The sequence below is a fragment of the Ruditapes philippinarum genome, unplaced genomic scaffold, assembly GCF_026571515.1.
Source record: "Ruditapes philippinarum isolate M1 unplaced genomic scaffold, ASM2657151v2 ctg4795_1_1_1_1, whole genome shotgun sequence".
NCBI lineage: Eukaryota > Metazoa > Mollusca > Bivalvia > Venerida > Veneridae > Ruditapes > Ruditapes philippinarum.
In genome coordinates, this window is record NW_026860053.1 from 1 (window position 1) to 138102 (window position 138102).

The 138102-nt window shown below is 31.9% G+C and overlaps 4 protein-coding genes across 5 annotated transcripts; 3 read left to right on the forward strand and 1 right to left on the reverse strand.

The window, feature by feature from the left end:
- The first annotated feature begins 12690 nt into the window (after positions 1 to 12690).
- LOC132758734 (uncharacterized) lies at positions 12691 to 24886 on the forward strand. Of its 2 annotated transcripts, none has more exons than XM_060750434.1 (7): positions 12691 to 12869; positions 16496 to 16759; positions 17305 to 17537; positions 17747 to 17934; positions 19348 to 19470; positions 21017 to 21112; positions 21629 to 24886. In XM_060750434.1, the coding sequence occupies exons 1-7, from the start codon at positions 12857 to 12859 to the stop codon at positions 22662 to 22664; spliced, it is 1953 nt and encodes a 650-aa protein (XP_060606417.1). In that variant the 5' UTR covers positions 12691 to 12856; the 3' UTR covers positions 22665 to 24886. The 2 variants fall into 2 exon arrangements, with proteins under 2 accessions (XP_060606417.1, XP_060606418.1); XM_060750435.1 differs by lacking the exon at positions 12691 to 12869 and adding an exon at positions 15706 to 15797.
- A 2703-nt stretch (positions 24887 to 27589) lies between these two features.
- On the forward strand, positions 27590 to 36983 carry LOC132758736 (beta-1,4-galactosyltransferase 4-like). The gene is made up of 6 exons (XM_060750436.1): positions 27590 to 28717; positions 29320 to 29552; positions 30278 to 30465; positions 30672 to 30794; positions 33163 to 33258; positions 36004 to 36983. The coding sequence occupies exons 1-6, from the start codon at positions 28504 to 28506 to the stop codon at positions 36311 to 36313; spliced, it is 1164 nt and encodes a 387-aa protein (XP_060606419.1). The 5' UTR covers positions 27590 to 28503; the 3' UTR covers positions 36314 to 36983.
- Positions 36984 to 41989: 5006 nt separating this feature from the next.
- LOC132758738 (sperm-associated antigen 17-like) lies at positions 41990 to 100278 on the forward strand. The gene is made up of 37 exons (XM_060750439.1): positions 41990 to 42181; positions 44668 to 44808; positions 45604 to 45795; positions 46347 to 46539; positions 46891 to 47082; positions 50427 to 50558; positions 52414 to 52589; positions 53272 to 53311; positions 57791 to 57825; positions 58287 to 58521; positions 63026 to 63178; positions 63741 to 63776; positions 69549 to 69739; positions 70094 to 70248; positions 71332 to 71501; positions 72040 to 72096; positions 72537 to 72730; positions 73204 to 73335; positions 73664 to 73946; positions 75066 to 75227; positions 75945 to 76096; positions 78810 to 78866; positions 80657 to 80959; positions 81488 to 81620; positions 82344 to 82540; positions 82714 to 82858; positions 83197 to 84073; positions 84520 to 84683; positions 85055 to 85260; positions 85895 to 86033; positions 86278 to 86376; positions 87563 to 87709; positions 96727 to 96863; positions 97070 to 97330; positions 98986 to 99130; positions 99611 to 99748; positions 99969 to 100278. The coding sequence occupies exons 1-37, from the start codon at positions 42089 to 42091 to the stop codon at positions 99986 to 99988; spliced, it is 6282 nt and encodes a 2093-aa protein (XP_060606422.1). The 5' UTR covers positions 41990 to 42088; the 3' UTR covers positions 99989 to 100278.
- Positions 100279 to 111548: 11270 nt separating this feature from the next.
- Positions 111549 to 137128, reverse strand: LOC132758737 (PC3-like endoprotease variant B; the record flags this gene model as incomplete). The annotated part of the gene is given in 13 exon segments (XM_060750437.1): positions 111549 to 112261; positions 114535 to 114705; positions 115128 to 115295; positions 115947 to 116165; positions 116558 to 116658; positions 117897 to 118136; positions 119948 to 120120; positions 120808 to 120896; positions 127954 to 128036; positions 128640 to 128786; positions 129291 to 129485; positions 130276 to 130377; positions 136933 to 137128. Coding segments are annotated over 13 exon segments (2427 nt in total). The 3' UTR covers positions 111549 to 111711.
- Positions 137129 to 138102: the final 974 nt, after the last annotated feature.

The window sequence follows — 138102 nt, forward strand, 5'->3', positions numbered from 1 at the left end:
AATCCTGGATTAGTAATATTTTAGTTAACCCCTTGATTGGTAGTTAAACCCTGGGTTAGTAGTCAGACCCTGGGTTGGTAGTCAACCTTAGAACTGTTAGTTAACCAGAGAAAGGGCAACTGGTATCTTCAAAAAAGGTATATAGTTTTATAACTTGTATATGGCCAAAGTACTGAACTTGACATGCCAAAACAAAAGATAGGAGCTCTGTATTAAATGCTTAGCCTGCTGGCAGTAAAACATATTTTTGCGATCATTGCAGACCAAAATTAATCGGCACAGATCATTGCCTGCACTGTTCCCTTTTCAGTCGGTACATATTTACCGTGGTAGGTTTAAGGTAGAACGCGACACTTTGCGAATGCTGTAGAATTTAAGATATTTTGTCCGCCTATTGCGTTGTGATATCTGTAACAGTTGCCAAGGATACGCAACGACATCAAAAACGGGCTTTGATGGCCAACTTTGAAACTATTGGATTAAAATCAACGGAATCTAATCAGAAATATGGTCAACTTTCTGCATGCCAATTTTCAAGACGCTACTCGAAAGTTCGCAAAGTGTCGCGTTCTACCTTGTAACTATATAGGATATAAGACACTGTCTGCCGGTATAGACCGGAATATCTAGCTCGAGGGTAACTGTTTACGAGGCTCTGAAGATACTGCCCTGAGGGACACCATATATACTAGGAATTGAGTCTGAAACAGCTTTACTTATCATGATTGACGGTATCAAATGTTATTTGTAACTCTTTGGAGTTATTTTTACGGATCCATTCAAGTAGTTGAATAAGACACGTGTCAGTTTAATGACATTTTCAAAATCCAGAATGATGTTCGTAAATTAAATTATTTTTTCTAAAAAATGACTCCATTAATACATGCACGACCCAGTCGAAAATCTTACCAAACAATAAAATACTTACTGGTCTGTGATTCACAACAACTAACTTTATTATTCTTTTTGTGCAAAGGTTTTCATCTAGCAATTTTCATATCCTCTGTTATTAATGAATTCACAATGTAAATAATATCTTTAAGAAATCTTGCAGGATTACCATCTATCCAGTGTTTTGTTTATGTTAAGCCTACATATACTAACACCTCACTAACATGGTGGAGATGAAACTCTTTTTGTATTCTGTTCCTATAAAAAATAATTGTATCATGACATATGCAACTCGGATCATGTCAAATTTCACTATCGAGAGACAGAACAATAATCGGGCTTGTTAATGTAACCAAGAGTTTTGATATTCTGTGAGAGTTTCTTTTAATCGTACTTATCTACATTTTCCCTTATTTTGCCAATTTTATAGACCGTTGACCTTCATTGCAAAGTTTACTGAACAAAGTCTTGATAGAATAACTACGACTTTTTCTATATCTTGCATCTACATTCTCTCGCCTATATTGTATCAAGACATTGTGTACGTTTGGCTTGATGTCACAGCTGGTGTAAGACAAGGATGTTCAATACTTGCAATGTTTTTTTTAAACATTTACGTAAATGTTATGGCACTTTGATGTTAAATAGTAGGTAAAGGAGTGTGTGTTGATGGTGAACGTGTTTGCATCTTGTACTATATGCATTGTTCTTATTTCATAGCTGTACATAAAAAACAAGAAAGTAGGTTACTAGGTCAATATCTAGGTCATTTGATATCAAATTTCAGTTCTACATGAAATTGTGCACATGGTCAAAGTTTCATAGCTGTATATTAAAAGCCCTAAGGAGGTCACTTCATCATAATCTAGTTACTGATACCAAAGTTCAATTTTACATCTAAAACTGTGCACATGTCAAAATTTCATGGTTGTACATAAAATGACAAGAAAGTAGGTCACATCATCAAAATCTTGGTCAGCTGATATCAAAGTTCAATTTTACATATACAACTGTGCTTTAGTCCAAATTTCATAGCTGTAAATTAATTAAATGGATAGAAAGTAGGTCACTTTTCAAAATCTAGATCAGCTGATGTTACAATTTAATTTTACATCTTAAACTGTGCACATGGTCCAGATTTCATGGGAAAAGAATGTATGTCACTGTGTCCCCCTTGGGCGGGGCAAAATTTTGACATAAGCGTTTAATTCAAACAATCTTGAAAAAGGTCCACCAGACAATGTTTCATCTCGAAAATCTAACCTCTAGCTTTCTCCTATTAAGAAAACAAGTGTTTTAGTTTCTGTTTACATTATATATGTACATAATGAAAATCCATGATCCCCAATTTTGACCCCAGTGCTACAATTTGAAAAATCTTGGTAGAGCTCCACGACACAATGTTTGATGCAAAATATATAACCTCTAGCTTTTGTCAATTCAGAGACGAAGATTTTTAAAGTTTTTACTACATACGTATAAGGATAACCTAACTATGACCCCCGGGACACGGCCAATTTTAACACAAGATGCAAGAGTTGAACAACTTTGATAGAGGACCTATAGCTGATATCATATATCAAATATCAAAGCTCTAAGCCTTGTACCTTCAAACAAGAGGATTTTTTAAAGTTTTTACTATGAAAAATTAAAAGCACATTTCTCACGTAACCGCGAAGCACTATTCACGTATATCGGCGTTACTTCATAAAAACGACTTGAATCACATTTTTTCAGCTTATTTTCGATTTTCTATGTCACCAAAAGTTTCGTAAATGTCATTTGTCTACCAAAAATCGAAATTATACAAAATTATATGCATTGTTGTACTTATAAGAGTCGACAAAAATCACACTCAAAATGAATTTAGAATGATCTTGAAAAGTAAGCAATTTCGTGGATTTAATCTTAAGGCGGGATAAACTTTTAAAGTATAATGTCTTCGCAGCCGTATGCGGCTCTTCCTTTTTTCGGTTTGGTTAAATAAAGAATATATTGGCCAGTTTACTTACCGCGTTAGAAATCAGGTATCCGCCATTTATTGCACAATTCTTTGGTCCTTTTTGCACGAATCGTGCGTTATTTTCACATTCCAACGTTGATATACACGATGTATATGTACATAATGGAAATCAGTGGCTCCGAGGCGGGGCCAATTTTGACCCAAGGACTATAATTTGGTAGACGTCCACAACAGAATGTTTTATGCAAACTATATAACCTCTAGATAGCCTTTGTCAATTCAGAGAAGGTTTTTAAGTTTTTACTGTATACATGTATACATATTTAGATGTATTAATGTTCTGTTTGATTTTTCAGTCTAATTTCCTTTAATGGATTAATCTTATCTAACAAATCAGTAAACATTTTCTGAACATTGTTCCCTGCATTATTAACATCTCATGGTTCAGTCTGAGTCCACAATAAATGCGTATATTAACATATCGATAACAATTAATCGGATTTCTAAACACTCTATTATGTACAAAAATCATAAATCATTGCTTAACCCCAAGGCTGGAACCTACGGTGTCCTTATCGTGCCATTTAGAATGTCGTCCGTCGCGTCTAAGGGTAGACACACGACAATGCGAAGTGACATCGCGACAATGCGAAGCGACGCTCGACAACGCGAAGCGATATGCGACAATGCGAAGCGACGCTCGACAGTGTCAAACGATATGTCGCACTGTCGCCTAGAAATGTCGCGGTAAAAAAGGGCGACATTTAAGAGATGTCGCTTCGCGTTGTCGAGTGTCGCTTCGCATTGTCGAGCGTCGCTTCGCGTTGTCGCGATGTCACTTCGCGTTGTCGCGATGTCACTTCGCGTTGTCGCATTGTCACTTCGCATTGTCGAGTGTCGAGGTTGGTAGAAGTGCATACCACGACACTCGACAATGCGAAACGACAACGCGACAATGCGATACGACGCTCGACAATGCGAAGTGACACTCGACATCGCGAAGCGACATTTTTAAAATGTCGAGTAAATGTCGCGTTATTTTTATGATTTTTACACCGCGACGCTCAACATTGCGAAGCGACACTCGAAAATGCGAAGTGACACTCGACAACGCGAAGCGATACTCGACAACGCGAAGCGACACTCGACAATGCGAAGCGACATTTGGAATAATATCGTATCGCATTGTCGTGCGTCTACCGGTGCTTGGTCAGAATTTACTAACTCACCGACAAACGGTGCGATCATGGAAGGGGTCGCACTAAACTGCTGACGAATTAGCTGACGATATAGAATATATAGGAAACTGCTGACCAGTTAAACAAAGAAGGATTATCGAAAACTGCTGACCAGTTAGAACAGAACAGAACAGAACAGAACATTTATTTCACTTGTACATCATGTACATCGTGCACATAAATAACATATTTACACAACACAAGTATAGTCACACAATCTATATAAAACAATACAAATGTTATATCAACCAATATGTTATTAAGAGGATGATTATGATTATATATTTTGACTCATTTGTTTATTTCTACGATTAAAAGCAAACTTACTAAATTTACCAATTTTAAAAGAGTATCTTTTTCCTCTGCAAATTAACAATTCGATAAGTTTATGCATGTTAGGTCTGATATAATAATATCGATCAATATATAACCGTCGTATATCATTAAAACATGGACATTTAAATACAAAGTGGAATTCGTCATCGATGTCTCTTGTATCAAAGAAAAGACATACTCGTTCATTTCTGGGTAATCTATTAATTCCATACCTATTTGTTTGTACCCGTAATGAATGAGCTGAAACTCTTAGTTTTACTAAATAGGTTCTTAAAATCAAAAGGTAATAGATCAAGATACCTTTCATATTCAAATTTTTCTTTAAGATGGTGATAAAGGTTTAACATTGTGCTACCTGACTTATTACTATGCCAACCTTGCAAGAAACAATCTATTAACTGCTGTCTAAAAATACTTAAAAAACGGGTTTTCTTTAACAAATTGAGGATTATCAAAAACATAATTATATCCATTTTCACACAATAATTTTTTTACATTTGAGACCCAATTCTTTTTACCATTTATACAAACATTATATGACATGTTATATACAGTTTTCAAAAATTATATTATCTGTACTGTTAAGTTTAAGCCAAAATTTTAATATTCTAATATATCTCGAAATATACAAAGGATATCGACCAATTCGCCATAAACTGCAACATTAGGAGTCGACATTTTAACAAAAAGAATTTTCTTACAAAATTTAAGGTGAATTCTTTCGATTTCTTTTGATTTTGTAAACCCCCATATTTCACTTGAATAATTTAGTACTGATCCGACAAAAGAATCAAAAAGTTGACAAAGAATTTTAGGTTTCATTTTATATTTTTGACATTTAACTAATAAAACATTCATTGATTTCAAAGCTTTACCGACCAGTTGTTGTTGATTTAATGCAAAACTTCCCGTATAATTAAAAACAGTTCCTAAATAGTTAAAATCATTTACAACTTCCAAAATTGTCCCATTATACACAAAAGTCTCATTATTTCTAAGTCCCCCACGTTTACGAAATACCATAACTTTGGTTTTTTGTACATTGACTTCAAGACTCCATAGTTTGCAATACTCAGAAAGTAATATAAGATTAGTGTTAATTTCATCCGGAGTTCTTCCCAAGAATAACCATATCATCTGCAAACAAAAGTAGAATAAGAATAATATCATCAATATTTACACCTGAATTTATATCATCTTGCAAAAATAACTCTAAGTCTTCAACAAATAGTGAAAAATAATACTGGTGAAATTACCTCCCCTTGTCTTAAAACCAACAGCATATTTGAAAAAACTCAGAGTACGAATTACACGACCGAACACATGATTTTACTTTTTCATACATGTCCTTAATTATTCTCAAAATTTTACCGTTAACCCCATGCTTATACAATTTAAGCCATAATGCATTTCTATATATACAATCATATGCCATTTTTTAAATCAACAAAAACACAATATAATCTTTTATTTTCATTTAAATATTTTTGAACCAAATTATGCAAAATAAACAAGGCATCAGTTGTCGAATAGCCTTTTCTGAATCCAAACTGCGCATCTGATATGGTATTATTCTCATTACAATATTTAACAATTCTATTATTTAGTATTGTCGTAAATAATTTCGACATACAACTTACTAAAGTAATGCCTCTATAATTTTTAACATTGTTTTTATCTCCTTTCTTGTGCAATGGTACAATAACCCCTTCAGTCCATCTTTCAGGAAAAAAACCGCTATCAAAAATACAATTAAAAAATATCACATATATGCGCTGCCAGTATATCTACAGTTTCAATAAAATATTCATTCAGCAAAAAATCGTTTCCGCAGGATTTATCACGCTTTAAAGATTTAACAGCGATTAAAATTTCGTTAATAGTAATTGAACTATTCAAAACGTCAGTGTTATCATCATTTTCTATATTTGAGTTAAAATTATGATTTGTAGAAAAATCTTCTGCTTCAATATTTTCATTTTGAAAAATATCATTACTTACTTCTGAAAAATATTTGTAAAAAGATTCAAGCGATATATCTATGTCATTATTCTTTTTTTTAGCTTTAAAATAATTCCAAAAATCTTTAGGCCTTCGAAAACGTAAATTTTCGATATCAGATACTTTTTTGATTTCAAATATTTTCTTCTTTTTCTTAACTATTTGTTTATATCTGCTTTTGAGCATCAAAAACTGCTCTCTACTATAGTCAGAGTTACATCTTTTAAAGACACGCTGAGCTTCTATATATCTTTGCCTTGCATGTTTACATTCAAGGTCAAACCATTCTTTATCATTGGTTCGATTATCAACAAAATGTACATCGCGTCGATTTGACACATAACGTGTAAACAGAGGGTCAGCTACCTGACGAACCGTATCGGTGAATTCATTTAAAATGTTATTTACAGAAGCTCTATCTTGAATGATAGATAAAGAAGGGAAAACAATGAAGGTGTCAAATTGCCGTTGGTGATATTACAGGCGAGGTCGAGAAATACTTGATAAAATGTTTTTTCAAGATGTCAATATTACAAATGATACATATTAATTATAAAAAATTCAATTGATTTATTTCATGCTTTCCAGTGTTTTATTGTAATATATCAGATGATTATATTCTGATAAACCACTAGTGAAATTTATAAAATATAATTTTCACTGTAGCCGGACTATATCTGAATGCGGATGAAAAGAAAATCATAACTAAATGAAATAACAGGCAGAAATAAATGCCGATAAGCGTAAATTTTGCTTCTTTAGGAAAAGAAAGTCGATGTCATCATACATCATGTTAAAAATGTAACAAAATTAGAGAAATTGAACAGACCTATATTTTAAAATATTTATGATGTGACGTCATGATGTGATGACGTCACAAAGGAGAATGCGTGACGATACGCGGCAAAATCAGTAAAAAATACTTAAAATCACTTAAAAAGCATGAAATAAAAAGAAAATTTATTTGTTTTACATATAAGATTGAAATATATTTCATTCGTGAACACCAGCTATTATATTTTCACTCGTGGCTACGCCACTCGTGAAAATATTGCATCTGGTGTTCACTCAGTGAAATTATATTTCAATCTTACATGCAAAACAAACAAATATCCTCTATATATACTGTATATTTCTCAATTTATTTTGATATAATATTTTATTTAAGTACCTTAATGAATTTTCTTCTATGTGTTATATATTGGTTAAAATTTTAAAAATGTAGTCAAAATATGATGTACGAAAAATCATAATTTGTTTCAAGTATGTATAAAACTATGCATCATAGGTTAAAATATATACATGTACATATACGTAATGTATATTTTAACAAAATATAATTATTATGTCGTATTTAGTGCAAATATGAAATAAAGTAATTTCTGTTTCCTTATTTGTTGTTCGTATAATTGTATAAGTAATATTGAACAAAAATTGATAATGTGCTAATTGTTATAGTTAATAAGCTTTTATTACATTATAAACAACATGTTTCCACAGATATCCATTCAACTGATAATTTATCGAGATCGATATGCCCCAAGGTCATATTAAAATCGATTTCACACGCGACGTGTCATTCTTGATTTATCTATGACAAAATACAATAAACAGTCAAAAATATGTTATTAAAATGCTGACCATATTGTAGAATCTGCTGAAAAGTTAGATATATAGAGAAAAATATATTTAAATGCTACGAAATTGTTACTCATTATGCAAATTTAATATATTTTATAAAATAATGTCGACATTTAATTAAGTAAAAACACTGCTGACCAATTTAATGTTAATTCAAATTGATTTAAGCCGTAAAACTCTCTTATTCTATATGGTCAGCAAATTTAACGCTCTTTACATTCAGGCGAGAAAATGCTGACCAGTTAAACATATAGTAGAATCTGCTGACCAGTTAGATATATAGGGAAACTGCTGACCAGTTAGATATATAGAGAAAAATATATTTTGTCGTGAAATTTTAATTCATTTTATAATGTACGAAATTCAATATATTGTATAAAATTTTGTCGACATTTAATTAAGTAAAAACACTGCTGACCAATTTAATGTTAATTCAAATTGATTTAAGCCGTAAAACTCTCTTATTCTATATGGTCAGCAAATTTAACGCTCTTTACATTCAGGCGAGAAAATGCTGACCAGTTAAACATATAGTAGAATCTGCTGACCAGTTAGATATATAGGGAAACTGCTGACCAGTTAGATATATAGAGAAAAATATATTTTGCCGTGAAATTGTAATTCATTTTTATTATGTATGCAAATTCAATTTATTTTATAAAATTATGTCGACATTTAATTAAGTAAAAAACACTGCTGACCAATTTAATGTTATTTCAAATTGATTTAAGCCGTAAAGCTCTTCTTATTCTATATGGTTAGCAAATTTAACGCTCTTTACATTCAGGCGAGAAAATGCTGACCAGTTAAACAGATACACATGTAGTAGAATCTGCTGACCAGTTAGATATATAGGGAAACTGCTGACCAGTTAGAAATATAGAAAAAAATATATTTTGTCGTGAAATTTTAATTCATTTTATAATGTACGAAATTCAATATATTGTATAAAATTTTGTCGACATTTAATTAAGTTAAAACACTGCTGACTTATTTAATATTAATTCAAATTGCAATTATTGCTTTTGAAAATACATTTTTTTTCCGTTACAAGATTTTTCTATTGAAATATCACTAACAAGAGATTTTGATAAAACTCATAACATCATAATTCTTTATAAAACATTAATTCAAATTTTTGCATATCTTTAGAGGTATAAAAAGCTGTTTAATATATCCTTTTAAAATCACGGATTTATATTACATGTAGTAATGTAAATCCGTGTTAAAATGCATGATATTATGGTACTTTAAATGTATATATTAATTTAGTTTATAAACATAGTCATATAAATGCAAAAATTAAAAATATAATTAAAAGAATAAAGTAATTTCCCATCTTTTTATCACCCCCTACGGCGTGTTTATATAACTTCACACCTTCAATGTTTCCCTTCTTTGTGTAACTGGTCAGCATTTTCCGATAATCCTTCTTTATTTAACTGGTCAGCAGTTTCCTATATATCTATATCGTCAGCTAATTCGTCAGCAGTTTAGTGCGACCCCTTCCATGATCGCACCGTTTGTCGGTGAGTTAGTAAATTCTGACCAAGCACCGGTAGACGCACGACAATGCGATACGATATTATTCCAAATGTCGCTTCGCATTGTCGAGTGTCGCTTCGCGTTGTCGAGTATCGCTTCGCGTTGTCGAGTGTCGCTTCGCATTGTCGAGTGTCGCTTCGCAATGTTGAGCGTCGCGGTGTAAAAATCATAAAAATAACGCGACATTTACTCGACATTTTAAAAATGTCGCTTCGCGATGTCGAGTGTCACTTCGCACTGTCGAGCGTCGTATCGCATTGTCGCGTTGTCGTTTCGCATTGTCGAGTGTCGTGGTATGCACTTCTACCAACCTCGACACTCGACAATGCGAAGTGACAATGCGACAACGCGAAGTGACATCGCGACAACGCGAAGTGACATCGCGACAACGCGAAGCGACGCTCGACAATGCGAAGCGACACTCGACAACGCGAAGCGACATTTCTTTAATGTCGCCCTTTTTTACCGCGACATTTCTAGGCGACAGTGCGACATATCGTTTGACACTGTCGAGCGTCGCTTCGCATTGTCGCATATCGCTTCGCGTTGTCGAGCGTCGCTTCGCATTGTCGCGATGTCACTTCGCATTGTCGTGTGTCTACCCTTAGACGCGACGGACGACATTCTAAATGGCACGATAAGGACACCGTAGGAACCCGTACAACTAATTCGGGTCGGTGTGTTTTTATAATTTTTCGAAGAATGTATAAACTCGAAATACATGATATCTTTGAATTAACAGATTTTTTTCTCAGGAAAGCATATACATGTACATCTGAAAGTGCATACAATGTATATTTCATTTGCAAATGAAAATTTAGACAAAATTGATTCTAAATTATTTTTGAAATCGGTTTGTTTATGTGGCCTATATAATGTTCCAACAATAATGTGTTTATTCAGTGGCAAAGGTATCTCAACTTGTGTTGTCATGTATATCTCACTTCTAATGTACTTAAATACCTCCATCTCTATTGCGGACATTTCATATTACAGTATTATTTTGAATGTTAGTTTTGCCGTCTAACACACTGTAAATAATTTTGTTCTAACAAAAATAAATTAATTGTAATTGATAGATTATTTTACAGTATATGTTCTTAAACATAGACAATTGCAAAGATAAACATCTTAATCATAATTTGTTAATTCTTTGTGTATAATTTATGATATTACATAAACTTGTATACCTAAATTACATGCAGGATTGGTGCACACTATTGCTTTAAAGCTAAGACTTCAGTCTATAATTCTGTCTGTGCGCAACGTAAATAAGTAATTTAATTTGTGTCGTTAAAAAAGAAAAATGTCATTTTTTTCAAAGAGAATAGCAGTAATAAGATCGTTTGATTTCGTTGGGTAATCATTACATGTGCAATCGATTGATTTATTTTTGTAATTTTGCCAGTATTTTAAAATAAAGTATGCTTTAATGTTTTAATGCTTTAATTAGTCTGCCATCATGCTGTGTATAGATTGTAAAATCCGGATTTATCCTCTAAAGTCTCAATAAAAATACAAGATCAACCACTAAAACTTTCATGAGCTGTGGGAAAGTAGAAAAATATATCAACATACATCTTTAAGTTTTTATTTACGCATTTATGTTATTTAACCTTTTCGTGAATGAAATATATGTCTGGATATATGTAAAAGTGGTTGATTTTCAAATGACACGTTTTCAAGTAATCTATTAACATCATTATTCATTATTATTTTACATTTGTGTGTGGTGTTTACAGTGTAAATTCTGTTTTTTATATGTTTGCATCCTCGCCTGTTCTCGGCTGTCATGAGAAATGGTTGAAAGGAACAGAGGAATGTATTATGTAGTAATATTATGATGTGATGTTAATTTGTCATACAGTCACTGACAACAGTGATTGATGTCCCGTATGTATACATTATTATCTTATTGTCTTTACCTATGTTTTATTATATAGAATAAGGCCCGGACCGTGTTTAACTGAAACACGCTGTTTGAAATACGGAAGAGCGTTACGCAGTAGTTTAGTGGTAACTCTCACTACAAATTCAGGGGTCACATGTTCGATTCCCCAATATTCCACCTAAGGATTAATAGCAAGTCTTTGTAGCCGAGGTGTTTAATAACGGTGCTTTACACAGTGCACATTAAAACAACAGGTGTTTTTACTGTATTGTATTTGTTTATAATCCTCCGAACATTAAAATTTTGAGAGTTTTAGGAATGACGTCTAGGCCGTAGTTTTGTATAGAAAATTTACAAAGGCAAATTTTTCCTTAACTTTTTAAACTTTTTGCTGTATGATAAAATCAATGAAATGCTCAGTTTTCTTTGAACAGTAAACATTTGCAATATATTTTATTAACTTTTTTATATAGAGATAATTTTACTAGTACTTAATTAACAGTATTTTGACCAGATGCTTAGACATATTATCTGCTTGTAAGACAAGTACCTGAAGCTGACAGACAACAACAACAACAACAAGAATTACAACAACATATTTAAATATGTTGTAATAATAAAATTAATAATTATTATTATAATGATACCAATAATACTAACATTATTTTGTGAAGAAAACATGGGTCAAATACATTGAAAACCAATGACTGTTTCTTTTTATGCATACTTAATATGAATGTTCACATTATTCCATTTAAACTACAACGATAGCAACAACAAAAACAGAACAAACAAAAAGAACATAAACAAAACATGTAAGTTTTCTGTTCATACAATCAGGTATATATATTTACGAACCTGATACAATAAAATCGCTTTAAAGAGGGAAATACAACGTATTTTATTACAAATCGATCAATAAGATGAACAATTGAAAATTAAATTCTACACATTTCTGTTAACTTTATTCATCATTTACCACATGTATATGAGTTTATTTATTGATACAGTATTCTTCTAAACTGTTACCTGGGAACAACGTAAAATATCGTCTGCTGATAAGCCTCTCTTGAAGCAACAGGACGCCAGCGTTATGAATCTGCTGATGTGCGCTGATAAGCATGATAAGCCCATCTCGGGGGAACCAGCCGAATAATTTTGCCCCCGTACCGCACCTCAGTAAAACGTGCATTTCACGTAGATTGTCAGGTTTATTTTTGGGAGAAACCTGAATAATTGTTAACGTTAAAATATAGAATGTAGACACCGGTGTTAATTGAATATACAAAGTTTTGGAATTAGTAAAGATTTTGTAATAATTGTTGGAATTATATCGTCTGATATAGAGACATGAAAAATGAAGGTGAGTTTATGTCTGGTTGTTTTAAACAACATCATCAAACATGATTCCGATATCATATGTTAGTACATGTATCATATACAACACTAACATGGTTACTTTATATTGAAAATGTTTTTCAAATATATACGATTTATATTACATGCTAAAAGAAACATATGTAATGCTAGGTGTCGTTCAACAGTTAAAGAATGAATGCATTTATATATGCATTCTATTTTGCTATGGATTCCAATTTTTCGGCGGCTACTAGTGTTGTTAAAATAAATAGTACTGTAGATACACCGGAAGTAACAAGATGTAAAACTCATCCAGGGTACGGGACAAAGCTCTACCGGACAAAGACCCTCCTAATATAAAACTGGTATTCCATATATTCAAACTATATATTTTCTTGTGGTAGTTGATTTTAGTTAAAACACGAGCTAAAAATGTTACTAACATATTGTTACGTTAATTTGAGACATAGCCGTGTTAATTAAGGAGGGAAGAACTATATATCATAAAACATAGGAACGTGTCTAAAAATGACAATAGACAAAGGATGAATTATGCTAATATTTCAATTAACAAATCTTTATGACAATCATTCACTTCCTGTGAACTAAGTTATTAAACATTCGTCTAATATACATAATCAATCTTGGGTCGTATTTACACCTTTTTAATTAAAACTGTACATTATTTAATACTATGATGTACATATGTGAGAAAAGTGTGAAAACAGTAAATAATTTTTCAGTATAATTACTCTCTGGTTAGCCTAATAAGAATCATGTAACGTTTCCAAGAGGGATCATTATAATTAATGATATTTTAAATGTAACACTATAATAGTATCATATTTAATTTATGGCACTTCCTTGAAAGTATTACACTGAGACGCTATTTCACATGTATCTGAAGATGCTGCACTCTTTATGTCAGCGGGATACTAGGAAATATTTGATGTTATCATCTGCAAGTTATGCAGCTTGAGTATATCTTGATACTCTGAATACCAGCAGTAATATCATTTTGCCCAGATCAGCATGCATTAATTTTCATTCTGACCGGACAGTGTACCATATAATCATCATCCACTGAAATATCATTTGCTACTTCCAAAGCAGGTCGACACCATCATGGAATTCGACGACAGATTAAGCATCTTGTTAGTTTAACGTTTTACCTGATCTAATATAATTATGTGATGTTGTGTAAAGATAAAAACATATGTAGTGAAATGATACAGCTTGTTTCTGTATCAATGTTGATGTTTTTTTTGTAATAACTGATCTTTACGGTGGTGTTGAATCAGGCAATAAATATCAAACCTTCATCTTCACGTCTTTATATCAATCTACACCAACCTTTCTAATCTCAGAAACGAAGTTAAACCTGGTACATATAGAAATTAACATTATATAAACAAAAATTCTAGCACGATATGATATATTTAATAAAATTCATAGAATGACTTTTATTTTAGAATTGTTTCAGTATGGAAAGGCATGGCTGTCTGATATTGTTCTTTTTCAATTTATTTAACCATTTGGATAATGGTTGCATACATTGATTAAATTGTTTCATATATTGTAAAAATAAATTAATATATTGATAATTCAGTTCCATATAAAGACATCTGGTTTAATACATGGTTACTTCAGTACCATATATCGAAGATATAATGTGAAATCAACTTATATGTTGATACTTTGGTGTCATACATTGACGACTTGATTTTATATATTAAAAAATGAATTAATATATTCATAGTTCGGATTCATATAACGATATCTGGTTCCATATATGGCTACTTTGGTATCATATATAGAAGAATTGGTATCATATATTGATAAGATCAACTTATATATAGGCTAATAGCTATACCTTGGTTTCATACACTAGCGGCATGGTTTCATGTATTATACTTTGGATTTATATAATGGTTTCGGTGTTTTCAATACATATATTGTCGAGGTGATATTATCCACATGGTTAAATTAATTGAAAAAGAACAATATAAGACAGCCATGGCTTTCCATATTTCAGTGTGAACACCGATTAATTTGAACCAAAAAGCAAACAGTATTAATTATATAGATTATAGATAATACAGAATTAGTGGTTGCTGTGAAATAATGAATCTGTATCTATGTACCTACTGTATATGTCATTCAAAATGAAACATGACACAAACGCCGATTGTAACAAGCTAACAATAAGAGATAAGAGATGTATGTATGAATCAGATATGACATATAACTGTCATAGGTGTGTCAGAATTCTCCCTTACATGTGCTCCGTGTGATCATCAACTTGTCATCACCTGTTTTATATCTATCAAGAAGACAATAAAGACAATAATAGCCTTCCGATAGATAGTCGTTATTAAAATGGTATATGTATATAAATAAAACTTCAATCATCGGAAAATTGATTTTAACGTAAAGATTGACTAGATTTTAAGACATGTGTTAAATTTTTTCCATCTGAAAACAGGCTTGCACTCGCCACATGATGTGTCTGTAATAAAGATTTGGTTGCATTTTCTTTCTCATTATAGTTTATATCTATGAGTATTGCACCATTGCTCTAGATAAATATAAGTATTGAATTACCAAAATGAAATAGATAAAAAATATGTGTTTTTAGATTTTTTTTAAAGATTTTTTTTTTGTAAAACAAAACAAAAAAAAAACACAAGCAGTGATGTACAATGATTGATGACTGGTTTTGAACTGTTCTTTCATCAATGAAACTGTCACCATGACTTGACTTACATTGCCACCAGCAAATTACTAAACTATATATCATGTTATCATCATATTATTGGCTCTTAAATTGTTCCGGGGTTTTGTTGGTGTTGTTGGAGTTGTTGTAGTTCCTAAAAAGTATCAGTTTACTAAAGTGATTACAAGAAATCAATATTCCGGATATACATGAACAGTAGGTCATTTGTAAATCAAGATGTACTGGATAATCATAAGATAAAAAGTTAAGAGAAGTAGCCAATTTAAGTAATAAAATCTAAGTTATCATTATTCAAATAATTTTGTCATTGTTAACTTTGAAGAGAGACAAGTAATTCTTTATTTATAAAAAAAATAATATACGGTCGCAGAGAGGGTGCCTTCGGTTTCACACATTTTGTGTTTCATTTTATATCATTAGCAGTGGAATAGCGTTGCGATTCCTTTATGGTTAAAATATATATCTATTGTTGCTTTTAATTTTATCGCCACTAGACTTTGAATAGTAGAATGCTACATGTATTTTCTGGGACTACTATAGAAAACTTGTATAACAACATCGACAACATGTACTGCCCGTCGGTATACCCCTATACGGTGACAGACTGCTCCTTTACAACATGTACTGCCCGTCCGTATACCCCTATACGGTGACAGACTGCTCCTTTACAACATGTACTGCCCGTCCGTATACCCCTATACGGTGACAGACTGCTCCTTTACAACATGTACTGTCCGCCCGTATACCCCTATACGGTGACAGACTGCTCCTTTACAGCATGTACTGCCCGTCCGTATACCCCTATACGGTGACAGACTGCTCCTTTACAAACTGATTAACACAGGATGAGACTTAAACAACCATCATTAAAACACTATTATATTTTTTTCCAGAAATGCCAAATCACAGCAGATGGTCAAGAACTTGTGTAACAAAGACTGTCATTATAGTGGTTATTATCTTAATCAGTTTACAATACCTCGTTAATGTCGCCATCTTCCGGCACAATGATTCCATTATTTTCTTACAACTTCTGGATTCCTCTTTTGGAAAAATGTTGAACCAGACTGGAATAAATATGAAAGGACGCATGCGTGACTCTGTGACGAAAATGGAGAAACCATTAGAACCTTGTCCAATTATTCCGCCAAAACTCCGTAAGTACTGTTTTAGCTATCTTTATATATTTTACGAAGCATGACTATTTACTCATCACACACCGACCTGTGACATAAAATTGTTAATGAATGTAATCTCAAATCACCTAAAATACATTCTTATACTTTCTTCATATTATTAAATATTGATATTATGAAAATGAACAAAAACAATATATAACATGTACTGTGTATAACATTAAACATAATAATTTTATTCTCTTAAGACACTTTTATTGTTTAATGTCACACAATCTACATAAATTACAACTGCACTGTAATGACCTATACTGCGTGTAGTGTTCTGTTCTGTTTGAATTCATTTAACATTTAATTAAAACACATCAACAAATCTACACATCAACAAATATTATATACCAAGCCTGAATCATCAACATTATAAATCCTTATTTCTTGTTGTGCAAGTAATATCCTATAGGTTATATAAAGGATCTGTAATGTACATGTTTTAATATATCACATCATATACCTACTTCTGAGATTACAAAATGGTATACATAAATGCAACGTGGTTTACTTTTCAGAGGGTCATGTGAAAGTTAATGCACAAGTTGCTGCATGGGCATACATTGAGCAAGAAAATTCCATGCTGAAACGTGGTGGCCGTTACAAGCCGCCGGACTGTATAGCTAGAAACCGTGTTGCCGTGATTATTCCGTACAGAGACAGAGAAATTCATCTAAAAATATTTTTGAGGAACATGCACCCATTTTTACAAAGACAACAATTAGATTATGGCATTTTTGTTGTAGAGATGGTAAGTACATATATCAAACATTTGTTAAGTGTAATCACGATGACGAACTAGAAAATGGTGTCCTCAATGACAACCAGATATCAAGACTCAGCCCACGTTTTCTTTTCTAAAGTGTTTTTTTTTCTGAAGTATATAAAAATGCTAAAAGTTTATGTTTTACACTTATTTCTTTACTTTTATGTTTTAAAGTGTATTGTCTTGATTTTCAGGAAAAGAACATCAGATTTAACCGAGCCTTACTAATGAATGTAGGGTTTGTAGAGGCTATGAAACAATACGACTATCAATGTTTTATATTTCACGATGTGGACCTTCTACCCGAGGATGATCGGAATCTGTATACATGTCCACAATTTCCTCGACATATGTCTGTAGCTATTGATAGACTTCAGTACAAGTAAGTCTTTTCGTGATTATTTATCATTAGTATAATAGGTTTTCCATTTATAAAATAGGTTTAAACAAAATTTAATCAACCGACATAATTGAAATTATGTGACTACACATGTCTACGCTCAACAGATAAAAGATGATCGCTATATTATCTTAATGGAAATGAGTGCTATACTTTTCACTTCAACATCACCAGCGTAAAGGAACATGCAGACTTTGATATGTTGTCGTCGCTGTGTTTGATTTTTAAGATCATATAAATTATATAGAACTTATAAGTTCGTTCTTTTTCTCTTTGTTATGTATTTCCTTTTTGGTAATGAGTTTTCGTTTGGTCTTTTGTTTCTTTTGGCCGCCCGATCTATTTCGGAAATATATTTCGGTCAAATGTTTTGTTTTAGTTATGAACTTTCTTTTGGTCGTCTGCATTCTTTTAGTTATGTGTCTTCTTTTGTCATGAGTTTTACTTTTGATCGTGTGCTTATTTTGGTTATATGTCTCCATTTTGTACTTGTTTTGATAATGTATTTTCTGTTTCTAATGTTGTTTTCTGTTTTCTTACGTGCTGGCCGTGTGTTTTCATTTGGTGGTGTGTTTTACTTTTCGGGATTTTAAGATGAATATATATTCAACTTTTGTCAGTGTTGCATTAAAACGCCTTTCCGTGTATAATTTAACATACGAGCATAACGACGATATTTAATGTTATTGGTGTCTAACATAAATTTCATATGCTTGATATATTAATAATCTAATTAAGCAACACCATGATTCACTTCACATTTAAAGGCAAAGATGCCAACTTTATCTGTTTTCATCGATTTACAAAACAGTACAATTTATCACAGTGCTTTTAAATGTCGTCAAATGATTAAGCAAATTGTACACATAAATTGTTTCAGTCTGTACGTCATTTAATCATTTTATAAGGATTTATTGTAAAAAACTTATTAACACCTCCCTAGCTCATGAACACTCATACTATAATCCTACTAACTTACCTGTTTACTAACATGGTTATTGTTTTTTCTCCGGTCGGGCATTTTGACCTTGGGGTTTGCGTGTTCTATTGGGTTTGCGTGTTCTATTTTTGACCTGAGGTGTTCATTGTTGTGCTTACATCAAAACAATATATAAATGCTCAAAATAATCTAAATGATTATGTGTCTACAAAGGTACATACTTTACTCAAATACAATGTAGTACCTCTTTCTATTTTCACAAATATTTATATATTTATTGGTTCTCTAGCGCTGATGTGTTTTGTGTCTTGATTTTTTTCAGAGTGCCATATATAGCAAATGCCTATTGTGTCGCTTCGCTTTTCAGATTGCCATACACAAAACCATCTATTGTATAGTTTGACTTTTCAGATTACAATACCTGCTGATACATATTGTATTGTTTGATTTTTCAGACTGCCATATGCACAAATATTCGGAGGTGTCAGTGCCATATCGACAGAACAGTTTCGGAACATTAACGGTTTTTCTAACATTTTCTTCGGATGGGGTGGCGAGGATGATGACATGTATAGAAGGTAAATGCTGTTTTGTATTGTTTTTACTTATCATTAAGGATATTAACTGATATGTGCTTATTTGTATAAGCGTGTCATTATGTATTTTAGTATTATCTGTTTTACAAGAAAATGAAATATGAGAAATTTACATTTTAATCCACTGACAACCAGTTATATCATTTATTTAATTAAGATAAATGTCACATTTTAAGTGTTGAACGTTTACCTTGCGAACGAAGTTAAAAGCATGGTTTTATCTTGCTTTGTCGCATTTAATGGTTCTTGGTATGTATGTGAATAAAGTGTCCTTTGTAACAATGATTTTTTTGTATTTAGAATGTACAAAAGTTCTTTAAATTTACATTGTAATGCTGATAAAACAATGTAAAGGTAACTAAATACGTGATTGATTGCAACCACTTTCCATATGCGAGTTTTAAATGAATTGTATACATTGATCACATCTTGATTCAGAAATAATAGACGAGGGGTTCGAACCACATTTCCGCTTATTCATGATCATCTCGGATATAATACATATTGAAAGAATGTCCATTTACATACAAAAACACATGAACAATGTATATTCGGATCCAAAATATTGTCAACAGGTATACAATTTGTACTTTCCGTCTCTTGAAACACAAAAAATGTAAAATATATATTAATCCACTTAATTTAAATCACACAAACTATGTCAACAAATGTTATAACTCACAATTTTTTACATGTTTAAATTATGTGGCGTAGGTTAACCTTTTACCACATGAGCATAGTGTGAAAAATGGCCGTTTTCATCGAAAAGCCTCCTGTTACAAGTTCAAACTGCTATAAAACTATGAAAAATGCTTCAATACTGATGAAACTTGGCACAAATGTTGGCTGAATCATAACCTCTGTAACAGCATGCTTAATCTGAAATTTCCTGTTACCATGTCAATGGGGGGTGGGGGGGCGTCTCAAAATTGGAAAAACTCACTATTTTGCATTGTTTATGTGTTTTTTTCAATGAAAACTGATTTCAAAGTGCTGCTACTTCTCAATGCATTGAGATAGAGTAAAAGGCTGTTCAGCGTTGGTTACACGTTACCTTAAGATCGACCTGAGGCCATTTTTAACCTGTCTCGTGTCAAAATTTTCTTGGCGATGAGGGGGACTGCCGCCCCCTTCACCCCCACCCCTCTTAGTGCCCCCTTCTGGCAACCCCCTGGTGTATCATTTTAATGGATGGGGGGGGGCGCTGCGCCGAAAAAGTGATCATTTTTTAACAAGATTTCTCAAACGTAAAAACAATGTTAAGGGGACTAAATATGGCATTTTTTCATTGTTTGAGGCCTCAAAAAAGGGAGGGGTGGCAAAAAGTCGTCAAAACACGTCTATATGAGGAAAAAGGTTAAACCCGTTCTGTAGTTGGTTTGGATGCCATTATCAAAAGTTTGACAGAAATTGACGAGAAGTTTGAAACGAATGGCTAATATATGGCTTTTGCTGTCATACCTGTAAAATAAAAAGGTGTTCCGACGACAGATCCTTATGTAACATATTTATGTTGTTTCTCTTTCAGAATTTTGTACAGTAATCTCACTGTGATAAGATACTCACCGGAAGTAGCTCGATACAAAATGCTAATACATGTCAAGGAAAACGGGAATTCAGACAGGTACTTATCGGACATATGCATATCATGCTTGAAATTTGTATTTTTTAAAATAATATTCAACAATACATGCTGTGAAGAAATGTTATAAATTCGATCATTCTATGAATGTAGATATTTAGAATTTAAAGTAAACATGTTCCTTCTTCATCTAAAATGAAACTATGCTCGTGAGCACTAATGTGGTTCTCGGTGTATCCATAGTTTTATATCTTTTTAGGGGCCATTGATGTGCTAGTTGTTTGTACAAGTACTTTCAGGTCAATCCTCAAGGTGTAGATATCAAGTAAAGCATCACAGAAATATGTCCGTCGACCGAATTGTGTAAACGTTAACCTGTCTATAGATGTAATGGCTTCCCTACTGGGCTACAAATATTTACACTAATAATGACGACTAAATATTTCAGAATAACAAAAAGATCGCACATACAAATTTAGTTATTTAGTCATGTTGTGAGGTAAATTAAGCTTTCATCGAGATAAAACTTATTTGGAGGTTTTTTTCCTTTTTTTTCAGATTTATGCTTTTAAGAACAGTTAAAGCAAGACAGAAAACAGATGGAATAACAAGCCTTAAATACAAGGTTGAGAAAATGGAGCTTACATCTTTATATACGTGGATACTTGTTAGTGTCAACGAGACAGAGATAATTGACGCTGAACCAATTCATAAGTTGGCAGCAAAACATTTGCGACGAGGAAAACTTTTGCCAAACCCAAATCCTGTCCAAGGGAAAGTCGCTCAAGGCAAGATGAATTCACAAGTAAATAGCGGTAAACTAAGCAAGGCAATACAACCTGAAATTATAAAACCAGTTCAAAAAGTTAATGTAGCACAGAATGATGATAAAAACAAGGAGATTAAGCAAGGAAACTTAGTTCAAAGTGAGAGTAAAAATCAGGGACTCCAAGGAAAAGAGGTTAAATCTAATGTTGAAAAGACAAGTAATACAAAAAGTGCTGCTAAAGTAAATCTAGCGATGAAAAACACTGTGAAAAACACTGTAAATGAAAAGAACAAGGACAAACCAAAAGACCCTACAAAAAATATGCAAGTGAAAACTGATGCAAAAGCAGCTTCGGTACCAAAATTAAAACCTAATGAACCAAAAATAAAACTGATAGCTGGGTTAGCGAGACGTAAAAGCATCAAATTTGTCAGCTGGATTCCAAATGACTTCAAAGGAATTTTGCCAACAAATCTTACCAAATTTGAACCATTACCACATATTGTACCTCCACATGTAAATAAGAAAAAGGCTTTACTTGACAGATTGGCAAAAAGCAAAAATCTGCAGAATCAAGTTATTATAAATAGATCTTCAACAAATATAGTTAACAGTGTAGACAGTAGGAAAAGTGTTCACGAAGGAAATGATGTCAATGCAAAGAACTTACCTCTGAAAACAGACGCTGAAGTTCGCAATGGTGGGAACAAACAATTACCAATTAATGCGAATAAAGAGAGTTTTCAAACTATAGTTAACGCAGAAAATAGCACAAATATAAATATTGTAGGTAAACAAATAGATAAAATGAAAGCATTGAGATAACAGGATAACCAGATAGTTATGATAGAACACTTTACTGTAGATCTCATAAAATTACAATGAACTCCACATATGACCAGCAAACAAGTTCACGTGATAGTGAACAGTGTTCGGCATAGTGGGGCGGGTACAGTTCCGGTCAAGGTGACCTTGTGATAATGGTTACACGCGTGACCTATAGAATTATTTATCATTTTAAGTAAGCGGACACTTTTTCTTGCCAATTCTAAAATGTACCTGATGACTGGCTCTGAAATTGTGGCGCAGTTAAGTTTATTTATTTCCTCTGTCAGTCAGATCATTTGTATCAATATTTATTCATCGATCAGAATCTTATTTCAGCATAATCGTGTCATATTTAATTTATAATTATGTACAGTGATTGGCCATAAGTAAGTCATCAAAATAACCGTCTTAACGTTTACCAATCTTAGCTCTTTACCATAAATTAAACATAACAATCTTACCTTAATTATAATTAAGTTCTTCTTCTTTGGTCCTCGCTTTGACTTGACGTATTAGGTATATGCTGTTTTGTAAGACCATACAAAAAGTCTTTTAAGTCTGCCCTAAACTTTATTGAACATTTTGGCCGACCATGTTTTGCTTTATGCAAAGCCATACATTTTCAATAACGTTTATATCTGAAGGCCAAGTCATTAATGGAGTATTTTTTTTACATTTTCCATTTGTTGTCCCGCAAATTGTGCAGCGTATTATTTTCTCGTTGTATTGTTGTTGTTGTAGTTTGAGGAATTCTCTCAGGGCTATAAGATTTACTGACTTAAAGTCATTGATTTTTAAAATCTATAAGATATAAAAAATCGTCGTAACCTTCCTGAGTTTATTTTAATAATGCTATTTTGCCGACTTTGGGAAACGACGAGCTTATAAAAGTTTTGTGTGTCATAAGACATCTAAAGAGGTTACCAATGAAAAATTTCGACAATACATAAAATGTTTTAAATTGACCAATCAGACTGAAACATGTATATAACAATCTGTTTACAATTTGTTTCTCAGACTTATGTAACATGCAGACTAATTTAAGTAACACCTTTGTTGTTTTAAAACATTTAGTCGACATTTATTTGTCTGTATAATTCGTACATACTGTGTCCACATCTGTATATTAAAAACACAATGATTCATTCAATAACAGTATCTGATGCAAACATTTGAGAATACTTTTTAATGTTTTATAACAATAATTCAAATTGAATAATATTTAAACAATAAATAAAGACATTTATAATATCAATAATTCCATAATATTATCTATATTTTCACGACAGAACATTACCTGTACTCACAGGTATTTTTGCTTTTCGAACACCCTGATAATTCTACTAAGTTCACCTCTTTGGGTAATTCTACCTCAAAGGCATTCAATGTTCTTTGTCCATGTGTATTTTGGTCACTGGTTCAAAAACAACAGCATAATTCAATCTCTGTAGTTCCCTATGTACTGAACACACCGACGAAAATAGAGTCATCATGATGAATGAGATCAGCAGTATTTTTTCCCAAACTCCACATCTTCTACATGGCACTGTCTCTTCCTTCCCATGGTAATAGCATCGTTAGCTTGATAATCCCTATGTCTATAGCGATATTGTCTTCCCATATGGTCACTCTGTCCTAACGTTTCCGAATTTCTCTCCTCTACTGTTGTTGTAAGTTTGGCCATAACGACCGCCAATACTTCCACAGCGCTTTCGATGGCTGTGGGTTGTGGTATTTTGTCCATAGCGTTAACAGAAATGACTGGAGCAATGATCATTATGGATGCAATATTGTAAAGACCTGATCAAAGTTTTTTAGAATTATGCGTACTCACAGCCGATCCAATGTTCCTGTCCTTACCAGACAATTCAATGTGTACTGCGATTGCATCGTCCAGTCTGTTTTTCTATAGCAGTAATGCATTTTCCAGCCTAAAATTGAATTTTTCAATATTTCCATTGCTTCATTGTTTCAGAAGAAATATGTTTAAGACTACTGTATCGGTTTGCTGAACTTATATTTTTTCTGTCAATCCTACTTTTAGTCCTCCAAATGTAGTAGGTGGACTCACTAATGATACAATCCACAGGCGGGAATGTCTTTCCAAATACCAAAATAAAGTGGCAAACGCCTGATCATCTTTATTACCTGTGCACGCTTGATACTGTTCAAATCTTTTGAGGTATATCTCTATATCTTCCGCCCCGTCTCTTCTGAAAGACTCAAACTTAAAAGCCGTATGCGAACTCATAACTGTCTCTTCTATCACTGTGCCTTCTTCGGTTTCTGGAAGAGTTGACCTCAGATTGTAGTTGGATGGTTTGCTATTTAGTGGTATATGCCCTCGCTCTGCTTGTGAAATCCTACATCTTCTAGATTCATGTATATAACAATCTGTTTACAATTTACCACTCGTTTCTCAGACTTATGTGACATGCAGTCTAATCTAAGTGACAAGCTTATTTTTTCAAAACATTTAGTCGACAATTATTTGTCTGTAGAATTCGTACATACTGTGTAAAAAAGTAGGATTGATTATTAAAAAACACAATGATTCATTCAATTACAATATCTGATGCAAACATTTGAGAATACTTTTTTATATTTTATAACAATAATTTAAATTGAATAATATTTCAATAATGAATAAATATATTTATAATATCAATAATTTCCATAATATTATCTATATTTTCACGGCAGAACACACTGATTAGATTGTCTTTTTATGAGTGCACTGGGGCATTATCCTTCGCGGGACAAATATCCATACAGGAAAACGTTTAGAAACAACTTGCCACAGATAAGTGCCTTTAAATACAATTATATCATTTGCTGAGTCAAAATCCTTTTAATAACTTCTAAGGTTTCAACAGCCTGATAAGCAAGACACATCCAAAACATGACAGAATCTCAACCGGTTCCATGTTGCCACACCAAACTTCATTCGCCTTTCTCCAATCATTTACTCTCCTGACTATCAAGTTTTCCTGTATTTCATCTTATACCAAAATGCAGTTTATGTTCACACCATGAAATGCGTCTTTTTCTTTAGGTGATAAGAGTCTTTCTAACTTTCCTCTTTTTACCTTTATACATATTTAAACAACGACTCACAGTTCTGACAGATATTTGGACAACTCTCGTCAGCTCTCTTCTTGCTTTTAGGTTAAATTGTCTCAGGCTTCCAAGTTCTTTGAGCAAATTCGGTACTTTCCATTGATATTAACCGTTTAGGAACCTTACTTTTCCCAGATTGACACAATTGGCATTTTTTCTTCTACTTACACATTTTCCAAAAAAAAATTAAAATCTTTTCAATCAGGTGTCATTTTTTCCCTCTGAGAATACCCCCCCCCCCCAAATAAATCACTAAATTATAAATAAATAAATAAATAAATAATAGATCTTAATAAATAAAATAGCAAAAAATACAAATAAAAAAATATTATAAATAGATAATAAAAAGAAAAAAAATAGTTTAATAGTCTGTTACAAATACTTGTAAATTACATGAATATACAAAAACAAATGATTATTGCAAAGGGGTCGATTGATTTTAACAACATTCGCTATAGCCCTACCCAAAATGTAAAATTGTTAGCTCATATCCTATTTATCAATTTTAGTCATTGTTCCGGTGTCTTTATGAAACAAGTATAACTGAATGTTGGTAAAGAGGAAAATGATACGAGAAATATATTTGGTAGTTTAGCAAGACATACCCGCATAAAAAAGTGAACTACTATAATAAATAAAAGGCTTAGTTTCAACATTTTTATAACATTACTAGAATTATAAAATGATTTATTTCGAGTACAATCCCTTGGCTTGCGGCTATTTTGATGACTTACTTATAATCATCCATTCATATACATTAATATTTTTATGTTACATCAATGTGATACTTGAGCTTCATAAAGCGTATACATAACAAAGAAAGTTTGTCACATTGTTTCTCTCAGTCATACATGCATAGATGTCGGTATAAATTTATATAAAATAATATTAGAACTTTGCCTTGTATTTGTTTAGTACAAAAACGTTGTTGTTGATCTGAGAAATACTCGTACTGCTGTTGTCCACGGATTATACCTCTGAAACTATTGGTCAGGTCTTGGCATTCTTGTGACCCTTACTGCAAGTTGCCACCAACTGCTCTCTCTTCTAGGCGATCACAGGGCCTTTGAATAGTTACAGCTTTTATTGAACCGTCACTAAACTTGAATTGTAGCATCGTTTTGTGATCGCTCAAATTAGATAAAAACAGAAATACATTTTTACGGAAATTTGTGATAAGTGATAAGTTTACCACACACATGTTAGGTAGCTACCTGAGATTGTCCTGTGTCACTAGAACTTGGTAAGGATGATACACCTCAAGTGCCTTCTTTTAACTACCCAGTGGATAATCTTAAACCATTTCAAGACTGTACTTTGCCGTAGACTCCAAAAGGGGTTAAATAGGGGGGGGGGGATATCAGCAACCTCATTTAAAAGCCATTTATTTTTGAGAGAGAGAGAAAAGCAAATGCCATACAGAAAACATGCATTTTCACATTCCTCTGCAGTTATTGTGACCCCACCAACGATAAGTACGGCACGGCGTGCATATATTATTTTGACATAATGTCTTATGTGTTATTTAAACAAAAACATCGCGTGAAGTTAGACTAAATGAAACAGTTTAGGTGCGTCTATCCTTTTTAATGTAAACATTTCTTGCTGTTCGCATATTAAATCTCAAAAAACGCAAACGCTTTAGTGGTTATATATGCTGGAAAAGCTATATTTTGTATTTTCCATGACAAATACAGGTTAAAACTACATAGGATCAGTTATATATATATATGTGTGAAAAATTGTTTTTCTGCTATATAATTTTATGATTGTCTAATTAAACTTTGTATATCAAATAACCGATGTCAACAATTATATTTAGAATACCCTTATCAAACTGGAATAGCGTCAATATTAGAATTGATTAAACGTGTTAAATAAAAACAAATAAACATGCACCAGAGGCTCGCATAAATAATGTTATTCAGTAAATAAAGTATTCAGTAGAGTTGAATGGGAAAAGTGCAGTGCATGTTCAGATATGTATTTGAAAAGATTTCGTTTTATGTGTTACTATAAGTGATCTTAAATAAAATTTGATAAAACATTATATTGTGAAAATTCAGCGCAAGATAGAGATGTAAATATAAAGTTAGTGAATGGAATATGTTTAATCTTACGTAAATACCAGATAACAGGCGAAAATGCATATATCGCTTGTCGTTGACTGTAAGATAAAGGCTATCATCAAGGTCACTATATTATAAAGAGTTTCATATATTGTGGGCTTAATCTGAGTGACCTATATAATATGACTGTATGTTAAAAGAGGAAACCATGGATTATTTATCAAGTTTGCATTCTATTTACGCTAGAATTTAAGGCTTTATTTTATTGCTTAAGAACGATTGTGACAGTGTTCATATACCATTACAAGGACATATAACACACTCAAACTTAGACAGGCCTTACTTCAGTGTATTTTTCTGCTTTTTATGTAGCTGACTTCCTTTTGAGTAAGCTCTAAGGTTTGCATTTCTTCTTCTTTACCTAAAACTATGCAAATTTTCTTTTTAAAGGTTTTTTTGGAGAAAATTTGAAGTCTGTAGAAAACGATTACCGTTTTGTGGAATCTCATGGAATTTTGTATTGTAGCCGAAAATAAAATGAAAAACATAAACAAAAAAAGTAGAAAAAAATGTGGCAAACAAGTGAACATGAATTTAAACCAATATATAATGGACTGTTAAATTAACTAATCGATTATAAAATCACAATGAGAAGTCGATTTAGAAAAATACTCTTTGTTGTGTTGACCTGTGGGCTGACAATACTTATTTTGAAATACATGTATATGATACACTTAGATAAAAGGACATTTAGAAATAATTTGTCAGACACTAAGTTGGACGATAAATGGAGACATTTTACAACAGCGTCAAAAACTGTACAACGTCAAATGAAATGCACAAGACGAACTAAAGACAAAGGTAAAATAATTTAAATAAGCTCAAATGAAACTATTTATGTCATGTTGTGTCATATCGTATCATATAATATTGCCAAACGATACAAATCTTAAATATATTTACCCTCTTTGTTTAAAGCAATATACCCATGTTTTAATACCACAGAGTCATAAAGCAATTAATCTTTGTTTGGCAATAGTCTTTGAGTTGGTTATCCAAAATGATAAGCGGTTAAAGACCGAGAATAATACAAAATGTATATTTATTAACTTGGTACAACACACACTCACTCACGCACGCACACACACACTCACGCACACACGCACGCACGCACACACACACACACACACATACATTATGCTTAATGAAACGTTGACTCTCATTATTTATTTAAATAAAAGCTCGAAATGAAATAATGTTAAATAAAAACAGAAACTATCATGTATACTACACCGTTAATATCAATGTAGAAAAAATTATATTAAACCTCTCTCATTTAATGTGAGTAATTCAAATAAAAGCACTCAATTAAAACTTGTACAACCCTTATATCACTGGGCTACTATACATATTGACTGAATATATTTGCCAAGTTTCTGCACTGTAAAAATGTATACTTTCAGCAAAACTTCTGAATATGACCTCACTCTTGGCAAGCATGAATCGTACTGATGACCAGCTAGATAATCTAAAGCCTGGTGGACGATATACGCCATTAACATGTGAAGCAAGACACCGTGTAGCCATCATAGTCCCGTATAGAGACAGAGAAACCCATTTGAAAGTATTTCTCAAGTACATACACCCCTTTTTACAGCAGCAGCAACTTGAATATGGGATCTTTGTCGTAGAACCGGTATGAATATTAATCTAGGTCTTGATGACAGCTGGTTTACATTATGTCATTTCATTATTTAAGTCTCATGAATACGCGAAGGTTGTTATATCTCATGTCAAACATTTCATATAAAACTCAATCAATCAATTGTATACAAAGAAGTGACCTGTACATTAAGAACGACCTTCTCTATTATGTATTATGTTCAGATCCAAAGTGTTTAATTTAAGATTGTGATTCCTGCCATTTCTACATATACAAAGATTCAGGCAAAATAATCATATTCACATCAGATTTGTCGTAACTAGAATTAGATAATTACTATATGTATGTCCAAAGTGTACATAATAGATTTCTATTAATTCTATCTTAAAAAGGCACACAATAAACTGAATCTTGGATGATCCTTTCTTGCGTTTCCTGTATTTGCTGCGCATGCGTCCTTTCTGTAATGACATCTGTTATTGAAACATATACTATTTGTAACTTAACATATTTGAAATTTCACAAATTTTGTTTTGAAAATATGACCTTTTAGAAAATGATTATATATATAAATATTTGTGTTTAAAAGAAAATCATCATGCATATTTATTCATTTTTTTTTTTTTTTGTAAATGAATTTTATCATTTTTCATTTTATACACTAGTTGACATTGTGAATCCATTGTAATCACCACTTTCGTATATTCGTATTGAACTAGAAAGAAAATATTACAACGATATTACTATTGTGATTACAGATAGCCAGTGTAAAATTTAACCGTGCTTTATTGATGAACATTGGGTTCGTAGAAGTCAACAAACTGCATTACTACGACTGTTTTATTTTTCATGACGTGGATCTTTTACCGGAAAGTGACATCACAAATTATACATGCCAACAAAGTCCGTTACATATGTCATCTGCTATAGACACAAAAAAATACAGGTCAGATGTGATTTCATATTTTTGTAATATAAACAATCTTTTCGAGAACATTTTTTTTTGGCATTTTACGGTTCTTTATTTTTATTTATTTATGCTTCTGTGAGAGTATATCCGGTTTGCCAGTGTCACTCATCCAAACGCTCGTATCATTTTATAGACACCCTTTAGCAATAAACAGAAATCAATGTTTAACAAATTTATTTCAGATTGCCTTACCGCACTTATTTTGGTGGAGTGTGCGCATTTAAAAAAGAACATTTCGAGGCAATAAATGGTTTTTCAAACTTATATTTTGACTGGGGTGGTGAAGATGACGATCTTCATGAAAGGTAAACTACATGTTCGCTTTCTGCATTGTTACACTGTCGTGAATATAAAAGTTTTTTGTAATTAGATCTATACGAAAGTTAAGGTGACAACGGAGTCAATTATCACTGAAAATACCTAAAATGAGATTTTTTGCTTAGTAGATTTATCAACCATTTCTGAACACATTCGTGATTTAATTTTTGGAAGCAGTTAGTCCAAAAAATGTGTTTTTAAATGGTACCTGTACCATTTTTATCTGCTATTCGCGTAACCTGTCAATTATCGATAACGCTCCGCCCCCTGTTGAGGCATCAATGAGGGAAATCGGTAGTTCCATATATCCGTGAATTACCGGTCCATACTGGTCCATACTACTCGTAATTCATGTATCGTACAAATACCGTACATCTTTTATGAATATCGTCTACCTTTTATTTAGCATTTTTTATAAAATAAGAAATTGTCGGCCAATGTACGTAACATAATGTATGAAACATAAATAATTAAGCATAGCGGCAAATCGCACGACCACGGGGTTGATTAAAAATATGGTTGCTAAAATATCCATAATGTGTGAAAATAATTTGTCTGTCCCGTTAATCTGATAGATATTACATTGAGTTTATGGACTTTTGAACGGATTCAATGGCTTGCTTTACATTCAACCTCGTTTTCTAACAATGTCAAGTAAAACAACAACAAAAACAGACAACATTTTTTATGTGAACGCCTATATGACTTGTGGTAATTTAAGGTGTCCCTGACAAATTTCTAAACCATTTTAGATTGTTTAAGGATGATTATTTCTCTATGAATCAATAAAAAAAGATATTAATATATATTATCAGTGAATGCTTTGAATAAATTGTTCGCCAGTAAATCGAACACAGTACTAATAAACCTGGGACAAAGTATGGAATTATTGTATATCCCAGTAGAAACTGGATCTCTATGCCGTGCGTAAATGATTTTCATGATAATAGAAGTCAAGAAGGTCAGATCATAATGATCGAGTGATACCTTTTATTTCTATTAAAATATGTCAAGCATTTATATCAATTTGGAGGAAAAAAATATATAATATCCCGTTCTAATTTGTACATCTACCATGGACTTTAATTGACCGTCAGAAGCTCAGTTTTTTGTTATTTTAATTTATATTTTAACGGAAATTCATACACGAATTGAAAGACAGAGTGACACTGGTATAATATAATAATAATGCTGATGATAATAATAATAAACTTCAAACGTGAAACAATTAAATACCCCGCTAGCGGTGCGCAAATACGTTCCATTTCCCCCCACCGAGTGCCTCAAATTTTACCGAAAGTCACGTGACATGTGCGACCGATACCAGACGGACAGTAAATCACGTTAAGATTTGAAGAAATTTCTGTTATAAACTGATATTAATCAGCAACTTTTTAATTGGTCAGATGACACTGGGTCATAAAATGTTGTTAGAGTATGTTACCGCAACTTGTGACCCTCTCTGGTGCGATATTTGTGTATTATGCAATTATTTAGCGTGAAACGTAGGGGTCCGAGAGAGAACAGCCGATTTATGACACTTCGTTTGATGCGGGTCGGACTAACTTTGAATCGGCATAACTTTTTTAATAATCAAGCAATTAACATGCGGTTTAAAGCACATGAAAGGGAATTCATTTACGGAGGGAACCGTGTCAGGGATTTTTGTTTGCTCAATCAGCGACTTAATTATCTTTAATTACGTAATATGTATGGTGAAAAAAGTCGCATAAAATGTTTGACGTTACGTAATATTTTTTTGAGAAAAGATAGAAAAAATTTGAGACACGGTTCCCCAGATATTATAAGTATGTTTATTTTCCAAAAGTTTGATGACAAAAAAAATAAAAAATGACTTTGATATGACGATTCAAATTTTTAGGATTTTTATTAAAAATCAATCATTTACAAAGGCATTTTTTTCAAATATGTTATTTTTTATGATGATCAACGACATTTAATGCACAAAGATTAAATAAATAATAATTATTACTAAAATAAGTTGGTTTAAATGACATTTATGTGAGTACCACGGAAAGTGTCTGTTGTCACCTTAAAAAAGCGGAACAATTTAAGAAATACTGGTCACTTTGTTTTGTACCTTGTCTTACTAAACTGTTGTGTCTTAACTGTCTTTGGTATGCAACTTAAAATTTGTTACTTTAAATATTTGTGGGCTTAATTCTAAACTTTATTTACAGGAATATGATGATATGTGTTTGTTAGAAACTAAGTTAGATGTATTGAAAGTATTGTACTGTCAGTACAATTTCTGAAAGACCATATAAGTACTAAATTTTGTTAAAAAAATCTGGAGGTATTGGAGTTCCACTAAAAAAAGATAGTTCATTATAGAATCAAATACAGCCACTTGAGAGTCACTCATCTTTCACCAGAGAATGGTCGATATAAAATGTTAGGACACGAACAGGCAAAACAGAACCCAGATAAGTATGAAATTCTTTTACGTACTTACGTACATGTAATCGGAAAATAATTTACACACCTGGTATAAATTTTCCCGCCAAAAATCTATATATAACCATATAACGGTCACACATATCTCCATTGAAATATATCTTTCAAACATTTTAATACCATGTAACGTTTTCAAATATTTCCGCTTGTATAAAAACATTTTCAAATCTAAGCTGCATTGTTAATAAAAAAAAAATGTTAAAAAACAACAATTTTTCACCAAATTTCTGTGTTAGGGCATGTGTTAACATGCAAAATCTAGTTTTTGTGTAATTCCAATGTTTTTCATCATTTTTTTGTTAACCTTTTCCCTTATATAAGCGTGTTTCGACGGGCTTTTGCCCCCCCCCCCTTTTTGAGGCCTCAAACAGTGAAAAAATGCCCTATTCAGGCCCCAAACACTGTTTTCCTTTGAGAAATGTTTCCCCCTCATCGCCAAGAAAATTTTGGACAGTTTTCCATCTACACCCCGTACACATCCGTGCTAGACTCTGTACACAAGGCAAGGCCGTTTTTCGCAATTTTTTTTAAAAGCAGCACAAGTTGAAGGGTGAGAACTCAAATATAAGTAGAGGGATGGCTATAGTTTGTATTAACGGCGGAATTCGATACAGCAAATGCGTTTTGGGCTGGTTTTAGTGGTACATATCAACATCGTTTGCAAATGTCAACTAATACGCTATAATTCATCACCAATCTAACAAAAAGTATTCAATTTGCAGACAAAAGCAAATATTGCTCTAAAACAAGAAACATTTAGCTTCACAAAATTGTTTAGTTTGGAAAAATCAATGAAGTTATGATGAAGAAATAAGTTAAAACATTACCTTGGGTGTACTCGGTGTGTAGCTTTCTACTTTCGTTTTCGCGGTGTTTTTAGGGGCTATATCCGGTGGACGCTGTACAACAGTGATGTGACAGGCTAAAAATGGCCTCAGGTCGATCTTAGGGTAACTAGTAACCGACGTTGAAAAGCCTTTTACTCTATCTCAATTCATTGAGAAGTTGCAGCTTTTGATGGAAAAAAACAATGCAAAATAGTGATTTTTGGCAATTTTGAGACGTCCCCCCGTTGCCATGGTAACAGGAATTTACCATTGAGCATGCTGTTACAGAGGCTATGGTGTAGTCAACATTTGTGCCAAGTTTCATTAGTATTGAAACATTTTTCATAGCTTCATAGCAGTTTGAACTTCCCAGCCAACATTATATATCGGCCCGACATCAAACCGACATGGTTTTCTATGACGGCCCGATGTCGGCTTTAACCTCGGCTGCAAATAGGAATGATGTTGGTCCGACATCGGCAGCACAATATCGGGCCGATTTCTTAACGATATAGGCCCGATATTTCTTGCCGACATCGGGCCTACATCAAAACAATAGCGGTGCGATGCCAGCCAACAGTAGATATATCGACCAGGTATTATTCTTATGCTAGCATGTTGATGACATCTCCTGCAAACACACAAAATAAAAGATAATTATTTTACAAAATATAAGATAATAAAGGCGAATATTTAACTTTAATCACTACAATGATAATTCATGTCGCGAAATCATGTGTCAAATATTTTCAAACATAATTTTACATTTAAAAAAGAGACAAACAGATAAATTGTATTTTTCCAATAATTTTAAGTGTAAAAATCAAATTATTAACAGCGTTTACACATTTGTTGAATCATCATTACATTAAAAAAAACATGCTTTTCATCACCTTCCTTTGTTAGCTTTTCTTTTGGCGCTTAATCTGTTAATTGTAGGACTGCAGTGAATATTTGCAAGCTTTTCATTTAAAATATAATAAACGAGTGATTTTTATGTAGTCAAAACATAAATATTGAATTTAATTACAAACCACATATCATTTCCAAACTCAACTATGATTATTTAAGAAATTAATATCAAAATGTACAATTATTTTCTGCATGATAATCAATTTAACAGAAAACGCAATGTCGTACCGACGTCAATCCGATATACAAAATAGTTGCATTGATAGGTCATGTAGGCCCGACGCAGACCCGATGTATCTTTTTTGATGTAACACGAAATGTGGTTAGTGTGGTTCTAGTAATTGAAATCATACACAGGACAATTTATTCACATTATTAAGTAAACAATGCCATTGCATTTAGAATTTTTCATAATACTCAATATGTCGGTACTGCAGCGGCCTGACGTCGGCCAATAGTCGGCATATTTTGCCGACATACCGACATTAATCCTATATCGGCCCGATATGGTCATGCTGGCTGGGTTGTTACAGGAGGCTTTTCAATGAAAACGGCCATTTTTCGCAATATGCTCAGGGGTAAAAGGTTAAACAAGTTCTTACTATCTGACTAAACAGTACTGGTGCCCTTCGCCTTGAAGCGAATGCATCTGGGATTAGTGGCCGTCTAGTTTAGATATGTTGATGTGTACATTGTTTATGTAAATGTTTATTGTTTATGGTACATCACAATAGTACATAATTTTGAATAATTTTACTACTGCTCTTGAACCATTTTTTTGCTGAAATTTTTAAATGGACATTATCAGACACAATTTTTATATAATACTTTATATGACTTATTATATTTTAGTTACAACATGTTGATCAGATTTAAAGTTGCGGCGATTTTTGTAGAAGGGGTATGAGAGGTGGCTGAGTGTAATGATTTTTCAACAAGAGACACTTATTTTTTACATTGATCATTTCATTTATTTCAGGATACTATTGTTCAAGTCAATGAAGCAGCGACAACATTCTGATGGACTGAATAGTTTAAAATACAATGTGATTCATCAACAACTTAAACGCTTGTATACATTGATTTTAGTCAACATTAATGAGACGCTAATTCTAGAAAGTGAGCCAATTCACAAACAAGCTTTAAGTCCGAAGGTTTTTGACGTATCAAGGAGTTATACTTTACGGAGAAAACCTAGTAATTATTCTATGAGAAGAAATTCTATTAACTTTTTCAAAAATAGGGAGCAACGAAATCATTCTATTTACACTAGAAAACAAAATAACTAGTATCACTTTATGTGGAGATCCACCTATCATCACATGAAAATGTAAAAACTAATATGGTAAAAATAAAACAAACCGGTTATTTGGCGAGCTGATATACTTCGAAATAACAGAGCCCCCATAGCACGATAGCCTATCACGTGATTTTTGCTATCGCGGACACACCAAAATGTGAAGGTTTATTTTCATAAGTTTCCATAAGTTTCATCAAATTGTCACAACAGTTTTGTTGTTGCTGATGTAATAACGTAACCAATAGATCGTTGTGCGCACAACGTCAAGTAAGAAACTTGTCTCCTTTGTTCAAGTTTCAGCGCTAAATCTGTCAAGATTGACTGTAATGGACAATAATTAAATGACTACTGTATACTGTTAGAATTGTAACAGAGATGTAGATAATCTATGTCTCTGATTGTAATGATATGTCGATTTTATTGTATTGTGATCGATCACAGACAATTTAAGTACTGCATTTTGTACTGTTTCAAGGTTTAATTTGAATTTAGTTGAAAATTCCACGTTATATTACTTTATTATTATCATCATTATTATTAATTATTTTTTTTAGATATGATTATTTTGCTAGTCATAATTAATTCAGCGAAGGCTGGCAAATGATTGCCTGACTTTTGCGGACACATTGCGAAATATGAATAAACCAACTTGAACATACTACATTGTTATTATCTTTGGGGTAAATCTTACCTTTTTCTTCAAATGTCATTTGTGGCACCAGTTCCAAGCCGTACAGTTTAAAGGAGTTTTAAGAATTGGCTGCAAATGCCAAGCATTATGCCTTCCGTTCTCTTTCTATAATTATGTTAACCATAAAAACATTGTGTTGTTGACCTGCAGAGAACCTACCATATCATCCGAATCAGCGTACGCATTAATTTTGTTAAAAGTTTCGTACAATAGGTCTTACTTTTATAGAGTTGCTGCAGCACATATTAATCATTATGTCTACGGTAGACTACATATCCAATTCAATTAATTAATTGATTCATTTGTATGGATAAAAATATCCAAAAAGACACGAAATCAGCGGCTCAATTATTTTGAGTTATATTTGGGACGATTTATATTTTTAAACCGGTAAAATGTAAACTATAATACTTGACGATTCAGCAAATGATACCTAGAACAGATAATTTTATTTTGCTATGCATTTTCATTGAAGGTTTTGACATTATGGTCCAGTTGAAGGATAGCTGCAGGCCATTGACTCACTTCTATATAATTCTTCACAGATAATTTGAGGTTAACTTACATATGACAGTATTTGTTATTTGGGGTCATTTATCGCACATACATGTATTCTTCGCTGAGGTTGTATTTGTGGCTCATACTCATGTCAATCAAATCCATTTTGATTAGTTGTTCTTTACACGAAAAACACATACATTTGTTGAATAAGCATAAAAAGGCTTTCTTAGTTTCAAAAATAATTATCAATATACAGACTCTGATTTCGACACATTTTGGTGAACAAAACTACACACAATTAGAACATCTCGGCTGTTATTTATAATAACATTGGACTTATTTAATAATAAGGATTGAAAGTATTGCCAGGCAACTAGTCGGTAAATTCCGTAAACGTTGCGATCTACTTGTGTAGAAACTTGTGTTATGCTCCCGGAACCACAATTTTCAATATTAAGGTCATTGTAACCCTGACCTTTGACCTTATGACCCTAAAATCAATAGGGGTCATGAATAGGACTTGGCTGTTCATCCTATAAAATTTTACAGCTGTAGGTTGATTAATACTTAAGTTATTGTGTGGAAACTGTTTTCAGTTTTAAGGAAATAGTGATTTTGACCTTGTGACCCTAAAATCAATAGAGGTATTCTACCCAATATGGACAATAATCCTATGAAGTTTGAATATTGTGGGCCAAATTGAACTTAAGTTATGCTCCGGAAATAGTTTTCGGTTATAAGGTAAAAGTGACCTTGACCTTTGACCCCAAAATCAATAGGGGTCTTCTACCCAATGTGGACAATCACCCTATGTAGTTTGAATGTTTCGGGCCAAATGGAACTTAAGTTATGCTCCGGAATCCAAATTGCTAACGGACGGACAGACAGACGGACGGACGCCAGGGGTTATGACATAATATGCCCGAAATTGTTTCGGGCATTTAAAAAGTAGCGGTAATTAAGAAATTGCACTTGTGGTGGTCAACGGCTACATTTGACTTTTAAAGACTTGAATATAGACATTAAGTATTTTGAATTTTGAGCTACTTTGTAGGTGGTTTGTCCCATTTTCCAGGCAAACTGCGGTAGTAGTAAGATGTGATTAAATTAATCTTGTTATACACTGTCCGTTATAGCGATATATGGTAAAGTACAGGTATACAAGTACAAATGTTGCAGCAATTCAGAAGCTCCGCGCAAAAAAATGCGCTCATTACAGATACCTTACTAAATCATTCCTACTCGCAGGTTATTTTCTATTTAGGTTAAGTACTATTGTACATTATTCCGGATGTTTTGTAAATCATTTAAATTTGCATAATTATACTTGCATAATTATACTTATCGTATGCAGGGGCCAGATATTAAATTTTAAAAAATATGCTTTCACTGATGCCAACCTGGTATGGAAAGCAATTCCATCCAATACATAAAAGACTTACAAGACTTGTAATATGACATGACAGCAGTGCAACATTGTTATGTTTGTGTCACTACTGTTGTGAGTAATATTAGATGATAAAAAATATCAAAGCATGTACATTTTCTTTTTCAACCATAATGCGACCCATTTCAATAAATTTCTGTGATAAAAATATTTTTCGCAAGGATGAGCATAGTATATCTTTAAGATACAGTAGTTATATCTCAAGTCCCAGATGAATACTGAAAGTAGAAACACACTGGAATGAAAAATTCGGGATGAAATTCAAAAAGACCAATTTCAGGCTTTTTTGTTATACGCGTTAACAAAAATAATGATACATTAAAAATCATGAACAAATTTGCATGGCATGTTGATATGGTGAAACATTATTTATCAATATAATCGAAGACTATCACCTGAATTTTAGACAGGTAAGAGAAAAGCTATTGCTAAATGATTTATTGGGATATCAATCTATCAAAAACTCGGGAAATCAGAGTCGATTTAAATATCCACGGTAAAAAATGTCAGAAGTACAAGGAGGGGAGCTATTGGTTTATCGGAAAGTAAAAAGATAATACTATGATATAATAACAATTCGTGAAAATGGCCTACTTAATTTTTTTCGATAAATTTATAAAGATTTATTGTTGAATATGTTTGCATTTCATTTCCTGCAAAATTCTCCGGTTCGTTATTTAATACCATAGCGCGACACGAATGACCATTTCATTTAGTTTCAGACGCGCTCAACTAAAACTACTTCGATGATTAGGTTTTTAATGAAATTTGTTCACGTTCTCATTAATTAATATGACATGCTGCGATTCACCGAACGGGGAAACCAATATATGACTTTACATAATATAGAAATCGAAAGGAATTCTTCTTTCCGGATTTATTTTTAGCTGTAAATCGAAGGGAGTAATTGGTAAAATTAGGGTCCATGGACAAAAAAATAGTAAACAACAAATAACTCCGCGCCTGTTGGCACGTAGCAATAATATCTTAATGCCCTACAATGTACGTGTTGTAAGATCGAGACAGCGTATGTCCGGTTTTTTTTCTTATTCATAGATATTTTCAACATTTTTGATTTTATGGTTGTTCTTTCTGTTTTTATTTGTTTGGGTCGTCAGACCAAACAAATAATGGTAGCGAAATTTCAGAGCCTAATGCTGTTAATTGCAAATGCCTAAAGTAGTCCACTTTTTTGAAGCGGTTACTTCCCTTTATATGTACACTATCGCCGAAAAATTCAGGAAAGATTGTCAATTAAATAACAGGCGCATTAATTTTCAAGCAAAGTAGTTCCCGAATGGTCGAATATGTCTAATATTGTTTCATTCTTTAAAGGTAAACATACTTGATTATTTACATCTGTGTTCAGCGTCGAAATAATAAGAGTCACAAACTCTTATTTAGAATAATATGGTTTTTTTCAGGCGATAACATATAACTTCACCACCGTGGCCGAGAGGTCAATGCAGGGTTTGCCTAAAATACGAAAGTGAGATTTTTGACGAAAGTGAGCGAAATTGAGCGAAAGTGACTTTTAGAATTTGAATTGTACCGTTTTAATAGAATTTTGCAGTAAAATTGCAGTTTGTAGACGTATATTATTAGCAACTAATTATATATATTATATTCTAACACGACCCGCATTTTTCCCTATTGAACATAGAAGAACCGAAAGTGTGTGTTATTATGCAATAGAGTCACTGTTTGACGTTTTATATTTAGATATGTGACGTAATCATTATACATGTGACGTAACCACTATAAAATCCGACGCGCTAACAATAAGTACGGGAACAAATCAGGCGCAATTTTGCTTAATAGCAGGTACGGCAGCATTTATTTGTTTATGTCGTGTTAGAATCGAAATAATATATCCAAATCGGTGATTTCATCGCTGGATAACATCACTGTTTGTCGTTCGAATGCGCATCATTATATCACTCGGGCTACGCCCTCGTGATATAATTCCTCGCATCCGAACTCCAAACAGTGATGTTATTGAGCGATAAAATCACAGTTTGGGATATATTATTTCTTAAATAAATAACCATAATCATAATTTAATCGCCATTTATTGGCGTAATTTCTGTATACAAGTTTAGCGATCTTCCTTTCTCTTGCATAGAAAAATACGAAAGTGACTTGTAAAGTATTGAATATAGAGTTTAAATTGAAAATGTACTAAATTCGCAGTTTGTGTATTATAAGAAATTAATATTATTTATTTTCTAAATTAATCATTATGATGATTTATAGTTTTATACCGCATTTTTGGCATAATTTCTATATACAATATCAGCGATCTTCTAAGTGACTTGTCAAATATCAAATATAGTGTTTGAATTGAAAATGTACTTAAATTGCAGTTTGTAAACGTATATTTTCAGAAATTAATAATTTGATATTCAACACTATATTTCAATTAAACTCTATATTTGATATTTTAGAGGTCACTTTCGTATTTTCTATATGAGCGAAAGGAAGATTGCTGAACTTGTATATAGAAAAAGTATGTAGAAAAAAATAGGGATTATTTTTTGAAAAGAAATATTATTAGTTGATAATAATAACGTCTACAAACAGAAAATTCACCGTAAAATTCTATTAAAGCGGTACAATTCAAATTTTAAAAGTCACTTTCGCTCACTTTCGCTCACTTTCGTCAAAAATCTCACTTTCGTATTTTAGGCATACCTAGACCTGAATCGAGAGGTCTCGAGTTCAAGTCCCAGATTAGGCAACTCATTTAAAATAAAAAATTAAGTCAAATAAACATTGAATTGACTATCAGTGTTGCAATTAGTCTTATAGCCTACTACAGTAAAAACACTGGAAAGCATTTTTATTGAAAATTCAGGATGCATAAGGGCGTCTTGGCAATAACATTTAACATAAATATGATTAAGAAAATGTCATGATATAACAACAAAATGAATATCAAGACCCTAAACGAACGAATGTTTTTGGTCCGAAATGTCTATGGTCCGAAGTGCACGATATAGGGGAGATCACTGCGTGGAGAGACAAACGCGCACCTTGCATAGCAACCTTGGAAAACAACAATGGCGGATTGAAATCTGAAAACTTTTAATTTCCGTTAACTGGTTGCAATTTTCCTTGAAAGGATGTCAAAGGCTGGTAAAAGAGGAAAAAGCGCACAAGGCGCTGGAGGTCCTGCAAAATGGGAAACAGCGCTTCTCTCGATCGCATTAGAAGAGGTTTGATTTTTTTTAATAAATAGCAAAAAGCTCCGCCGTCAGAGTCGTGTACGCGTTATCACTTTATCCTGTTAATACTATCTACCGGGAATATAAGACTTTATTAGCTCATTATCGAATAATACCCGATAAATCTACGATAATTTTTTTTTATTGAAGAAGAAGAAGCTGTCATTAATAGATAAATTTAAACATTATTACAACGAAAGTTGAACATTAAAAAAAAAAACAGTTCTGAATTTCTGTTAAGAACCTCATATGAGTGGTAACTGTCTTTGTTTTAAGTATTATTTCAAGGAATTACTGTTTGAATATCAATCATAGGCTTGTTGTACAGCTTCTTTTCTCTCAATAAGAAACAAAGACAATGATTTAATGATGTAGTCAGTAACTTGCATGTTTAATTATGTAGAGTCAGTGTATCCGGTGCCGCACAGGACCCGCACAGGACCCGGTCGCACACACTTTCCCATTTTTCATTTTTTCTTGAAAATTCAAATGAATTTATTCAGTTTTCATTTGTGTTTCACTGACCTGGCATGTTTTCAACATGATGTGACATAATCTGTGATCTTGTACCCCAGCCTCTCCCTGTAAATACATGTACCTGGCTATGTGGGTCAAACATAAAAACAACTTATTCAGCAATTAAACCATGCTAATTTCTATTTTAATAAACCATGCTAATTTCTATTTTAATGTTAAGATTATTATAAAATATATATTTGAAAAGAAATGTATGTTTTGTAATGGCAAATTTGCTGTAAGTTATGAAATATATGCACATGAATTAACTTCTCCCAACTACCAAACGTCAAGTCATTTCACCTTGATTATTTTGTTTAAAATAATACCAAACTCTTAATCGAACAAATCATAACTTAAAAGATAAAACAACTTTCAATAATAATTTTTATGTATGTGTTTACTACCTACAAGCAGTGATTAATCTAGATGTGCGACCTGCGTAAAATACGCATAAAATCGAAAAAGACGCACAGTTTCAAAATATGTGCGTTTAAATTGACGCATGCAAATCTAGTAGTTTATAATCCAAAATATCACGGTTAGTGATTTCTATGTACCGTTTGGTTTAATTTCATCAGTTGAATAATTTATCAATTTCTTCTGTTGAACAATTTAATTTCTGATGATTACAGGTGCAAGACTCGTCCCCCATTTGCTTAAAACGTTGAATCCCAAGCAATTGTTGCTTGTGATCTGTAACCACCATTTTTTTGGCATTAGCCAATCAGAGCAACCTTTTTGCATGAGAGCGAATCACCTACAATGGTGAAATATATAAAAATGCTTGAGGCAGAGATCCGCCTGCGCCATTGGCGCTAAAAATAGATAAGAATGGCACAGGGAAATCGTCAGCAAAGGGCCTAGGGCATATCTAAAATCTGTCCCAGACTTATATCGTATGTTATTTAGTCATCCAGACTGGTACAAACAGCAACAGGTTACCCATTCCCCTGTCATTATGCATATTTTTCCCTATAGCTTTTTCCAGCTTATCTACTTACCTTATCCTTTCCCACACAGATACACATTGCTACTACCGTAAATTTAATCCAATAAAGCAAACAAAAAATCATAAATCTACTTAATATTTAAAATAATTATCGGTAACTGAAAAAAAGTGTTGCTATTTTATGAAATGCTGTAAGTTACAGTATAATCTGACAGGTGTTCAAGTTGATTTCCCCTTTTATGGGCAAAGGATGTAATTTTCAAAATAAAATCAATTATAATTAATTAATTATTTTTCCTTAAAAAAGTGTACGACATCTGGTACACTGACTCTACATTTGTAATTTTCAGTGCCACCTAAAAGTGTTTTTATTGCAATTAAATTTTAATAAATCTATGTTGTCCATAGAAATTATTTTTTGTAATGTTTAAATTTATTTCAGTTGTATTTTCAGAAAAAGAAAAAAACTTCCATCATCAAACACTAAAAAATATTTGATAAAAAAAGGTGTAATTGAGAAAGTTTTCATAATATTCAATAAAATCTTATTCTACAAAAAAGCTTGCATATTCAGTCTTCCTTTAGGTTGAATTTTTTTTAAAAATGCTGTGCGCCTAGCTTCTACAGTGTGTATAGACTAGCCTACATGACTCGCATACAGCTGGAACTTTTTGGCTGGCATAATACAGACATGTAGTGTTCAGCTAGCCACTGCTTATAATCTTAACCAAGTTACATGAATTTATGAGTGGAGCAGATGAGAAATTAAATACAATCTGTATGGGACACTGTTAACTCTGACATAAAAACATTCTTCGTAAAGATAATAGTGCAGTAATGACTTAAGAAAAATTCTAAACAACATTTCACAAATCTGTCTTTTAGATCTTAAGAACATACAATAATGGTTGAATTTGTGTATTTGTTCTACTTAATTAGTTATCTTGATAAAAAGTATGTAATAATTGGTAAAAAGAGCACTGAATACCATATATATTACTTTTTTCAGGAGAAATGGAAACCAAACATTTCATTTGTAGTTGGTAAGCAGGCAGATGATTATACATGGGTCAATGTTCTTGGACAAACCGTAAATGCTGGCTCCAGAAGGCTTTTCTCTGCATTTTCAAAACAAGAGCTATACAGTGAGGTAAAACACTAGTGATGTTGCTATTTTACCTACAATTTATCTAAAAAATTACAGTAATATTAAAACACTGGGGCTTATTAATGTTCCTATTTCATAACACCAGAAATTATTTTCTTCCAAATTTGACAAAGATTCATGAAGTCAATTCAAACCAGTGATTCCCCAAAATTCTACTTTTAAAGAGATGCCAGTAGGGCTGTAATTATTACTCAGATAATCAGATATTTCTGATTCAGACCTTGACAATAAATATTCGGTATTTGTTAGTCCAAAAATTGCTGCATTGCCATTCACATATTTATTAATTAAATTCTAATAACTCTTTAATAATTGTATAAAAACTTAAGAAAAACTAATAATCAATGTTTAACATTATCTTGTTTACATTTCACAAGCATTTACCTTGTTCTTTAAAATTTATTTTCAGCCAAACCGAAATTTTAAACTGTTGTTAAAGGCATTTTTTATATTTATTTTTATTTTTCATCTAAAATGTTTGTTGTTTTTTGTGTGTGTGTTTTTTTTATTAATATTGTAATTTCTTTAGTATTAAAACTATAAAATGATTTATGATACAATTCTTGAATTATCATATCTGAATTATGATCTGGTTGGATTGCCACATGGCTGGTAATACACAGTCCAATATGCCAGGGTAGATTTGTAATGTCAGTCTATTTTACACCCAAGCAAGGGTGATATATTATAATAAGATTGTTTCAAAAACTTCAGAAATTGTTTTTTCATGTGTTTTTATTGTTGTATATTTAATTTGTTTTAAATTTGCATTCATAGGTAATGGAACTTGGAAATCCTAAAGGAAAAAAGCCTAAAGAAACACCAGCACATTATGAGATATGTGAACCCTGCAAAAATCACCTTGACCTTGGTGAAGAGATACCTCTTCACCTTTTAGCCAAGCTAATTAAGTTCAAGCTTCTTTGGATTAAACAAAATGACTTAAAAAGGAGAGAAGCTGAAAAGAAGGTATGTTTATCTTATTGTGAGGTTAGATGGTGAGGTTGAATTTACATAGAAAATGTCAAAACTGTATACAGTATACAGTATACAGCTTTTTGATATTAAATAGAAAAAAGTAATAATGTTTCAACTGTCTGTAGAAAGATTTGATAAATAGTTAACTTATTCACAGAGTAATCATTTAAATAATAACAATGACATTTGGTAAATAGTTATATACATGTACTTTTATTTTGGTATAAAAATTATTTTTCTGATGATTGTAGATAAGGCTTTAACAATGTTATATTTGACAATATTCTATGCAATATCATATACAGTTTAGAAATCATTTACAACAGCATGCTTTTATACAAATATCATTTTGTAAATAGATCATGTTTTAGAGCATTATCAACAACTCAGGTACAGAACAATTACTGGAAAATGTAATTTGCTGTGAGATTTGAGGATGATATTCCATTGAAATGGGGGTATTCAGTAAATGAAGTTTAACACTATTATATGTACAAATGTACTTTCTGTTACATGTACTATGTTTTTATGAACAATTAAAGGCTGCATTGGAAAGAGAAAAGGCAAAAGCAAAGGCAGCAGAGAAAGCTGCTGGTGGTGGTGGAGGAAAGGAAAGAGCTAAATCTCCAGGGAAAGGCAAGGGCGGTGGTAAGAAAACACCAGAACCCCAGCAAGCAAAAGAAGGTAGTAAACTGAAGAAGAGAGGAGAAGAAGATCCAGAGGGAAAATATATTGGTATAAATTTTGTGGTGATAGCTTTCCTAAATACATGTGTATGTCAGTTTGCACAAGCGTGTTCAAATTTTAAGTGTTTGTAATTTTGTATTCAGTTTTGAAATGTCTAATTCAAGTGCATAAGATTTTTTTAGAAAAAAAAAATCATTTGTTTATTCAACGAAAAGAAATGTTGATTCATTATCTCTTGATTTGTAGCCTTTGATTTTTAAGTAGTCTCAGTCTCATTGTTTAGAGTGAATGTGATAATATTCTGTGTTATAACTATTATTTATGTTTTTTCTCATTAACTTCTTTATAAACTTTATAATCACAACAAACTAATGTAGTACTATCACTGTAATGTTGTAGATGATGAACCAGATGATGGGGCAGACCACTACATAATTATCTATGGTTTTCACTTCCCACATCTGTTTGGCCTTATGTCAGAGCTAGGTCTAAATGTGTCGTCTTTACTTTGTGTCACCTCTCAGGATTACAGCAGGTTCCAGGTTCAAGAAAGTGATGAACAACCTATTGAGAAGGATGAGAAAACATTGGGTAAGTCAGTGACATACAATAATACTCTGTTCAAACCTTTGTCATTAAAAGATTTTTTTTTTAAAGTTTCATTAAACACTTTCAATTTGCAAAGAATATAATTACAAGGAATATTATATCTATAAATATTTCTAATATTTTACAATTTTTTGTAAGGGATGTCAGCCCGAAATGATATTGTTTTCTTTAACTAAACTTGAACATGAAGGAATTTCTGGATTGTTTCAGAAACATTGATCTCATTTAATTATTTAATTTTTGTGTCACCATGAAAAAGGCGACATATAGGGGTTACTTTTGTCAGTGGTGGTGTGGGCATCATTGTCGGCGTCCCCTTAAGCTTGTCCGCAGCATAAGTCAGTCATTATAAGTCGGATTGACTTCAAACTTGGTATGCATGCTTCTTATAATGACCCAAAGTGCAGTTTACAAGAACCGGTACTCTGCACTTCTTAATTTTTGAGTTATTGCCCTTTGTTAATTTTCATACTTTATTTTTGTCCGGGCCATTTCTCCTAATGTATAAAAGCTATGGACTTGAAACTTCATAGGATGATAGATCTCATTAAGAAAAAGTGCAATGTACAAGAACCTGTACTCTGCACTTCTTATTTTTGAGTAATCACCCTTTATTAATTTTCATACTTTATTTTTGTCCAGGCCATTTCTCATAAATAATAAAAGCTATTGACTTGAAACTTCATAGGATGATAGATCTTATTGATAAGAAGTGCAGTGCACAGAAACTGTTGCTATGCTTATTTTTTGAGTTATTGCCCTTTGTTAATTTTCAAATTTAATTTTTGTCCTTGCCATTTTTCCTAAACTTTATTGTTCACAAGGCGACACATCCGACTCGCTTAGTTCTAGTCATACATGTGAACTTTTTTTGAGGATCTAGTGGAAGATTTTTCTTCAAAAATAGGGAGAATTTAGAATTTGCAATAAACAAAGAAAAAAGTTCTGACATCAAAAATAGGGAGATTTCTTTAATTTGTGAAAATACCCCTAATTTTAAGAAAAATCTTTGAAAATATGGCTGAAGAAAGTGGGAGTCTACCGCCTAAAGTGGGAGAGTTCACATGTATGAATTTTTTTTTAATTTGTCAGTAATTGAAATAGTTAAAATAAAATTATATGAAAGGTTTATTAACACATGCACATGCTTAAGGAGTGGTCAATATTTTATTTTTTGAATAAGAAAATTAGGTGAGCTGCTATATACAACAGTTGTAAGCATTCAGGTTCTAACTAAAGATATTTTATTCCTTCCCTAAGGATATTCTTGTTTGCTATTGTTGTTGTTGCTAATGTTACTTTTTCACAAAGTTTTTTGATCAGATAAAATATCTTTTATAATGTTAGCATTTGAGGATCCTGGTAATTTTGTTGGTTTTTAAAATTTGTTAAATTTGTTTTTGATATTGTAGCTTTATTTATTGTGAATTGAATTTAAGTTATGAACAATTATAGGGTCTGATAAAAAGAAGGGAGCTAAAAAGCGTAAGATATGTTTTATGCCCAAATAGGTTTATTTTTGTAGACAAGCACAATCTCAGAAAAATGCACAAAAAGTTTATCAAATGATATTACTTTTGTTCCCTTACAACCACCCTCAAATTTTAAACATTATACAGTGGGTAACTGTTTTATTACAATTTTCATTACATTAGTTCCCTGACTCTTTAATTTCAAACATTAAACAGTTGGTGATTGATCAGTGGGTATTTTTGCCAAGGACTCTACTTTATTTGTTGTTCTAATTGATTCAAAAGTTATTTTTATGAAAATTGTTTAAATTAAAAAAGAATTTTACCAAGGTTGAAATACTGTTTTCAAATATATTCGTCAAAGTTAACTAAAAGAATATTCAACTAAAAGTAAGCTAGGTAATATTAACTACATATGAAATAATATTTCAGGACACATTATTAAAAATAAACATCACAAGCATACTACTGTAGCTTATCACCTCTCTTCCTGGTAATTAGCCTTACATCTTTATAAACAGATGTTATAATTTTCCATATTATTGAAATGATGTTGATCAAAATGTAAACTTTATACAATGTCACAATTGTCTGATTCATAGTACGTGTAATGATAATAACCAGAAAGAATAGTTAAACTAGTTTATTGTGTTATTGTAGTCAGTTCTTTTTTGAACCGCCAATTAAATACCAACAAAACTGTAACAAATGTAAAGAAAAAGCAAATAAAAGATAGATTACTACATGCATGTAGAGGGTTTTTATTAATGGTCTGGCTAAAAATTGGATGAAACTGAATAAAAGATAAAACAACTAAGGATGAACGTACTTTTTTAATTTTGTCTCATATACATTTTGATAATGTTAATTTAATACTTATAACTTTATTTTGCCTTAAACTTAGACAGACTCTCGAAATAAAAACAGTGAAGTTGCTTCCTTAAATGTTGAATATTTTCCTATTTTTCTGGGCATTTCAAATTTCTATTAACAGGATTCCCCCCACCTTGAGACAAAACAATTCACTGTTTACTTTAAGTCCTGAAGAGAAGCCATTTTGTAACAAAAGCTGGAAAAGCATAGCAAATCCCTGTGCACCATATTTAAACAACTGTGAGTTAAAAGACCAGAACTTCAATAAAAAGAACAATAAATTGATAAAAAATATTTTTAATTAAGAGAATAAGAAAATTGTACTTACTGAAAACATGTTGGCAGAAACAAAGAAAAAGTTGTGATATATTGGTGTTAAAACTGTTCATATGTGCAGTCTAATAAATGTGCTTGTCTATTTGTTAGAATATTGACATAATTATCCTATTTTAAAAGTTTGCTATCATTATGCTAGATAATGGTTTTTATTCTTGTTTTGTTTTTATTTTCGTTTATTTTTTATTTTAGATTTATACTTGGGCTAATGTTGTTTGTTTTTATTGTAGATTTTTGCTTTTATATTGCACTATATATCTTGTATACATTATAAATAATTTAATATTTTAAAAGTTCCTAAAAGAAAGTCAGCCCTGTCTAAGTCAGCTAAATCACAAAGTACAGGTACTTGTTATATTATATATTATGTATTAATGTATTATTCTTGCATTAGTATCTTTGTTAACAACATAATTGAATTCTTACAACTGCTAGAACTTTATTCTCTGTTTACCTACAATATACTGTCAGCCCAACTTTGAATCTGGATCTATCTATTAATAGTTAACATCAAAATAATGAAATTTAGTAGCCAACAGTATACAGCCTCATCACACTCACCATCAAGATAGTTGTGGTCTGACTGTATATTGGTTTTGATTTTTATCACTGATAGCAATGAAATGGTTATTGTATTATAAACAGTATCAATCGTACCATCCAAGACCTCACTTCTTTCTGGAAAATCCTCACTCATATCTAGTAAGAGTGAACATCAAAGTTTGGAGAATCGGGCTAATAAAATGTCATCAAAAATCTCTACAAGTAGTGGTAACAGTAAGTTTAAGTGTCAAATGTTACGCTTTTTGGGAAATGGTAATAATTGTTGGTCTTGAAACATAAAATAATGTCAACTTTAAAACTTGCCTGGAGGAAAAGGTACAAATTTTTTACTAACATAATTATCATAATATTTGATCATTTTTTATATTACTAAGTAGCAGTAGATATTCTTCTTTTTTTTTTTTGGAATGGGGTTTTGTGATTTTTTATCATATTTATGTTTTATTACTTGTACTATGGTTTAAAGGTTTTTTAAAGAATGAGGATTTTTTACTGTCATTTTTACATTTGTAGCTGCACTTTTCAAAATATAAAAGTAGAGTTATTGTTGTGAAGTTGACATTGGTTAACCTTTTCATTTATATCAATATTCTCAGACATAAGTAAAGCTATTCACTTTATTAATTGAATTCTTGTCATAATCATAATGTGATGCCATATTATAGGATTAAAATATATTTTGTAAAAGTATACACAATCTTAACTTAAAATGTTTTGTCTTGTTAACCTTCTAATGAGAGATCATTTCTCAAAAGACATCAAAGAAATTCACTTGAAACATGTAATACTTGTTCATTTTTGAATTAGAAAGCATTTCAAAAGGCAGGTATTTAATTTTTTGTATTTACACTGATACTTTTTCAACATAGTATTTCTTGTTAAGCCTTTTTGTTAAAGTTCATTTCTCAAAATCAAATATAGATATTCACTTTTAACTTATAATACTTTTTTACTATCAAAATAAGAATGCATTTCTAAAGGACAGATAAATCTTAAATTCCTTTTTGCTTAATCTTTCCTTTTTGCATAGAATATTAAAAAACTATCAAAGATATTAACTCCTGGCTTGAAAAACTTGTTTGATATGAAGGGCAAGTAATTTTGCCAATCGATTTTGCAGAATTATGCCCCCTTTTGTTCTTTGCTTTTATCATACTATCCTCTATCCTAACAAATTGGTGTTTTGAGGTCATTTTAAAAATCTTTATCTAAGTTTGAGTATAGTAGGAGGAAAATGCTATCTAATAAAAAATTGGGATACTAAACATGGTGTATTGTCAACAATTGAAACAACATACAATGCCTTTTTAAAAAGACAAAAAAAACCAACAACTTTTTATTGGTTACAAACTAAAAGTGTCTCGTATATATTTATTACTCCATGTATTTATCATAATTATATACAGTGTATACTGAATATGGTAATTACAAAATGTTTATATTCAAGTTTATTTATTATTCAAATACTTTCTTAAAATCTGTAAAAAAATGAGGATGCAATGATCATTATTAAGTTCTTTCTAATTGTAGACTTTTATGTTTCTTAAATGAAATAAAACAATTTGTTCTTTCTTATTTTAGTCAAATGTTTGTTCACTTTTGAAAATTCTTACAAATTGTTCTGCACAATTTTTCATCAATCAGGACATTTTCACTTGTAATGAAATTTGATGTAATGTCTGTCTTCAAATACAAAATTGTAACCTTCAATATCTTCTTTATGTATGAAAAAAGTTTGTAAAAAAAAATGACAAGATACTGTATTTACTCAACTACAAGAGAAATCCCTCTATATGACAACATAACAAGGTTTAAATTTTAATAATTCAACAATATTTTCCTTTCCCTTTGGTCATTGCAAGTTTTTATAGGAAGTTTGATAGTCTTTTAAAAAGATGTTGAAAGAAAAAACTCCCTGAAAGTTGTAATATACAAAAAAATGACTACTAAATTAACATACTAAGTTTGCCAACCAGGTTATTAAGCAGTACAAATGCAGTAAATGATGTAATTTTACAAAGCTATTTAAATGTTAGAATGATTAATAATGTTTATTTTCATATTTTAGCCCAGGAAGAAAATGCAAGAGAAGAGAAAGCAGAGTTACAGAAAGAATTGAAAGCATTCTGGCGGGATGTTCCATCAGTCCTACTCAAACAACAATGTCTACATGATATTGCAAGGAAGGATTATGAAGTGAAAAACCTCCTTGTGCCACAAAATTTAGAAGATCCAGAACAAAAGGTTTTATTGTGATTCTCTTTTTATTTTATGGTGATCCTTTAGTTAAGACATGCAAGTATTATTTCATGTGATCTACAATATTTATATTCATTATTTCATGTGGCCATTGATTAATGTGACAGCAGGTCATTGACTTCAAACCACTTGCCACTCACCCTTTGAGTTCAAATTCTATAAGGGACTTTTGATTCTTTCATGTGAGGAAGCTATCCAGCTAGCTATCATTGTGGTGGTTCTAGTCAGGTGCCTGTTTTTGCCTGAAATAATGCACAGAAGGTCAACTGTGGTTTTCCTTCACCAGTAAAGCTGAAAAATTGTCATATGACCTTTACAGTGTCAGTGCAACATAAAACCCATCCAAAAAACAATAACAAAAAATAATGTGAGAAAGCTAATCCAGCTAGCATACCAGTGCTTCTACCATTTGTAAATGAAATATTGCTGTTGTTGAAGTTTGTGCTACATTTTGGCAACATTTATAGAAGTTGGAGATTAATATTTCTTTGTAAGATGATAAGTTTCATAGTTTAAGAAATGCTGATATATAGAATGATCAGATAGGCCAATTTCTTTTTTTTACATGATGTCATATGTCAAACATTATATAATGATGAGAACTTCTAATTTTATAAAAAAATCCTGGTTAGATATTAACTTAGATACGCATGATTTATTATTTTAGACACAATTTGGAGGTGGGCCTTGTTTGAGGACATTGGCATGTATGATCATATGGACTTGATAGATGAAAACGTTCTAAGTGGCAGAAATTAATTTAAACAATCTTAACCTGGTGAAACTTCCCCTGTGTTTGGTTCTCCATCATGCAATGGCCGCTACTAGAGGATGGTATGAAGCTTTCAATGTTTTCTACGTTTACTTTTATTGAAGTGAAAAATCCTATACTTTATCTATCTAGAATGATTTAGAGAGCATCTTAATTTTTTTTTTAACTTTATCGGAAGTGATAAGTATTTAATTTTATATTATTTGTGTTAAAATAAAAAAAAATAAGTAAATTTTTCCTTTTTTTGTTAAAAAATGGCGGCCCCCTTCATTGATAATAATTTATTAATTTTTGAGTAATTTATAATATAAATGATTTTAATAAATGGGTACAAAAGAAGTTATCGGATCAAAGTATAAAACAGGAACAGCAACAGACAGCTTTTGCAGAAGCAACATTACTTGGGGTTTGTGCAGGCCAAAAAATATATTTAAAAATAACTGAGAATTTTTTTAAAAGTTTTGTTTTTTCAATTTGATATAAGGGAGATAAATCTGGCAACCCTGTGTCTGGTGTTTTGCTCCAACACCTCAGGGCCCAAACGCGGCCCTTCGTACATCACTGGGAAAAATTTGGGGACAAGGGGGGCCGCCAAATAAAGATTTTGAGATATTATTAATGGGCCTCATTTAATTGGTTTTACCCCAGGGGAAATTTTTGGAGTGGGCCCTTTTTACAATGTTTTTGCAGAAAAGGTAAAGTTTTTTTAAAGTTTTTCTTTTCCTACAAAGGGTTTTGTTTAAGGGGTTTTTTTTTTAATTTCCACAGAAAAGAATTTTTCTTATGTTTCAAAATTTTTGGGTAATCTTTTTGGAATTTAAAAGGACTTTTCCCAATTTTGGCCCTTTTAACCCCGGAAATTTTTTTTTTTAATTTTTTAACTTAAAAAAATTTTCCTGTTTTTTGAAGGCTGCGGAAACCAAAGGGCCCCTAACTCACAGGGCTAGTACTGGAATTTTAGCCTTTTGTGACATTAAAAAAATTGTAGAAATTTTTTCATAAAAGTATAAAATTTTTTAATTGTTGACTGAAATTTTTTGGAATTTAAAGGGTCTAGTAGTTCTAATCAAACAATTTGGAAAAAAGTCCCGCGCCTTTTTTCTGCTGGGATCTTTTTGTTTTTTTATTTCAAAGGAAAATCTTTTTTAAAGGCCCTTTTTAATACTGACCCAAATAATTTTTTTGTTAGCCTTTTTTTTATAACCACATTTAAATTGGGAATTTTTTATGTCTTTTTTTTCTGTAATTTTACATAAAAATTTTAATACCATTTTGATCTTTAATTTTTTTTTACTTAAACATACAACTGTGTTAAATCCCAAAAAATTTTTCATCATCTTATATCTTAAATATTATTAAACTTTCCCCTTTAGTTGTTTTAAAATAATATAAAAAATTTAAAAGAAAGTTGAATTTTAGAGAAAAATCAATGTAAAACAAAAACTCCAAATTTGGGGTTTTTTATTTTTTTTATAGGGGTTCAGCCACTAGCAGAACTTTGTCACCTATGAACACAACCAAAACGCCCGGGGGGGCATCAACAAAACACTGATCACTTAAATTTTTTTAGCATTCAAACTGGGACTTTACAGAAGGGGGAACAACATGGGATATTTTTTTTACTAGAGTTAAGGAATTCTTTACAATGTAAAAAATTTGAATAAATTTCTTTTCCCTCCTTTTTTCTATGGTTAAAACTATTTTTATACCCAAAAAATTGGACATTTTTTATTAAGAATGTTAGGGGTAGTCCTTTAACTTGAAGGGGCACCATTTGGGAAAAAAAATTTAAAAAATTTGGGGGGCACAAGAAATAGAAAACTGAAAAAAAACTGCATAAATTGCATGATTTAAATTTTTGGGCCCTTTTATTCCTTGGGGTATAGTTTAAGGCCCAAAGGACTTTATTCCAACTTCACCTTTTTAACTGTTAAAAACTGCCCTAATTGTGAAGGGAAAAAAAAGGGCAGCAAATATTTAAAATTTGGGAAAAATTTTTTCAAAAAAAAATAATACCCAAAGTGTTTAATGGGGTGGTACAAGTATTTTTAATTTTAATGAACAATTTAAATTTAAAAAATTAAACATGAAAATACAAATTAGAAAAATTAAAAATAATGGAGTGAAAATTTTTCACATTTTATTTGGTTTGGGGGTTTATTCTGGGTTCGGCCTTTTGACAACCCAAAAAAGTAAACATTTTTCACGTACCCATTTTCAGTTTTGGCCGTTTAGTTTCCCCAAAATTTTTAGTTTATGATAAAAAATGGTTGACAACTTTTTGGGAAGAAATCAAATTGCCTTTGGAAAAATAAAAAAACTTTTTGTTTTTAAAATTTTTTGGGGAAAGTTTTCTTTGGGGGTGGAAATTTTTGGTGCAAAAAAGGGTTGGAAACAAACGGCTAAGGGGAAACCTTTTAAAATTTTCCCTATTTCAAAAAAACCAAAATAAAAATTTTTTTTTCATAAATTTTTTTGTGGGTTTATTTCAACATTATAATTTAGGGGCCACTTTTAATTCCAAAAACCGTCTCCCAGAGCGGGCCCACCTGAGAAATTTAAACGGCCACTCGGTTAGAAACACACCATCGATTTTCTTCCCTTTAACCCCAAAACCCCTTAAACCCAAATTTCATTTTTCTTTTGAGAAAAACCAAGTGTTAAAAAGTTTTAAAAGATTTAAAGATAAGCTTTCCCTTTGGGGATTTACTCACGCCAACATCATAGTATTGAAGAAGGGGCTGCCCAAGATCCAACCGGGAAAAACTCAAGTTTTTCTGGGGCTAATATTGGCTTTTTCGTTTCAAGGGAAGGGGCAAAATGAAGGGGTCATTCAAACAACGCCATGGGGGGTTCTTTAGTTGGGTTCCCCCTATTAATTCCAAAACAACCCCAATTTTGGAAATTTAAAAACAAATTTTAGGGGAAATGCTTCACCAAGGGGGGGGTGAAAATTAATTTAAACACAAGGGGCAAAAGGGGTCAAATGGGGCCCTTTTTTCCCAAAATTGTTTTTTTGAACTTAGTTAATTTATAATTTTAATTTGTCAGTTGGGGGGTAAAACCATGATTTTGGGTTCCAAAAGGGGGAAAACTTTGGGTTTTGTTGGGGGTTGGGGGGTGGGGTCTACACTTTTTTAAAACAAAGCAAAAAATTTTCTGTTTTTTTGAAGGGGAAATTTTCCCTTTGTCTTTTTAAAAGTAACAGTATTTTGGAACCCCCTGTTTTTAAACTTAAAATGATTTAAATTTGGAATGGGGGTTTTGTTTCAGGGGAATTGGGGAACAAAAAAGCCTTCCAATGCCCAAAATTTTTTTGTTTGGGGAATTCATGGACCTTTGGGCTTCCCAAAAGATTCCCAATTTGTTTTTTTTAAAAAATCCCCTTTAAGTTTTGGGGGCAAAACCAATTTTTCTTGGGGAAACCTTGGAAAAATCCATTAAAACCCCCGTCCCTTCAAAGGGGAAGGGGTACCCCAAACATGTTAAATTGGGGGAATTTTTTACGGTGATTTCCATTATTTTGGGTGGGAAAAAGAGTCCCTAGCGGGGAATACCTTTAAAACATATTCATATTGGTGTTGGTTATTAGAATTTTAAAATGGTTCTTTATTCCCAACCCCAAAAATTGGGGGGAATTTTTAAAAAAAATATAATTTGGGACTTGGTTTTAAAATTTGGGAAAAATTAAAATTTTAAAAAAAAAACAAAAAATTTTTTTTAAAATCAAAAAAACTTTAAAAAAAAAATTCAAAAAATACAGCCTATTGTTTAATGTAACCCTTTTTTAAATAAATTAATCTAATATATAACTCATTTCTTGTAGGTTTATATTTAATCTATTGAAGTTGGTCAAAAAACCACTTTGATATAAATTTTTTGAATCACCACAAATGTATTGAAGATAAGGTCTAAAACAAATTATATAATGATATATGATAAGCCAATTAAATTGACCATATGTTCTAAATACTGTTTCTAGGGGAAACATATTGAGAAAAAAGGGGGTACATTTTTTTGCAATCCATATCCCAATATAGTCAAATTTTTTAGCATATCTTTAATACCTACAAACCTTTTAGGAATCCTTAATAAAAAAAAATACATTAAAAATATCTGCACCAAGATATAAGTACAGATATATATTTTTACTATCTTGTATAATATCAGAGGAGTGAACATTTCTTGCATGGTTGAACAATTTTAACTTGTTCGTGCCTTTTGTCAGAAGAGCTCTTTTACAGAATGCTGATTTTTTACACACGAGTGGACATTTAGATATTATTCTGTATTTATCTTTCTTGGCTATTGACTTCTTTTCTCAAGTATACACATTTCTTTATTCTTTCACTTTTGCAAATTTTTTTCAGTCACAGTGTATTGTAATAAGTCCTATAAATGCTTTGTATTTCAGTGTTTATAATATGGGTTTTCCATGACAAAGACCATGTATTACATAGATGGATAAATAAACTTTCACATTAATACTTACAGCCACTTCTTAAATACTATTATAGTAATTTTAATTCCATATACATCAGAAAATTAAAGTTGAAATTGCCATAATATAGCTTTTGACTCTTAAAATTTATTGTAAGGTCTTTGGTAATCAGCTTATGAAAATACTTGGTAAAACTTGATCTAGAGAAAAAAAAAAACCCAACTTAATTTGCAAAAGTTAATACAGTAATAAAAGAATTTGAATTTACATCAAAAGAAAAAAAATTTCTAATAAAAACTGGGTTTTTTGTAAAAAATTTTTTAACTAAATTTTTTTTTTTGTCGAAATAACGGGTGTTGACATGGAACTGCCCCCCATAAAACATGTAAAAGATGCATTATAAAAATTTCAATTTACAAATACCTATTACATCTTCATAAATTTTTTCTAAAAAGTTTAAAAACTTGCAATTTTAAGTTATTTTTCATATTTTATCTTTCAAACCAAAGGGGCGGAGTCTGAGATATATTCTGTTTCTAGTGTCACACCCACATATGAAGTGGGTGAATCTGTTACTCCTTTAACCCCGCCCCCAGCACCTAGACCTGACCCACCCACAGAAACTCCTAATAAGAAAGGAAAGAAGAGCCGGCCTGATTCTGCTGGGAGTGGGAAGAAAAAAGGCAAAGGAAAGAAGGGAAAACGTAATAATTCAATGTTAAATTGCAGTGTATTTAGGCCCTAGTATTTAACAAGAAGTAAAACTAGTGCTAGCTAACCTAAAAATGTGCTATATATGTTTAACTTAGTCCCTATGTTCATCATACTTACCTACCTTTTTTTACTCACCTAAGCATGAAGTGCTTAGAGCTTTTGTGAAAGCACAATTTCCGTCATTGGTTGCTTGGTTGATAACATGAAAAAAACAACAACAATATTATATTTTTTATTTCTTTTAAATTAGGTTAATCATCAAAATTGAAATAAGTTAAAAATGTTAAAAATATTGGGGGTTGGGGTGCCAAAAACACTTCAGTGTTTTTAAATTTTTAGTAATGTCATTTTTATTGATTACTGCTGTAAATTTAAAAAACTCCAAACTTGAAATTTTTCCAAAACTGACAGCAAATTTTTTTTTAATTTTACTTTTTTATATTTTTTTTAAAAAAAGGGAATAAGTTTTGAAATCTTAAGCAGAATGGAATTGAATGTGGAATGTTAAATAATACTTGAATTACATATTTTTATGGTCATCTTCATCTGAGTATAATTAGATTTTACATTTTTACTATTGGTTTGATAAAAATTTAATAAAAAAAGGAAATTGAAAATGACATTAGAAATGAAAAATAAGAAATAATGGAAAGTTTTGCAGAATAGTTTTTTTTTTATGAAATTTAATGGTTTTTATTTTTTAGCTCGACTATTCGATAAGAATAAGTAGAGCTATTGTAGTCACCCGAGCGTCGGCGTCGGCGTAACCACTTATGTTAAAGTTTTTGTAATAGTTCAAATATTTTCAAAGTCCATTGACATATGGCTTTGAAACTTTGCACACTTGTTCACCATCATGACCCCAACCTGTAGACAGGAGGAGGTAACTCTATCAAGCATTTTGACAGAATTATGCCCCTTTTTCGACTTAGAATTTACGTTAAAGTTTTTGTAATAGTTCAAATATTTTCAAAGTCCATTGACATATGGCTTTGAAACTTTGCACACTTGTTCACCATCATGACCCCAACCTGTAGACAGGTGGAGGTAACTCTATCAAGCATTTTGACAGAATTATGCCCCTTTTTCGACTTAAAATTTATGTTAAAGTTTTTTGTAATAGTTCAAATATTTTCAAAGTCCATTGACATATGGCTTTGAAACTTTGCACACTTGTTCACCATCATGACCCCAACCTGTAGACAGGAGGAGGTAACTCTATCAAGCATTTTGACAGAATTATGCCCCTTTTTCGACTTAGAATTTACGTTAAAGTTTTTTTGTAATAGTTCAAATATTTTCAAAAGTCCATTGACATATGGCTTTGAAACTTTGCACACTTGTTCACCATCATGACCCCAACCTGTAGACAGGAGGAGGTAACTCTATCAAGCATTTTGACAGAATTATGCCCCTTTTTCGACTTAGAATTATGTTAAAGTTTTTGTAATAGTTCAAATATTTTCAAAGTCCATTGACATATGGCTTTGAAACTTTGCACACTTGTTTACCATCATGACCCCAACCTGTAGACAGGAGGAGGTAACTCTATCAAGCATTTTGACAGAATTATGCCCCTTTTTCGACTTAGAATTTACGTTAAAGTTTTTGTAATAGTTCAAATATTTTCAAAGTCCATTGACATATGGCTTTGAAACTTTGCACACTTGTTCACCATCATGACCCCAACCTGTAGACAGGAGGAGGTAACTCTATCAAGCATTTTGACAGAATTATGCCCCTTTTTCGACTTAGAATTTACGTTAAAGTTTTTGTAATAGTTCAAATATTTTCAAAGTCCATTGACATATGGCTTTGAAACTTTGCACACTTGTTCACCATCATGACCCCAACCTGTAGACTGGAGTAGATAACTGTATCAAGCATTATTTTTTACTATCAAGCACTAGAATAGTCGAGCGTTGCTGTCCTACCGACAGCTCTTGTTTAAATTGTGATAATATACATGTACATGTCTTTGTTAACAAGTAAGTATTTAAAATCTTACAAAATACCAGAGAGGAATAAAGATTTTGTGGTAGTTATTGTTTAGTTAGATGATGTGACTAACACTGAATTTTTGTTTATTTTTGCTAGTTAAAATCATGGAGGGGCATTGCAAAGGTTGTTAATATATACATATATAATATAGAATATACTCACATTTATCATTAGTCAGCTAGTTTATTATGGTAGACTCCCTCATCTTATTTCTCTATATTGCATGATATTTCTTCAATTTCAGTTTTTTAACTTTTAGCCATCTGCTGCTGGACTTTTCCTGTTTTATATTTCAAAAGTTTTAATTATTTCAATATCAAAATATTACAAGTTGAACAACAGAATAGAGATTGGTCAGAAAAGTCAGCCTTTATACAATTATCATTATCATCTTTTGAATTATTATCATTGCAGACAGTGAAATGTGTAAATATTTAACTGACTACCACATGACTATACCTGTAAATTATAGTTTTACATATGAGATTTCTATTATTCCATGTATAAATGGGTGTTTTTCGCATGAATATGTATGCAGAACTCTTATGTAAACTCTGTAAAAGAAATGGTTAATATCTTTTCTGAAAGCCTTACATGTTTAACATACAATCAAACTTGTATTTGCCAACCTGTTAGCTTTTTCAGAGCTTATTATAATGAATGTATTCCAAAGTTAAAGCAAGATGGTGGTCATTAATAGGTGTTGTGGTCTGATTTAGCACAGTCAAATTTAGAATTGAATAATTAGGGAAATTTACTGGTGGCTTGACTCAGTGAGGATGGTCTTTATATAGGATCATGTGACCATTGAAATAAACAAATAAAAAATTGTGGAATATTTTTTAAATAGCAGTTTTATTCAGATGGTCTTATGTAGGATTTCTACTGTGCAGTCAAACTTCTGTTGAAGACCATTTCTTGATTAAATTAGCAACACATAATCTGTTATATAATCTTCAGTATTATTCTTTCTGTTCTTGTCTGAACACAATAACTACAAATTACAGAACAAATATCAGTATAACAAAGTCTTTCATTATTCATTATATACATATGTAACTGTGTAGAAAAAATTACTACTTTTAGTGCATGCATAATTTAGTAAAATAAATGTTGTCACAGTTCTTTTAACAAATTTTAGATTTTAGCAATAGTTATGAATACTGTTTTTAGCTCACCTAAGCACAACATGCTTATGGTGAACTCCTGTGACCCCATCTGTCCGTCGTCTGATCTATACAGGTGACAGGTCCCCTATCAAAATTGTTCAAATGTTTCTGACTGGTTGCATAAGTGGGTTTTAAAAATGCAAATTTCAAAATTTGCCTTATCTGAAATAACAAGGCCAAGACCATTGGTATTTGGCATATATCATCATCTAGAGGTCCTTTTCTAAAGTTGTTTAAATTATGGTCCTGGGCTCAAAATTTGCTCTGTCACAGGGTCATTGGTTTTCCATATAACATTATGTGGATATGAACGATTAAAACTCTTTTCCACTAGAACCCTAATGGCTAGAGCACAAAACGTCATCTAGTGGACCTCATAAAAGGTAAATTTATGTCATGACATCATGTAACAGATGCCTGGGTGTCAAGGATTTACCTTATATGTATATAGTAACCTTCTAAAAGGTTCTCCTCGCTAGAGCTAAGGTATTTGGCATCATCTTTTACACCTCTGTCAAGGCTGCTAAAATTAGGGCCCTGTGGTCAAAATAGCTGCCTTGGGGGAAGATAATTATGTTTCCTTTATATGTGTTCAGTTAAACTTTCACAAGTTTTCTTCTCAGAAAGCCCAAAGGCTTAAACTTCAATATTTGACATGAAAAATTGTCTACTTGATCCCTACCAAGATTGTTCAAATTACTGTTTAGTCATGCTTAGTAGATGACCCCTCTTGATTTTGAGGTCAGTCTTTCAAAGGTCAAGGTCATAGTGGCTACTGCCCACCTCTTAACTATTCTGTTCTCAGGTGAGGACTAATTGGGGCCTATTGCCCTCTTTTTTATGTTATATTTTTAGGTGAGGGCTTTTGGTCCCATTGCCCCCTTGTTTTTGTTGTATAGTTTTATTATTTTAGAAGTTATTAAGATGAAATCCACTACTATTCTTTGGGCTATTTTATATTTTGCCATTTTGAAAGGTTCACAAAATTGGCAAAAAATTAACCATGGTGTTAATAGCCTAAATTATGATATTGCTTTTAACACAGTGTTTCAGAGGTGTTTAGAAATGGGTGAATTTGTTTTATACATGAAATCTGCATGTAAATAACTTTAAATAATGCTTTGACATCAGTATATTGAATTTTAAAATCTTGTTAAAACATTTCCTTTGATTTTTAAAAGTTATGATTGTGTTATTTTGAATTTGTATTTAATATCTCATATTTCAATTTTCACTCTCATGTTTGACAAGTTATTGTTCAAAATATAAAATGCATCTTGAAGGCTCAAAGCAATATGTTTGTTACAAATATTTTCATATTTAGGGGCACATTCACCAGCCCCATCAGATGACAAGAAAAGCCCGGAACCTGCCAAAGAAGATTCAAGATCATCGTCTGCTGACAGCAGGAAGGGTATTCTGCGTCCTTCATCAAGGTCAAGTTCTAGAGATGGCAAGAGGTCAAGGTCACCATCAGGTAAAGAAACTAGTTTTGTTTAATTGTGTTATTTATTTGAGCACATTGTTTTGAAGTGATCATTCACACAGTCTAAACACATTTTTCCTTTTGTTGCTGTTATTAATAAGCAGAAGTCTAAAATTGTCTTTTTGAAAATCTAAATTGTTCATTATACTCTCATGTGTAGTAATTATTTATTTAAATATTACAATGTTTATGTTTTTTTTGTTTTTTTTTAATGGTTCCAATATTTGTAATTATGCTATATTATTGAGTCATACTTTAGGTTTCCTTTGTATATTTTTGATTTAAATAAAAGGTCATTTAACATTATTCTGGACATGATACATGTATATTTCGACTTGCACACTATTAGACTTGCCTGATGGCTTGTCCAATATATATTTGATAGCTGAGTACTTGTCTGAATATATTCCTGTATTGTACAGATTAAATCTAAATTATTGCTAGTAACACCCCAACTCATACTTCCCTCATTTTTACAGGATATAACATCAAGATTTTCTTGTTTTTCAATTCTTCACGCTTGTTATTTATTTGTGGTAACATGTTATTTCAGCAGGAGGGAAACATGGCAGTTTGTCATGTGTATCAGGTAGTTTTATAATCCATGTGTATTTTTCTGTTGTAATTATCACACCTCACTTCATGGTTACCGATAAGTTATTTATTGTTTAACATGTTGTATTTTAGAAATGTTCTTAACATTTACTGTGAATTTTCAGAGAGGATGTTATTTCATATTTGTTATACAAATTTTTATTTTACATCCAGAAAATTTTATTAAAAATTATAATGCTGGAAACTAGATAATTTTATGAACTTGAACTATGGTAAATGACTAGTTCTTTTATAGCTGGCAGATTCCTATGAAATAACACTCACTGTGGATAAAATGTTGTTTTAACAGAAGATGCATGTGTGACTAAATTTTGTGTTGCATGTTCTATTATATGACCATTGTTATTGTATTGGCTACAGTATTGAAATAGCATCAGCTTACCATAAAGTATGAAACTACAGTTCATCCATGCTTACAGTAGCTGGTGACTAAAGGAACAAAATATAATATGTTATTTATCTATACATTTTCTGTCCAAATAAGATGTTTGACAGTTTTATTTGATGGCTAAAAATCTTATGATATATATAATCAATGTTGAGTAAAGAAAACACTATTTTGAAATTCATTAATATAATATTTTGTACAATTGCAACAACAATATGGTTAAGTCAATAGGTAGAGAGTTGGAATGTGAATTGTGCAATTGGGTTCGATTCCCGGATGGTGCAGGTCACTTTTGTTGTGATTGAGCATGAAGTCCTTTCTATGGTCATTTGCACTGTACCTCTGCTCTTGTATGTACAGAAGTTACCAGTTCCTTTCAAAAATGCAGACATATGGTACTGGTAAACTGCTTGACAGTCTTCCCAGGAACAATGTGGTAGCTTATCTATGCTCTGGTCAATTCAATGTAGCTTACTGTGATGATTCAGAGGGTATACTTACTATACTTAAAGAACACGTCCTCAACTATTAACTGAACACTAGAAAGTTTGGAAGTCAACCTCTAAATATCTTTAATATAACTAAGAAGATTAAAACCATACAATCAGAGTAATATAAGTTTATGACCACAGGATTGTCACACATATTTTACAAAGTAGGAAATTCCCACTCCTCATGAATGCCTTGTGCAGTTACATTCTCTGCAATTTTATTTACAATGTCATCAATAAACAAAGTTATAGTTTTAGACTTGTCTAGTTTATGTTTTTTAGAATATGGTATTAGAATATGTTATTGTTGTATGTGAGATACAGTAAAAGTAGATATAGCTCATTGTTGCGGTAATATTTCAGTACATTTTGCTGATCAAGAAGACAAACTGTCAGGTAGATCGTATTTGCCCTCCTACAGCTGCTGCACCAACTTTTATATATCTTTATTATTTCTTTGCCTTAGAAGTATAAGTTCATATAAGTGATAAATTAAGGTAAAAAACATAACATAATGAAGTATGATTAAATTGTGAGATATAATGTATGTATGAGACATGATTATGATGTGAGGTATTTAATTATGGTATGGGCAAGTCTATGAGATATGATTAGGGGATAGATGAGGTATAAAATGGTTATTGATGAAATATGATAAGTGAGCAAGTGAGATATAGTCAGTGAGGTATAATTATGGTAAATTAGATATCATATTAAGCCTGTTAGTGGATATTGTAAGAGCCTTAGTAAAATATAATAAGGTCATACATTTGATTACAGGCAGTTTGTAACTGACATATAAAAAGTGAAAAAGTGCTTGATTTAAATATCAGGAGGTCAAAAGTGAGATATGATTTGGGTATTAGTGAGATATTTATAATACAAGTTTGTCAGGGCCATATATGAGATATTAGATGTAAGAGATAAAGATGGGGTAAAAGTAAGATGTGATATGGGCATCATTAATTGAGGATAAATTAATCGTTTCAGTAGGATGAGTTAGTTTTTAACAAGGTCTTACCTGTAATACCATAATATGATAAGTTTGTATGTGAGAGATATGATAAACTCACAGATATGACATTATAATTCTAAGGCATTGATTTCTATGATTACATCTTTTCATTTTATGCCTTAATGCCTTTAGTAGCAAATCATTACTCTTCTTGTAGAATATTTAACATTTTTTTCCTCCTTAATGTATGTACATTCAACATGAGACTTCTTTACCATCTTTTCTATTCTACTATAAGTTCCATAAACTATATAATCTTAGGTAATGTATAACTTTGATCAAATATAGAAAAACACCAATTATTTTAATATGAACCAAAAAGTGAAAAAAACTTATTATGCCAATGTATCATGCCTGTTTTATATTCACATCTCATTCTTTTTTTACATATATAATAATAGTAGATAATATTAATATTTCATTCAACATTAACATACAAGGGATGATCCAAACAAAATGTTGACTTTTGCTTAAACAAAAGCAGTTAAAAGTTAGTAAATGATATACTGTCATAAATCAGAACATTTGATCAGTTAAGATAAGCTTCAATGAAATAATATGGTTAATAAATGTTGCAAGCACCCAATGTAGTGCTGTTACAATGGTAATTAATGCACACACTGTTTTTTTTGTGATGTGTATTATTGGCGTCCGCGCCGAAGCGCGGCGCCTTTTATGGAATGAAATCAGATTTTGTGAAAGGGCGACAGCAACTTCTCGAGCCTTTTAGTCGGACATAATAAAAGCCGATCATTCCGATCAGTATGAGGGTGCTTGATTATTAATTAAAAATGAAATGTCGCGATATATACAATGAATAGCAAACTGGAGAATTTTGCAATGCAAACATTTTCAAATGAAATAACCTTTTCCGTCAATAAATCGCGCTCTTCGGGGTATTTTTATTAATCATTTTGTAGTACACAGTGGGTTATTATGGTACATGTATCCGAAAGCTGAATAGAATGATGAGTTGATGACCTAAATATTCCGAAAATCTATTTATAGAGGGATGTACTCCTATCGGTAATTCCCGGTCTCTCCTGGTCTATTTTGACCGGGATTTACTAGTGACCGGCGAATAGTACCACACGTTTATTGTCCGGTCTCTCCTGGTTTTGGAGTAGATGTTTGATATCGTTACAGAACAGAACAAATATTTTACAGTTATATAAGTTTTTTTTTCAAAATGAATGTTTGTCACTTAGTTTGGTTACAATAATTAATAAAGACAGATCAACTCTCAAATTTATTGATTATTATTATACATAAACATACAATTCGGAAAAAAAAAACCAACAACAACAATAGCATGTTTTATTTGATCTATATGAGATAAAAACAATAAATATGTACAATAATTGAGAAAAAAGGTACATTTTTATGGTATTTATATGACACTATCAACTTTGAAACATTTTATTTAATTTGTTATTCGTGTTTAGTAAAGATGCCGAGGAGTTATTCAAAGTTACAAATTAGATTTTATGAATTATTCAATTGATTGACAATTTAAGAAATGATAAAGAAAAATACAAATGTACATGAATATGGTTTTAAGAATAAACAATATTATATATTGAAAGATTAACCATAATTTACTGACTTTTTCCAGTTAAGATTTTACTTATAATCGTCGGTCAATATGACAATTGAATTCTTAAAATAGTAGTAAACGTAAAAACTCAGTATTAAAATAGCACATAAAACACAAAAAAGAAAAGAAAACAATATTCATAAAATCTGTATTTTTTTATTATAAATGTTTTAATACAAGTAAATTGTGTGCAATGTGTTATATTTTACATGATAGCTTGTATTATATAACAAGTAACAGTAAAACTTTATTTTGGATCATCCCTTATTACAGGTTGTACAATTATTGATACTTGGATATAAATTTGTTTCAGAGAATGTCAATACATTCTTGTAATTAAAAAGCAATACATGAATATGAGACTGTAAATTAGATGTGCAACAACTTGTTTCTTTAAAATGAAAAATTGATAGATTTTGGTTTGTAATAACACTATAATCAGGTCAGAATACTTGATTATGTTCTAGGAGTTTTAGTTTGAACTATGTTTAAAACACCTAGGATGATATGAAATTTCAACTTACCTATGGGTATCCTTTTTGCTTTATAATAGTTACATTATATAAATGTCAATGCACAATGCTGTATGGTGCTCAATTTAAGTCTTCTTTAAATTGTTTTTTTGTCCATTAAGAGATTAAGGGATTTCAGTGTAAAAAAGTATAAAAAAAGGTAAAAATTAAGGAGAGCCAACAGTAAAGAGTCTAACCAGATTGCACTCAAGTGCATGTCAGCCAGATTTTATGCATATAGCATACTATAGATGTTACTTAAGGCTGAAAAAGAACTTATTTTATACAAAAAGAATGAACATTAGGCAGAGCAAAAACAAACAAAAAACTCACAGCAGTGATTATGATGCTCTTTTTTGTGTCTCTCTGTCATTTAAAGCTAGGTAACAATTTCAGCTATCACCCCAAAAGAAGTGTGTTAGATGCGATTTCTTTTTCAGTGCTTTGCAGTAATTTTGAATATCCAATAATTTCAAAAAGTTATCAGTACTTGTTTCATATCATACTGCTTTTCCTGTAGGTTATATTTGCCTTTACATTGAATTTCCATTTAAAGTCACCTCTGACTTCAGAAAACTGGCACAGAAAATTCTCCATGACTTTAGACGCTACTGATATTTGAGTTATAATTTTTAGAAACAACATATTATAAACATTTTAGTTTGATAGTAAGTTTAATCATACCTAGTGTGTACAGTGTGTGTGTATAGTCAATTAAATTTTAGATTTCACCTTTTTTTTTTTAAATGCTAAATTTGTAAATGCTTTGTAAAATGCTCTTTATGTGCCTGAAATATGAAACTATATGTTAATTATAAATTGTTTCTGTGATGGCTGATTTATGTCATGACATAATTATAAGCATGTTTTATGGGTTTTTTTGGAGGGGGAGGGTGTTGGTCAAAATTCTTAAACAAAAATGTTAAAAAATATGACAAAGTAACCATTTATCATTTTCAGACCTTTTTCTTCCGCCAGTACAAGACAAAAAAAAAAGAAGGGAATAGAACAGCATCTGAAAAGTTTTAACATTTTGTGCCATATAAGTGTTTTATTTTTGTGTTTCCATGCTGGCGGGACTTTAAGGTTGAAGATTCAAAAATATGACAGGCATTTTTTATGTTATCCACTGCTTACAATGTGAGCCACCATAGGTTATATAATAGAAATGATAACATCAAGCAGAAGATTGTTCACTAAGTGTACAATATTGCAGGCATGCCATACTCTAGTCTACTGGTAGCATAATTTATTAATCATTGTCACATTCAAACTATACAGTCATACCATAGTTGTATAGTCATGAATAATTATATCTGCTGAAAATATTATGAAGTGATAAAAGTTAAAAAATTTTTAGTTACTTCAGTTAAGCTTGTATCATTTTTCATGACATTTGTTTAAATTATTAGTCTGCTCATTTTTTCTATTACTTCAAATTTTTTTCAAATAAATAAAAAACAAGTATTAATGTATTTATCTTCCCTACATGCATCATAGTCTGATGCTGTTTGGATTAATATCAATCAACAAAATAACATATTGAATCAATAATCATTGTAGACATGAAATAGTTTTAGTTGATAAATAAATAATATAGAATGGTTGAGCTAGGACTATTTTCATACCAATACAGTTCAAATGCAGTGTAGTTTTTGATAAGAAAATACTTTACCAGTAACCCCAACGATAGATTTTTGTTGCTTATACCATAACCTTATATGTTTTGTTTTCTTTTATCAGTTCACTTTGAGGCAGACAAGGAAGGTCATACAATTGCACATGTTGTTGATGATGAAAGAGGTGAAGAAGAAGTGGAGATTCTTGAAGGGAAGACAACAGAAGAGAGTATGAATGAGATTGTAGATGCTCAGAAACGTCAACTTGATCAATGGTGCTTTGCTGAACATTATGAAAATAAAGTCTTACTTCAGGTTTGTTGTCTAGCATTTATTTCTATTTTACTCTTACTGACTAAATTAGTTTAAATGACTTTTCCTATATAGAATTTGGAACTTTTTATTGTAAGGAATAGAGATTTCAATATTGATTATTAATTAATTATCATTATTGTAACTGACATTATAGAGTTTAAAATGGTCTGACTCAACTCTGACCACATATTGATCTTCTGACCACAGACTGGTATAACTCTGACCAAAGGTTAAATCTACTGTTTACTATTAGGATATTTTGACTTATACTGAGTTGGCTTGACATAAAACCCAATCACACAAACAAACAAATATCAGGATATTTGTTGATGATTTTTTTAAACAATATTGCAGGTATTAAAGGATGCAATGTACAAGCTGCCATTTGTAGATACGTATTACCATAAACGTGACCATTCTTTGATGGTGGTTTTACATAACCCACATAATCCAGAGTTCCAGAATCATGAAGACTGGCACACTGAACTACACTCTAATGTTGGATTCAGGTAAATCTTGTGAAAAAAATTATTAAGTGAAATATCAATACTTTATAAATAGATAAATATTGGATTATTCTGATGTTTATATTACTTACTTAAATGGCTTCTGAAAATAAGCAAGTTGTGTTCATTTTATTTAATCAGAGAAATTAATTGTGCTATAATATAAATAAGTTATAAAGACTGTATAACACATGCATAGCAGCTCAGATTATAAACAACCAGTTACACTGCAGTTACTACATCATATAACATGTCAAAACTTAATAACTATTATAATATACCAATTCGCAATGACTTTACTAGGTATTCCTGGATTCTGGCTACTGGTTGGGGACCACCAAAACCGGACAACCACCAAACCCGGACGGCCCCGAAAATGCTTGATTTAGAATTTTCTTTGTTCAGTGGTTGTCAGTCACCTTTTTATCAACAATAAATGCATGTTTCTTCTAAAATTAAGTAAATAAATTTATTTCAACCTCCGTAAATGGTAATATTTAAATGTCTATTTCAAGAATGTTGACGTTGAAATTTGGGGGTCAAGACAGCAATGCCTGACCTCATATAACAGCAATAATTATTAGCAGAGTAAACAAAAAAATATCCAAAACTTCAGCATTTGCTGCTGAAATATTGTGTGTCATGTTAAAAATAAAAAAAAGAACACCAAAGCTTTTATCTGAATTAAATCAACGTTATTACATATCTGTCCGGACACATGGTACTGTAGTATGTACAATTTATGTAATTTTGATACCCTCCTTGACGGGCCTCGGATATAAGTGTCAACATAATCAAAACTTAACAAACTAGTTTGTTAGTTAGGAGAAGAACCTAGCTGTACTGTATCAAATTTTCGTACCTCTAGCTTTAAAATTATGAAATTTGTATAGAAAAATGATCAAAAAGTGTCCGGTTGATGGTCCCTGACCAGTATTGTTTATCTTATTTTTCTACAAGCAGTAAAGTAAACTCATTAAACAAAATCTTGCTCAACCAATGATACCATCTTGACTCTTAATAATCGACAGTGTGGAGACTTAGCTCTAGCACATTTTAACTATTGTAATGTGTTATTATTTATAGGAACTATCTTGATTTTGTTGAGGAGGGTATCTCTGATTGGTTGAAGGAAGAAGAGGCCAAGTACCAGGCTCACATGCTGTCTCAGGAACTAGACAAAATGAGATTGGATGAGGAAGCAGCTAGCAGAGCCTCGGAGAGGGCAAACAAGAAGGGAGCTAAACGATCAGCTAGTAAGTTATCACATTCTTATGTACTATTGTATCCTACTACTTTGTCTGAGAGAAAAAATCAAGGACTTGTGGCCAACAAGTTAAATCTTTTATAGGTCACAACAAATATACATAAGACTCTCAACATTTTTTGAATATTTGTCATTATGAAACACTTATCAAATGTAAGCAACTGTAGGCGGAATTGGTAGGATTTTATAATGAAATAGTCTATAGCAGAAAACTATATGTAATACTTAAACAGAAGGTTAAGTTTTTGACTGGTGATGGAGTTTTTTTTGTATTTAAATCAGAATCAAAAGCTAATTTTTGGTCAGCAGTTATAGCATGAACATCTTTTAAAAGGGATGAGTTACTTTTGAATAGAAATTTATCAGTTACTGTTAAATCTAGAAAGGAATATTTTGGCTATTTAACCTTTGACTCAAAAAGAATTTTACTTTAAAGTAAGTACATCACAATCAACATCTTCTGCTTAAATGCTTAAATTATGGGCAGTATGTCAAATATGATATAAAAACATATATTTTGTAAAAAGAAGGCAGCAAAAGGAGCAGTAGTAATGGTACTAGTAACCAATCATCTCCAAGATCAGGTAATTTATGCACAGGGGGTGTGGTCAATGGAAATTTCATAGATCTTGAGTGGTTTTCTTCAATTACTTTGAAGTGATAAATCATATGCACACTTTAGACTGATTTTTTTGTCTTTGTCTTTTGAAAAGGTTTGCTGTCCAGAAAGCAGAGCATATTTTGCCAAGAGTTTTTCTTAAAATAAAGTTTTTGCCCAGAAACATTCATGTAAATATAGTAATGTAATACCATTTTAAGGTTAATTGTCACTAAATGAACATTCCAGCCTCAATTTCTTTTGAAACTTTTTCAATATAAACATTACTTTTTTGAAAAATTTTCTTATGAATAATCTACTTATGGGTGTACTAACACTAAATCCATCCAACTAAGTCCATCCAACAGACGATTACTTCACCACAATATTATAATATTTTTGATAATTGTAATTTTGTTTTAAAAGCTTCACGTTCAAAGTCTCCAAAAGGTTCAAGAGGAAGCAGCCAGGAACGGCCATCCTCGGCTGGGTCTGGTAACATGTTCATCAGGGAAGGGTCACTGAAAGCCTGGAAGATTGAGCAAGACAAAATAAAATCTGAGGAGGAAGAAAAAGAAAGAGTGAAAAGCGCTAAAAGGTCAAAATCCCCCAAGTCAAAGGTTGGTCACCTTCTTATAAGTATCGTTTTAATGAGAATTATTTAAACTGTTAATTAAATTGGAAAGTCATACAACAACATCATGACATTGAGATGTTTTTATTCCAATTAAATCTACATTAAACTTACCTAAATCTAAATGTATAATTAAGATTAATCCAACTAATATAATGTGTATGAAATTGCTCTTTCTCTTAATGTTGAAAATCACTACACTGGTTATATACTAAAGCATAACTGAATAATTTTTCCATTTCTCTTTTGGTTTTAATACTTCTTGGCGTTTTGAATTTTATCCGTATTAAGCATAGTAACCATAGGCCATTGGTTTCCTCTATGTTATGTTGTCCCTGAAATAATGGTGTTACAGGCACATTGCTTTAGTATAAAACCAGTGTAGTTATCATATGAACATACCAGTTTTATCCCTATTTCATACCATCTTTAAACTTGTCACATTACCTGATCTCACAGAATGAAAAAGAGGATCCAAAGAAAAGGCCTGGTTCTCGTGGCAGTGCAAAGTCTAAAGGCTCTGCTAGAGACCAGGAACCAGAAGCTACAGCTGCAGACCTAGAACCACTGAGTGCTGAAAAATATTGGCCTGTAAGTATTCAAGTGTAAACAAATAACATATAAACTATACATGTTCTAGTTATATAATTTGTGAATTAACTTATTATACCGGTAACCATGTTACATGTAGTGTATATTATACCATTTATTTTTTCAAATCAAAGTCAAAAGTACCAAATTGGAATAAAAAACAAACCCTTACATTGATGTTTTTATCTGCTTTGATTTTAGAACTGTCCCTAGTTTTTTGGATTTTGGTATCAAAATATGACAGTGAACAGACAACAGTATACTTACAAGTCGTTATCATCATTAGATATGCTCTCATTATTTGAATATTTTATAACTACAATTTCAGTTCTCTGGCTATGATGTTGGCAATAATTTAATCCAAGTGTCTGGTATCACATCAACATTATTTCCATCAGATGGTGGTCAGATCAGAACTGAAAAAATAGAGTACATTCAAGGTACATCTAGTGTGAAGACCTCAGTGCTGAAAGATGACCATATCTTTACTGTACATATCCTTGACCCCAAGGAAAATCAGTCAGATGACAGTGACCTTGACATGGATGGTGTAATTAGGGATGGAGCAGAAAAGGCAGAATTTGAAAAACCAGAGAAAGAAAATAAGGACAGTAAGTTTAAGTATATTTTACTTTGCCAATTGTTCTATTTTACTTGTAATTTTTAGCTCGACTATACGAAGTATATGGAGAGCTGTCCTACTCGCCCCGGTGTCGGCGTCCGCGTCCAGATTTCAGATTTTGGTGCAGTAAAATATTTTCACTATAACTTTGTCATTTCTTAAGGTATCAACTTCAAACTTCAAATATATGTTCCTTATCATCAACCACATCTTATGTGACAAGGTTCATAACTCTAGCACCAATATTTTCAGATTTATCTCCCCTTGAACTTAGAATTTTCCTAAAAAAATACTATTTTAAAATTAAAGGAAACAACCACAGGAAATCTCAACTAAAGTCTACATATTTACCCATAAAAATGAAGAATTTTAGTTTGTTAATACTGAAACCAACTAATTTCTCCTCAGTAACTATAATCAACTTAAGACTTAGAAAGACTTCTAAGAGTTAGAACTACATTTATGCAAAACAATTATTTTAGGTGAATATGAACACTTAAACTATGCTGTAAAAAGGTCATTGACATAGATATGATCTGTGGTTATCCAACATTTGAAACATTTTATATGGAAAAATAACTTGGCACTTTGCCCAGAAAAAACTCATTTATATGTCTATTTATAGTAACATACGTCACACTCTGTAACCTCTTTTTTAGTACTTCAGTAATCATATTTCTTTGAAATATATCCTGATAAAGGTCTTGAAAGACCATCCTAGAATATACCAGTTACAAACCACCCTGATGTTTGACGTGTGTTCTCTCCTTCTCTTGATTTACTTGTTAACTTATCAAAGTTGTTTAAATGGCAGTGGGTTGCATAAGTAGGTCACAGTTACTTTGAGTCAAACAGTCTGTTTGTTATATTTCAACTCAGACATTTAAAGCCGTCTTTCAAGGAGCAAGCTGGGCTTCTTGAGATGGTGATTGTAGAATATAAACATCTTGGTCATTCTTAAAGTGGGGTTTAATCTCTCCAAACATCAGAGAGTAAAGATTTACTTTAAATGAAAACAGTATTACAATGCAGCAAGCTGTTTATTAGATTTGGCAGTTGAAATGCAAGTATTAATTGTAAATTAAAGAATGTTTTGCTGTTTTTTTAGTTGGAGAGAGTGTTTTCTCAGACAGACAATCCAAATCAACAACAAGTAAAAGAAAATGCAAGACATCTAGTGTAAGCGCATTTGGCTCTGTGACAGCAAACTTTAATGATGGAATGATGTTGGCCCTCAGCCAGTTTGGAGAAACAGGCCAAGCTCCAGATGGTAAACTCTAACTTTTTTGCTTTTTGTGTTGGCTTATTTTTTCTGTCATTGAACTCATATTTGTTATTTTCACCCCTTTCATTTGTAAAGCTGTAAAATAGTTTTGGATATCCATTAACTAAAATTGCTTTTACATTTTCTTTGCAATATGAAATGTGAATGGCTCTCATCAACACTGTTGTAAATTACATCTTTTCAAAAAACTGTGAGAATGGAAACCTTTGTCCTGTCATAGGTAATGTAACTGATCCACTAAATTGGCTCACTACAGTTTCATTATGATTCCCCACAGGTGTGATTCACAAGGGCTAATTTCAGTTGGTTTTTACTTTGGTGTAAACTGTTGATGCATTTTCTAATTATATACATTTCAGTTGTAATATATTTGCTATATTATTTTAATTTAATAAGATTAGTCTCTAAACTTGATTATTTTTCAACATCAATATTTATCTATATGGTGTATGATTGCAACCATGATTTTTTTTCTGTAAATTATATTCCCTCTCTTATTTTTTTACATTTTTTCCCTTTAGCAAATAAGGTTTTTAGAATATTTATAATTCCATTATCACTTATTACATTGTAAAGTTTAATTAAATCAACCTCATTAATTTGTTTGATGATATTAATTTTGAACAGATTATGAAAATGTATCTACATGACATTGTACTAAGGTAGAATTCACAATATTATAATAGTTTTCTACAAATTCAGGTAAGAAGTATGAGCCTGAACCATATTCACCACCATTGACAGATCCGAGCCCTGTACCACCACCATCACCATCAAAGAATAAGAAAGGAGACAAGAAAGGAGATAAAGGAGGCAGGACATCAGCCACACCCGAACCTCCACCTCAACCTCAGGTATATAATTCTTTATGTCTATTAAAATATTATTCTCTTCCAAAAACAACAGCAACAATATCAACAATAAAAATAACAATAATAATTACAACAATATAAATGACTGGTGTTTGTTCATTTTTTAAGTTTAGATATTGATGTATTATCAAATGAAAACTCTCAATAGACGTTGCCTTTTCTTTTATAGGTAAATGTAAACTACCTTGCGACACACAAGGCTTGAATTGAAATTAATGTTTGTAATAAAACAAGTATTTCTGCTAATAATAATGTACATTTCTTACTGAAATCATGTCCCTGTTATTGTAAAGAAAGTTTTTTAATGAGATATTAAAAAAACAAAATTGAAAACTTTGTATTGAATGCAGTTTCACTTGTTTTTTATATGCCCGAAAGGGCATATTATGTTATACCCCCTGGCGTCCGTCCATCCGTCCGTCCGTCCGTTAGCAATTTGTCCGTTAGCAATTTGGTTTCCGGAGCATAACTTAAGTTCCATTTGACCCACAATGTTCAAACTTCATAGGATCATTGTCCATGTTGGGTAGAAGACCCCTATTGATTTTGGGGTCAAAAGGTCAAAGGTCAAGGTCACTATTACCTTGATACTGAAAACAGTTTCCATCCTTTAGCAATTTGGTTTCCGGAGCATAACTTAAGTTCCATCAGGCCCACAATGTTCAAACTTCATAGGATGATTGTCCATATTGGGTAAAAGACCCCTATTGATTTTGGTGTCAAAAGGTCAAAGGTCAAGGTCACTATTACCTTAAAACTGAAAACAATTTCCGGAGCATAACTTAAGTTCCATTTGACCCACAATTATCAAACTTCATAGGATGATTGTCCATATTGGGTAGAAGACCCCTATTGATTTTGGGGTCAAAAGGTCAAAGGTCAAGGTCACTATTACCTTGATACTGAAAACAGTTTCCGTCCGTTAGCAATTTGTCCGTTAGCAATTTGGTTTCAGGAGCATAACTTAAGTTCCATTTGGCCCACAATGTTCAAACTTCATAGGATGATTGTCCATATTGGGTAGAAGACCCTATTGATTTTGGGGTCACAAGGTCAAAGGTCAAGGTCACTATTACCTTAAAACTGAAAACAGTTTCTGGAGCATAACTTAAGTTCCATTTGACCCACAATGTTCAAACTTCATAGGATCATTGTCCATGTTGGGTAGAAGACCCCTATTGATTTTGGGGTCACAAGGTCAAAGGTCAAGGTCACTATTACCTTGATACTGAAAACAGTTTCCGGAGCATAGCTTAAGTCCATTTGACCCACAATGTTCAAACTTCATAGGATGATTGTTCATATTAGGTAGAAGACCCCTATTGATTTTGGGGTCACAAGGTCAAAGGTCAAGGTCACTATTACCTTGATACAGAAAACAGTTTCCGGAGCATAACTTAAGTTCCATTTGACCCACAATGTTCAAACTTCATAAGTTGATTGTCCATATTAAGTAGAAGACCCCTATTGATTTTGGGGTCAAAAGGTCAAAGGTCAAGGTCACTATTACCTTGATACTGAAAACAGTTTCCGGAGCATAACTTAAGTTCCATTTGACCCACATATTCAACCTTCATAGGATGATTGTCCATATAAGGTAGAAGACCCCTATTGATTTTAGGGTCACAAGGTCAAAGGTTAAGGTCATTATTAATGACTTAAGTATTAATCAACCTACATCTGTAAAATTTTATAGGATGAACAGCTAATTCCCATGTCTAATGAATGCTTCATCCTTACTAAAAAAAAACACTTTCGGGCATATAATGCTCCGCCTAGCGGTGCTCTTGTTTAAGGTTTGTAACTATAATATAGTTATTGCAGATAATGGCAACATGTACATTAGTAAATGGATTAGTTTTAGTCTGTATTTACATTGTTATCACTAAAATAAAACATTTCAAGACAAAAATACTGTAAATTGTTTGAATCTACATTTTTTCATGTTTTTTGTGTGTTTTTCTCTTAAGGATGAGGAAGTAAGTTAAATCTCAACATGTAAGAGATATATGACACATGGTGATATTTACTGTCTTCACTGTATTATTATACTTTCATGTTGAACGTTTTTGTGTGTTTCTTGTATGAAGCTTTAGTCTTTCTGTAGAGAGCACATTTATTATAGTATGGTCATTATAATAGTAGATAAATCAGCAATGTGGTAGTCAGTTCAAGGGGATCAACTAATTCTCCAGTCACAAAAGTTATGCAGCACTGATAATGATCCAATCAGTGAAATTGAAAAAGCTTAATGTAATGTGCAACACCTGCCTTTTGTTATAGATAAACTTTTAATAATTATGCCCATTTTGAAAAAAAGTGTGTGTAATGGGATCACTTTTGGTGAAAAAATGAAATGCATGTATAGTTTGGTATTTGTAATGTGTGTGAGCCTTTCTCCACCTGAAAGTTGAATTAGCTTAATTCAATACAGTATAAAACAACAACAAAATATTTAATTCATTATTAAGTGTATGTTAGTGTTCATAAGTAAGCATTTACAGAATTAAATTAGTCAAGAACAGAGCACCAGTTTAAATAGCATTGCAAAGGTCAAAGTGTGTTTGTAACAGTTAATTGGAGAGAGTCTGTATTTAGTTTTATAAAATATGGAATCAATGTATTCACTATAATTATACAAATATTCAATGTTAAGCATATAAACCATTATAACTTTATTGTTACTGATCATCAGAGTCGTACAAGTCACTCAGTAGACATGCAGAGTAAAATGTCACATAGAGTGACATTGGTAAGAGAGAAAGCTATTATTGTATCTCTAATATACTGCTTTTTCTTGATGTACTTAACATGTAATACTTCCCCAAAACAAAACAAAAGTGTATAATTGATGGTATTATATGGCTAACAATTTCCCCTTGTTGAGATTGTATGAAACAGGGTCACATGACAGGTCATATAAAGTGACACTGAACCCAATACTAGCGATATTTGTAAACAAATCAATTTCATAAAGCATGGAACGTGATATAGCTAAATTTTGCTGTCTTTAATAAGAAACTATTTGTTAAAGACTTGAAATGGCATATCATTTTCACACTGTTTGTGAGTCCATTTCTCTAACTTAATTTACAAAACTTGTGTGCAGATTTTATTGAAGCTTTCCAAAACTGTCACTGTTGTCTCAAACTTTAGACTAGTTGTGAGAACATGACTTGTCACATTTCCTATTTGTTTATATTATATATACCCACAATTACAGCAAATTGTAGTTTTATCTATGACATATATTGATGTTCAAGTTTGTATACCTGTATGTTATCAACAGCTTCAGCTTGATTTGTTTATTTTCTGACAATGTTTATTATGTTTTCATCAATGTCCATGTTTCTCATGTCTGGCGTAAACATTATCACAATATGATACCATTGCTGGTAATAACTCTACAGATTTGCCATGCTATAGCATTATAAACATGTCCTGCAGTTCATTGTTAGATTTCAAATTGCTATAAATTGCTAAAATACAGCAGCTTACAGTATAGAGTTAGACCTTGCAGGTTGGCTCATTAGCTCAGGTTGTCAGTACTTAGCTTGTTGGTGTGATTTGCTGATTTTTCAAACAAGTGTTTTCAACAAAATATTCAATAATCTGGTAGCAATAGTTCTTTATTTTTAAAGATTGTGTTTTTTTTAGTCTTTTTTTTTATTTTTATCAATTAAAAATACTTAATATATGAAATGAGCAAATTTGTTGACAGTGTCAGTGTCACACTTTTTAATAAGTTTTTCCTATTTTCACACTTCTTTTCTACTCCCTTTGATGTATTGCTTTGAAACTTAGAATATTTTTATGACCACATTTTTTACCACCTAACAGTTATATTTTACCTTTTATCTATTAATCTAAGATCTGAATATTTGCTATTTATTATTATGTCCTGACAAGAGAACATAACTTTGCCAATAATTTTGACCCAAAAAGGCCCCTTTTTGAACTTTATTCAAGTTTTTTGTACCACACCTGTTTTACTATCCTGTTTAAGAATATCTTTTAAACTTTGAATACTTGTAAGTAACCATCATCCTGAGTTCTAGGCAATAGGACATAATGTCAAAACTATTGGATAGATCTGTCCTTATTCTACTATCAATTATATTTATTAATTTAAATTTTTTTCTTATTACCAAGTAGAGCTTTTATGGACATGTTATTTATTATAGTCAAATGTACTGTTTAACCTGCCCTAGCCCTTAGGACAGTTCCATATTTTCAAGTCTTTATATGCAAACATGTGTCAAGTTATGTTAAGATAAATATCATTATACAAATGATATACTGCTAAAAATTGTTTGCAAAATCAGATTATTTAAAGGTTTCATAATATGGTAATATGTTTATATTAAAGGTAAAATAAAGTACATATACAAAATGAAAAAAGAAAACTTGCTTCTTTATCTGAACAGTCTAATACACTGTATATTGGAGATATACATGTATATTTTGATTTGTAATACAGCAAGGTATAGAAATGTCTTGGACTTAAGTATGTGGTAACTTATTTTTTTATAATTTTGTTAGGTTGATGTTGATGATAAAGAAGATATTAAATCCGAGGAACCATCATTTGAGCAGCCCTTCCAGCAACTGTTTATTTCATGTCCTGATGGCCTTAATGTTAAATACTTCCTTGAGAGTCATATTGGAATGCGACCTCTAGCAGAGGATGATAGACGACTTCTGGTGAAGCAGAGTTATCCATATAAAACAAACGGTCACCAACCATGTGAAGCTGCTAGAAAGAAGTATGCTCTAGCTGAGGTCTCTAGAGTGATAACATCTGAAGGCACGGTCATCAAAAATATGGTTGATGGCTCCTTAGAGGTAAGTCAATGTATTATATGTATAATTGCAAATGTCAGAAGTCAAGGGGTTCTAACTTTCAACATTATACTTGTTTGAATGCAGATTTAATAATTTTACCATTCCATAAGTATGAGTTGTTTTCATGTTACTTTGAACCAGGCTTCAACTAAGATATATTTAACTTGCTTCATTTCCCTATATCTGTCATTAAAGTTTGAAATTAAGTTAAAGCAATGCAAAATTTAGATCACTACAAAGAATACAATGCTGTTAAATGAAACTGGGTATGAAACCTTTTTGTATGATAAATTTGTATGATGATGATCCTTACCTACAATTTTCAACTGTCTTTGTCAATGTGACGAATTTCTGACTTGAGTGTAATGTCAGAATTGAGTAAAAGGAATTTGCCTGTGTCATGCATTAGTTTAGAGAATTGTTACATTGCATGCATAAATCAGACTTTAGTATATGCTGGTGGCACAGACAAGTCAATTTTAGCCTTATGCTTGTGGTCATAACATAGAAGTTTGATAAATGTTACAGGTTTTATATGCTGATGGCACAGTAAGCATTCACACAGGTCATTGGGATCTTCCACGAAGTAGAGAAAGTTCTCCACAGAGACAAAACAGTGGAAGAAGTCAACCAGAGACACCTACTAAAGACAAAAAAGGAGGTACACTAAACTTTACTGTTATTGCAAATTATAATATGGTTAGAAAGAAAAAATATTTTTTGTCTGAATTTTGCCTTTCTTTATTTATTATGAAAACTAGCTTGATAGCAAACATGGTTATATTTAGGAATTATCACTTATAAGGAGCTTATATTTTAGTACCAAATTAGTGGGATAACAGTCACAGACTTTCATGTGTTATATTTCTGGATCAAGTCATTATATGCTAACTACAGCCAACTTTGGATATAAGGAACACATTTGAATGTTCCAGTGAGTTTGCTATAAGCAAAGTTTACTGTTTGTTTAAAATTGTGTTTTCATGTATGTTTCTTAAAGTCCAATTTGAGCATTAAGTCTCCACATCTTATTTTGTTAAATCCTTTGGTAGGACATGCTGGTAGATGGGATATTAATCATCATGTCTTAGTTTATTCAGGGAAAAAATCAAAACACATGTTATTGTAAGTTGAGGACAAACATAATGGCTGTTGGCCTACTGGTATACTTCCAAAGCACTCTTTTAATCCACAAATATACAAATACAATTCTTATCTTCTCATCAGTCTCAGTAAAGTATAAATTGCTCAGGATAAATTGATGATTATTAGTTGAGAAAATTATAGAAAAGACAGACTGTTTACCAACTTTATGTGTTACATTTTAACATGTTTTTTTTTTTTATTCAGTTTGTAAGTTATTAAAATATCCTCTACTTATTAGGTGGTACAGATCGTAGTGGAAAGAAGGGTAAACAACAGTCAGAGGCTACAGAAGAGACATCTGTTGATGAGGACAAGAAAAGTGTGTGGATTATGACATATCCAAGTGGAGAGAGAATGAAGTTCTCACAGGGATCTCCACCTGAAGAACTCAAGTCTGTAATGATCAGTCAGGCCTCAGATCCAGAAACAAGTCAGGTACTGATTTTGTTTGTAAAATTTAAACTTCCCATACTAATATAATATAACAGACTTGTCATGCTTTCAATTTAGAACTGTCTAATGATAATGTAAAGAAAACAGATGTTAAGATTTAGCCACACACACATATATGTTATAGATTTATTATATCTGAATATATCTATAAATAGTCGATGGCAACACGTGATGATCATGTGATGACTGTCAGTTACCCGGATGGTACTACTATACTGGAACATGCTGATGGTACCCGTATTACAACATACTACAGAGAAACACAGATTCCACTTAGTGAAAATGGAACTGATGATGATGGTAATTGTTGTTTTCATCTATTGTCATTTAGTTACATTTGTGCCATTTGAACTATTGTCTTTAATTATCTTATATCATGAGATGTACTTAAATAGTTTAAATGAAATCAAACCTCCTGAATAAATATACATTCCATTTATCTCAAAGGTCAAATTTGGCTTCTTAAACTTTATTATGATATACAATCAACAATACTGTAACAAAGATTACAAGTAAAGCATATTTTTGAAAGCATCCTGATGGTTTGCATTGAAGAATATAATAGAAATCTTGTATATAAAACATGCATCATTTCTCAAATAGAAAATCATGAATTTATCATTTTTCTTTCTTTTTAGACAAAGAATATGATGTACAGACAAATAAGTTTGTGAAAGTGGAATGTCCAGGATTTGCTACAGTGGAGTTTAATTGCTTGACAAGTGAAAATTTGACAATATTTGGTAATGGAACAACAGTTAACATTTTCCCAGATGGTTATTACATGTTACACCACTTTGATGGAGGCCGACTTGAGGTTGATACTGAGGGCATGCTAACATACTTCCCACGTCCATTGAAAAACATGGAGCAATTACTGCCAGACCGTGAAATACGTTACATGCTCTGTCATAATGCTGATGTTACTGTTGAAACTGTCGACAGTGATGGAAATGTTTTTAACGTTAAAAACAATGGTGATTTTAGTGTAATTCCTTCCAATGCTGATGATGTTTCTGATATCAGTAGTGAAGATGTGACAAGAAATGACAGAAAAGTGACAGTCTTCAAAGAGCATGCTCCAAGATTCTTTATAATTCATAGCGATGGTTCTGGTACGGAACTCATGCGCTACCAAGATATAGCTGAGTATCTGACAAGTGCTGAACAAAGTCCTGCTACTGCTGTTCTTCGTGACGAGCTACCAGACTTCCCAGGCGTTGTGGGAATCACTGTACTCAAGCCATATTTTGGTGGTCCTTCAGAACGTTGGCTCAAGAAGTATGATCAGGAGTCGATCATTCCACCAGGAATTAGATGCAGAGATCTTACCACTCTGCCACCTAAGGAGTTCAAGACAGCAGGACCAAAGTTTGGTACAAATGTAGGTCAAGGCCTCTCAGTTGGGGCTGCTGTTAAGACTCAGTCCAAGATTCCTATAGTAAAATGTCCCAACATCCTCGAGCTTAGACAACTTATCCAGTATAAGCCAATGTCAGAGAACCTCAGAGATGTGTAAGTTATATTTCAGCAAACATTATCTTTAAGATTAAATAATATATTATGATGTTTATTCTTTTTCAAGTTAAAAATTTTCCTCAGTAAATACATGGAAATAATAAACAATAAATAATAATTGATTTTCTTCAAGTAGATTCATTGTTTATTTGCCATTTCTATCCTGTTTTTATTCTTGCTTCAAATTCATCGTTATACATCACATTTTTTCTTCATCAAACTTTGTCAGATAGAGTATTTTGATGATATCTCAGATCACATTAAAGATAGGTCACAATGCCAAATCCTTCTGGAATCACTGTTTTGTTTGAATTTTGTCAAGTTCTGTTAGAATGTATAAAATAAACATGATAAATCAGACTCACATGAGAGAAAAAGGGCCATCACAGCCCTCTTGTTGTTCTTGACAGATTGTTTACAAATAATAAAACATTTATACATAGGATGCAACGTGGATTGCGAGAGTATGCAGAGCATGTGAAGTCTCGTAATGATATGGCAGAATATATGCGTGTTGTAGATCCACGTACAGAAGAGGAGCGAATCAATGCTGCTGACCTTCACCAACTAGCTCAAGCTAATAATGAACTTGTTGACTATGAAAAAGGTAGATTATAATTGCTAAATAAATGAAAAGAATTTACCTGTCAGTTGCATGATCCAGTGTTTTCCAATGTTTTGAACTTTAAATTGACAAAGTGAGCAATTAACTAAACTACACATAGATACTAGATACTAAATTTCCTGCAAAAATGATTTACACTATGAAAGTCAGACAAATGTATTTAAAAACCAACAGAAAATGACTACTGTACTCTTTATGTCTTAATGATTGTTCATATTTTTTAGTTTTACAATAGTAAATACAGATGAGTATTTCATAGTAGTTGGTTATTTGGATTTAATTGGTAAACAGCTTTACAGCATATACATGTATCTTTGTTACTACAACAAAACTAACATTGTATGATCAAACAGCTGATGTGAAGAGGATGTATGAGAAAGCCCTGACACCCCCTGAGGCCAGCCCCCCACCAACACCACAACCTAAGCGTACTAAGGCTGACTGGGACCGTGATGAGCGAGAAGTGGCAGAAGAAAAAGAAGGATTAGAAGCTCTAAAAAATAGAAATATACCAAAATATTTTGATAGTGAGTTTGGAAAGGCCTTTCTCCTGACACAGGTATAGACTTATTTTTTGCTCTTTTCAGCAACAATTATTCTTCAGAGTGTTGATAATATAGACCATTAATACATTTGTTACTATATATATATATAGTAACAGTATTGCCTTTGATTTCAACTGATTATGAGTGCCATGTGACCGATTATGAGTTTGCAGCCCAGGGATCATAATTTGTTAGCTGAACACAAACATGTGCAAAAACTGTTACAATAATGTCACATTTAAGTCATCAAAACAGCTAGCTAGAGTAGAAAAAAGTAGAGCTTTGTGACAATTTTATTTAAATATAATAAAACTTGATCTTTCTAGTGGACTTTGTATACAGATAATGGAAAGAACTCTGTATAAGTTACTGTACAGAGACAGGAATTTCAATGACAAAAATATCAAAGAACATTTAGATTCTAAGTAAAAACAGTCCTGCTATTAGATATATCAAGTGTATTAAATACATGTCAGAGACAGACCTGAAAGTGATAATCATCTCTGAAATGAATAATGTGCTTTGGCTAAAGACCTCCACCTTTGCTAATTTTAACTAACTTTCCCATCAATGCATACTTTATTTCAACAATTTTGATATTCATTTACATTGCAATGGTAATGGTTAGAAAAACTTCATTATTTTCAGGCAAAGGACATCAATGAACAAGTGACATTTTTAAGTGACGACCCTCGACGTGATGGTACCGAGGCAATCAGACGTGACACAACAGAGAGTACACAGTCTCAGCCAGACAGACGTAGTGCTGGTATGCCAGCTGCAAGATGTAAGCTCATTGTTATATAAAATCAAGGTTGTCATACTTTCAAATAAAGCTGTGTGTTACATCAATGATCATTTAACTTAACAACATTAATATGCAGAGAGATTTAAAATCAGGGAATTGGTGCATTGCTATTCTGCTATTTTGGACATAACAGATAACCATCTTCATGAAACCTGACTATATGTTGATTATGACTTGCATAGGAGACATATTCTTGTAGTACCATATTATTTTTTGTTATTAGCCACTGCACCAGTGACATCACAAAGTGACAGGTCCAGTCATTCAGATGTGACCAATCAGCCAAAAGTTCCTGTTGCAGATACACCAATGTCTTTTGCAGGTAAAAATTGTTTTATATTATTCTTACTACAACATAGACATATTTTTCCAACTTTTCCTTCTACAGTCAAATAAAAACTCTAAAAATGAACTTACTCGTTATATAACTTAGCAAACAATTATTCTGCCTTTCATCAGTAAATAGAATTGTCATAAAGGTCAGTGGATATGATAAATTTATTTTGAAGTCAAGTCTTGTAAATCTGACATAGGTTACAAGTCTGATTTAGATTTTAAATTTAAGGCAGTCTATCAAGATAATCAAGATAAGACTGACTTTAATACAGGATACATGCTTGAAACTAGGAATTATTTCAAATTTGAGTAAGACTGGTTTATGTTTGATATTTAGATAACTTTCATGCCACTGAAAATGATGTAACATACTTAAAACAAAAGATGTTTCTTGCATGGAATTTAGCCCAAGTTCTGTCTGCAACTTGATTGAAATTGAAATTAGTTTTTGCTTGACTTTTGATTGCTTACATAAGACTAGAAAAACATTTTTTTGTACTAATACACTTGTATTTTTCTTCAAACATTTGTAATAAATAAATTAACAAATGTCAACCACAAATAACTATGATAGCACAAAACTGTTTTTTTTTCTTCAGTGTCTTCTTCTACTTCTTTTAGTTTATAACTTGAGTAAGAATTATTTCAACTTATTTAAAGCTGATTCTCACAGTTTTCTTTCTTTAAGTATTCCTTTCATTTGATAAAAATGTGTCTTTTGTTGACTTTTTTCATTCTTCTTGTTATCTATTTAACCCTTTGCCTGCTGATGGCTACCAAATATACCCTTGCTGCAAGTACAGATCAAAGTCATGGTCTCTACTGAAAAGTAATGAATGGTTTTGTTCATATTGAAATATGAACCATTCTATTAGTGACAATAATCACTTGCCTGTATCATTAATGTCAAACCAGGGTAACATTTACACTCATACACTTAGACTAAACTCTCTTTAAAAACTGTCATCTGCTCATTTTGATATTTTTATGATAAATTCTCTTAAAATGTTAATGTACTATTAAATGCTATACAGGACATGTGCATTATAAAAATTCAGTAGGTAAAGGGTTAAGATCAATATAGAATTTTAGATGACTGAAATCAGTTCTACTATTGGATATAACAATAATTTTTCTGTAATCTTGAATAATTGTTGTATGTGTCTGTATAGTGTACAGTGAAGTAGGTCATTCTGCTAGTGGTATGAGACCAGGCAACCCTACCCCAGCCCATGCAGCCGGACAGGGGTCCCCTGCCCCTGTGAGACCTTCAGCACCAACTCCAGCTCATGCCCAGAAGACTGTGCCTGGGCGACCAGGTAATGATGCAAGAAACACCCCATAGAGTTGATTCTATACCAGGATATCTTGATATGCAAAAAGCATATAGTACTGCTAGATAGAATAAGATTACTATACCACTTTCTAATTTTTCCACTGTTGTGTAGCCATATCTTTATAGTTTTATCAGAATTCTTTTTTTCAAAACTTCTAAATACATATGTAGATACACACACAGGTGGCAGTATCAGTGTTTGGACACCCACCCCTATCTGCCCCTGGACCCCTACTACAACCCTGAAAAAAATAATTCAACACTAATTAAGGCTTACTATAAGGTACCAAATACAAAACCACCGATGAAATTATATAAAAAAAAATTTTTTCCACTATCAAAATTATAGTTATAGAAAGGTGAAAAGCCAACTATATGTTCATTTGCCAAACAATGTGGAACACGGGAAATCGTCGTTTCGGCGACTGAGGCGCATTCCGGCGGGATTTCGCTGCATCATTCATTAACATCAATAAAAAGAACAAGAATTCCACAGCTTATCTGATTCAAGTCCAACGAATATCACTATCATTCCGATTTTTAGCTCACCTGTCACAAAGTGACAGGGTGAGCTTTTGTGATCGCTTTTCGTCCGGCGTCCGTCCATCGTCCGTCCGTCGTCCGTCCGTCGTCCGTAAACTTTTACTTTAAATGACATCTCCTCATAAACCACTAGGCCAATTTCATCCAAACTTCACAGGCTTGTTCCTTTGGTGGTCACCTTTAAAAATTGTTCAAAGAATTTAATTCCATGCAGAACTCTGGTTGCCATGGCAACCGAAAGAAAAAAACTTTAAATATCTTCTTTTAAAAAACCCTAAGAGCTAGAGCTTAGATATTTGGCATGAAACATCTTCTAGTGAGTGTCTACCAAGTTTGTTCAAATAAAAGCCCTGGGGTCAAAATTGGCCCTGCCCCAGGGGGTCATTGATTTTCCCTATATGCATATAGTAAAAACTTAAAAAATCTTTTTTTTAAAGAACTCAAAGAGCTAGAGCTAAGATATTTAGCATCAAACATGTTCTAATAGGTGTCTACCAAGTTTGTTCAAATAAAAGCCCTGGGGTCAAAATTGGCCCCGCCCCGGGGGTCATTGATTTTCCTTATATGTGTATAGCAAAAACTTAAAAAATCTTCTTTGAAAAAACCCAAATAGCTAGAGTTTAGATATTAAGCATGAAACATCTTCTAGTGAGTGTCTACAAAGTTTGTTCAAATAAAAGCCCTGGGGTCAAAATTGGCTCGCCCTGGGGGTCATTGATTTTCCTTATATGTGTATATCAAAAACTTAAAATCTTCTTTGAATAAACCCAAATAGCTAGAGTTTAGATATTAAGCATGAAACATCTTCTAGTAAGTGTCTACAAAATTTGTTCAAATAAAAGCCCTGGGGTCAAAACTGGCCCCGCCCCAGGGGTGTCATTGTTTTTAACTATATGTGTATAGTAAAAACTTAAAAAAATCTTCCTTTAAAAAGCCCAATGAGCTAGAGCTTTGATGTTTAGCATGGAGCTTTGATGTTTAGCATGAAACATCTTCTTATGGGTGTCTACCAAGTTTGTTCAAATAAAAGCCCTGGGGTCAAAATTGGCCCCGCCCCAGGGGGTCATTGATTTTCCCTATATGCATATAGTAAAAACTTAAAAAATCTTTTTTTAAAGAACTCAAAGAGCTAGAGCTAAGATATTTAGCATCAAACATGTTCTGATAGGTGTCTACCAAGTTTGTTCAAATAAAAGCCCTGGGATCAAAATTGGCCCGCCCTGGGGGTCATTGATTTTCCTTATATGTGTATAGCAAAAACTTAAAATCTTCTTTGAATAAACCAAAATAGCTAGAGTTTAGATATTAAGCATGAAACATCTTCTAGTAAGTGTCTACAAAGTTTGTTCAAATAAAAGCCCTGGGGTCAAAACTGCCCCCGCCCCAGGGGTGTCATTGTTTTTAACTATATGTGTATAGTAAAAACTTAAAAAAATCTTCTTTTAAAAAGCCCAATGAGCTAGAGCTTAGATGTTTAGCATGAAACATCTTCTTATGGGTGTGGGGGGGGGGAGGGGGCTATATACAGGTGAGCGACCTCAGGGCCATCATGCCCCTCTTGTTTCTGTTTCACGGTATTTTTTGAATTGTCGTAGCCATTTTGCAGTCTGATACCTGGGTTGAAATACGCGGTCTGATTGGACGAGCCAAATTGGACGTCCAATCAGATAGTGTATAACACGCAGGTATCAGAATCCAAAATGGCAACGACAAGTTAAAAATTACCGTGAAATAGAAAAATTCGATGTAATATTGATATTCGTTGGACTTGAATTATGTAAGCTGTGGAATTCAAGTTCTTTTTATTGATGTAAATGAATGATGCAGCAAAATGCCTTCGGAATGCACCTCAGTTGCCGAAACGACGATTTTCCGTGTTCCACATTGTTTGGCAAATGAACATATAGTAGGCTTTTCACCTTTCTATAACTATAATTTTGATAGTGGAAAAATTTCTTTTTATATAATTTCATCGGTGGTTTTGTATTTGGTACCTTATAGTAAGCCTTAATTAGTGTTGAATTTTTTTTTCAGGGTTGTAGTAGGGGTCCAGGGGCAGATATGGGTGGGTGTCCAAACACTGATACTGCCACCTGTGGATACACACTATAGTTCTATCTTTGGCTGAAACACACAAGATGGCATTTTTAGCTACTTTATCATTGTCAAATTAACTTGTATGATCATTGTAATAGACAATTATTTGTTAAAAAGGAATAGATATACTGTGTATATAGATATATTTACGTACATGTACATTGGCATATTTTCTTCTATTTTTGTTATATTAGATTGCTTTATTTGGGTTAAGCTAATTTAAAAAAATGTTTTACAAGGTAAGGCAAACCATGTTTGGCTTTCAAATCTTGAAAGTAGAATTTTAAAAATTATAAGTGACTCCTTAAATGCAAAGATAAAGTATTAAACAAATATAAGAATTTCAAAAGTGCTACTCTTGTGTGTGTTTTTTAGCCATTTAAGCACTGCTTTTATAGGGAATAATTTATTTCCAGGAAATCCAACCCCTAAACAGGCAGGGGGGGGGGGGCCCGGGAGTCCCCATCGGGATTTTCCCCTTTTTTTCATTTTGGGATTAATAAAAATTTCTTTATTTAAAACCCCCCCCCCCTTTTGGGAAAGAAGGTGTTTTTTTTTTCCTTAAATAAAAATCCAGTTTTTTTTTTGAATCATTTTACTAAAAAAAAATTTTGGGCCCAATAAAAAATGTTTTTGGAAAAAAAATTTTTATTTTAAAAGCCCCCATTTTTTTTATTTTTTTCTAAGAAAAAGGGCTTTTTTTTTTTAAATTTCCATGTTTAAAAGGTTTTTTAAAAATTTTTTTTAAATTTTTCCCCCTTTTAAAAAGAAAAGGGGTTCCCCATTTTCCCCTTTTCAAAAAAATTTCACCCCCAAACCCTTTTGGACAAAAAACTCCCCGATTTCCAATTTGGCAGTATTTTTACAAAAACCCCCAACTGTTTGGGGCGGGCCCCTTGAAAATATTTGAAATTTGGTTTTTTAAAAACCGGGGAATTTTTGGGTTCCAAAGAAGGGGAAATTTCCCCCTTTTTAGCCTAAAAAAGGAAAAAAAGGGAAATTTAAAACCCAAATTTAAAGGGGGGACAAGTTCTTTAAATTTTAAACATGTATTTTTTTGGGGGTTTGTTTTTAAAAAAAACTTTCAAGTTAGTTTTTTTTTTAAAAAAAACATTTTTTTTGGTTGAAAGTTTTTTGGGTTTGTTGTGCTGGAAAAAAATTGTAAAATTGTCTTTGAAAAACCCATTTGTCTTTTAAACAAAAAAAAGTTTTGGCCCAGTGTATGGCCCTTATTTAGTTTGGGGGGAAAAGGTTGGCCCTTTTCAATCTATTTGTTTTGAAAAAACCTCAGCTTTGAAAAAATCCCACGAGGATCCCCCAGGGCTTTATTTTTTTATTTTTGTTTAATTTGTTTATAAGGGTTTTTGCTTTTAGTAAAAAAGTTTTTTAAACCCCCCTATTCTTTTTGGACCTTTAATTTAAAAGGGCCCATAATTTTTTAAAATTTTTTTGAAAAGGGAAAAAAATGGTTTCCTTTAAAATTAAGTTTTTTGGGAAATTTTTAGGCCCTTTTTACATGTATTTTTTTTTACGGGGCTTAGGGAATTTTTTTAAATTCCCTTTCTTTTTTGCTTTGAAAGAGAAAAAACCCTGTTTGAAACCAAAAAAACATTTTTTTTTAAATTCTTTTAGGAAAAAAAGGGTTTTTCAAAAGTTAAAAATTTCCTCCTTTAAACTTTTAGTTTTTTTTAAAATAACCCCCCCTTTAAAACCTTTTTTTGGCCACTTACTCGGGCTTTTTTTTAAAAACATTTGTTGGGGTTTTTAAAAAATTGCTGAGGGATTTTTTTTTTGTTTTTTTATTAAAAGGGGGGTTAAAAAATGTAACGTTGTTTAAATAATATTTTTACTGGAGATTTATTGAGAAATCTTAACACTTTTTTGTAGTTATTTTCTTAGCTTGTCATCATCATATCCTTTAATTTGATAACAATTTCAGGATTTCAAGAATGTAACATTCTTTAATAGAGCTATAACTTGTTGATTGCCATTTTCAGTTCTAAAATGAATGTATTCTAAATTAATCAGTTTAGTGACTTTAGCAACAACTTTGAGGAGATACAATGTAATGTAATGCAATACAGAAATAAAACCAGAAACATGTTTATGTTTTAAAGAAATATTACATTTTTAGCTCGACTATTCGAAGAATATGAGAGCTATTGTAGTCGCCCCGGCGTCGGCGTAAGCGTCCGCGTCGGCGTTGGTTAAAGTTTTTTGTAAAGTCAAATATCTCAATTATTGCTTGAGATATTCAATTGAAACTTACAATACTTATTTATAGTAACAAGGTACATCAGATTGACAAGTTGGATAACCTCTACCTACAATATTGACAGAATTATGCCCCTTTTTAACTTAGAAATTTTGGTTAAAGTTTTTTTGTATAGACAAAATATCTCAATTATTGTTTGAGATATTCAATTAAAACTTACAATACTTATTTATAGTAATAAGGTACATCAGATTGACAAGTTTGATAACTCTGCCTACAATATTGACAGAATTATGCCCCTTTTTTAACTTAGAAATTTTGGTTAAAGTTTTTTGTAAGTTAGTCAAATATCTCAATTATTGCTTGAGATATTCAATTGAAACTTACAATACTTATTTATAGTAACAAGGTACATCAGATTGACAAGTTGGATAACTCTGCCTACAATATTGACAGAATTATGCCCCTTTGAAACTTAGAAATTTTGGTTAAAGTTTTTTTGTAAAGTCAAATATCTCAATTATTGCTTGAGATATTCAATTGAAATTTACAATACTTTTTTTATAGTAACAATGTACATCATTTTGCAAAATTGCATAACTCTGTCTGCAATATTTGCAGAATTATTTGCCCCTTTGAAACTTAGAGATTTTGGTTAAAGGTCTTCAAAGATATTTACTTGAAACTTTACACATGTACTTAGGGTCATAACTTGAGGGTCATAATTGTATGTCACTGACCAAGTTCCATAACTCTATCCTGCATTAAGGCTGATTCATATCCCCTTTTCTACTTAGTCTCTTGGTTAATGTTTACATGCAAGTTTTACATATCTCAATAACTATTAAAGATATTTATTTAAAACTTCTCATATGCATTTAGGGTCAGAATTGTAGGTCACTGACAAAGATCCATAATTCTATCTTGCATTTAGGCTGATTTTTCTTCCCCTTTTCAACTTAAAAAATTCATGGTAAAGTTTTGCTTGTAAGCTGTTATCTCCATAACTACTGAAGGGTTTGTGCCTCCTTTGGGTCAATTTTATGCATTCATAATAATAAAGCAGTGATTTACTTGATAAAACATCTTAATAACAAGCCTTTGTACCTTTTCTGTCAATTTTATGTATTCATAGGTAATTATCCCCCGCCGATGGAATCGGGAGGGGGATATAGTTTTAGTATTTTTAGAGTTATTGCCCTTGACTCAGTAAAATTTTGTCCGAATTTCGTTTCCGGAGTAGTTCTCTGCAACTAATGGCTGGAATTCAACGAAACTTTATGGGAATGTTGATCAGCATGTGAAGTTGTGCACCTGGGTATTTTCGTCTGGATATTTTTAGTATTTTTAGAGTTATTGCCCTTGATTTAGTAAAATTTTGTAATTTTCAACTTGTGGCGCATGTAACTCAAAAAGTATTTGACCTAGAGTCATGAAACTTTACAGGAATGTTGATCTGTATGTGTAGTTGTGCACCTGGGTATTTTCGTCTGGATATTTTTAGTATTTTTAGAGTTATTGCCCTTGACTTAGTAAAATTTTGTAATTTTCAACTTGTTTCGCATGTAACTCAAAAAGTATTTGACCTAGAGTCATGAAACTTTACAGGAATGTTGATCAGTATGTGTAGTTGTGCACCTGGGTATTTTTGTCCGGATATTTATAGTATTTTAAGAGTTATTGCCCTTGACTCAGTAAAATTTTGTCCGAATTTCGTTTCCGGAGTAGTTCTCTGCAACTAATGGCTGGAATTCAACGAAACTTTATGGGAATGTTGATCAGCATGTGAAGTTGTGCACCTGGGTATGTTCGTCTGGATATTTTTAGTATTTTTAGAGTTATTGCCCTTGACTTAGTAAAATTTTGTAATTTTCAACTTGTGTCGCATGTAACTCAAAAAGTATTTGACCTAGAGTCATGAAACTTTACAGGAATGTTGATCAGTATGTGTAGTTGTGCACCTGGGTATTTTCGTCTGGATATTTTTAGTATTTTTAGAGTTATTGCCCTTGACTTAGTAAAATTTTGTAATTTTCAATCACAATCATCAGTCACAGGGCCAGAAAAGGAGTTTCAAAAATGCAAAATTAAAAAATCTTGTCTGACAGTACAAGGCCTAGAGCTTTGATATTTGGTATATGATATAACATATAGGTCCTCTACCAAAATTGTTCAAATTTTAGCCCTGGGGTCAAAATTGGCCCCACTCCAGGGGGTCATAGATTTTCCTTCTTCTTGTTTGAAGGTACAACTCAGGCTTCAAGTTCAAAGAATATTACAGTTTATGCCATGATTAATATATAAATAAAGCCTTATGTCTTCAGTTGTTGTGTTAATAATAACCAGTGCTCGGCGGGGGATATAAATTCAACGAATTTGCTTGTTAGTATTATTATACTCAATAAAACACCCTTGTGACATTACCTTCCAAATAGTCAAGCCAATACTGTATAATTAGACTCTCTCTAAGGCCTATAACATGAATTTATTAAAAAAAAATTAGCCCTTTTGTGAACTTAGAAAATTTAACATTATCAAGGCTCTTTTACTATCAAGCACTTAGAGTAGTCGAGGGTGCTGTCCTACCGACAGCTCTTGTTAAATGTATACTGCATTTGATACTTGATTTAGATTAAATATAAACTTGAGATTTATGGTCTACTTTACTTATTGTGAGTTCATCATAGCAAAATATTGGTACAACATATATATATATGCCACCCATGTGTGATTTTCATGAGACTTCAGGAATCAATAAGTGATTAAAGTGTCAGCAGTACTAAAGTTTTCCGTATTGGTATAAATTATTCTCTAGGTTAAATAAAATGTTATTATAGAAATTGTTAAAGTGATTACCACAAACTAACAGCTCATTTCCAGACTCAGTCAGTGTTTGTTAAAAATACAATGTATAAATTGAGAATAAACACAATGCATTAATTGAGAATGGATGTAAATGATAAAATTAAAAAAAAAAAAAAAAAAAAAAAAAGTTCTGCCCTTATGATTTATATCCAAAGTGGACTGTATAGCAGTGTTCAGCACATTTAAGTTAGGCTGAGAAGACATTAATATGAATTCTAACACGTCTATTGAACATAGAAGAACCGAAAGTGTGTGTTATTATGCTATAAAATCACAGTTTGACGTTCTATATTTAGACAAGTGACGTAATCATTATAAACATGACGTAACCACTAAAAATGTGAAGCGCTGACAATAGGTACGGAAACAAATTAGGCGGAATTATTTAGCTTAATATCAGGTACGGCAGCATTTATTTTGTTAATGTCGTGTTAGAATCGAAATAATATATCCAAATCGGTGATTTTATCGCTTGATAACATCACTGTTTTGAGTTCGGATGCGTATCATTATATCACTCGGGCTACGCCCTCGTGATATAATTCCTCGCATCCGAACTCCAAACAGTGATGTTATTGAGCGATAAAATCACTGATTGGGATATATTATTTCTTAATTAAATAACAAATAAGACTAAACAGTTAAAACAACTTTTGGGTATAAACAATTTTATGAGACCAAAATTTGATGTTTTAAATCATTAAATTGACACTTTCTAGCTATATTTAGTTTTAAATCATTTAAAACTATGATATTCAGTTAGAAATCATTTTGTGAAGTCATGTGATATACAGTTAAAAATGTATACATGTATCTAGGTTTTAAGCGTTTATAAATATGTTGTTTAGTTCTAGATATTAATACAACATGATTTGTAATTTAAATCATGAAATTTTGTGATATATAGTCTGTGCTGGCTTAGTTTAAAAGGGAAAACATCATATTAATAACGTAGAGGTCATTGGTTTATGTTTGGGTGAGGCATATTTCTGTGTGACAGTTGATCTTGGACATTGATTCAAATACTCATTTGTCTTTCACCAATGATTCAGATATCACATGAGAATGATAGTTGTCACTTGTTAAAGCTGGTTACATTGATCTACTGCTGATACATGACCAAATGTGGTAAAACCAGCATAAATAACAAGGGGGAAACTAAAGATCTAAATTATTTTCTTTACCTTAATAGATTAATTTATAAATAAATAATGTAGATAATTACAATAATAGCTTAATTTTAGATTTACTTATCTTAGCCTCATTGTTTGCTTATTTAGAACCTGAATTTACTGGAGAGCAGGAGATGATAGCTCAGAGTCTCAAAATGGATGTTCTTGGTCGACCTAGAAACAAACCTGTACCACTACCAGCAGTGATCAAGGGAGGCAAACCTGGAGCTATACCAAATACTAAAGTAAGTATTGGTTTATCTTGTCAATGACTATCATTTTAATTATTTCAAATTAGTTTATATGCATTAAATATTTTTATGTTTACAACAAGTTTATTTAAAATTGTGGATAAAGTATACAATAGTATGTTGTGGTGCACTTTTTTTCCCTATCTCTGTCTCTCCAATCTTCTTATATATGATTTACATATCCTACTATCAATTTTCAGTATATTCAAGTGGAGGATCCAGTACGACGTAGGACCAATAATTCCTTACTAGCTGGTGCTACAGTAAAGGGACACAGCCAGTTGATGGCAATGAGAGGTTTGATCCTTCTACCAGAGGAAGTGGAATTTGGTGTGCTTAAAGAAGGCAACACTTATGCATTTACTGTGATATTGAAGAACACTGGTGTGGATACATGCAGGTTCAAGGTTAAACAACCTCCACCTGCCACTGGTATCAGAATAATCTACAAACCAGGACCAGTTAGTTCTATTTTTTTTATTTTGGTTCAAGTAACATTTGTGGAAATGTCAATACTTTTTTTTTTACAATTCTCAATCTTAGTTGTACATGTAGCTATTAATTAGGTCCACTTTTCAAATAAAAAGGGTCAGTGTTTGCTTTGGTTAAGCTTTTTATTAAGGTCCATTTCCTTAGAAACTATAAAAGCATGTCACTTTAAACTTGGTATACATCTTTATCATCATTTTTAGCTCGACTATTCGCAGAATAATCGAGCTAATGCAGTCACCCATTTGTCGGCGTCGGCGTCGGCGTCGGCGTCGGCGTCCCTGTGGTTAAGTTTTTGTATGTAAGCTGGTATCTCTATAACTACTGAAGGGAATGGATTGAAACTTCACACACTTGTTCTCTGTAATTATCTAAGATGATTGGCACAAGTCCCATAACTCTGATTTGCTTTTTTTCATAATTATGCCCCTTTTTCGACTTAGAAATTCTTGGTTAAGTTTTTGTATGTAAGCTGGTATCTCCATAACTACTGAAGGGAATGGATTGAAACTTCACACACTTGTTCTCTGTGATTATCTAAGATGATTGGCACAAGTCCCATAACTCTGATTTGCTTTTTTTCATAATTATGCCCCTTTTTCGACTTAGAAATTCTTGGTTAAGTTTTTGTATGTAAGCTGGTATCTCCTTAACTCCTGAAGGGAATGGATTGAAACTTCACACACTTGTTCTCTGTGATTATCTAAGAATGATTGATTGGCACAAGTCCCATAACTCTGATTTGCTTTTTTTCATAATTATGCCCCTTTTTCGACTTAGAAATTCTTGGTTAAGTTTTTGTATGTAAGCTGTTATCTCCATAACTACTGAAGGGAATTGATTGAAACTTCACACACTTGTTCCTTGTGATTATCTAAGATGATTGGCACAAGTCCCATAACTCTGATTTGCTTTTTTACATAATTATGCCCCTTTTTCGACTTAGAAATTCTTGGTTAAGATTTTGCGTGTAAGCTGCTATCTCCATAACTAATGAAGGAAATGGATTGAAACTTCACACACTTGTTCTCTGTGATTATCTAACATACTAAAGACAAGTCCCATAACTCTGATTTGCTTTTTTACATAATTATGCCCCTTTTTCGACTTAGAAATTCTTGGTTAAGTTTTTGCATGTAAGCTGGTATCTCCATAACTACTGAAGGGAATGGATTGAAACTTCACACACTTGTTCTCTGTGATTATCTAAGATGATTGGCACAAGTCCCATAACTCTGATTTGCTTTTTAACATAATTATGCCCCTTTTTAGACTCATGAATTCTTGGTTAAGTTTTTGCATGTAAGCTTGTCTCTCCATAACTACTGAAGGGAATGTATTGAAACTTGAAGAGTTTGTACCTTTTCGGACAATTTTATGTATTCATATAGGTAAGCATTATTATACTCAATGAAACACCCTTGTGACAAATTTTCGAATAGTCGAGCGTTACTGTCCTCCGACAGTTCTTGTTTGTTGTTGCAAAGTTATGTCCCTTTTTTTAATTTACGGTAGATTTTTTGTCCTGGTTAACCTTTTTGTTAATTTTCTCAGACACTATGAAAGTTAATCACTGATACAACATTATATATTTTGGCAATAAGGTATGGTATATAATTTGTTGCAGGTAGCAGCAGGTATGAAGACAGAGATTGATGTAGAGATTTACGCCATCGCTGTCGGTGTGGAGGGAGAGACTGGTGTAGGCTCAATCCGGCACGAGCTTGAGATTGTCACAGAAACTGACATCATCTTCTTACCAATTATTGCAAATATCCTTTTTGATAAAATAGTCTAAAACTGTGGTGATGACTTTAACAATGCTGCTGTTCAGCAAATAGGATAGGGTTAAACATCTCCATATCTCAGGGAATGCAACTGGAGGATTTAACTTTTGGTTGCTAGCGCTGATAGTTATTTGTTCCACAAGTATAGAGACAAGTTGGCATTACAGGCATGTAGTCTGACCAGGCTTGTTCCTATTGACTGTTGTTATGTTACTGTAATAATTTTATATCATATCATTTTAGTAACATTGAACAGTTTCAAATCCTATGTTATACAAAGTAAACAGGGTAAGAATTAAAAACAGAATGGTATGTAGGAAAATAATCATTAGACTGTGTCACTCAATTTTATATATTAATTCAAGTCATTCTTTTTTTATGCTATTGGAAATGCTGCTTACTTTAGAAAAACTTAAGAAAACCAGTTGTCAATGAGATTTGAATTATTTTCTTAACAATGATCACCAGTTCTAACTGGCCACGAGTATGATAATAGAGGACCTAACAGTCCCAAGGGGGGAAAATCTCCTGGAGCAAGACTTGTTTCTACCAAACCTCCTTCCAATACTGGCATAATACGGCCTAGAAAAGGCATTACTTTAGGTTAGTTGTTATCTTTATGAAATTTTATTGTTTTCAAAACTTAATTGTTATTAATCTTCTTAAGGTAATAATTTCATTTAAATTACACAAAACATTTCAGACAAAAACTTGAAAAAAATGAAAGGTTTTAATTTTACAATACTTATTTATTTGTCTTGTTATTTTGATATTGATACAGTTATACCATACATGATAGATCAAGTTTTTGTTTCTTTTTCAGAACCAGTTCCAGTGAAGTAGTCTTGTGAAATGATGACAAAAATATTAATTGTTATATGATAGTATATATTTATTTCTCAAAATTCTTACCTTAATATGTAAAGATAATATAAAGTGCATGAAAACTTTTTTCAAAATATTTACTAAAGAAGTGTACTGTGAGGAAGTGAAAAAGAGACTTTATTAAGTTTTTATTTGTGTATCTGTGAAGAAACAATTTGCTTCTGAAATAGTATATTATATAAAATGACTGTGATATGTTTAATATTTTCTGTATCTCTGTGAAAAATTTGAAATAAAACGTTCTTTTAGATGTTGTTATTTTATTTTAACATTTTGTTTAAACAATATGATATACACACAAGTCAATACTTAATACTTAAAAGGGTTGAATTGAAGTTATTAAAACTCAGTAAAAAACATTTATGTGAAACCTGATGGGTCTGCCTTAAGTCTTCATAAATGTCTCTTAAAAATTCCAGGTTTCTAGAACATTAGCTCACAGATGAGCTTTTGTGATGGCCAATTCACTATCTGCAATTTCTTTCTGCATAATCTACTCCTTAAAGGGACTGCACTCAGGTTTTTTGACATGAAGAGAATGGAAATATTTTTTTGAGATTAATGTGCCATTTGATATAGGTCTAAACCAATAACTTGTGTGCAAAATTTCAGATCATTTGCTTACTACGATTTTCCAGAATATTTATTTTAATTGTTAACAAAAGCCTATTCCTGGCTAAATGGGGCAATGTTCATTGACAAGACCAATGAAAGTTAAATTTAATCTTTACATTAAAATTCTTCCAATGTGCTTTCCACTAAATATTAAAACATCTCTCATATTAGTATTTTTAATTTTTCAATATGTGCATACATGTACAAAACAACTATGGCCATTAAAATATAAGCCTTGAGAATATAAAGTAACAAATTAAGAGCACTTTGGTAAAATCCCAGTCCCAGTGGTTGTCTGATATTAGGACTCTTAACCCTTTACCTCATATATACGCGAAACAACGCACTTTCGACCCCCCCCCCCCGCTTTTTTTAGGCCTCAAATAGTGAAAAAATGTCCTATTTGGGCCCTAAACACATGTTTTCGTTTGAGAAATGTTGCTAAAAAAAATTGAGCACTTTTTCGGCGCCGCGCCCCATCCAAATGATACATCAGGGGGTTGCCAGAAGGGGGATGTGTCCCCATCTGTTAGGGGGTTTGAAGGGGGGCGGAGTCCCCCTCATCACCAAGAAAATTTTGGACTTATGAGAGGCTAAAAATGACCCCAGGTCGATCATAATGTAACCAACGCTGAAAAGCCTTTGACTCTATCTCAATCCCTTGAGAAGTTGCAGCACTTTGAAATAAATTTTGATGGAAAAAATCGAGGCAAAATAGTGATTTTTGGCAATTTTGAGATGTCCCCTCGTTGCCATGGTAACAGGAAATTTAAGACTGAGCATGTCGTTACAAAGGCAATGGTCCAGTCAACATTTGTGCCAAGTTTGATTAGTATTGAAGCATTTTTCATAGTTTCATAGCAGTTTGAACTTGTAACAGGAGGCTTTTCAGTGAAAACGGCCATTTTTCACAATATGCTCATGGGGGAAAGGGTTAATAGAGGATTTTCACTGTATAACTTAACATCAGTTCTTGACTTTGGATCACAAATATGGGGCAGTCATAAAGCCCTCGATATAGAAGCAGTACATACAAAATATGTAAGGTGTATTCAGTGTTAAAAGTAATCTGCATGTTATGTGAATAAGATGTTTACCAAATACACAAAAAAAACCTACAGCTATCTTTTCTCTAAAAATCTATCTTTCCAAGAGTATAAGCACATAACTGATGAACAAAAGAAACTGGAAGATATGGCGATATATCCTGACAAAATTGACTATGTACTTTTTGCAACACAATTTACATGAGGATGAATACCATTTCTTTTTAGTCAGGCCCTTCTATATATATAGATAATAGATCAAAATATTTGCCAACATATTATACATGTAGTCATTGGCCAACAATCATTTAATTGTCAAGAATTCATCCAGATATATTTACTTTGTAATAAATATTTTTCTAAAACTGTGTATAAATATCTCTCCTTTTTATTTTGTCACAATCCCATAATCTGGGATCATATTTCAGTAAGAAAATTTAATGTGCAAGGTAGTGTGGCTCTAAATATATTTCAACCTTGTGTTTATATTGAGATACTGGTCATTAAAATGCTGAGACAAAATATAACTTGTATTTCTTAAATTTTAAACATCAGTTGAAGTGTCTAAACCAAAACAGTTTGTTTCCTATAAGGTATCAGCCAACTAAATTTTCGCACTCTATTCTGAAGTAAATTTGTCACATCTTGGTTTAATTCTGGACACCTATAAAACATGTCAGAAATCTGTATTTCATGATTTTAAACATCAATTGAAGCGTGAAATATCAAATGTTAAGTGTTCTGACACAGCTGTAGCTCTAAATACAAAATCAAAGTGCTGCAGCACTGAATGCGACGGACATGCAACCGGAGAGACGTTAAGGCTTCTTTTAAACAAAAACAGAACACAAAATATATAACAGAGAAAATTTGTTCCATACAAGTTCGAGATTTGTAGAGCAATATATTTTGTGTCCCAAACTGATATAATTCAGATTTTCTACTTTCAAGCACTTAAATACAGAATGAAATTCATGCCTAAAAACTCTGGTCAAACTTGTAAATCAGTGTCCTTATCGATTTATTCTAAGAAATGATATGTAAATAGAAAAAAAAAAACTGTCAACGAAATATTTCTAAAATAAATCCAGGCAAATAAACTTCAAACATAATACATTATACATTTGAGAATGCTATTTAGAATTGCTTCGTGTTATATCATAGTGGGCATATAGACAATAAAATATAAGTCATTTGTATTTTTATTTCTCTTGGATAATCATCATATGTCTCATTAAAAAAAATTTGGTTAAAATCATCAGCAATTAATAGTGTATTTTTTAATTTTTTTATTTACAAGGTAAAGATGTAGAGGCCAGAGCACATCGTTTTTTTTTTAATTTTAATGTCACTTAAGCACTACAGTGTTTAGTTTGTCCTTTTCAATTTCACACTAAATTCCATTTTCAACTTGTTTGCTTCTTACAATTGTATAGAATTTCTAAAAGTATTGCATGTTATCCGCTGGTTTATTAATTACATGTATAATGTGTACTCCCTTATTATAGAGGCTATTCGTTGCCAAAAATCCAGCCTTTGAAACTTGACAATGCATACTTCGGTTCTACTAAACAGATTAGTAAAAATCTAATTGTCGATCCGAGAGTTACATATACTGCACTGGTATTAAGCATTTTGATTATCTCGATTTGATAAAATGAAAGCTGTTAACATGCAACTTAGATAAATTGCAAACTGTATTTATAAATGTATAATTTCAAATTTGCGACATGTAGAAATGTAAACGATAGAACGTACACAATACGTTTAATGCTGTGCACCATGACGTTGTGAATGTAACTGCATCATCTTGACACACTCAGGTTTACAACACCACACTTTCCTTTTACATTCTAACGCGATTAACATTTGTAAACGATTTTGCAACTTCCATATATGGAATTATCACGGAAATAGACGAAAATTAATAGGCGGAGCCAATTTCACGAAAGCAGAATATAAAGAGAGGTAACTCTTGCTGGTACAAAAATATTTCAAATTATATAGAAACTGTTACATCAATCTTGACTTTGAACATCCTCTGATTTTGTTAAAACGTATTCTAGTACAGGATATTCAAGTAATGCAAAATTGGTTAAGATATAATGTAAAAATGTAACAACGTATATACTGATAATGAGCATAATAATATGCAAAAACTAAAGTTGGTGAAATAAAATAAGGAAATGTTTCCCATATATAATGACACACATCACTAATCATTGATAACAATGATAGGGTTTTGTGAGCCAAGGCAATACTCTTAAGCTTATCTTTTTTTTTTACCTTCAGCAAATAGTACTAGAATGCGATACATGGAAGGCACTTTTGGCAACACGAATAAAGAGAACTGAACAATAAGCCTGTGCCTTCTTTCTTTGAAGGACTATGTTGGATTGTAGAAAAACTCATATTTTTGACCAAGTGTATAACCACGAAACAATGCAAAGTTTACTATCGATAATTCCGTTGTATAACCAAAACTTGTGAATTTGTCCCATTTTAATGTTGAAATAAATATTCAGTGTATCCTGGCAACTCTGTTTACCTCCATTGGGAGGTATTTTGAGTCATAGGATGTGATTTATCCTTTTATTGTTAAATATATGTAAGCTGACGTAGGTTAAGGTCTTTTTATGCATTGTGCTGAATCAATAGCACCTCTAAAATATGTGTATACATGCTGTCATTAGCTGTTACCTAGATTTGCTGTCTAGATTTGCTGTCTGTATGATCAAAAACAGAGAACTACTTTTATGTACATGAAATACTACACAGAATATTTATTAAGTCTTGTAAGTGATGGCTTTCTAAGAGATAAAATAAACAAAGTATACATAAATTGATAATCAACATACATACATTTGGACTCTTTTAATTTTTACTTATTGAAAAACAAAATGGGAAAAATGGGAAAATATATGGTAAAAATAAAAAGTTATGTACGAATGGGTACATACAACTTAGGTTTTAATTTTACTATTTTTAAAAGTTTTTCTTGTCAAGTCATACGCTAGAATTAAGGTTACTAATGTTATAGCAAATGCTACCACTAGGAAAATTTACTTAGAAATTTGAAAGTGGTAAGGTAGCAGCTTAACTGTCAATGTTATTCATTCCTATGCAAATTGAAATATCATCAGTAAATTTATTTGTCGTTGAATATAGTCTTTTCAATAGTTTTCACTTCCTTGAAAAATATTTAACCTCAGACAGTATGTAACCTGATGTTTTTGGGGTTTTTTTAAGTTTCTTTTTCCAGGAAATGTGGTGTCTACAACGTTTTAAAACTTATATGCCTATATTCCTTTAAAGTCCGCTGATGTTGATTGTAGGCAATCATGCAAGTGAATTATGTTTAGTAACTAAACACCTAAAAGGTATGATAAACGGAAATTACGCCGCTTCTTGTGGTCAGGGTAACGTATTGTAACACGGCTAGCGATTGGCTGAAAAAAAGTGCAGGGAAAACCGTATGAGTCAATTTATACATGAGGTGATTGGATGAAAGTGGGGTATTTTTAAGTATAAAAACTAATTTAAAAAGTAACACTACATTGTTTTCTGAAGAAAATGAAATATTTCATGAGTCTCTGTGATAATTTTGACTTGGATATTTGCATTTATAAAAAGTGTATGTCAGTCCTGTGATCAGCAGAAAATTTCAATGAAATGGGGGGTAATCCTCTTTGAAGTCATTTTGCAAAAAATTTGGTTGGCTACCCCTATATAACAGGAACATTTTTATGTGTCAGGCATTTCATTCTGCTAGAAAAATTACCTCTTTAGCATGAAAACTCAATTTTAAGGTAGGATTAGGGACCATTTCTTATAATGTAAGTCTATGGAGATATCAATGTGAGTGTCTGACCTTGTCGCCGACGGTAAATACCGAAAATGAGCGGAAAATACGTTTATTTACGATGATTTAGTGGGCGGGGAAATGGGCGGAGCTTATTTTATCTCCTATTGAAAAACGTGTAAAGCTGGATTATGCTGATCTGAATCATGATGGTTCGACAATGTAAAGCTAAGAATGTAACTTCTGTTTTGAGTATTCGAACACTTGGTATTGCTACTATCAGTTAATGTTTTGTCGTTTAACAAAATGTATTTTGTTGAAATGCATGTTTACAATGTTAAATCGGCAAACTCAATCCAAGTATGCAACATTGGAGTTTACATACAAAGAAATACAATTGTATTTTTTCCATTAACAAACTGTTCAACTCAGATCAACAAGGCTGGATTTTTGGCAACGAATAGCCTCAATACCTAATCGCCTGTCCAAAAATCAGAACAGGTGAAGCAGAATCTATTTTTAGAATAGCGAAGGTTAATTCATATCATGACCTAGAAAAATATGTAAACAAACCACAAGAATCGGAAGTAGAACTGATATTATAACTTCCTTACCATGAAAGACTACATGGCGGTAAAGTGTTGAAAACTCACTTCTTACATGCATTTTCAAAAATAGATATTTATACTAACTATTGTACTGAATCTAATATATTAATAACTGCTGAATATTCAGCTAAACCCGCGGTATGAGTCACGAAAATAGTTCTTCTTTTATTAATGCGCGAGTTATCCTAGAGTCACGAAAAACTTTTGATTTGTTAATAATAATGTTTTGTATGATGTAGAAATATTTATTTCCTACTAATAATGTCTTGGAACTCAGAGGTTACACCTTTATTGTAGTATAATTTGCTGTCCTACTTTTTCGACAGCGGTAAATCGTTTCAGCAGTAATTTGCATATTGCGCAATAATACTACGGGACTACAACGTTTTTATCAATAATATACGTTCATATTTTAACTTGGATAACTTAATTTGAAATTGAAAAGGCTAAATATGGAAGACATTAAGATATCCAGACAAAGTATGGGAGTTTTGAAGGATCAAATTCATGTACTATTTCTTGGGCTGTTAATCGGTTTAGGACACATTGCGCGAGTGTAGCCAACGAAATCCCATGTGTAGATGACTTAGCTCTGAACGCGCCTGAGGGCGCGTCCGTCGCAAAAATAGGTCACAAACTGATATCAAAAGTATATAGATTGTGTATATAGCTTGCCATTTTCATAAAAATAGGTTTTTGAAGTTTTTTGTTTTATGTTAAATATAATTGTATAACAACAACAGGGGACCTGAAGAAGGGCAAATTTTGAGATTTTAACTATATGTTTAGAAAACCCTTACCAATGAAGCAATTAAGTTCAATTTTGACCCCAGGGCCATATTTGAATTAACTTGGCAGAGGCCCTTTAGGCAATAATTCCTGCATTGAACAATCATTGAAGTGGGTCCTTTACACAACACTTACATAGACAAGAATATGTAGTTACCAACGTCCCCCACCTCAGAGAAGTTTTATATGATGCATAAAATTATGCCATTTCAAAAGATTGAGGTACATTTGAATGGATCTCAGGACTTTCTGTGCAAAATTATGATCAATGCTAGATCTGCAAATGCTACAATAAATTTATTAAAGAAATAAAATAAAACACGGAATTTAAAAATCTGTCATGTTAATCTTTGACCTCTAAGTGTGACCTTGACCTTGGAGGTAGGGGTGCTAGTGTTGTGCATGACATATTGTCTCATTATTGTAACTATTTGTGACAAGTATTTTCAAAATCCCTTTAACTATAAATAAGTTATAGATCGGACGGCAGGGGACAACAAGCAATGCTCAAATTGGCAAATGAAAAAAGTACATTTGTACATGTAATTCCAAAATTTACAATAAATAACAAACTCAATTTACAAAGAATAGAAAAGTTTAATAAACAAGAAAATATGGTTGTAGAAAACATAGAAATTCATATATTTTTATTCAAATTCAATTTTTCCAAGCCCTCCTTGGGTTATCCATTTTCTCTTCACTTTGTTGGTGATAAAAACAAATAAAAAAGAACTAAAATATATCCAAAAACATTCGCATTAAACTTGTGCAAAAATATTGACTATATTAAATTACTACAACAAACAATAGAAAAACAGAAATTTCAAGCTTTTTCCTGATAAAACATTCAAGGTCACTTCAGTTGTAAACGTATTAATTTTTTAAGTGCTAAAATTTCAATAACAAAAATGAAATATAACATTTTCAAACTTTCACCAAAATCTAAAATTTGGAGCTTTCATGTTATAACAAACTGGAAAGAGAAAAAATATGGATACAAATATGAAAGACAGTAAACAAGATGTATGCCCTATCTGCAGCCGATTAGTTATGTGGTCAAGTTATTATGACTGACTTTTGACCTAGTGACCAACAAATCAATAGGGTTATCTACTGGTCATGAATAGTCACTAGGTAATTGTGACCGTAAAGTTATCTTACCAAATAATATATGCATAAATTTTATGAATAATGTAGGCCTCCTTAATGGGATTTCGTCTGCTACACTCGCGCAAAGTGTCCTCAACCGATTAACAGCCCAAGAAAAAGTACATGAATTTGTTCCTTTAAAACTCCCATACTAGGTCGGGATATCTTAAAATCTTCCATATTTAGCCTTTTCAATTTCAAATTAAGTTATCCAAGTTAAAATATGGACGTATATGATTGATAAAAACGTTGTAGTCCCGTAGTATTATTGCGCAATTATGCAAATTACTGCCGAAACGATTTACAGCTGTCGAAAAAGTAGGACAGCAAATTATACTATAATAAAGGTGTAAGCTCTGAGTTCCAAGAAATTATTAGTAGGAAATAAATATTTCTACATTATACAAAACATTATTATTAACAAATCAAAAGTTTTTTGGACTCTAGAATAACTCGCGCATTAATAAAAGAAGAACTATTTTCGTGACTCATACCGCGGGTTTAGCTGAATATTCAGCAGTTATTAATAAATTAGATACATTTTCTAGGTCACGATATGAGTTAACCTTCGCTATTCTAAAAATAGATTCTGCTTTACCTGTGCTGATTTTCGGACAGTAGGGAGTACACATTATACATGTTATAAACCAGCGGATACTTACTTTGTTCACATGCAATACTGTGAAAATGAAAAGGACAACTAAACACTATAGTGCTTTAAAAAAAAATTGTGACATTTAGATTAAAATAAAAACGATGTGCTCTGGCCCTTGCAAATAAAAGAAATCTAAAAAAAATACGGTGACTATTAATTGCTGATGATTTTAACGAGACGTACATATCCAAAAGAAATAAAAATACAAATGACTTATATTTTATTGTCTATATGCCCACTATGTTAAAACACGAAGCAATTCTAAATAACATTCTCACATGTATAATAACGGATTTATCCGTGGTATAATGTATTATGCTTGAAGTCTATTTGCATGGTTTTATTTTAGAAATATGTCGTTGAAAGTTTTTTTTCCATTTACATATCATTTCTTGGAATAAATCGATAATGACACTGATTTACAAGTTTGACCAGGGTTTTAGGCATATATTTCATTCTGCTTGAAAGTAGAAAATCTGGATTATATCAGATTGGGACACAAAATATATTGCTCCTTGTATGGAACAAATTTTCTCTGTTATAGATTCCTATATTTTGTGTTTTATATTTTTTCTAGATAACCCTAAATGTCTCCCCGGTTGCATGTCCGCTTTTACCTACCAATGTCAATGTGACCTTACCTTTGACCCTCTTGACCCCAAAATCAATAGGGGTCATCTACTGGTCATGAACAATTATCATACCAGGACCTAAGATTGTGACCGTAAAGTTATCTTACCAAATAATATATGCATAAATTTTATGAATAATGTAGGCCTCCTTAATGACAGCCAATTTGATAAAGTAAATAAGACCTTGAAATGTGTATACCAAAAGCATTTTTAGTTTAATAAAAAACATCAACCAAGGCAACTACAGTTCCTGAGTTATTGGTTGGAAACCGCATTTACCTACCAAGGTCAATGTGACCTTACCTTTGACCCTCTTGACCCAAAAATCAATAGGGGTCATCTACTGGTCATGAACAATTATCATACCAAGTCCTAAGAGTTCATTAGTTATTGGTCCGAAACCGTTTTTACCTACAATGTCAATGTGACCTTGACCTTTGACCCCAAAATCAATAGGGGTCATCTACTGGTCATGAACAATTATCATACAATGTTTGAAGTTCCTAGGCCTAAGCGATCTTTAGTTATTGATACGAAACCATTTGGTCTATGTACAGACCGACCGACAGACAAATGCAAAGCAATATACCGCCACTTCTTTGAAAGGGGGGCATAATAACAACATTTATAACAAGAGTATGTATATCATTATAATAAACTTTAAATGTATCAACAACTTTTTCTTGATAATTACCACCAAATAAATAATGGATTTCATATATCCTTTCATCTTTATGGTAATGGATATCATCAAAAAGTAAAAATGGATTTCTATTTGTTTATAAGCAAAGAAGCTTCTAGAGCATGTCAACTACAAACAATATTTAAAGAATTGAGACTTTCTTAAAATTCAAACTTATATCTTAATGTGTACTGGTATACCAAAGAAAAATATTACATAAAAGAAAAATGCAGCATAAAAAACAACAGTAACACAATTCAATTATGTAACAATATAATTTGCAAACCTCACTAAGTAAATATCATTTATAAATGAAGATTATTACTCAAGAATCATTTGTACTATGAAGTTAGAAACAGAGCATAATTATAGTTTTCATAATGTAGAAGACTTAACTAGAACTATCACTGAATGGTTTCTTTTTTTATTCTAAAACAAAAGCCATAACAAAAAAAATGCCAAAACAGTGTCCAAATCTGACTTATTCTTATTATCAAATGCAAAAACATTGATCACTGCATTAACTACATTTTATAGACTTCAAAATAAATTCTTATATATGTCCTTGAGGGTCAAGGACAATTAAAGGTCAATGAGTTACATCACACAAAGGTGTTGTTATGTCCAAATTAAATCAAATCCATGCATTTATAACAGAGATTTGGCCAACTTAATGATGAAATTTCAATAATGTTACATTAAAGGCCAAGGTTAGGGGACTCCACAGAGGTTTTATGACATGATGGGTCTGGAAATATTCTTCCAAGATTTGTGTACCATTTGATGTAGGTGTTAACCAATAACTTGTGTGAAATTTTCAGTTCATTCCCTAGTTCAATTTTCTAGTATAATCATTTTTATCTTTAATATGACCCAAAATGAAAAGCATTGCAATGCTTTTCATTTAAGTCAAGCTAAGAATTGCACAAAAAGTTAATATTCTCTTCAATTTGGAGTATATTTCTTTATTATCCTTTGCAGATTTGTCTATTTTATATGCTTTACTTGATCTATATAGGAGTTTCAATTCTCATGGTTTTAAGCTTTTTGACCCCAGTGGAGCTCCTCTAAAGTTTAAAGTTATAATTGAATTGTTATACTTGGCAGTTTTATCCTAAATCTTGGTTAGTTGAAATATAAATTAAATAACAAAATTATTGTAATTTAGGAAAATTCAATGATTTCACCTTAACTGCCAAGGTCATTTTAAGGTCAATGTCATACATAAAATGCTCATACTGACATTTGTATGGTTAATATCCCCACCCCTTCACAACTTTTGTTGTGCATTAAATGTATATTAAGATACCATTTAAAAGATAAGCAAGCTTTTAGACACACACAAAAATCCAATTTCTTAAAAAGGTTAACTTATCAAAATATTTCATTATAGAATTTACTTGATTCAAAATTTGATTTTTCAGTAACTCTTTTCAAAAAGAATACTTTTTAACCATTTAAAAACTAAATTATCAAACATATAATGGACATAAACTACTTTACAATGATATAAAAGGAGAATGAGTATTATTAAATATTCTATCCCAGAACCAAGATAACTGTTAATATGATAATGCTTAAACTTTACTGTTTCAAAAAATAAGTATTTTACACAATGTGATTAAGTAAAATGAGTATTCCTTCATTATCCCAGAACCTAACTCCTAACAGAAAAGCAAATATTCAAGTACATCTTCTTGCCTTTACGCCTCATTTTTCAGCTCTGCATTGAGCTGTTTGAGTAGATTTTGCAATTCTCTCTTTCTTTTCAACTTCTGTTTGTTTTCCAAGTATTCTTCCATATGATTCCTTTTATATTCCTCCTCAACCAATAGCTCTAAGATTTCTCTATCCAATTCCGACATTTCTAAATTGTCTTCATCAGCATCATTAACCTGACCCCTTTTACCATACCGATCATAATTGCTGGACAGCTTACTCTGCCTATTTCCAAAGAGAGAATAACTTTCCTGATTTTTGTGTTCAAGAGACCTTCCATCAAATATCTTCGAAAGATCCTTAAGAAGTTCATTCGCAGATTTAACATACTTTTCAAACTCTTCCTTCTTTTCCTGGTCTGTGTTTTCTCCACCTTGACCTCTTACCTCTCCTTGCGCTCGTTTTAAGTTTGATCTTCTAGATTTAAGGAATTCCTCTTCTCTCAACTGCTCCTGTACCTTTAAATCTGGTTTCCGTGCTCTATTGTTTGCTGTCATCTTTTTGTCGAAAAAACCATATGCCCGTAAAACAAAGCTGGAAAAAGAGAACATTTCAAAACATTTTACAAAAGAAACAAGAACTGTCGGAGGACAGTAACGCTCGACTATTCGAAAATTTGTCACAAGGTTGTTTCATTGAGTATAATAATGCTTACCTTATAATATGAATACATAAAATTGTCCGAAAAGGTACAAACCCTTCAAGTTTCAATACATTCCCTTCAGTAGTTATAGAGATACAAGCTTACACACAAAAACTTAACCAAGAATTTATGAATCGAAAAAGGGGCATTATTATGCGAAAAAGTAAATCAGAGTTATGGGACTTGTGCCAATCATCTGAGATAATCACAGACAACAAGAGTGTGAAGTTTCAATCCATTCCCTTCAGTAGTTATGGAGATACCAGCTTACACGCAAAAAATTAAACAAGAATTTCTAAGTCCAAAAAGGGGCATAATTATGTAAAAAAAGCAAATCAGACTTATGGGACTTGTGCCAATCATCTTAGATAATCACAGAGAACAAGTGTGTGAAGTTTCAATCCATTCCCTTCAGTAGTTATGGAGATACCAGCTTACACGCAAAAACTTAACCAAGAATTTCTAAGTCGAAAAAGGGGCATAATTATGTAAAAAAGCAAATCAGAGTTATGGGACTTGTGCCAATCATCTTAGATAATCACAGAGAACAAGTGTGTGAAGTTTCAATCCATTCCCTTCTGTAGTTATGGAGATACCAGCTTACACGCAAAAACTTAACCAAGAATTTCTAAGTCGAAAAAGGGGCATAATTATGTACAAAAGCAAATCAGAGTTATGGGACTTGTACCAATCATCTTAGATAATCACAGAGAACAAGTGTGTGAAGTTTCAATCCATTCCCTTCAGTAGTTATGGAGATACCAGCTTACATACAAAAACTTAACCAAGAATTTCTAAGTCGAAAAAGGGGCATAATTATGTAAAAAAGCAAATCAGAGTTATGGGACTTGTGCCAATCATCTTAGATAATCACAGAAAACAAGTGTGTGAAGTTTCAATCCATTCCCTTCAGTAGTTATGGAGATACCAGCTTACATACAAAAACTTAACCAAGAATTTCTAAGTCGAAAAAGGGGCATAATTATGAAAAAAAGCAAATCAGAGTTATGGGACTTGTGCCAATCATCTTAGATAATCACAGAGAACAAGTGTGTGAAGTTTCAATCCATTTCCTTCAGTAGTTATGGAGATACCAGCTTACATACAAAAACTTAACCACAGGGACGCCGACGCCGACAAATGGGTGACTGCATTAGCTCGATTATTCTGCGAATAGTCGAGCTAAAAATCTTGTTTTGTGTCACTGTCTCACTGACAATTAATAAAATGATAAATCACTTTTTTCAATGGATCAATTTGCCTGTATCATTTTCCAGATACAATCCGTCATCTTAGGCCTTGTATTCACAAATATTCAAGGTTCAAGATCAAAATCAAATTTTCCCTTTGTCGTTTAAATTAGCATTATATGAAAAAATTAGTATTGCTTTACAAGATGCACATTAAATAGTTGATTCAAATCATGATCTTGACTCTTAAATGGATCCTATCCAGTTCACAGTTCTTTATTTCCTATTGTCATTCAGCGATTTTGCCCATATACAGGTTCAATATTTCTTTACAATCAGCAATCTTTTACATGTTTTCATTCTGATTCTCATCTTTTCTTTGTGAGCACTAGGCAAGGTGATCTTATTTTTGCCAAAAGTATTAGTGACACACTTAATCTTAAGTTACAAGCAAGTGTATAAATCCAACCTGACTTGCCTCCCATGAAATTAATCTTGAAAATTATCAAATCAAGAGGTTTTATTTAATAATTAGTCTTAGACATTAAACATATCATATGTGAAAACTATTTTACACAAAAACTGAAAAACTTCTAAAAGGATCTAGTTAACAAAAAATTTAACTACATGTAATCAAATAAGAAGATACAACTATATTACATTAGAAACAAAGTTATCAAAATATTTTTTATCTTTTTTTTTGATAAGCATCCTTAATACTGGAAGCCCAAATAAGTGGATCATCTAGAAGCATTTTTGGAGGACTGTTTAACAAATATTTCTCTGTTCTACAAGTATATAACAACTGGTTGTTTGTTGTGTGAGGTGTAAGCACCATTACACAAATCTCAGCAGAAACAACACATTTGTTATAAGTGAGAGTAGTGGACGGTTCTAACAAATATAATTCCTGGACATGAAGATAATGATATCACTTAAACACTGCATCTAGCCCTGACAAAAGTTCTCCTCACCTTTCCCAGTATATAGTGTTGCCACGGTGATCTGACACGTTACCAGGGTTATCACATACTTCAACAATCCATTTGCCAGCCGGATTCTCTCCCCAGTTGTGTACGGTCATAAACACAAAATCTATATCTTCATCACTATCATCTGGAGGCCGTCTTGTCAATAATTCTGATCTTGATTAAAAAAAATGAAAGACAATAATGCAAAGGGATACAGGTAGAAATCTCTGAAAAAATTGTTTAATATTATTATTTTTATAGGATCAGAGTATCTTGCAGCTATTCATCCTTTCAGATCCTACTTTTGTCATTTTATTGTTTTTCGAGGGAAAATGAAGGGAATTGGGCAGGTATATGTCAAAATGGCACTGTTAACATTATATGATTATTTCTACCTATATTAGTACAGAAAGATATGAGACTGTTCTATATGCATAAGTGCCTTTGTAGATGCACAGTATTTTTTTAAATTACCCTTTCGCCTGTTTTACATTCATTAATCAAAATACTTAAGAATATTGTGTGCAAATAAATAATTCATTTCTAAAAGTAAGATTAAAATTTTATAAATTTTACACAGAAAGATTGATATATACCTAGTTCCTGCAGGAGACACTATAGATATTTCAACATTACCACGACGACCAGACGACCCTTTAAATAGCAACTGAACATGTTCAAGGCTGTTAATACTATGTGATCGATCATCTTGGCAACCATCAAACATTACCTCCCTCTTCACACAACTGTCACTGGATATTTTTCTAATAAACAGAATATTATACAACATTAATTTTGTTGAAATATAGGATATACTTTTGATGATATATAGAGTATAGTCTTCATCCATTTTGATGTATAGAATATCACTTGACAGACATTACTGATAAAATATTTCATGTCAAGCGATATCAATGAAATGCAGAGTGTTGCATAAAATTTAATAATGATTTAATAATGATAAATAATCTTTTTCTTTTAACTATAATGTCAGAGGGAAGAAAGATGATTAACTTAATGACAGTTTTTAAATACTTGTAACCTTGTACAAATTTAAACTGATTGAGATAGTGCTATAAGACTGTTGATGGCTGCTCAGTATCAGTTTTATTTTATTTACAGTGAATATCCCTTTGATGAACAATGGTAACTTCCATATTTAACCTGTAGCCTGCTGACGGCCATTGAGACTACCCATGTGACCAGTGTAGACCAACATCAGCCAGCACATCTGTGACAACTGATCATTGTCTGTACTCACTACTGGTCACTCTTTGTCAGTATATAGTTTGAAATTTTCTCTAAAATCGATAAATAATTTGTCCAGATTGAAAGATAGACAGGTCCATTATGTGTAGTAAGGGTTATAGAAGGTAACTTCATAACTAAAATCAAATTAAAGTTTAAGCTATAACCTGTCAACAACTGTAGTATCAGTCTCACAAACATGATGTTCTGGTACAGTCACCCAGGTTTGAGAAATCTCCACCATTTTAGAACAGTCCATTATACCAAAGCCAAATTTACTATTTACGTGGAAACCAGCTCCGTTTAAAGTCCATGTTACATCAACTGTTGGCATACGTGCAGCACGTGCTGTAATATGCTGTACATCACGCCATGTACACAGAGGACTGAAAACAAAACAGATATAATACACTATCTTAATCATGACTTTAGAATGGTAACTTTACTGCAATTGATATGCAAAGCTATATCACACAGTCCTTAAACAGTTTTTCATCTTCTACAAAAAATCAATTCAATACCTCAAAACCAGATTAAAATTGAATAGAACATTTTTTAACTTTTCTTTTTTCATAAAAGCAAAATCAAGTATTCAAGGTAATAAATTACACAAAAGTTATTCCAACATTTCAATCACATGTATTCCAATAATAATTAACAATTATCTGCCTAAAACACCTGTACTCAAGATTAAATAAATTATAACATCAACATTTCAAGTTATTGACTTTAGAGAGATAGGAACATATTGCATACAATATAGAACATTATTACTTACCAGGCTTGAAGGAGTAGACAGTAGCAACCTGAGGCCAGTGGAGCTGCACTTGATGTCCCCTCAAAGTTCTCCACACAACCTCCATCCAGATCTGTTGTCACCTATTGCCATAACAACACAACACAATTTATGTAAATTAACCTTTTTAAAGTAACACAAATATTTTGAGAACTACAGATGAGACTGGCTAATGGTAGAGTCACTTGTCAAGTTAACAATGAACAAGAAGCAGTCAAAAAGTGCAAAATTCCCTGTCAAACAAAATTCAAGGTTATAACAAGAGCCATGTTACACCTGGTTAATCCCCAATGCTCCATGGGAAGAAGTTACCTGGAGGTTTCCTGGAGAGATTAAGCTGTATAATTATGGTCAAGCTGAGTACAATTAAGTAAATGGACGATAAATAAGACAATGAAGAGAAGGTTTATAAAATTATATAATGTTCATTATCAGTATAGGTATGATATGTTTCTATTTGACTACTGTTAAAAGGGGGAATGGAGTAAAGAAAATCTGATAAAGGGGAATAACTTTTAAAATAGGCAAGGTAGAGATATTGTTCTTACTCATTGCACTTCCTTTAAACATCCTCTGTCAGTGTATAAAGTTTGTACTTTTGTAGTTATGCTCAAAATAGGGCCAAACACACATACAGAGTATTTCATGATTTATAGTTCAGAAAAATGAAAATAACAAAATGCAATAACTAAGAAATAATGAAGTGTAGAGGGCAGCAATTTCTACTTCAGTGATTAATGTCCACCTATAAGGTTTCAAGATGATATCTCAAATAATTTTCAAGTTACTTGTTTGTTTTGGGTTTTACGTCACATCGACACAGTATAGGTCATATCGCGGCGTTCCAGCTTTACTGGTGGAGGAAGACCTCAGGTGCCCTTCCGTGCATTATTTCAGGCACGAACGGGTACCTGAGTAGAACCACCGACGTTCCGTAAGCAATTTTTAAGTTAAGCTCCAAACAAAAACAGATGGAAGTAAGACAAATAGATGGAAAGAAGACACTTTTACTATATCCCAAGCCAATGGAGAGCAAAATTATATGATAAATTGTAATAATGATATCTGTTCCACCAGTAAATTAGCTATTTGGTCCACTTGCTGAATTCCATAAATTGACTTGCCAAGCTTCCATTTTTGGAACTGTCTAATATCAAATCTAGGGATTAAGATAAAAATTTGGTAAGCAAAGCTAAGTCTGGATAAATACTGGTAGTAAAGGCAAATCACTTTTGGTTGATTGATTTATCCTTATAAGAAACAGGCCATATTTGGCCAAACAGGATTTTCAGTCTGGACTTTGATCCTTAACTGAACTTACCACTTTAATTTTTTTTGAAGCATCTAATTCTTCTTCTTGAGTAGGCTCACCTCCTGTTGGTACTGAAATCATTGTTGATGTGCATATCTCACCAAAGAATGGTTTCTGACCTTTGTCAGACAGTGACTGGACAGAGATACTCTCAATGCTGGATACATAACCATCTGCCCCACACATATCTCCATACCCACCACCATTTCCTGTTGCCCACACGTAGATATTTCCTAGGCCATTACGACCCTGAAAACATTCAGAGATTTTTGCTATGAAACCGTATACAAACTTTCATTACAGTAATATGAGCTTATCATGGATTCTTGAGAACAATACAAACTAATACACAGCTTCTTCAAGCCTTGTCCAATAAAGGTTTTATTGTCAGAAATGATTTTGATAACATTTCATGAATATCACTTCCTTATTTTATATACATTCTACTTCTTCTTCTGGAGTTTAAGATGTAATCAAGCAGTTGTAAAACATGGCTAAAAATGCCTCTTTAAATTCCTCAGAAAGAAATAAATGTTTACCTCCTTTATAAAGGGCAAACATGATTTTAACAATGTAAAAATAATGGTTTTAGGGTATCACCACTAAACTTCAAATAGTCAAGCCAAAAATACAATTGAATACTTAGAAATTGAAAGAAGACAATCTTTGACCACAGATCTCTAGATCTGATTAAAGAATAACAAATAATTTTATTATGCAATGATAGTTGTAAACAAGAGCTGTCCGTAAGACAGCGCGCTCGACTTTTTTATTGCTTGCCAATAAAAAAAGTTTTTGCAGTAAAAGGCAATACAAGAATCTCTGTATTTTTAAAGTGAACAATGGCCATGAGCATTAAGATATTTAGTGAAGAATTATTTTACTGAATTGTGTGATACCCTTGAACACTGCAGCAAAGTTTGAAATGTTTAAGTCAAAAGAGGGCTGGTAAGAAAGAAAAAAAAACTGAGTTGAGCCTTAAATAAATTTAATAGTATTAAACCCACTTTGAGAGAATAAGGTATTTTTACGTCACTCAGAACACCTTGGTAAATGACATAATAACATAATTTTTCAAGAAATCTATGCCAAGGAAGCAGTATATTTTTGTACAATCAGCATAATATATAGATTTGACTTTGTATGTGAAAGTATTATAGTTACCTTATAATACAAGTAATAGATAAATTTTATCAATTTATGGTAAAGTGAACAAGTGGATAGGAATGAATTTTTTTAGATTTTTTAAGTTTTTTAGTGCTTGCCTATAATACAAAACATTGACAGTTAAGGGCCATAATTCAAATAAAATCTTTGACAGAATTACCTTCTCCTGGACATGTTTGGGAATCATGATTGTAAACAAGTATTCCAACTTTCAAATTAATATCTCAAACAGTTCAGTCAAAAAGTGGACTGGTACTAAAAACTTAACCAAGATTCTAAGTCGATAAAAGGCCTTAATTTTTAAAACAAATCCTTGACAGAGTTACCTTCTCTTGCGTACAGATGGGGGTAATGATGTGAAATAGCATTAAAAGTTTCAAAGCAATATCTCAAAGGGTTAAGGCAATAAGTGGATTTTACCCATATTCAATGTATTTTCTAAGTCAAAAAGGGGCATAATTCTGTCAAAAACCTTGACAGAGTTATGTCCTCTTGTCTGTTGATGAAGGTCGTGATGGTAAACAAGTATGGTCAGTTTCAAAGCAATACCTCCAATGGTTTTGAAATAAAGTGAGGTGGTACAAAAAACTTAACCAAGCTCAATACACTTTCTAAGTCAAAAAAGGGCCATAATTCTGTCAAAAACCTTGACAGAGTTATGTACTCTTGTCTGTAGATGGAGGTTATGATGGTGAACAAGTATGGTAAGTTTCAAAGCCATACTTGTAATACTTCTGAAATAAAGTGGGGTGGTACGAAAAACTTAACCAAGGTGTGACGCCAACGCCGACGCCGACGCCGACGCCGGGGCGAGTAGGATAGCTCCCCTTTTCATAGAAAAGTCGAGCTAAAAAGGGTTAAATAAAAGAAGATTTAAAGGTAAAGCTACTAACTTTTGTAACACCTGTCTTCAGTGCATTAACACATGCAGGCTTTGGTCTCTCCATGGTTTTGCCGTCATCATGTGGTCCCCAGGAAGCACTGTATATACTAACATACTGGTACTCATACAACAGAGCCTTCGCCTCCATTTCATCAGTGATCATTCCATCAAGAAGACGAATACCTGAAACAATAAACTCAGTGGAATAAGAAGCATTCAAATAAAGAACTTATACATAGCAATGACACTTGATTTTTAGAAATTGTTTATCAGCAAAGTTTCCCTTTGTTTTTGTTGAAAGTTAAGTTTTTCAACTTGCCCTAATATCTCTTGAGTTCACTATGTATGCCTAAAGCTTAAGATCCAGATCCATATCCTAATTCAATACACATTTCCTTATGCATCTATTTTAAAAACTTAAGTTTATTACATGGAGTTCTGACAATTTATTAATTTTAAATCTAATCTGTTGCTAATTGCAATTCATGTTTCCATCTCTTTTGAGATAAGCACTAATTTAAATCTTTTAATGTAATATGGTAGATATTTCCACTTATATATCCAAATGTAGCAAATTTGGAATGTCACAATTATAAATTGTAGACACTTTATTTCACTAACAAGTTTCTATGAATTATCATTTATTGTTTGAATAAACAAGAATGTATTGTGTGAGCTTGACAACGTGTGGAAACCTGTCTCTAATATTGGTTGTTTGGGACCTTATTTTCTGATTTTGGATAAGCAAGTATGCTACTGAAAATTTCATAAAATTTAAAGGAGGAAAAAATGGGATAGCTTCTTCTATCCAGGAGTGCACTATGTCTGAGTTGCCTATTATTGAGGAGCACTGTATAATTAAAGACTCACCTCCAATGCTGCATTCATATGCTACCCCAGCTCCACAGTTTCCATTGTTAGCCTCCGCAGCTATTTCCCCAGCACATCTTGTACCATGACTGTCAATATTAGATAACATTGGTTATTCTTTTATTTTATTTTAACTCTGTAAACTTGAATGATTGTTAGTAAAGGTTATAATGCAATCATAAGTAAATGATTTGATATGGCCATTTAGATTTAAGGTCAAGATGTTTGACGAAAACTCTTATATAAAATATAATATAAATGTTGCCTGGCCTTAGAAATATGATAACAGAAACATTTTATAGGGAAAAAATTTTAAAAAGTCAACAATTATTTTTTTTGTTATTTGTAATTTTCTGCTTATTTCTAGATCAAAGAATTTTCAGTCTCTAAGCCTCAACTGAAAAAAAAGACAAAGAAGTAATTGAATTCCACCAATACCTGTATTATAAACTAATAACATTTTTCAGACTAAATTTCAATTAATCTGGCCCCCAGTTAATCAATATGACCTTGAATTTTGTCTCAAAATTAGTTAATGCAACCTCACAGCAATATTCACTGGTCAACCCTGCCAAATAACTGGTCAATCCAGCCCCCCCAAAATAGTTAATGCGGCCCTAATTTGTAAAATGTTACCCTGTTATTATCATATTTCATTTTAGCTTTGTTCTTCTGTCAGTGAATTAATTACATCTAATAAGTTTATAATATAGAACAGTGATAATTATATGGTTATAACATAACATAAAATAACATCTTAACTTATACAGTCATTTGCTTACATGTAAGTACCTCTATAAATTAAAATTGATAATTATTAGTTCAAAACAATCAAGTTATAAATAAAAAGTGAGATTATTTAAACATCTTAATTATTCTCTTTAAGCTATTTTATTTGTCTTCTCAGAATGAACTAAGATTGGATATTTGCATGGCAATACACATGTTTATATAATATGCCAAATAAACAATTTTTATATGATCTATAAATTATTGTCACATCAATGTCTCTTTTTATTTTTGAGTGTACAGTACATTTCTGACTTTTATTTGTTATTTAAAATTTGTTTTTTGGTTACTTTTGAGTAACTATATTTATTCTGCCTATAACAGTGTAAAAACGATTGTTATTATAACATTACATTTTTTTTTTAACTAAGTATTAACCCTTTACCTCATATAGACGTGTTTTGATGCCTTTTTCGCCCCCCCCCCCTTTTTTGAGGTCTCAAACAGTGAAAAAATGCCCTGTTTAGGCCCCAAACACTGTTTTTCATTTAAGAAATGTTGATCACTTTTTCGGTGTTGCCCCCTATCAAAAAGGTACTTCAAAGGGTTGCCAGAAGGGGGATGTGCCCCCATCTGTTTTGGGGTTTGAAGGGGGGCAGGGCAGCAGCCCTCCTCATCGCAAAGAAAATTTTTGACAAATGACAGGCTAAAAATGACCCCAGGTCAATCGTAAGGTAAAGTGTAACCAACACTGAAAAGCCTTTTACTCTATCTCAATCCATTGAGAAGTTGCAGCACTTTGAAATCAGTTTTGATGAAAAATAAAAAAATGCAGAATAGTGATTTTTGGCAATTTTGAGACATCTCCCATTGCCATGGTAACAGGAAATATAACATTGAGAATGCTGTTACAAAGGCTATGATCCAGTCAACATTTGTGCCAAGTTTCATCAGTATTGGAGCATTTTTCATAGTTTCATTGCAGTTTGAACTTGTACCTGGAGGCTTTTCAATGAAAACAGTCATTTTTCACAATATGCTCATGATTTTTTGTTTGTTTTGGGTTTTACGTCACATCGACACAGGATAGGTCATATTGCGATGTTCCAGCTTTACTGGTGGAGGAAGACCTGAGGTGCCCTTCCGTGCATTATTTCAGGCACGAACGGGCACCTGAGTAGAACCACCGACGTTCCGTAAGCTAGCTGGATTAGCTTCCTCACATGAAAGAATCCAAAGTCCCTGACGGGATTCGAACCCACAGCGGTGAGGGGCAAGTGGTTTGAAGTCAACGACCTTAACCACTCGGCCACGGACTCCCCTAATATGCTCATGAAGTAAAGGGTTAAATTAATAATTAAGTAAATGTGAAATTTAAAAAAAAGTTGTTGAACACCTTAATTCAAGCTCAAATTGAATAGAAATGTAACAATATGTCTCATAATTATTATTTAGTTGTACACATTTAAAGATGAAAACTACTTGACAGATACAAGCATTGTAGCCTCTGATCCTCTTTCCTCAGGGCCAAGGCCGCCAAGGCTCACTGAAGTGAGGTTGCTAATCTCACCCCAATAAAGTTATGCAACAGACACAAATTAGTTAAGTTAAAATATGGTCTTAATTAAGTCAGTTTGTGTAATTGAAAGTCACCAATACAAATCTCAATATATGTATTTAGATACATGACAAATTATATCAGAAAGACATAAACAAGCATTTATGTACACATTTCCAATACCATATATTGTTAAATATTGTCACCATGCTGAACAAAAAACACAAATATGCTAATCAAAAGTTATCATACATGACTGTTTATATACCTAAATGTTCATTCTAAAAATCTTAATTTGAATATCATGAATAATAATAGCTGGCCTTTCAGCAATATAATAAACACTTTTCCATACAGTAAAAGAAAATGAAAACAAATGAATCGAAAAACAACAAAAAAAATCTGATAAACAACATAAAGGTGACATAAGCAACATAAATACAGTAACAACATTATAAGCCATCAGTTTGAATGTTTGTCTGTACACCAATTTTATGCTTCATGTCAAAAATGCTCATTTCACTCAAAAGTAAATATAAAAAGTCTCCCACAATGCAACACAGACAGAAGAAATATTTATGATATATATCAAAATCCATGACACACTTAAGATTTTCGATCTGCTAGAATCCATTATTACTAAATTCTAAACAATCATAATTTATTAATTAATTCCATACTTATCATAATTTATTTTGGAAAAAGAAGGTTTTAGAATAAGGAAACACAACTTTTACATTGTGACCCCTTAATGACATCTCTTCAATAAAAATATTTACTTTTTTGCTTTATTATCTTTAACTACAGCTTAATTTCTTTAAGTATTTGGAATGCCTTATCAGTTAGGGATTGAAAAGTCATGTTACAAGAGCTGTCAGAGGAGAAAGCACACTATTGGACACAGTAGAGGAAGGCCAAACTATGAAAAAGAAAATTATAATATAAATATATTTCTGTATTGGTATCAGTTTAGTAAGCACTCAAATGTTCAACATTTTTACAACACATAAAACATGTGTCAAAATTACACCTCATTTTACATAATGTTGGTTTTACAAATTTAATTTAGAAAAATGCATTGGCCATAGTACTTTTTTTTTTTTCATTTTTATTTTGACAAATTTACCATACAGTTTTTTAGAATGAAAGTAAAGTTAATAAAGTTAATATTGTCATAGATTTTGATATACGAATCATAACATATAGGTGCAATGACCACATTCAATACCTTACCACACGCAATATTACCTTTATAACTCCAGTAGTGACTATAGCTGCAGTATACAGTAATTATATTGATTTATTTACAGAACACCAATTCTTGTATCATTAAATAGTAAAATAAACTGAACTTCATAATTATAAATGGTTGAGAATATGTTTGAAAAAAAAATCATTCATGAATATCAAAAAAAGGAGGTCAGTATATGTTGTATATTGATGTAAATATCATGGTGCCTAAGACAGGCTTTTATTTGTTGTTTATTGTATATTTTTAGTTATATAGATGTCTGACATGTTATATGGCTTACTATAAATGGTTGTAGTTATACATGGACAATATAACATATCAGGCATGTTATATGGCTTGGTATAAATGGTTGTAGTTATACATGGACAATATAACATATCAGACATGTTATATGGCTTGGTATAAATGGTTTAGTTATACATGGACAATATAACATATCAGGCATGTTATATGGCTTGGTATAAATGGTTGTAGTTATACATGGACAATATTACATACCAGACATGTTATATGGCTTGGTAAAAATGATTGTAGTTATACATGGACAATATAACATATCAGGCATGTTATATGGCTTGGTATAAATGGTTGTAGTTATACATGGACAATATAACATATCAGACATGTTATATGGCTTGGTATAAATGGTTGTAGTTATCCATGGACAATATAACATATCAGACATGTTATATGGCTTGGTATAAATGGTTGTAGTTATCCATGGACAATATATAACATATCAGACATGTTATATGGCTTGGTATAAATGGTTGTAGTTATACATGGACAATATAACATATCAGACAGACCTTTATAATGAATTTTTAATACAACAATTACTTTATATGAAGACAAACAAAAATTACTTCACAGCTATGTGCATGTATAAACATAATTAGTACTTATTTTTGCCAGGACTTTTTCCTGCTATTTCAGTAGAATCAATACCACTGCAGATTTAAATCCAGAAGAAATTTAATCCATTATGTCTGTATTTGGCTTTATATTTTGCCTATTATTTTCTACTGAGAGCTTTTACAATAATACATTGCCATATTGTGTAATCTGCTATGTACTTTCATATACATGTAGCGGTATTAATCACGGCTTGAAGAGAATTTATAAATAATTATTGCTATGATAACAAATCATATACAAATATGGACTTTTTACCTGTTGAATATGATGTGATATGTACTGAAAAATTGATATTGACCGAGGCGATAGCCAAGGTCAATATTAATTTTTCAGTACATATCACATCATATTCAACAGCTAAAAAGTACATATCTGTTTTATTATATAATTTATAAATAGCTTTTATATGGCTTATCAAATTTGCAATTGCATACGACGGAAATCATTATTTTTTAGCTTGTCTACTTTTTGGCACTTTCTTTTTATTGAGTGCATTGGCACGCTAATTCGTATTGTTCTTTTTAAGTGTTAATACGGTTTCATTGAAATTGCATTAGTGGTATAAGAGAAGTAGTCCGGACAAACTTTAAAAAATAAAAATTATTAAAGGGCCATAACTCTGACAAAAATCATTGAACCGGAAAATGCTGACATTATGCACAACTAGACTTGGTACTGATCATTCCTGTAAAGTTTGGATGAAATTGCACCAGTAGTTTATGAGGAGCCGTCCGGACAAGCTTTTGTGTATCTGGCAACACACAGAAAAAAAACATCTTTTAATCAAAGGGCAATAACTCGGCCAAAAATCATTCAACCAGAAAAAACCCGTGCAATATGCGCAAGAACTTGAGCTACAGATCAATAGTGTAAAGTTTCATTGAAATTGCATTAGTGGTATAAGAGAAGAAGTCCGGACAAACTTAAAAAATAAAAATTATTAAAGGGCCATAACTCTGACAAAAATCATTGAACCGGAAAATGCTGACAATATGCACAACTAGACTTGGTACTGATCATTCCTGTAAAGTTTGGATGAAATTGCACCAGAAGTTTATGAGGAGTAGTCCGGACAAGTTTTGTGACGGACGGACGGACGGACAGACGGACAGACAGACGACGGAGAAGTGATCCCTATATGCCGAGGTCAATATTAATTTTTCAGAATCTGTTATATTATATAATTTATAAATAGCTTTTATATGGCTTATAAAATTTGCAATTGCATACAACGGAAATCATTATTTTTTAGCTTGTCTACTTTTTGGCACTTTCTTTTTAGTGAGTGCATTGGCACGCTAATTCGTATTGTTCTTTTAAGTGTTAATACGGTAACTTAAATAGACTAATTTGACTCTTATTTACGAGTCACTCAACGTTTTTTTCTGAATAATAACAACAAACTTGGCGTAACGTGACGTCATAGTCTCGCGTCATTCGGGGGATTTCCAGAAAATCTATTTTTAGAAGAAACAAGAGCGATCAGTAATCACATGTGTCGCCTCATGATGGCCAATTTCATGTTGTGACAGACGGACAGACAGATGGACAGTGCTCAACTAGATTTGATACTGATCATTCCTGTAAAGTTTGGATGAAATTGCACCAGAAGTTTATGAGGAATAGTCCGGACAAGCTTTTGTGTGTCTGGCAACACACAGAAAAAACACCTTTTTATCAAAGGGCGATAACTCGGCTAAAGATCATTCAACCGGAAAACCCGTGCAATATGCGCAAGGACTTGAGCTACAGATAAATCCTGTAAAGTTTCATTGAAATTGCATTAGTGGTATAAGAGAAGTAGTCCGGACAAACTTTAAAAATAAAAATTATTAAAGGGCCATAACTCTGACAAAAATCATTGAACCGGAAAATGCTGACAATATGCACAACTAGACTTGGTACTGATCATTCCTGTAAAGTTTGGATGAAATTGCACCAGTAGTTTATGAGGAGTAGTCCGGACAAGTTTTGTGACAGACGGACGAACGGACAGACAGACGGACAGACAGACGATGGAGAAGTGATCCCTATATGTCGCCACTACTCCGTAGAGGCGACATAAAAACGGTGAACATACTCTGAAAATCTATTTTTAGGAAAAAAAACAGTGGAATTTACTGATATTGACCTGTTATTTTTTACAAAAAATTGCTTGTTAGCCAATCAGGGAAAGGCATTTCGAATCTATTTATACATTATAATAATAATAGTGGTTATCTGTTAAATTTGAAAGAACTGTCAAATAAATATGATATCAATCATTTTCTTCAAACCATGGACATAGAGCTGCAGAAATAAAACACATCAATGCAAGGTTCACATTGTAGAAGAAATAGGGAATGCAGGAATGTAAGACTACCTTGTTTTTACAAAAAATTGAAAAATATTAAGTTAGCAGAAATAAGCACTTATAAGTTTGATTCTATAAACCTCGCAATTATTTAACAAACATCAATGTCAAATTTTTGAAAGTAGTATCATCAATATAATATACATGTATATCATGGTACCTCAAAGTTTGAATATCTATGTTTACACATAATAATGTGTACCCAGTATATTCCAAGGTCTGAATTTCTTTAAATTTTGTCAGAAATATTTACAATTTGATAATTTCAAATTGTGTTACCTCCCTTATCTCAAATTAAAAGTTAACAAAAACCCATACAAAAACAAGTACAAGTACCTATTTCCACGTCTGGATTTATCTGGTGCAGGATCATTATTTTTATCATGTTTGTCATTAAAATCAGCACTTGCCCTCTCATCCTGAAACAGGAGAAATATGATAAAATACAAATGAAATTTTAATAAATGTAAAAGTACTTTTATCAGATAAGGACATATGGTTATAGTAATGTAAAGTCACAGTATTATTTCAATCTCTTCCAGGACTTTACAGCTGTTAATACTAGACTTGTTATTTAGACTAATGACTATAGGTGCTTTAACAATATGAATTTTTTTGTTTGTTTGGCTTATATGTCACACCTACACAGTATAATTCATATGGTGACTGAGCTTTTACCTTTGTGAATTATTTCTGGCAAAAATGGGCACCTGAGTAGAACCATAGAAGTTCCATAACTATCTGGATAGTTTTCTTATTAGAAAGAATTCAAAGACACTGGCATGAATTGAAATGATCTTCATTCACAGTGTCCAATAATTAAATTAATCTTTGTAAATAATTTAAAATAACAAAATGAACGATGAAAAGTGTCACCAAAGGTGATAGGTTGGTGTCACAGAACATTGATATACACAAAATATCAGAGTCATAATCTTAACTTCTATTAACTAACAGAGGAGATTTGTGTACAATTATCATTATTATACATGTAAACGTTGTTTAAAAAAAGATCTTCTCACATAGTTTCTACGTATATCAGGATGATTGTGATCTATCCCATCATCTAATATTGTAACAACTACCCCACGACCAGTGAAACCACTATTCCATGCTGGTATAACATTTATATCCATTCCCTCAGCACCTCCTGTTTGACCTGTATTGTCCTGCAAATGAATATAAAACATATCATCTCAAGAAATCTACTCAAAATTGTCTCAAATTAATATAAATTAATGTATGTCCAGAAAAATTAAACTGGTGTCTTGATGAGCATAACTCTATAATGGTCATGACAATAGTGAATTTCCTTCTCATGTATGAATCAATGCAGTCTGGCCAGACACTGACTGACATTGACTGTATGCTGAAATCTAGCTTTTAGATATCATAACACCTCATTACAACAACAGACACATTAAAGAAAAATAAAGAAAGAATAAAACTTGTGTACTTCATGAAAAACAATTCTATTGTTTTTAGGCAATGCAACTGTTGTCATAGACAAACATCATGCTTAAAATATTTCACCTTTTTGTCTATAAAAGAAAAAATTATTTCATATTCATTAGATATTTGTAATATTGCCTAATTTTGATAAATTTCCATTATTATCGTGAATCATTTCATTTAAAAGTCTTGCTTAAATCAAAGTGAAAAGATTTACTTACCAAATACCACTGATCACTAAAGTATTGGTCATTAAACATCAATGAATTGCCATCTCTTGTATCAAATTTGTCACGAATACGGTAATACTGACTGTTGTCCTTGATGTCCTCGATGGGAAACTCCAGTTGCTTGTCATGCAGAATGTGTGATCGTTTTACCCTCTTAAGTGTAACTTGCTGTTCTGCAAACTTTACCTGTGTAGTAAAAAAATTAATACATAAAATCACTCTCATTCATGTCATCTTTATTTTTTATTTATTTTACCCTTCAAGAGCAATAAAATTAGACATGTGTCCATTAAACACACATACCCACAAATATATATATATATACATATATATATATATATTGTCACAAAAATCACAACAACATTAATAATGAGTAATTTTGCATCACATATGCTGATCCATATTCTATGTATATTATATTGTTCATATGCTGTACTCATGTTATATCATAATATATATATACTGTATATGTTTTAACTGAAACATGCTGCAATGTTTCATTCAAAATAACTTATTTCTAGCCTTTGTGGGTGCAGAGGAGAAGATTCTTTTAAGTTTAACTATAAACATATATTAAATGAATCTTAGGCTGGTCAAAATTTGCACTGCCTAGGGTCATTAGTTTTCCTTTTTTGTACAATGCATAATTATAGTAAAAACTGAACCGACAAAGGCTATGGCCGAGATATTTGGCATCACGCATGCAGATGTTATGAACCGGTCACAAACTACAATGAACATACTTTTACACACAGTCACACACATCTACAAGGGTAACACTAAATGTTCCCACACTGATGGAGCCATAATAGAAATAAAATGGTATGCATAATTGTCTTCATTTGGTCCTCTATCCAGATTCAAAATATCATCAACTAAGCTTTTGTACTTTTTGAGTTATGGCTGAATCCATATTTCTTTGGTTGACCTATAACCCATTCTATTGAAACTGTTTTGGGGGGATAATAGGACATACCCTTGAATCTTGAGTCAATCTTGAAACATAATCAACAGCACTTCTTTTTGATCTTCCACTAACTTCTGCATGTTCCAGGAGATACATATCTAGCTCTGGTATCTGGAAAAAAACACAGTTTGTTTATATTCAAATCAGGTTACAGATTAAAAAGAGTTGTAGGTAATTTAACAGATTTAGCCCTAAATTGTGTACACTGTACATATTTTTTAATTAGAATGTAAAATTCAAAAGAGGAAACCCTTGAGGTCACCTAACTTGACATAAATTGGGCTCAGTTTGATTGCGTTTTCATGGATGGAAGTGGTAAATGCACATTACAGTTTACTCCTTAGACACCGGTCATTAAGATAAGGAGAAGACTATATCTCCTTTAAACATAAGTTTATTTTTGAACAATTTTTGTCTTTGTTGTTTTTTTAAATATTTTCAAAAGTTTAACACATTTTTAAACTTAGGTTAAACAATTTTTGTCTTTGTTGTTTCTTTAAATATTTTCAAAAGTTTAACACATTTTTAAACTTAGGTTAAACAATTTTTGTCTTTGTTGTTTTTTTAAATATTTTCAAAAGTTTAACACATTTTTAAACTTAGGTTTCTTCTAAAGATTTTTTTTCAGGATTAAATACATTTTGAGGTAAACCTAACTTCTTTACTACTGTTATGCCTCATATTTGCATGTAAATTCTTTTCAGGGAATTTTCAAGTATTTGTATTTACAAATATTACACTACAAATATTGTTTATTGAATTTTTTGAAAGGAAATGTTTTTTTTTTCATGACTTTTTTTTCTTCCAAACTTTTCATATAAGAAACACATACTTGGGATTAAAATATAGGTGTTATAACAGATTGCCATTGAAATAAAGCTTTAAAATACTCTAGCTGTCAAAACCTACTTACTTACAACTACATATCCTGGAAGTCTATTGTTAATTTTTTCAATGTTTGTTTACTAATCAGCTGTTAATCAGACCTCAAGCTAAAACCATTTTAGCTGTTGGTTTAACCAAAATCTTTTAATTAATTTTTCACAGTTTCAAATAGAAAACTGATTAAGTAATTTCCTAGAGTAGGTTCTCTTTTTCAATGCAATCTGTCACCTTAGAAGTCTGTGGCTAATAAAAGCCAAGGAACCCCTTTTTAGGTTCAGATGACTTCTTACTTTAATAAACTATGTTCAACTGTTAAATAGTGTTTATTGGATAATTCCAGGTATGTGACTTTCTACATTTATTATAAAAAAAATATTGTTTTAAAAAATAGTTATGTTATGTTCATATCTATGTACTGTACATGTAAATATGTATGTTATTTCATGTTCTTTATTAAGTTCACGTTGTTTTAATATTATATAAATATTATACTTTGTTGTCATAAATAATTGTATTTCCAATTTTCATTATCAAATACTTTATAACTGTACTTACCCTTTAAGCATTTAGTCATTTTTTAAAGACGTCAGTAATTTTCATTCTACAATACTGATTTTTCATAAAAAAGGCATTTGTAAAAAACTTATGAAATAAAGAAGAATTCTTATCAAATTAAAAAAAATATATATAGTAATCTGAGTAAACTACTAGATTTTTAGAAGTTTTACATTTTTGTCATTATTTTTCAATGGTTTTTTTTGTGAAGTAAATTTTTGTACATATTAATTAATTATTTGGCATCCTTTCACACAGAAAGCGAGTAATATACTTTTGACTTTACCATAAATTTAAGCTAATTTTCCCCATTTTATAAAAAATATGTTTATTTGACTAGATATGTTATATTAATGTAATCAGATGACTTCTTACTTTAATAAATATGTTCAATTGTAAAAAAGTGTTTATTGGATAATTCCAGAATAAAACCAGCTAATTTACAGTAATACTACTGCCTCAAGCTCACAGTGTTGCGCTTCCTCCTCGTTCAGATAATTTTACAACACAAACATTTTCGGCTGTACGTATAGATAGAAAACAATTCGGCATTACACTACACCTAGGCTTAAAACACTGTACCTAGGGGTGTAAGCCCCATTTTAATTGTGGTTTGAGTATATTCAGAATGATTAACATCTTAAAGCACTGATTCTGTTGTTAGTTTGTGGAAAGTTTCTACCACAATCTAATCATTTTGGTGCTAAAGTTATAAACCTTGACATACATAATCTCCGTACAGCCATCAACCCATATTTTAAGTGTCATAAAAATATTTTCAGCACTTTTTACGTTATCATGAGATCCAGTTTTTGTGTTACATTTGCCATATATCATAATACTATATGTTGCCATAGCAACCAAATTTTCCAACATAAGAAGAAAAGAAAAAGATGTTTATTATCTCCAGACTGCCATCTTCCCATATTGCAAGTTTCATAAAATTATTTTCAGTACTTTCTGTGTTATCACGGAATCCATTTTTGTGGACGGACAGACGAACAGAGGGTTTACCAAAAGAAGTTCCTATTACACATTAGGGCTAAATATCCACAAAAAATACCAAAAATGTGTCATAATATACAAAAATAGCTATTTGTTAAGCAATAATAGGCACTTCATTGCTTGACCATTGCTGTAACAGAAAAATAATCATATTTTCCCTGTGGTGCAGTTTTCTCTTTTTGTCATTAGTATGACAACTTGCCAGAAACCTAAGTTCATCCATGTCAGCATAGGCATTTAAAAGCCTTAAAGGCTTGCTTTTTCAGAACTTCTGACAATAGAAAATAAGGGGCCATTCATTTTTTTTATCTTCTTCTGTTTAATAAAGGGCCATTGGTTCTTTATATTCTATTGTTAAGAAATCAACTCTTTGTTCTTTTTGCAGTTAGATGTCCCCCTATTTATGGACAAACGACCATGTATATGCATATGGGTATAAAAAAATGTTCATCCATAGAACAGTATAAAAGCACAATACATTAGAACTTGAAATGAATATCAACAGCTTTCAAATAGCTTAAATAACTCATACCACAATGAATACCTAAATGGAGTTGTCCATCTTTCAATCTGGAAAAACTATTCTTTTCATATATGTACTGACTAAATACCATGATAATGGATATCCTGGCTGATTTTGGTCTGCACTGAGCCTGTCTAAAGGTTAATTTTAAAGAATTATAAGAGAGTTATAGGATACAAGTCATGTGAAAATCAATATTGCCATAAAAATCTAATTATAATAACAACACTTTACTAATGTGTTCATAAATTGACATAGTGAATGTTTATACAACAGATCTTATAAAAGGCCTAATAAACACAAAACATTGTTAACACTGTAAAGGTTATAAAAATGGCAACTTTCCAACTTCACTGGTTTTCTGTAATAAATCCGTAATTTAATTAAAATAGAAATTATTTCAATGTAAGTTAGTTTAAGAACATTAAATGAGTACATTTGAACACTAAATATGTAATGTTTTTTTAAAAAATATGAAGATGGCAACATCTTTATTGATTCATCTGACTAGATTGGTACTCAGAGGTGCAAAATATAAAATTGATTGTGTTGGGCCTGTTTTAAAGGACAGCATAAGGTGGAAAAAATGCTGTCAGATCAGGTAAACAAAGCATCAAGACAAACAAGTGAACTGGTAAACACAATACAGGTAAACATAGCAGCAAGAAAAACAAGTGAACCAGTAAACACAATACAGGTAAACATAGCATCCAGACAAACAAGTGTGCCAGTAAACACAATACAGGTAAACATAGCATCAAGACAAACAAGTGAACTTGTAAACACAATACAGGTAAACATAGCAGCAAGACAAACAAGTGTAGCTGTAAACATGAAACAAGTAAATTTAAATTCAGTTTAAAGTGTTTGTGGGTAAAGAATTATTCAGCCGTATGATATGGTAGATGCTATCATCATATTATTATAAAACATCAAAATGTCAGGTTAAAAAAATTAAACCAAACAGGATATACAATGTCTCTGTTTATTTTACAGTGTTATAAAATCATATTGGTTGGAAATATTGATCTGATGCATTTGATGGTAATTATAGGATTCCACAGTAAATCATATGAATTTTAATGTATGGAACAATTGGGGGGGGGGGGGCCACCAATCAACACGCTGAACACCTGTGATACCACTTGACCAATGAGGCCATAATCATAGATTACAGTATTGAGGACTTTACAAATCATTAAAAACCAATTCCTTAACCATGATAAATTTGAAAACTAGCCAAATAGATAACTAACAGTAAACTTCCAGAAAATTTATCTGTCTATGTCTGGTCAAGTGTAATGTTAACAAGATTTGTTCATTGTAAAGCACAATGCCTTCACCTCAAATATGTTAATAAGTAAACAAGTTTTATGATGAAATGATTGTTATACAATGTATATATCTTAGCTAGAACTCTGGGAGTCGGATGTGTCGCCTTGTGAACAGTATAGTTGTCACTTAAGCATTTTCTTCTTAAATGTAGGTTATTTATAAACACTGCTAAAGGGCAATAACTTTAAAAAATAAGAAGTGCAGAGTACCAGTTCTTGTACACTGCACTTCTTGTTAATGAGATCTATCATCCTATGAAGATAATCAAGTCCATAGCTTTTATACTTTCGGAGAAATGGCCTGGACAAAAATAAAGTATGAAAATTAACAAAGGGCAATAACTCAAAAAATAAGAAATGCAGAGTACTGGTCCTTGTGCACTGCACTTTTTCTTAATGAGATCTATCATCCTATGAAGTTTCATGTCCATAGCTTTTATACTTTAGGGGAAATGGCCTGGACAAAAATAAAATATGAAAATTAACAAAGGGCAATAACTCAAAAAATAAGAAATGCAGAGTACCAGTTCTTTTGCACTGCACTTCTTCTTAATGACATATATCATCCTATGAAGTTTCATGTCCATAGCTTTTATACATTTGGAGAAATGGCCTGGACAAAAATAAAGTATGAAACTTAACAAAGGGCAATAACTCAAAAAATAAGACATGCAGAGTACCAGTTCTTGTGCATTGCACTTCTTCTTAATTATTGAAAAAATATCCAAGTTCAAGAGGGGAATAATTCTGGAAATATTCCTTAAGATGAGATATGAATCTTGTCATACTTGATGCAGATGATCAGATAAGGAACATATATTTGAAGTAGATATCTTAAGAAATAAAGAAGTTATAGTAAAAACATAACATTTTATTAAGGAAAATTTAAAGTTCAAGGGGAGATTATTCTGAAAATATTTCTGTGAAGATAGATGGAATGTAAAAACTTACTGCCTCCCCAATCCCTAGCACTAGCAGCACAGGGGTTACAATTGAATAGTGCATTAATAATGTGGCTCTATTTGTCTCACTTCATTTTTTACACAAAATAACAAGCTAACATCCTGAAGCCAGGAGTGATGTTTGGTAAATAACATAATTTTAAGACCCTGCTTGTTTTTTAAGACTGATACTTCTCATTCTGTAATACTGACACATTTTTGTCAAGTCATCAATGTATACTCTGTTCCTATGATAAAACGGGTTCTATGACATCACAGTATTTACAGTTTCTTCCACTGCGAGTAAAAGAAACACATGCAGATGCTACTATCTTTAAAACTATCACACTAAATCACATAACATCTGCCTTAGTGAATAATGAAAATATTTGTGGTAAGAAAACTATTTTATGAAATCTTCATATTTGACTACTATTTCCCTTAATTGTTTTTATGTTAAAATTCGATATATTGACTTATCACACACCCATGCCGATTTTGCAACTCTGTAAAAATGGTATTGCACGACCTTGCATATATTTTGATGTGACGTCATTAGCGTTATACAAACATAGTGTAAAGACGCACTAAATGTTAGCATTATACTATAGGCGCGTCAATGATAAATGACTTTTTTACACTTTAAACGGTCTATTTTTGTTTGTTGTTTTTTTTTGGGGGGGGGGGGGGTGAAAAATTGAAAATTAAATTTGTGCAAGTTCATTACTTAATTTATTGAACTTGTTGAATAAAATAGTACATGTATTATGCTTGCTAGAGGCTCAAATAATATAATTTTATTCAACTGGTGCAAAAAATTCAGTATTGAACTTACACTCATTCAATATCCTCTATATATCGGCTGTTCATATAGTTTGAAAAAAGTTAACTGTTGGAAATTTGTATCTTTCCTTACTTGCATTTTAGGGGATAACCATAATACCATAGTAACCTCTTCTGAAATCATCCAAACTGGCAGACAATGATAATAGTTTAACCCTGAACATGCTGAATATGTTAAATGGACTTGTCCAACTTCCATTTTTGGACTGTCCATTATCAATTTTAGGGATATCAATTTGAATATTTAAAATTTGTCAGCCAACAGTATAGAGCCTGGTCAGACTGCACAGATGTGCAGGCTGGCCTGGCTCTATACTGGTGGCAAAGACTTTCGGGTCCAGCACTTAAAGGGTTAAAAATGACATTTTTAATTGGATCTTCTGAAATAAGTTTGTGACAACCTGTTTTGCCTTTTGGAAAAAGTACACTTACCAAATATTCACTTATCAAATAGAAGAAAAATCTCATTTGTGTATGATATTTCTCTAAAAATTGATATTTTATATACGTACCATGATATCATAGAACCCCTGGCTAGAAAATAAAAATACTACACAGAATTCAATCATTTATACCTTACCTTTTCAACAAGTTCAAATCCATTATCACGTGCTACATTTTGTGCAGTTTCCCAGCTGTCAGTTTGCACGAGAAATCTGTTTAAATAGTTTCCAGGCATCTGCTTATCATATTCATCGTCATTATAGGGCAGTTCTTTACTAACAGATTGACACATGCACAATGCCAACACCCATAGCTCCTTCCACATTATGTACCTGAACAATCAAGGAATACAAATTTCTTATGGATATAGACTAAATCTGATGTAATCATGTGACAAAAACAGTGAGGTTCTACATTTAATTCAGAGCTATAATTATTAAATAATTGGGAATTTTTAGAAATTGGGAAATACTGACTAAATAACTTGCTGTAATGGTTGAAACTGAAATCAACATATATAGAGTTGGAATTGCAGGCTGTCCAGATTCAACGGCTATAATCACTTTCAGCAGAGGAATGGTTAAGAAAATGTATAACAACTGATCAATCTGTATATAGAACCTCCATCAATCAGGCCATGGAAGTGCAGGCCTAGCTCTATACTGATGGCAAAGGCTTATCACTTTGAATTGCATCAATACTAAACAAAGTTTAATGGAAATATCTTTATTATTTTTCTAGAGGTATGAGTTTTTACGTCATAATGCCTGATCAGGCATTTTCACCAGCCTGCTAAAGGCAAAAAAAATTGAGCAAATCAAGTCACCTTGATTCAACACATTTGAGGTGTGTATTCTAAAATGTCCTCTACTTAAATTTCATGGAGAGGACAAATCGATGGCTCAGCGCAATACTGGTCTAAGTGACATTTTTACCAAAAATCACCTTTTTACATATTTTGATAATGTAAGGTCAAATACACATTCTGTGAAAATTTTAGGGTAATTTATGCTTTTTTTGCCTTTTTTATTTACATTTAAAATAAAAGTCTATCTCAGGTAGTTCAATTTTGTCAGTGCAGTATAGGTCTAACTTGAGTTGGTCTCTTATTGCGATGTCTAATATATCAATTTTCCTCAAAATGCTTGAGTTAGACCTTGAATGTTTCATTTCCAGGTAGAGAATTATATGCATATCCCATTGAAATGAGTTATTAAAGAATTTTGAGAATTCATTGAAAAACACTAGAAAATTTATTTGCCTTTGTATAAAATCGCAAAATATTAGCCAATTGCATATCATGTAC

Excerpts from the sequence above, each read along its gene's own strand:
- LOC132758734 (XM_060750434.1), top strand. Across the intron at positions 17,935-19,347 it reads ATTGATAGACTTCAGTACAA|ACTGCCATATGCACAAATAT; the intron begins GTAAGTCTTTTC and ends TTGATTTTTCAG. Across the intron at positions 21,113-21,628 it reads GAAAACGGGAATTCAGACAG|ATTTATGCTTTTAAGAACAG; the intron begins GTACTTATCGGA and ends CTTTTTTTTCAG.
- LOC132758736 (XM_060750436.1), top strand. The coding sequence starts at position 28,504 with ATGAGAAGTCGATTTAGAAAAATACTCTTTGTTGTGTTGACCTGTGGG. Across the intron at positions 30,795-33,162 it reads GATGACGATCTTCATGAAAG|AATCAAATACAGCCACTTGA; the intron begins GTAAACTACATG and ends AGTTCATTATAG. Across the intron at positions 33,259-36,003 it reads GCAAAACAGAACCCAGATAA|GATACTATTGTTCAAGTCAA; the intron begins GTATGAAATTCT and ends CATTTATTTCAG.
- LOC132758738 (XM_060750439.1), top strand. The coding sequence starts at position 42,089 with ATGTCAAAGGCTGGTAAAAGAGGAAAAAGCGCACAAGGCGCTGGAGGT. Across the intron at positions 50,559-52,413 it reads CTCTACAAGTAGTGGTAACA|CCCAGGAAGAAAATGCAAGA; the intron begins GTAAGTTTAAGT and ends TTCATATTTTAG. Across the intron at positions 69,740-70,093 it reads AAAATAAAGTCTTACTTCAG|GTATTAAAGGATGCAATGTA; the intron begins GTTTGTTGTCTA and ends ACAATATTGCAG.